The sequence below is a fragment of the Astatotilapia calliptera genome, unplaced genomic scaffold, assembly GCF_900246225.1.
Source record: "Astatotilapia calliptera unplaced genomic scaffold, fAstCal1.2 U_scaffold_9, whole genome shotgun sequence".
In the NCBI taxonomy this organism is placed as follows: domain Eukaryota; kingdom Metazoa; phylum Chordata; class Actinopteri; order Cichliformes; family Cichlidae; genus Astatotilapia; species Astatotilapia calliptera.
Genome location: NW_020535833.1, coordinates 527,707 through 643,388, shown reverse-complemented (window position 1 = coordinate 643,388; position 115,682 = coordinate 527,707). Strand labels below are relative to the sequence as shown.

At 40.6% G+C, this 115,682-nt stretch overlaps 4 protein-coding genes across 5 annotated transcripts; all 4 read left to right on the top strand.

Annotated features, from left to right (window-relative positions):
- Positions 1 to 12,664: 12,664 nt before the first annotated feature.
- On the top strand, positions 12,665 to 29,846 carry LOC113018471 (NLR family CARD domain-containing protein 3-like). Its single transcript, XM_026161536.1, has 10 exons — positions 12,665 to 12,728; positions 13,141 to 13,273; positions 14,132 to 14,245; positions 15,524 to 15,643; positions 16,522 to 16,635; positions 19,813 to 19,946; positions 20,111 to 21,893; positions 23,455 to 23,625; positions 28,480 to 28,653; positions 29,817 to 29,846. Exons 2-10 carry the CDS (start codon positions 13,152 to 13,154, stop codon positions 29,830 to 29,832), a joined length of 2,748 nt encoding a protein of 915 aa, XP_026017321.1. The 5' UTR covers positions 12,665 to 12,728; positions 13,141 to 13,151; the 3' UTR covers positions 29,833 to 29,846.
- An 8,595-nt stretch (positions 29,847 to 38,441) lies between these two features.
- On the top strand, positions 38,442 to 49,899 carry LOC113018474 (NLR family CARD domain-containing protein 3-like). The gene is made up of 9 exons (XM_026161539.1): positions 38,442 to 38,497; positions 38,722 to 38,835; positions 39,497 to 39,610; positions 42,541 to 42,653; positions 42,816 to 44,589; positions 46,102 to 46,272; positions 47,777 to 47,950; positions 48,503 to 48,537; positions 49,004 to 49,899. The coding sequence occupies exons 2-8, from the start codon at positions 38,762 to 38,764 to the stop codon at positions 48,522 to 48,524; spliced, it is 2,442 nt and encodes an 813-aa protein (XP_026017324.1). The 5' UTR covers positions 38,442 to 38,497; positions 38,722 to 38,761; the 3' UTR covers positions 48,525 to 48,537; positions 49,004 to 49,899.
- Positions 49,900 to 53,732: 3,833 nt separating this feature from the next.
- Positions 53,733 to 71,290, top strand: LOC113018473 (protein NLRC3-like). 2 transcript variants are annotated; one of them, XM_026161538.1, is made up of 9 exons: positions 53,733 to 53,921; positions 56,240 to 56,381; positions 56,859 to 56,993; positions 57,537 to 57,656; positions 59,921 to 60,060; positions 60,136 to 61,942; positions 69,897 to 70,067; positions 70,693 to 70,866; positions 70,970 to 71,290. In XM_026161538.1, exons 3-9 carry the CDS (start codon positions 56,872 to 56,874, stop codon positions 70,971 to 70,973), a joined length of 2,538 nt encoding a protein of 845 aa, XP_026017323.1. In that variant the 5' UTR covers positions 53,733 to 53,921; positions 56,240 to 56,381; positions 56,859 to 56,871; the 3' UTR covers positions 70,974 to 71,290. The 2 variants fall into 2 exon arrangements, with proteins under 2 accessions (XP_026017323.1, XP_026017322.1); XM_026161537.1 differs by lacking the exons at positions 53,733 to 53,921; positions 70,970 to 71,290 and having other exon boundaries at positions 56,234 to 56,381; positions 70,693 to 70,957.
- A 9,882-nt stretch (positions 71,291 to 81,172) lies between these two features.
- LOC113018465 (NLR family CARD domain-containing protein 3-like) lies at positions 81,173 to 101,984 on the top strand. Its single transcript, XM_026161524.1, has 8 exons — positions 81,173 to 81,282; positions 81,623 to 81,742; positions 83,509 to 83,628; positions 91,431 to 91,550; positions 95,231 to 95,301; positions 96,086 to 97,895; positions 100,572 to 100,742; positions 101,792 to 101,984. The coding sequence occupies exons 1-8, from the start codon at positions 81,173 to 81,175 to the stop codon at positions 101,982 to 101,984; spliced, it is 2,715 nt and encodes a 904-aa protein (XP_026017309.1).
- The last annotated feature ends 13,698 nt before the right edge of the window (positions 101,985 to 115,682 follow it).

Below are 115,682 nucleotides of genomic sequence, written 5' to 3'. Positions count from 1 at the left end.
CAGCAACATTACCGTCCTGGGTTAACCCCGTTTTCTTCATTGTTATACTTATTTAAAATTAGGTTTTTATATTTTACTTTAAACTGTTTTATGTTTTTACTGTCTTTTATTTCTTCTGTTAGACTATAATATAATAATATAATATAATATAACCATAATTTAACTCCTGCAATTGAGATAGACATCGTTCTTAAAGTTGTTCTAGCACTTTGTATTTTTAAATTCCATTTCCCTCTTAAGTTATACCCACCTTCTCTTTCTATGAACAATTTACAGATTTCTTTTGGAAGCAGTTTATTTCTTACTTTATACATTATTTGCGCTGTTTTAAGCTTCACCAAGTCTTGGAATTTAATAGCTTGCATTTTGACAAAGAGTGCATTTGTATGGTCCCTATACCCTACATTATTTATTAATCTAATGGCCCTTTTCTGTATTATAGTTATTGTTTGTGTGTTTCTTTTGTATGTGTTTCCCCAGACCTCTACACAGTAGCTCATATATGGCAGTAGTAAAGCACAGTATAAAATGTGCAGAATTTTACAATATTTTATTTTTGTAATAAAATTGCAACATTTTCAATCATTTCTTTGCCATTGTCGTGTGTTGGGTGTAGAGATGAAAATGAATTTAATTCATCTTGGAATAAGACTGTAACATAAGAAAATGTTTGTTTTCTGAATGCCTTTCCAGATGGACTGTACTTCTTTTTCCAAATTTTGCAGTATTTTCCAAATACTGCAAAATTACAAAACTGCATTCCCATTAAACAAAGTACATGTGCCACACCCTTCTCTGAACTGTAACATAACACGGCACTGGAAAAAATACACTGCCGGATCACTAATGCAACACCACAACTGAGACGATGTTCACCAGTAAAATTACAGTAGTAAAATTATTACAATGTGTCATAACAGTCATGGGGCGATCGTGGCTCAAGAGTTGGGAGTTCGCCTTGTAATCGGAAGGTTGCTGGTTCAAGCCCCGGCTTGGACAGTCTCGGTCGTCGTGTCCTTGGGCGAGACACTTCACCCGTTGCCTACTGGTGCTGGTCAGAGGGCCTTGTGGCGCCAGTGTCCGGCAGCCTCGCCTCTGTCAATGCGCCCCAGGGTGGCTTGCCATCACCAGTGTGTGAATGGGTGGATGACTGGTTGTGTAAAGCGCTTTGGGGTCCTTAGGGACTAGTAAAGCGCTATACAAATACAGGCCATCTACCATTTATACTGTTTGTTTTCATTGAAAAATAATCGATATAAAATATTTTATATTACTTTACCTGTACTATAGCAAGATGTGTGCCTATGTAATGGGCTACTTGCAGGAAATAATCGCAGGAATAGTTTGTGGCATAGATGGTTCATCTTCTGAGTAAAAAGATAACGGCATTACAAGTAACGGCGTTACTATTTTCAGTAATATATATATATATATATATATATATATAAATAAAATATTTGGACAAAAAGGTGACATTTTATTTTATCAGCTAACAGTAGCTGAGTAACCTCAGTCAGGAAGTACAGCTGAACATATAACCATGTCCACAGCCTGTTTTCACTGCTTATTCTCAACACGTTTAAATGAAGATACTCTTTATAAACAGTTAAATAAAATACAGGCATTTCATTAGGAGCCAGTATGATGTGATAATAATAATAACTGCATCATTGATGATCTGCTTGTATCCATGTTAGTGTTTAAAGTCCAACATCTCCCTCTAGTGGCCATATATAAACCATGTGTGAGGATGGTGTTAATGTAATCTGTGAATCATAGTTTTCCAGTCAGTCATCAGTGTGTCTCTGCACAGCTGTAATTAAAATGTGTTCAGAGGGCCTCAGTGTCTGAATGGTTCCAGTTCAGCTCCATAACAGCAGCGTCCCTGGTTTGATTCCTGTGTTTCAGCTCATATCTGCCTCTCTCACTGAGGGGGACGTCCACTACATGGACATGGATTTGTTCATCAACCAAACTACAGATCACTGAGAGCAGAGGAGATTTTCTGCCATGTTTCTTTTCATATGTGTGAACTGACAAATGTTTTACTTCAGAAAAAATAAGAAATAAGAAAAAAAAAACCACTGTTGTGTGCGCATAGTTATTGTGTTTAAATTTTAAATTAAAAAATTTAATTGAAAATTAAAATTATTTGTAGTCTCCCACCACTATATTTGAACCAATAGAAAGCTGGTGCTCAGAGGAAGAGGGCGGGCTTTACTTGGTGTCGGTGACAGAAATGAAAAAAAGCTCAAATGAGTGAGAAGGACGATGAAGGAAACATCTGTGCTGTGTCTGCTCTGTAAGTAGAATCTCTGTGTTTGTTTGAATTCTTGTACTTTGACTGTCTGCTCTCCTGATAACTGATGATGGAGGAGAAGACATGAAAAACAAATCAGGCTGAATTCAAGTTCAAACACCACGAGGACCAACTGCAGGTCTGAACTGACTCTTTATCTTGGCTCAGGAGTCGAGGAAACACAGCAGGCAGTGAAAAGCTCAAATCATTCACTCATTATATCAACTCAACTTTGAAGTGACTTTAGTGGGTTATTTAAAGTATACAGTAGAGTCAGCACACTTTTTTCAGATTAAAAAACAGAAAAGAAAAAATAAAAACTTTAAATTCAGTAGCAGTCAGAGGAAAAGTGTAAGATGTTCAGTGTTGGGAAGGTTACTTTTAAAATGTATTCCACTACAGATTACAGAATACATGCCCCAAAATGTATTCTGTAACATAGTCACTTACGTCACTCAATGAGAGTAACACATTCTGAATACTTTGGATTACTTACTATATTACCATGTTATTTACAACCACATGAATGTACTATTGCTGTGTGATTTATTACTGTTCCTAAAGGTTATTCACCATACCAATATCTTAATATAAATGAGTAACAGTAGAGTGGACATTAGGTAAGGCTGCACTTTTAGCAGCGATCTCATATAGAAAACTATTCCACGCATATATAAAACCAGTCTGCGGCTCCGAAGTGTAGTAAAGGGACCTCTGGCTGATACGGTGGGTTCTGTGTCGGGCTCGTAGCTGGAAACTAGCTTTACTTTGATGTCTGGGTCAACTTTGCTAGCGAGAGACAGAGAGAGGCATAGAAAGGCTGCTCCAACCGAACTTATTGTTTTGGAGCAAAACACGAACACGGTGTACAGTCGAGTCTTAACAGCTTACTTACAACTGGGCTTGTCAGGCACTCTTCTTGGCTGCAGTGGTTATTATTATAGTTACATGCTTCCAGCTCCCGTTTCTGCTCGGTGACAACTCGTACTTTTCCACTCTCCTTTTTCTCCCTCCCTCGCTCACAGACACATAACGGGTACGGCAGTCCGTTCTCCCTGCAGCATGGACTACACTGCCCATGATGCTACATTCTTTAGGGCGATGCCTGTAACACTCTGCCTATTGCCTTCATATTAAACATTTTTTTGAATAATAGTTTAAAAAAATATTTCTTCACGTCATTATGCAGGCCGCAAGTAGAGGTGACATGGGCTGTGAGATTGAGATACAGACATTAGAGCCTCTTAATGCGAGTTTTGTTCAGGTTCTACCGGCGTGGAATTACCAGAAATAGAGAGGGCATAGCCTAACATAAGAAACAGGAAAAGGCCGCTGTGTAATCCATTCATTTCAACAAAGTAACTGTATTCTGAATATCACCTTTTTAAACGGTAACTGTAACGGAACAAATACGTAACTGTGGTACATGTATAGTGTAACCTAACCCTAACCCTCCCCAACACCGAAGATGTTTATCAAAATAATGATCTGTAAATCATATTTAACAGTACAGGTTTCACAGAGGTGCAGTGACTAGTGCCTGTGTAGGTTTACCTCAAAGTCCAAAGACATGTTTGGTTAACTCGGATAGTGAATGTTAGTCTGTGATGGACTAATGATCTGTACTCACCTTATAACAGCTGGAATAAATTGCAGCTTTTCCTCAACTGTGATTTGAATAAATGGTTAAGAAAATTGATGGATTGATGACATATTCTACCAGATGGCTTTTAGCTTTAATCACTTTATGTTCAGTCTTTTTTGAGAAAGAGATGAGTTTGTGTGTTTGTCAGCTGTTTGTGTGGAGTTGTGATGTAATGTAATGCATGTATGTAGTTATAAGTATGTAGTTATACTTTGCTTTTTCAACCTGAGTGTCATTTCTCTTTAGTTCTGATCTCACTGCTGAGCTGCACAACAAACCAAGGTCAGTAACCTTCTTCTGTCACAGTTTGACAGAGGATTTCTTTAAAATCACCCCACAATTCTTCAGCTGAGACACTTGAGTTAGAAAACACAAACACTGCAGTTGTCTTTACTCGCGAGGACAAGTGACAGAGCGCTCCTACACGTAAGAGACACTCACGGACTTGCGCTCTGTCCCCGTCTGCTTTCTTTATTTATACAACAGGAATTAATACGTTCGTTCAGTGACATGAGCATGTGCGTATGTGATTGTGTGTGTATGTATGTGTGTGTGTGTGTGTAAGGTCAGAACTGCTTGTTCAACTTCTTACTATCGCTGTGGAAAGCTTCAGATACAAATATCAGAACACGTTTCATAAAGAACAATCAGTTCTAGGCAAGGAAAAGATCATCATGCAGCATTCTATCACAAATAAACGTATATCATTAAAAGCTTATACTGACTAAACAAATACAATTTTCTGTTGACACAGTTGAAACCTGAGAAATGCTCACTGATATGACCTGATTGGGTTCATGTTTCAGAATTTAAAGTCTAACAGATCATAATTCTTTCATTTTAACCCTCACAGCTCATCTGACTGTGAGTCTCAGCAGCTCTCAGTTCTTTGAAGGAGACGTTGTGTCTCTGAGCTGTGAGGAGGACGACAGCTCTGCTGGATGGACTCTGAGGAGAAACACAAGCAAAGGAAATACCACTCAGTGTGGAGATGGGTGGGGAACATCAGTTTACTCTTCCTGTGACATTAGTTACATTGTTGAACGAGACAGTGGAGTTTACTGGTGTGAGTCTAGAGAGGGTCCCATCAGTAACATGGTTAACCTGACAGTCACTGGTAAGCTGAGTGTGTGGAGTTAGTGTTGATGAAGCTGTGTGTAAATGGATGAAATGCTGTAGTTTGTCTCTGTGTTGAGGTGGATCAGTGATCCTGCAGAGTCCTGTCCTCCCTGTGATGGAGGGAGATGACGTCACTCTGCTCTGTAAAACAAAGACCACTCCCTCCAACCTCCCAGCTGCTTTCTATAAAGATGGCTCCCTCATCAGGAAGCAGCCTACAGGTCACATGACCATCCAGCATGTTTCCAGGTCTGATGAAGGCCTCTACAAGTGTGACATCAGCGGTCATGGAGAGTCTCCATCCAGCTGGATCACTGTCACAGGTGACACACTCACCTGTCTGTGTTTCTGCAGCTTTCAACATTCACAATGTGACGACAACTTAATGACTGTGTTTGCTTTATTTTAGGGAAACACACCACCACAACTCCACCTACATCCACACCTCCACCTACATCCACCTCTCCTCAGGCTTTCACCTCCATCACTCTTCCTCCACCACTCTCTCTTCCTCTTCTCTCTCTGTTGTCATGTGTTGGATCAGTGTGTGTTGTGGTTCTACTGGTGCTACTGGTTCTGCTGGTGAGACGATGTGTTCACAGGAAACCTGAAGGTGAGACTCAGACTTCCTGATCTTTCATGTCTGAGTTTGTTTAGTAGAATAAAGTTCACATTCAAGTTTGAGAGTATTTGTGTTTAGAAGAAGATCATTCCATCTCTGTTTAGATATTGCATTTACATTGTCATTCATTTTGCATCACTTGATCAGATCAAGAAGAAGATGACATCCTCACTCACGTCACGTACAACACTGTCAAGATATCAAATAATTCGCAACAGTCAATCAGGTGAAGCAAAGGTAGTGTTGTGTTGTTGTTTTTTCATGGCAGGTTTTATGGTGAGGCTCATTCCAGTTTCAGCTCCAAGTTATCATAGCAAACATGTTTTTTCAGTGTTCTTGATTTTTCTTGGATTACTGTGTTCATGAAGTGAACTAAACTCACATTTGGAGACTCACATGAACATAAGAGGAACTCCAGCTGTTGGTACTTCATTTTTTTGTATTTTAAAGTTTGTGCTTGGCATAATGCTCAGACTTTAGAGGACCTTGTGGTGACTGTTAAATTGGTGCTGTAGGAAATTGATTGAACTGAAGCTGTTTAACAGAATTTCACACATGAAGGAGATGCATTACTAAGATGGATGCTGAGTTTCTTTGTGAATGTGTGAATTGTTAATTTCTTTGTGAATTAATTTGGGATCAATCTGGGAGTGAGATCATAACAAAATAGTCTGTGAAGGTTCTCAGTCATCCAGGTCATCGTAGTCAAAGGAGCTTGCAAAGAAAAGCGTCTGGAGTTCTTTAAGTTGCTTGAAGACGTTTCACCTCTCATCCAAGAAGCTTCTTCAGTTCTAAGGTCAAATGGTGGAGAGTCCCAGGTTTAAACCCAGTGGGAGTTTCCCCCCAAAGAGGGACAAGATTATGTGACAGTGACATTATGACCAGAGTTGGGAGTACAAAAGCGTTTTCTCTGACCTTTTCCCTTTGATTTTATTTATACAGTGTCAAATCGCAGCAAAAGTTGCCTCAAGCTGCTGTGTAGTATAAAGATAGAATCAGATTTAGGTTTCTGAAGACTATTGCTGATTTTGATGTATTTTAGACATGATCAGAAGGGTAAAGCTGTAGGTTGTAGAAAAGTAAGATAAAACATCTTGCTGAATTGATAAGATTTGCCTTCAGCAACCTGAATAAGCAGAAGAGACTGGAGCTCAGTCAGATGTATCCATCTGTGTTTTTAACTGTACTTACTGAGTGTTGTTCAGTGTGAGCTGGACTGTGTGTTTGTGGTCTGTGGTTAACTGAAGCTAACAGCTCTGCAGTCGTCCAGCATCCTGTTTCTGATAGAAAGAAAACACTTCAGCTGTCTCAAACTCAGCCTAAGAGCTTTGAAAAGATGAAGGTCAGCGAAAATGTCCTCATAATCCAAACCATGTCTTTAATGCACATTGGGACACCAATTTCTCAAATACAAATCAAATATTGCCACTTTCCATAAATGTCACCCTGTTTTAAAGCTGTTGCTTTCTATTAGAGGAAAATGCATGTAGAAATAATTTCTATGTGAAAATGATGTCTGCAAACAGACCTAAATCTATTTGTTCTCATAGTGTTTACTGTAGCATGAGATGGAACCTGTAACCCATTCAGGTCTTACTGCCCGTCCAGCTCTTGCAGGGTGCCATTATCGATACACTGTCGTCACATTCAGATTCTCTGTTTGTTCCAGCACAGTGTCAAGAGTCTGAAGGTGATAGTATGAAACCTGTTGTCACTTCTATTTGCACAAAAACAGCATAAATAGATTCAGTGGTTTCAGTTACCTCCCTGGATGGTATCAGCTGGATTTAAAGAACAAATTTACAGTTAACATGAGACGTTTAAAGAGAAAGACTGAACAGACCAAGAGAAAGACTGAACAGACCAAAGGTTCTGAACTGTGTTTTCAGCCTCTTAACCTGTTCTTCAGAACAATTCATTATTTTTAAAGTTCTTCATGTAAAACCACTGCACCTACTTCCTGCTGTTTAATGTTAGTCTGATGAAACTTCTCACTGCAGTGTGCGCTAGGTAGGTCTATAAAAGTATTCATGAGGTGAGAGTGTTCGTTGGCACTGAAACAAAATGGCAGCTTTGCGGTCGTCGACTTTTTTTTTCTCAGAAATAGCCCGCAGTTCTATGCAGTCAACAGTAGGCGTTTAGAGGAGGAAACTGAAAAGCTGCTTCGGTTTATCAAGATTATCTCTTAATGCCTTCGTAACAATGCAGATATGAAGATTAAAATAAAATGTCTTGCTATAAATGTAGTGCAATAATAATCTTGCAGTTGTTGTACATGCAGTAATTTAAATGTATTTGATTATGCAGAGACAGATTTAGCTGACTCAGCAGTGAGACCTGAAGACATCAGTTATGGACAAACAATCATCAGAACAAGAAGGCCCAGGTACAGCTGATCTTTATCTTTGACTTTGGACAGAAACAAGCTAACTGCTCTCTTTGTTTCCAGCCATTATGCTAAACTAAGCTAACAAAACCACACCAATACTCAAGCTCAGGGCTCAGACTTATCAAACCTCTCATCTCTCTGTCAGAAGTAAACCACTTCCTCTAAGTTTGACCTGTTCCTGAGCAAGATATGCAGCAGAATGTAAACCTGATTAAAGATTCTCGTAACAACACCAATATTAACTTTTAGTCTAGAACATGCAGAGCTGGATATGGGGTGTGTTTGTGTGTAGTCTGTGAACACAGGAATCAGTAGCATATGTTAGTTAAGCACTGTTGATTCTTCCAGATGTCTTGATACAGAAATGTATGTTTACTTTACATAATACTTATTAAACAAACAGAATAAACAGAACTGAGAAATGTGAAACAATTAAGAACACATTCAAACAGATTCATCAGGTAACACAAGGCCATTGATAAGACTGCTTAGACTAGCATATGGAAGCTACTCACAACATGGAGTGCAAAGATGCAGTTAGCGTCCATAGAAACTTCCCTCAACAAAAATTAACACGTCTTGCAATAAACTGAAACCACAAATGTCCTGACAGGTAATAAACCTACTACTGAAGGTTATTTCGTAAATGCACAGAAGGAAACGTCCAGTGCATGGTAAGCCAAACTGGCTCCTGTGCTGCTTTAGCTTGAAGGGCAACCAATCATGTGACTGTAATGAACTTCTTCACCAAAAGGTGTCACTGTTATGCCAACAAGTAATTTTAGGTCCTATCAAATTTAATTTCAGGGGTAATTCACCTAATAATATGTTTATGATGCCGTTTTCTCTTATTAAAATGTTTTTTGTTTCTTTATGATGTTAGAAAGAGAGGAGATCCTTTAATACGGTAATCTAAGGCATAGAAGTCTCTCCCAAATGCTGTTCAAACCTGCTGTTAGTGAGGGGCAGCCAGTCAGAAGAAATAAGTGCTAAAGCACAGGAACTAAAACCATTTGTTTCAGACAGAGGATGAACCATGGTGCTATACCAAGGCCCATCATGAAAAATGGAATGATTGTTTTAATCTGTGTGTTTGTGTTCAGACTTTAAACCAGATCCTGACATCATCTGCTCTTCAGTCCACCAGTCCAACCAGTGACATCCAGTTGCTGTTCTCCACTTGATGCCCCCAACACTTCAGACCAGAGTACAACATGACCAGATTTTAATATTTCTTTCTTACTAAATAAGAAAAAATATTTTCCTTCTTTATCTTAAAATTTAAAAGTGCATTTCCTTGTAAAATCAAATGTAGAATAAATATGTATGTTTTTAATGTCTGCAGTGACATTGAAATTGTTTTACTGTTTGACCCTGCTGTTGTTACTGTAGCAGGGATTTAATTTCTAAATAAGCTTTTGTCATCATGTGTGTTTGTCACGTGGTTCTGTGGTTTTCCCCAAGCTGTTGGGGAGAAAATTTCAGTAGTTATGTATTTGTTGTGTTCATTGATAAACTCCTCACATCAGTACTAAAAGCAAATAAAAATCATCAAAATGAGGGAATATTAATCAGTGTAAACAGGACAGAAAAACATAGAAGATGCCCGTATATTTGAGACTAAAAAGTTTTTTGTTTTTTTTTAATTTTTTTGTTATTTTTAAACTAATGTTATTTTAAAGTAATCATGGTGGTGAATAAACCTGATGCTGACAATAGAAAATCAATAGAAAATTTGTTCCTTAAGCTGGGAAACAAATTAAATCACACTCAGAGTTAAAAAAACAAAGAGCTAAAGTGTTTTAGTATCTGATAAACTACAAACTCATGAACATGTAACCTCCTGGACCTCAGAGCTGCTCTAGTTAAACTTCTCCATGAATCTTGAAATGAGCAGGAGTGTAATTTGAAGGTTGCTGTCATCTTCTGGTGAAACCTGGTGTTACAGCAGAGCGGCCGCTTTATTAATGTCAGTTTAAGCATGAAAACCATTTTTTAAAATCTGTTAAACAAGTGAAGAAAATTCATGGAAATTTAATGGAAATAAAAATAAATAAATAAAATAAAATACGAGAGCGCTGTAAACACAATAATGACGAAGACTGATATTGAGAGTGACCTTTGACTTTACACTGAGTACAAACAGAAATGCTCTTTGGTTTAATTTAACAGGCAAATCTCACGTAAAGAAGCCAAAACAAGAAAACTGACAAATATCCAGCAGTAACTGCTCCAGGATGTATTTTAGATTTAGTTGTGTGAATGTGACACAACTCCACACAAGTCCACAAAAAAGAGCAAAAACTCTGCTGTGGAGTAAATAAGAATATTATTTACTTAAGTTAAATTTGGCTCACTTTGACCCTTCACTTTTTGTCATTTGAAATTTGAAATAGTCGTATTGACCTACTGAGCAGCATCAAAGCACAACACATCCAGGTTTAACCCCCCCAGAACCAGCTCAGTCATCAGTGCAGTATATTTTAAAACATTTGTCCTTTTTATTTGAGCAGATTAGTCAGATGGTCTTAGATTTTACTCATGAGCTTGTTTTAAAGTACAAAAGCATTTCTGCAACGGACAATTGGGCATGAGGGTCATGAACTTCAAATCATATGCATCTGTGTTAAGTTTAGTTAGTTACTCTCTTTCATGAAGATACACAGTCAGGTTGATTATCAGCTTTTGCTGGTCAAACTTGTCTTCTACAGGTACGACCTCGTACATCTGATATCTGATGTAAAGCGGGTTTTGTGACTATTTTTCTATCATATATCAAGAAATGTTTGCCCAACATTTTTATAATGTCTAAAGATCAGGCGAGGACAACACTGGATGACTGTTTTAAGCCAGTTTCCTTCTGTGTAATTTGTGGTTTGTTGTGTTTGTTCTGGAACCGGATCAGCAGCATTTTATTGAGAGCACCAAAAAAAATGATTATATAAAATTGATGACAACACCCTTTTATGCTTCCCGTGTTTCTTATTTATTTATTTAAGTTCTGTTCACTTAATCTGTTGTTTTACTGTTATTATGTATATATTATGTTATGTTACTTAGTTTCTACAGCTAAAATGCTGTAGAAACTAAGTAACATAACATAAGTAACATAAATTTAAATCCCATTTTGATTTAAATGCTAAACACAATAAAACTGTTGAAATCACACAAACCGTTGCTGTTACTTTACTATTTAAGAAATGACAGAACATGTCAGTTCACATCCGGAGTTCATGAGAAACAAAGTCACCCCAAAGCTGCTGAACTGCATTCCATTAACACACAGACACATTTACTGTCAGTACATTTGTGGCACATTGAATTCTTCCTCAGCCAACTCTGAGATTATGAAACACAAAAGCAAACATGAGACAAAAGTTGGAAATGAATCAATAAATGACGGCCCTGTTTGTGAGGGCAGCATCAAAGTGACGTCTGACCTAATGTTCATTGTCACTGATTTTGATCTTGAATGTGAAAAGGTGCATGGGAAACATTCGTGAAGACGACCTGCGATTCAAGACTAAAATAAACAAACAAAACCTTAATTTTCTCAAAACAAAATGGTGAAAAAAGTGTTTTTAAATCATTTCTATTTTTAAACATATGATCTTATAAAAAAAGCCAAACAAATAGAAAAATCCAGAGATAGATGATATCATCGAATACACAATTTGTCATATAATGAACTGAATTACCTTTATTCAAATGCTATGTTGTAAACTATAGTAGAAAATTAGTGCGTAAAGAAATCAGCTATAAAATCAGCCTCCCAGAGAGGCTGATTTTCTGAAGTAAAAAAGTACGTTAGTAAAACTGGCTAAAGTAAAGCTGGACACTGTTTGCATACAGTAACAATGATGATGTAAGATGCTGCATTTCTATATAAAGTAACAAGTTCAGGTGGAGGTGAAGTAGAGAAAAAGGTAACAATGTTGTACCAAAAAGTCCAACTTAACGGCAGTGTCGGAGGTCCACGGAGAAAACCAGAGGAGGCACAGCTTCCCAAAGTGTTTCCACCGGAGTGATAATGGTTACAGAAAATACATAAATACATTAAATAACTATCTAAAAAGTAATGCTGAAATGACAGGGGTGCTGAATATCATTTCCCTGCTGAAAGTATATCCCACAATGGCACGTTGTTGCTCTTGGGCAAGAAACCAATTTTTTGGTGATTACACTGTCCTTTAATTATTATTGTTTTCATTTATTGACTTGTTATGTGACACCAACATCTCAGCGTTTAGCAAAATGAGGAGTAGATGAAGGTTCGACCTTTGACCTGTGGGTGGAGCAAACCCTAAATCGGCACATGACACAGTGAAAGCTACTGCTGAGACTAATATCATTTGTATGCATGTTCAAATTGAAATAAGTACATTTTTTAAAAAATGAGCTTGTTTAAAAATATCTGAAGACATATTTTTAGTTGTTTAAAGTCGTTTTAGTTCGTAATCTGAGCACTCTGGGTGAGTGACTCTATGCTGGTGGCATTTATGCAAATATAAATCTCTTCAAAAAGCCAATCTGTGTCTCACACAGCAGTGTGAGTGAATGTAGTCATTCAACTTCCTGTGGAGAGGGGAGGGACTGCTCTCATAAGGTGAGGCGGAAACAAAGGATTAAAAACAAACAGGAGGACAAAAACACGGTGAGTGTTACTGTGCATTTATGTGTTTTTTAGAATAATCAGAAAATTAGTTCCTGACTGGAAAACATGACATGAATGTTTCGCAAGTTAGAACAAAAACTGTGAATGTTGTTTTGGTTAGTTTTGGTGCTCAAGTTTGTGACTTAATCCAGAAAGAAGCATGATGGATAACATCAAATCTTTGCTTCATGGTCACATCTTCCTGTCAGCAGTCTTTCTGTGGTTTTTAAGAGAGAACAAGGATCTGTTCATTCATTAGGTGGCGGGTCGAATAGGTTTATTATGTGTGTGTGTGTGTTTGTATTTAGGTGTCATATGTGTGTTGTATTTCCTGTTCTGCAAGTCACAGGTTTCTATAAATATGTTTGTCAGGATTTTCAACCTGCACTCACAGTTGTTGTTGTTCTGCCAGACTGCCTAAAGATGAAAAGCTTAGCTGAGGAAAGAGCAGAGTTTCCAGACATCAGCAGTATGTCCATGAACAGCGACAATTCTCGAGATTATCCTCCAGTCTTCAGTCATGATCCTGGATCCTCAGGCACAAAGTAAGAGACTGTTTCTGTTTTACTTATACAACACCACTTTTTGTCTTTTGCACAACCCACTCTCAATGTTGCACTTTTCTGTTTAACTGTCTTGAGTCTGTATCATTCACCTCTGTCTGGTGTTGCCCTGTGTTTTGCAGTCCTGTGTTGATTTTCTGTTATGTGTAGCACCATGGGTCTTGTAGGAACACTGTCTTGTTTCACTGTGTACTGTAACACATGGTTGAAATTACAATTAAGCAACTTGACTAGATTTTATTATTATTATTATTATTATTATTATTATTATTATTATTATTATTATTATTATTATTATTTTAGGCTTTATTGACATTTTAGCTCTTCTCCAGTCATTTTGATCAAAGCACTTGAAAAACTCACACAGTTATATTTTTAGCTGTGTTGCTGTCTCTCTGTAATATGTGCTTAATCTCTTTACATTTTTCCCCATGAAGTTTTGTAGTTTTATTTTCATTTGTAATATAGCTGCTCTTCTACTTTATGTATGATTTTGATTTGGTTAGATGCTACACCTTACAAAGGAACATGCTCATAGCTAGACCTTTAATTAAGAGACTCAATTAACTAGCTTTGTGTGACTCATTATCCTTTTTACCAGTGTTTGAATTAGTGAATGCAGATGAATGAAAAATAACTTGGATATGTAACATAAAAACCTAAACAAAACTGAAAATGTTAACTATAGATTCAAGAGTCGTGTTAAAAGGATGACCATGGTTCCAGTGGCTTTGAGAACATCCAGGGCTTCAGCTTCATGAGTCTGACAGAGGGATAAGCTGCTTAATGGCCACCAAGTAGAAGAACAATCTGGGCTTCATTCTATATTTGTGTTTCCAGACATCAGCAGCTCAAACACAGAGCAGAGTTTACAGGATCCATGTCCATGAACAGTGACAATTCTCGAGATTATCCTCCAGTCTTCAGTCATGAACCTGGACCCTCATTCACAAAGTAAGTGACTGATTCTGTTGTAAATTGAGCAAATATGATTTTGTTTTTTGCAGTCTTTAATATTATTTAAGAAGAATTTCAGTCTCCAGATGTGCAAAGCTGGTAGAGACATACCCTAAAAGACTGGCAGCTGCAATTGCAGCAAAAGGTGGTTCTACAAAGTATTGACTCAGGGGGCTGAATAATTACACACACCCCACTTTGTAAATTTTGTAAAAAAACATTTGTAAAAAATGTTTGGAATCATGTATGATTTTCGTTCCACTTCTCACATGTACACCACTTTGTGTTGGTCTTTCACGTGGAATTCCAATAACATTGATTCATGTTTGTGGCTGTAATGTGACAAAATGTGGGAAAGTTCAAGGGGGCCAAATACTTTTTCAAGCCACTGTATTCAGCCAGAGCAAAGCAATAGAATCAACAAACAATAGTCACAAAAACAAATCACTTGAATCTGCCTATGGTCTCATCTTTGAAAGGAGAGACATTGGAGGAGAGAAATGGGCATGCTTTGGCCATGAAACACCTGTCTCTGTGTAAATGTAACTCAATAGGAAAAGACCCGAGTTCTTGAAAGCTGTATTCCAATCAGAAACAATGAAATCCCAATCATCTAAATTACGCTTAGTCATCCTAATCAAGCAGCTAAAGGTTTTTCTCGCTAAGACAAGTTCTGGGCTGTGTGCCCGGTGCTACAAAGAATCCAGCAGAGCAGCGCACACACGCACCAACCCCATCTGTCTTGACTTAATTACTTTTGTCGAACAACCTCTCACAAAGCAGCTGGTTTGCTGTCTCTCTGTATGTGTTTGACCTTTTAATTTTCTCTTTCATTTTTAAAATAACTGCTCTTTTAACAGTATACTTATCCATGATGATTAGTTAGATGATGCCAACTAAACACCTTTCACGTCAACATGCGCGTAGCTAACCCTGTGTTAAAATAGCGAGTTAATTAACTACCTTTGTGTGACTTATTATCCCGATTCCCGTTGCCAGGATTAGTTAATCCAGATGAAAGGAAAATGACTTTGATATGTAACAGAAAGAAATAAACAAAAAACAAACTCAAAAATATTAACTAAGGATTCAAAAGTGGCTTAAAAAGGATGACCATGGTGCCAGCTTCCCCTACAGAAAGTACAGTGGTTTTGAGAACATCCAGGGCTTCAGCCTCATGAGTCTGACACTGACAGAGCACCAGCTTAATGGCCAACAACAGGAACATAGAAGTAGAAGAACAATGTGTGTTTCATTCTGTGTTTGTGCTTCCAGACATCAGCGGCACAAACACAGAGCAGAGTTTCCAGACATCAGCCGTATGTCCATGAACAGCGACAATTCTCGAGATTATCCTCCAGTCTTCAGTCATGATCCTGGATCCTCAGGCACAAAGTAAGAGACTGTTTCTGTTTTACTTATACAACACCACTTTTTGTCTTTTGCACAACCCACTCTCAATGTTGCACTTTTCTGTTTCACTGTCTTGAGTCTGTATCATTCACCTCTGTCTGGTGTTGCCCTGTGTTTTGCAGTCCTGTGTTGATTTTCTGTTATGTGTAGCACCATGGGTCTTGTAGGAACACTGTCTTGTTTCACTGTGTACTGTAACACATGGTTGAAATTACAATTAAGCAACTTGACTAGATTTTATTATTATTATTATTATTATTATTATTATTTTTATTATTATTATTATTATTATTATTATTATTATTATTATTATTATTATTTTAGGCTTTATTGACATTTTAGCTCTTCTCCAGTCATTTTGATCAAAGCACTTGAAAAACTCACACAGTTATATTTTTAGCTGTGTTGCTGTCTCTCTGTAATATGTGCTTAATCTCTTTACATTTTTCCCCATGAAGTTTTGTAGTTTTATTTTCATTTGTAATATAGCTGATCTTCTACTTTATGTATGATTTTGATTTGGTTAGATGCTACACCTTACAAAGGAACATGCTCATAGCTAGACCTTTAATTAAGAGACTCAATTAACTAGCTTTGTGTGACTCATTATCTTTTTACCAGTGTTTGAATTAGTGAATGTAGGTGAATGAAAAATAACTTGGATATGTAACATAAAAACCTAAACAAAACTGAAAATGTTAACTATAGATTCAAGAGTCGTGTTAAAAGGATGACCATGGTTCCAGTGGCTTTGAGAACATCCAGGGCTTCAGCTTCATGAGTCTGACAGAGGGATAAGCTGCTTAATGGCCACCAAGTAGAAGAACAATCTGGGCTTCATTCTATATTTGTGTTTCCAGACATCAGCAGCTCAAACACAGAGCAGAGTTTACAGGATCCATGTCCATGAACAGTGACAATTCTCGAGATTATCCTCCAGTCTTCAGTCATGATCCTGGATCCTCAGGCACAAAGTAAGAGGTTCCTTTTGTTGTAAACTGAACTGAAGATGATTTTGCTTTTTGCAGTCTTGGGTATTAATTCAAATGGGTTCGTGGGGTGGGGTCACTGGAATTTTCTCAACCACTTTAGCGACAGGTTTTATTTAAAATTAAATATCAAGGTGTGAAATGACTGCTTTTGGAGGAATTCATTGGAAATTCATCTGGAAAAGTCTGGAAAGTCTCATATATGAGCAACAATTGTGTGTTTCTTTCAGTTTGTATGATTTTTTAACATATTTATATTGTTTATCCATTAAGTTTTGTAGTTTTATCTTTAACCTCCTAGGACCTGGCATCCACATATGTGGACATCACATTTTGAGTTATTTAGATTCTTTGTTTTTACATTCAGCGGGTCCCAATCAGCACAAATATCACAGAGAAATTTAAAATGCATGCTGTGGAAGAGCTTGGGTCTTAGGATGTTACCTACTGCTCTCCTATCAGTGCATTCAACCATGATCTTAATTGGTTAGATGCTCCCAACCACACACCTGTAATGTGTAGTGATGTGCGATACCACTGATTTCCTTTCCGATCCGATACCAAGTACTTTTCAGGGTGGTATCGACGATACTGATCCGATACCGATACTTTATACAAAAAAACGTATTTTATTTATTGTATCTCAAATTATAGCGTCATAATGATTACAGGACATCAGATTACTTGTTCATCATATAGAAATAAAAAAAACTGAAGTTGTGCGCTATTTGAACACGTTGCCTGCCTGCAGCACTAAAGAACTCCGTGAGAGACGCGATTCGTCTCAACATACGCGCCTCATATTCTGTGATATGATTTACTCTGAGGTGTTTGACAAGGTTAGTGATGTTGCCACAACCAAACATGCCAACCCTCCCGATTTTTCCGGGAGAATCCCGGAGCCACCATTCTCCCGAATTTCCACCTGGACAACAAAATTGAAAAACCATATTGCAGAATTCATAGCGCGGCCGATCCAATTCCAGTTTCCAACAATGGTGGCAGCTGCTTAGTTTTAATATCACTCTTATTTCTCTTTCTGGGTCGCAAAAAAACCCAACTTTTAACATGTTTTCAGGTGAGAATGTAGCTGTGTAAACTTCAAATATCTGAGCCGATCGACACATCGTCTTCAAACCCCCGCAGGCTTTCACTACTCGGGTTAAACATGATATATAAGTCACTTTGATAATTTAAAAATGTTAATTGTTTGGCCTTTTCAGTGTTTTGTTTGTTCGTGAGTAAATCGGTTTGGCTTTTAAATGTTTAAATTAAATTTAACTTTATTAATCCCTCGGGTGGGTTCCTCCGGGGTTTTCACACAGCTGAATAAACGTCAAACAGAAAACTAATTAAAGAAAGTGTGAGACGGTCGAGAGTTTACGCCAGCGCCCGGTTATGTTTTAGAGAGCAAGGAGCAGACAGCTGAGTTTCACTCCACCGAGGGAACTCATGACGTCCTACGCGGCTTTCTTTAGACCGCGAAGGGCGGGTCCTCAGGTGGAAGCAGCCTCTGAATTTGGACACCCCGCTGTTTCCAGGCCGGCCAATAATAACGGTGACATTTAACGTATTTTATCCGATAAATAAACACTGTAAAATGTGCCCTTTTGATTGTCTCCCTAATTCTGAGGTCTCAAGGTTGGGAAAGTATGGCCACAACATCTCACTCTTGGAGCACTTTTTTGCCACATGTATCGCAAACCACGTCTCAGCTGTTTGTGGAGGTAAAATACGTCCGCACAATTAGGCTCAGCCATTGTTGTGAGTGCGCACGCCAAGGCGCTGCGAGACATTTATACAGCCGTATTTCGCACATGACTATGAAAGGTGGAAGAGGAAGTAGTTCCTTTGAATGTAGACAATCCGAATGTTATAGTTTCTTTCCACTGTGTTGCTGTTAATGATAAACTACAAATTAACCCTCAATTATTAAAAATATTGATATTTTAATGTGAGAATCGATCCTAGAACATAAATGACTGGTATCGGAGGAATCGATATTTCAGGATCGATCCGCACATCACTAGTAATGTGAACACATTCGTAGCAAGACTGCCAATTCCTTGGTTACAATTATTTAAGGATAAAAATTATTTCCAGGATCCAGCGCTATATCCATGAACAGTCACAAGTCCAGAGATTATCGTCCAGTCTTCAGTCATGAACCTGGACCCTCAGTCACACAGTAGGAGACTGATTCTGTTGTAAAGTGAGCTGATGATGATTTTCTTTCTTGCAGGCTTTGATATTGTTTCAAAGGGGTTTTGTCAGAGTGGAGTCACTAAATGATATTTAACCAACTCCAGAGTAGGTTATTTTTTAGATTAGAAATCAAAATGAATTAAATGACTGCTATTGGAAGTGTAAAGTCTGTGGAGAGCATAAGGCACCATTCTTCAAAGCTCTGGGTAAATTCTGTCTTCCAAAAACAGGGAATTATTTGGGTGAACTTTTTTTTAACATGCCAGCTTTTTTCTAGTCTTTTTGAGAAAGGCTTTGATAATCTTTTTTGTTTTGTCTTTTTGTTTTTCCCCAAGCAGGCTCTTTTTAAAATCGATTTAAAATGACGAACCTAGGCCATAAACATGAAGTAATATGGGGTGGCTATAGCTGAGGTGGCAGAGCAGGTCAGCCACTAATCAGAAGGTCGGTGGTTTGATCCCAGGCTGTCTCCTGCATGCCAAATATCTTTGGGCAAGATACTAACCCCATGTTTGCCTACTGGTGGTGGTCAGAGGGCCCGGTGGCACCAGTGTCCGGCAGCCTCGCCTCTGTCAGTGCGCCCCAGGGCAGCTGTGGCTACAATAGCTTGCCATTGTGTGGGTGAATAACTGAATGTAGTGTAAAGTGCTTTGGGGTCCTTAGGGACTGAGTAAAGCATTATACAAATTCAGGCCATTTACCATTTCAATAGACTGTTTGTCCAAAACTGAGCTGATAGTCAGTTGTCAGCAGAAAGAACTTTTTTTATGAAGTCTAACTATCTTTGCCTATGTGTTAATGCATTCCAAGCAAATGTTTCTGGGTCATTCACAATTTATTAGCTATAGACATGAGCACTGACATGTCCTATTTCATTACGTGTTTCTGTCTTTGAAACAAAGTTTCCAGAAGGTATGTAAACTCGGGTATATTCTGAATTTATTTTGGTATTCACAGAGATGTGGCACTGGTTGGGGAGCCACTGTCCTGCTGTCCTTTGTGTCAGAATGTCTTGAAGGATTCATCAAGAAAGTCCTCCTGTCCCCAATGTGGAGAAAGATCCAGAACCAGACCTGGTCTGCAGACAACCAGTAAGAGCAGCTGTTGAAAAAGAAAGACTTAACACCTTTCTGCTGATGGACTGATTTTTTATTTTTTTTTGGAAAAACTGCACTTCTTATTATGCTATTGACACATTAACCAGTTTTCTTGCTCTCTAGTTTTATGGGTTTTTGGTTTTAATTTCTGTCAACAGATGCTCATCTGCAGAAAATTTCAGATGCCCTAAAGCTCAGTCTGAGAACAAGATATGAACATGTGACTGAGGAAACTAATAAAACAGGATGTGGAGCCCTCCTCAGAATGATTTACACTGAGCTCTACATCACTGAGGGACAGAATAAAGAATTTTGCTTCCAACATGAGGTGAGGCAGGTGGAGAGCGCTTCCAAGAAGAATATCCTCTTTGAAACACCAATCAGCTGCCAGGACATCTTTAAAGCCTTGCCTGACCAACAGAGACCCATCAGAGTGGTTCTGACATATGGTGTTGCTGGCATTGGAAAAACCTTCTTGGTGCAGAAGTTCACTCTGGACTGGGCAGAGGGCTTAGAAAACCAACACATCAGTGCGGTGGTTGTGCTTTCATTCAGAGAGCTGAACTTGGTCAGAGATGAGCAGTACAGTCTCCTGGAGCTGATCCATGATTTCTATCCAACATTACAGAGCATCACAGCAGAGAAGCTCACTATGTGTAATCTTTTGTTCATCTTTGATGGCCTGGATGAAAGCAGACTTTTGTTGGATTTCACAAAAAGGAAGCTTTTGTCTGATGTTACACAGAAGTCAACCATCAGTGAGCTGCTGACAAATCTCATCGAGGGGAATCTGCTTCCCTCTGCTCTCATCTGGATAACTTCCCGACCCGCAGCAGCCAGTCAGATTCCTCCTAAATGTGTTGACAGGATGACAGAAGTGCGAGGCTTCACTGACTCTCAGAAGGAGGAGTACTTCAGGAGAAGATTCAGAGATGAAGCATTCTCCAGCAGAATTATCTCCCACTTGAAAACATCCAGGAGCCTTTACATTATGTGTGGGATCCCAGTCTTCTGCTGGATCACTGCTACAATTCTGGAGCACATGTTGACTACAGAGGAGAGAGCAGAGCTGCCCAAGACCCTGACTGACATGTACTCACACTTCCTGCTGGTTCAGATAAAGAAGAAAAAGCACAAATACTCTGAAGGGCATGGGACAGGTGTACAGAAGCTTACCAATGCTGACAGGGAAGCTCTTCTGAAGTTGGGGCAGCTAGCATTTGAACATCTGGAGAAAGAAAATATCGTTTTCTACCAAGAAGACTTGGAGCAGTGTGGTCTGGACGTCACAGAGGTCTTGGTGTACTCAGGAATTTGTACAGAGATCTTCAAAGAAGAATCTGTGATCTTCCAGAAACCAGTTTACTGCTTTGTTCATCTGAGCATTCAGGAGTTTCTGGCTGCAGTCTACATGTTCCACTGTTACACCAACAGGAATACAGAGGTGCTGCAGGACTTCCTTAGCAAAGACATCTCATCTCTGGAAGATCTTTTGAGCAATGCCATGGAGAAATCTTTCCTAAGTGACAGCGGCTACCTGGAACTGTTTGTTCGCTTCCTTCATGGCCTCACTCTGAAGTCCAACCAGAGACTCTTAGGTGGTCTGCTGGGTCAGACAAAGAGCAGTCCACAAATCGTCCAGAGAGTCATCAACAACCTGAAGGAGATTAAAACTTATGATAAGTGTCCTGACAGAAGCCTCAACATCTTCCACTGTCTAATGGAGATGAATGACCTTTCGGTACATCGGGAGATCCAAGACTTCCTGAAGTCAGAGAACAAATCTGTGAAGAAACTCTCTGGAATTCAGTGCTCAGCTCTGGCATATATGCTGCAGATGTCAGAGGAGGTTTTGGATGTACTGGATCTGATGAAATACAACACATCACAGGAGGGACGACAGAGACTTGTTGCAGCTGTGAGTAACTGCAGAAAGGCTCGGTGAGTCCAGATGTGATTAATAATATAAATTAGAGTAGATTTATAGTTTAGTTCTTTAAATGATTCTTACTATAACATTCTCATGATTCTTTTTACACTGTTCCTGTTATTTATTTTATTTATTTATTTATTAGAAACATTAAATGTCAGTTTAAGAGTGTCTTTTAAAGCTACTTAAATCCCATAAAAAACTATTTTTTACTCAATAATTTTCTGGTTAGTTAATTTTTTGCATGTCTATAGCTTCAGTTGAAGCAGCCATTGTGGCCACATGTGAAAAGGATGGGATAACACTGAATGTTGTCATAGTGATTTGATTTCAGCAGTGCAAATACAAAAGTCAGTGACAACTATTGCTGCGGAAACACTAGCTGGTAGTCAGGCTGTACACGTGGTATTATATTTGTAACAAATAAACAAAAATATTCTTCCATTGCTCACAAACAGTTTACAATCATCCACAAACAGTATACATTGGACTATTTACATTTGGCACATAAGAACTGGGTAGGTCCTAATCAACTGTAACTTCCAATAATGTCAGGATAAAAGAAGCGTCTTAAGAGCTGCGTCTGTCATAAAATAAAACAGGTAATAAGACCAGCTGCCTATTTAGACTACGAGTGAAATGGCAGCTTACAAATGGACAGCAGACACAGACAAATAGGCACACACAGATACAAACATCCATTCCCACCCACATGCTCTCATATTGTCATATGTCTGAATGTTCTGCACACTGCCAAACACGGTAAGAAAACTGTTTGACTCCACAGCTAGTTAAAGCCCCGTTAGTCCACAGTGCCGATTGTGACTACTCCCCCTGTGCACAATTACGATGTATTAAAGGAACAGAACGTAAAAACGAAATAAGGAAAGAAAATACAACTTAACTGTAAATGTTACACTAAACAAAATTGTAAAGTAAAAACTGAAATTCCCCATTATCTTACACTTTATCCTCATCCAAAATAATTCAAATCAAATTAGTAACAAATATACACTCTGTGAAATCTGAGTAAAGTCATAGATATATAGACCTTTTATCTTATGCAAAAACATTATCTATTTAATAAATCTTGACAACATCACTACGAGCGGCCATAAACCACTGATCATATGCAAAAGAGACTAACACGTAATAGTCGACGAATGCATCTGCACATCCAAATCACACGACAGATGGAAGACAATGTAGCAGCATGATGCAGCCTTGCCGAGTCTCCATTCAAATTGTGCCAAAAGTGCAAACTTCAAACTATTTACCAGGTTTTAGGTTGTGAAGTAAAACCAGACTTATGATAAATAATTTATGCCATGCTTATTCCTGAAAACTGTCCCTCTTTTCTCTCCTTGGCTTGCATATTAAATCTACAGAAAGATTAAAAATCGGTGGGTCTGACAGAGACTGGGAATAAATAATGTTTCATGTCAAACATTCAGATCAATTGAAACACTGATGTCAAGACAAAGTGTCCAGTTGTTTTTCATTAAGTGTATGAAGTAAATATAATGTGTTTTCTTCATAATAACATATTTTCTAACACATATGTCAACACAGACTTCACGATGTTTGGCTCTCAGAGAATCACTGTAAAACTGTGACCTCAGCTCTGATATGCAACAACTCCAATCTGAGAGCTCTGCAGCTGAGTTCAATCAAGCTGCGGGATCCAGCAGAGGCACTGTTTGCTAGTCTGGGGCATCCAAACTGCAGACTGGAGACACTCAGGCCAGTTAACTGAATCTGTTGTTATTTCTGAAGGTCTTTTGAACTGTGAAGTTATGTCCTTATAACTCAGCTGCTGTGTTGTTAGACAGATGATGCAGAGGCACCGATCCAACTTTATTTTTTTTATTTATTTTGTGGTTCCAATAGTATACCTTAACTTTATTCATCCAGGACCTCTATTTTAGTGGGTGATTGTGGGAACTGTTTAAATGAACAAGATATATTTTAATTGATTCCTTCAAATCCAGCACGTATAATATTGGGAAATCATACACACAATTACAGGAATCTAAAAATCTTCAGCCCAGTATTGTACCAGTAACCATGACTATGGAACGCCAGGACTGCCATAATGAATTAATTAAATACACCATTAAATAATTAATTAAATGTGTCAATAATTAATTAAAATTGGAATTAATTAATTAAATAAATAGTTATGACACATGTAATTAATTAATTATTGACACATTTAATTAATTATTTATGTATTTCACATTTTAATTAATTATTGACACATTTAATTAATTATTGACACATTTAATTAATTATTTAATGATATATTTATTTATTTCATTTTGGCAGTCCTGGCGCCTGGCTCTCGTCATGAAATAATTTTATCTGTCAGCCTCACCCATCAAACTCAGGGGGCGGGGTTAACGCTGCCCATGCAGCTTCTCTAACATTTGATTGGTTGCCGTGCAAAGTAAGTCAAAACAGGTCGATCCTAGATAATCGATTGCTTGTGTAGACTTGGGGCAGCCAGTTATCCCAGAATGCAGATCAAATCACAGGCAGCAATGGTGGTGGTGTAGTTTTAAAATACCCCGTTTTTCTGTCACCAGCTACACTTTTAACAGTGTTTTAGCCGCGAATGTCGCGCCGTATGTCTGGTCAGGTTGTCAACATAGAACATGCTTGCAAAAGTGCTCAGATGTTTTCAGAGATTTCACTAGCTCTGCTAACAGTTAGCATGCAGAGTGCACCGAGGGGGTTACGTTAACCGGTTTGTTTACATATTCCACTCTCCATGTTCCACATGTTGCATTCGCAGATTCTCATTTTCACCGAATGATCGTCTCTTTCCGCCTGGTCTTGTGTCTCTGTGCTTCTGTAACATAAAGAATGAGCTGACATTTTTCTCACGAAACCAGCGATCAGCTCAGCAGACCCTCAGTTTACCTGCATGCATCCTCCTCCTCATCTGTCAGCTGTTTAACACCTGCTGCTAATTCAAGAAACACGCCTAGTTACCTGGTGATAGTCACAGTTTAACTGCACAAGATAAGTAAATATAGTATTTTCCCCGAGCGCAGAGCTGCTGGAGCTTGTTTCCTTACAGAGCACTTTATAGGCGAGCCAGCTTTATCAGCGGCTGATGTCCAATCACCAGCACACAGCTTTCAAACCTCAGCTGAGTTTTAGCTCTCAGTGGTTAAACGCTGGACTTCATTCACTCAGGTTCTGTCTGTCGGGTCACGTTTACTTCGCTGTTTTATTTACAACTGAGCAAATCGGTTTGGCTGAGGTTAAAGTTACGTTTCATAACTGCATAGTTTCACAGACGTTTAATGGTTCACTGGCACATGTGTTAGACTGAACTATCATCTAAATATCATCTGTTTTTTAATAGTTATTCAACTGTATTCTAAGCACCAGCTGTCTGTTAGAATGTGATTTTTTTTCTCTCTCTGTTGGCAGAGGTATAAAAATGCGCAGGAAAATCTGATGTGCATGGCGAACTTCACCGACGATATTTAGGGAGGAATAAACACACATCAAACATAAATGAACCATTTGTCTGTCTCCATAATTGAGAGAATTTTCTCTTCTTATGTCAACACTCTCTCTCTCTTTTTTTTCTTTTTTTTTGCTTTTTCGGTCATGTTATGTTTACCTGTCAAAGGCTTGTTACAAACTATGAAACACATTGTGCAGACTTCTGGATGTTAGAAGAAAACGAATACTGCTCATGAATGAGACTAAAGGCAGGAAGGTGTCCTTTAAAACTAAACATGTTAATAGGACCTCCCTGTTTATATCATAAGTTTAAGATATAGCACGTGTATTTCAGTAATAGCCTGCTGAGGCCACTATACGTGCTGGCCTCATATCAAATGTGAAGGCAGACTGAGTCTATGTTTGACGTTTGTTTATATCTAATCTTCCTTTTCAAACATTTAAACAGCAGCGAGTCTGCAGCTGAGGGAATACAAATTCAAATTGTCGGAACAGGTTTGCTCGTTTCTTGGATTCATTTGGTGATTTATTAAATGTATAACTGTTATTCTAATCTGCTGCTGAGTCTCTTACACTTTTCTTTATGCTGTATATTTTCACGTCTCTGGAATAGTTGGCAGTTAGATAGTCAGCTGGGAAACTTTGTGTTAACTCATGGAGCTGAGGATATCGTGGATATGCTGACCTCGCTGCGTGGTGTACAGAGCGAAGTCAGCATGATTAATATTCACAATAAAAATATTAGCCGAACATCATGAAGTCTGTATGTGTTTCATAGTGTCGAACAACCTTTGTACAGTTAAAGCCAGCAGTTACTACATGACGGAAACACCAACGTTATCTCTTTTATGCGTTTATACACAGGTCACGCTGATTACTGAACAAAAACCCAAAGATCAGATGTTAAACAGATTTATTTGCTCTCTCTCCTCCTTAAACATGTTTTTAATGTTAGTTATAATTCAGAATTGGCGACTGAAACACGTAGGACACATAAGAACATCAGGAAATAAAACACCGATAAATATAACCTCAGTAAAAGAAGTCAGCGGGGGTTACTACAGCTGTGTACCGGGGCCTGCGCTTTGTCGGTGGGATTGCTTGCGAGGCGAGCGGGTCTATCCCACGCTTTGCCGTGAGACTGGGACGACATCTCCGAAATCATCGAAACACTTTTGCAAAGAGGCTGTATCTTGACAAACCGACCAGACACATGAAGATTAAACCACTACATTCTAAAAAGATATTAAAACGGTATTTGGTGACACACAAACAGGGTTTTTCAAAGCTCAGTTCTGTTAGCTTCCACATGCCGGTTGTTGTGTGCTAGAAACAATGGCCACCAGGCCAAAGCAATGGTTTTGACTCGATCAGCGTTAACCCCGCCCCCTGAGTTTGATGGGTGAGGCTGACAGATAAAATTATTTCATGATGAGAGCCAGGCGTCAGGACTGCCAAAATGAAATAAATAAATATATCATTAAATAATTAATTAAATGTGTCAATAATTAATTAAATGTGTCAATAATTAATTAAAATGTGAAATACATAAATAATTAATTAAATATGTCAATAATTAATTAATTAAATGTGTCAATAATTAATTAAAACGTGAAATACATAAATAATTAATTAAATGTGTCAATAATTAATTAATTACATATATCATAACTATTTATTTAATTAATTAATTCCAATTTTAATTAATTATTGCCACATTTAATTAATTATTTAATGGTGTATTTAATTAATTCATTATGGCAGTCCTGGCGTTCCATATTCGGGGCATGTTCAAGTCTTGTTTATATCTTCACAGAGTGAATATTCATAAAGCTTGTTGCAGTGTTAACTAAGACAAATTACTATATTTGGTTACAAAGTGTGCTGTGCAAGCGTGGTTATATGATGTGAGTGCAGCCCGCCTAGGTTGTTGTGGTTATCTTGTCCACCCAGGTGGCTTCTTCACTGAGTGCAGTCTGTTCTTCTCAAGGCTGCTTGTTTCCTTTATGGAGGTCATGCACATATTCATATGCATGGTTTACATAGGGAGCAAACAAAAGCATTCTAGCTTTTTAAATGGCAACCTACAACACATTAACCCTAACAACAATACAGTGGAACCCCGACTTACGAATACCCCGTTTCACGAAAAATTCAAGTTATGAAGGCGTTGGACGGCAATATTTCTGCCCGTGTTACTGCAAAATGCCAGAGTAACGAAATCCGCTGGCTCTGATTGGCTGAGCCTACAATGCCTTCCGAATCATGTGACAACCCCTTGGCTTCTGTTCTTGTGCTTCGCTGTTCCACTTGAACGACGTATTGTTGTTCTAGTTAGCAATTAGCCTATAGCCTATCATTCAGCATCGCATCACTCAAAACACGCAATGGGTGCTTCGACTTACGAAAATTTTTGACTTACGAAAGACCCTCGGGAACTAATTAATTTTGGGGTTCCACTGAACTGGTTCCGCATTATGTCCACTGTACATAGACTAAATACACACAGGAGGTAATTAAGGGAAGTGGAAACACACGGGGACACAACTGACACAAATGAACGTCATGACACCACAGAGAAGGTGAAACTAAAACAATGCACACTGAACAAAAGACCTAAACAAAACAAAACAGGAAACACAGAGAGATGCAGACATGACACAGGCTTGACACACAAACAGCAAATACATAACATGACTCAGAAGACCAGAACAGACTTACACCAGGGGACATGACGAGACTCATAATTAAGGAGACATGAAAGGACTTAAACTAGACTACAACTTAAGGCAATAAATAACAATATTAAGACTTAGCTTTATCTCATAAACTCAACTAAACCCTTAAATTTAAGAAAAGCACACTACTTGAACAAAATATAAACATAAGAAACCAATACAAAAAACACAAAAGACTGGGTTTGCCGAGTACCAACTTTGTGTGTGTGTGGGGTTTTGTTTTGGGGTTTTTGTTTTTTTTTTGCATGTTTGCACTTGACAATATTCTGTACAGTTTGCAATAGTCTGCATCTCAATTAGCTGTTTACTTGGTTTCTCAAAAGATAAAGGTAATTTAATAAAATAACACTCTGTAATTCACATGATTGTTATTCAGATTTGAGAACGTCACTTTGTCAGAGAACAACTGTGCTGCTCTGCTCAGTGCTCTGAAGTCCAACCCCCCCTATCTGAAACGTCTGGATCTAATAGGATGCAACCTGGAGGGCTCAGGAATGAAACAGCTGTATGATTACCTGGAGAGTCCACACTGCAAACTACAGTTTAAAAGGTCAGTTCACTTGACTTGGATTATGAAGGAAAAATATTTCTTTGGTTTTTGTTTATCAGTGTGTCTGCAGAAAAAACAATCACACATACAAAGAGAATAAGGATGCGTGTAGAAGGCTGACTTTGTGATGATCCACAGTAACAAAAGTAAAAGTTACTCCTCTTTTTAGAGAAAAAAGCTTTAAATGTGCAGTTTATATGGTAACATTGAACTGCACATTTAAAGGTCTCGTGTCCTAAAAGTTTCTGAATTGTTAGTTTCACATGTCCACAGAATCTATATTTCTGGACTTCTGTCCAAAACAACACAAGATCTTTTTTTAACCATGTCTGCATACCTTAGAAACTCCTTTCAGTGTCTGTGGATTCAAGTCAAATTGGAATGGGAACTACACCCACCTCTTTCTGTGGAAAACAGTAAACAGGAGCAGAGCAGCTCTTTAAGTACAGTGTGTATAGCTTTTTGATAGAGATTTGACACTGCATGGCTTCTAACTGCAAATACGGCAAATTTAAATAAATATTTTATAGCCATTATGTTCTCAGAAACAGAAAATTCCTTCTTGAAAACAGATGAACTGTGAATTTGTCTGTATCAAAACTAAATATGACAGGAAATGTTACTTCTGTCCCATTCACAATAGCAAGCTGCTCACTTCTTACTGGACCTACATCTTAACAGGTTACACCAAGAAGCACTGGCTGATCAGTAATAGTAACAACAATGAGTTGATTGCAAACATTTGGGGCGACCATGGCTCAGAAGGTCGCCGGTTCGATCCCCGGGCCCTCTGTCCTGGTCGTTGTGTTCTTGGGCAAGACACTTTACCCTACCGCCTACTGGTGTTGGCCAGAGGAGCCGATGGCGGGACATGGCAGCCTCGCTTCTGTCAGTCTGCCCCAGGGCAGCTGTGACTACAACTGTAGTTTGCCTCACATTCACACACTGGCAAGTGTGTGAATGTGAGAGTGAATGAATAGTGGCATTGTAAAGCGCTTTGGGTGCCTTGAAAAGTGCTATATAAATCCAATCCATTATTATTATTAAATCCTGGATGCACTTATACTCAGTTTTAATGTTGTTTGATTAGTATGACTTTTTGTCATATGATGTAACAATTAATGTTCTCCTGTTCTTGGTCCTGTCTCATTGTGTTCCTGCAGAGTGACCTCAATTTAAATGCTGTATTGTGGTGAGTATTATTTAGATACTGTAGTGGGATTAATTTATGTATTTCACTGTCAATTCCAAGAGTATTAAAGATAATTTTAAGATGAATCATTGTTATATATATATATATATTTACCATATATATATATATATATATATATATATATATATATATATATATATATATATATATATATCCATCCATCCATCCATTCGCTTCCGCTTATCCTTTTTTTCAGGGTCGCGGGGGGTGCTGGAGCCTCTCCCAGCTGTCATAGGGCGAGAGGCGGGGTACACCCTGGACAGGTCGCCAGTCTGTCGCAGGGTCATGAATCACAAAAATGTTTGATGTCTGTTTATTTTCAGAGTTAAGAAGCAAATGTGTCATTCCTCTCTGTGGTGAAAATGAAATGACTGTTTTCCTAATAAATGATGTGAAGCATATGTATCAGTCTTTTAATCTTAATCCGATCAAGTCATGCAGTGATTCCTGCAGAGTGACCCTGAAAGAAATCAGTGGTCAAAGTGTGACTCTACTCAGACAGTGTGGCCTTAACTCCAATGTCAAGCTTCAGTTCATGGATAAGGTCTTTGGAAACTGCTGAACTTCTCTTCAGTGAATGGAGTACAGGACTGAGGTAAAACACCTCAGAGTGTGCTGAGGTAATTTCCACTTCAGCACTGCTGTATGCCTTTACTTGATGGATGACTCGTATAACTCTAGTTAGTGTGTCGTTAATAGACTGTTGACTTTCCTACACTCTAAAACATTCAGCTCACCCAGCTAAACAAGATTTTGTCTTCAGTTTTGATTTATTTCCAAGAACAATCTGATACAGGTTTCATTGCACTCGTTTCACACCCAAGGACCAACTGAGTTTCATACCTCCAGATACTCTTCTGAGTTGAAGGATACTTTTCAGGTACAATAGCTTCCATCTAGCTAGTCTTCAAATTAAAAAGCAGACTTTCATTGTGCAGGTCCTTGTTTATTATTCTACGATGAGACATTTTAATAATTTCACTGCTGTAATTTCACTGTTGAACATTGTCTTGCTTGGGGTGATTCATTACTGATACAGCAGTGTTTTTTGTGTTATGTGTGTTATGTTGCACTTCAGAGAAGGGTTTGTCACCACATACTGGATTAAATGGGATTCCTGTTTTGTAATTTTGCAGTATATGGAACATACATATATTTGTTAAAGGAGTACAGTCCATCTGGAAGGTATTCAGAACACTCAACTGGTTCTGCATTATGTCATGGTACTGTCTTATTCCAAGATGAATTAAATTCATTTTCATCTCTACACACAATGCACTATAGTGACAAAGTCAGAAAAATATTTGTAATTGTTTCAAATGTATCAATTTTTTAAATATGAATATATACTAAAATATATTAACAGCCAAAGAGTTCAGTCTTTTTTTCATCAAATCAGTGAATGTTGTTTCTAATGGTCCACAAGTCCTTCAGCTGTCTTTTGTCAAACTGTAAACAGGCTATCATGTGTCTTTTACTGAGGAGGGGGTCCCATCTGACCACTCTATGATACAGACCATGTTGGTGGAGAGCTTCAGAAATGGTTCCAATTCTGTCTATTAACTCTATATACAATTCCTTGGACTTCAAGGCTTGGTTTGTTTTCTGGCATGCACTATCAAGTATGGGACCTTATCAAATCACAATAAATCATAATACCTAATCACTCATAAATCATGTCCAGTCAAATGTATTTTCCACAGGTGGATTCTTATCAAGTTGTGTGAAGATCTGACAGATGATCAATAAAACAGGAAGCAGCTAGCTCAGTTTTGAGTGTCACAGAAAGGGCTGCACATACTCCCCTGTCACATACTGTATGTTTCGGTTGATGAAAAATGCATTTGTCACAAAGGTCAGTCTGTAGACCAACAGATATACATATAATTAGAGAATAGCAAGATAAATACATGCACAGAAAATCTATTAAATGTCTGTGTATCATCTCCTTAACCTGCATTTTATGGTTATCTCTGTGTTGCAGCGTCACTGTGGAATGGTGAACTTCGGTTAAAGCCTACGTTAAATCTTAGAGGCAACAGACAATTAAATATTAAAAAGAACATATTTACAGTGGGGCAAAAAAGTATTTAGTCAGCCACCGATTGTGCAAGTTCCCCCACCTAAAATGATGACAGAGGTCAGTAATTTGCACCAGAGGTACACTTCAACTGTGAGAGACATAATGTGAAAAATAAATCCATGAATTCACATGGTAGGATTTGTAAAGAATTTATTCGTAAATCAGGGTGGAAAATAAGTATTTGGTCAATAACAAAAATACAACTCAATACTTTGTAACATAACCTTTGTTGGCAATAACAGAGGTCAAACGTTTACTATAGGTCTTTACCAGGTTTGCACACACAGTAGCTGGTATTTTGGCCCATTCCTCCATGCAGATCTTCTCGAGAGCAGTGATGTTTTGGGGCTGTCGCCGAGCAACACGGACTTTCAACTCCCGCCACAGATTTTCTATGGGGTTGAGGTCTGGAGACTGGCTAGGCCACTCCAGGACTTTCAAATGCTTCTTACGGAGCCACTCCTTTGTTGCCCGGGCGGTGTGTTTTGGATCATTGTCATGTTGGAAGACCCAGCCTCGTTTCATCTTCAAAGTTCTCACTGATGGAAGGAGGTTTTGGCTCAAAATCTCACGATACATGGCCCCATTCATTCTGTCCTTAACACGGATCAGTCGTCCTGTCCCCTTGGCAGAAAAACAGCCCCATAGCATGATGTTTCCACCCCCATGCTTCACAGTAGGTATGGTGTTCTTGGGATGCAACTCAGTATTCTTCTTCCTCCAAACACGACGAGTTGAGTTTATACCAAAAAGTTCTACTTTGGTTTCATCTGACCACATGACATTCTCCCAATCCTCTGCTGTATCATCCATGTGCTCTCTGGCAAACTTCAGACGGGCCTGGACATGCACTGGCTTCAGCAGCGGAACACGTCTGGCACTGCGGGATTTGATTCCCTGCTGTTGTAGTGTGTTACTGATGGTGACCTTTGTTACTTTGGTCCCAGCTCTCTGCAGGTCATTCACCAGGTCCCCCCGTGTGGTTCTGGGATCTTTGCTCACCGTTCTCATGATCATTTTGACCCCACGGGATGAGATCTTGCGTGGAGCCCCAGATCGTGGGAGATTATCAGTGGTCTTGTATGTCTTCCATTTTCTGATGATTGCTCCCACAGTTGATTTTTTCACACCAAGCTGCTTGCCTATTGTAGATTCACTCTTCCCAGTCTGGTGCAGGTCTACAATACTTTTCCTGGTGTCCTTCAAAAGCTCTTTGGTCTTGGCCATGGCGGAGTTTGGAGTCTGACTGTTTGAGGCTGTGGACAGGTGTCTTTTATACAGATGATGAGTTCAAACAGGTGCCATTCATACAGGTAATGAGTGGGGGACAGAAAAGCTTCTTACAGAAGACGTTACAGGTCTGTGAGAGCTAGAGATTTTCCTTGTTTGAGGTGACCAAATACTTATTTTCCACCCTGATTTACGAAAAAATTCTTTACAAATCCTACCATGTGGATTCATGGATTTTTTTTTCACATTCTGTCTCTCACAGTTGAAGTGTACCTCTGGTGCAAATTACTGACCTCTGTCATCATTTTAAGTGGGGGAACTTGCACAATCGGTGGCTGACTAAATACTTTTTTGCCCGACTGTATGTGCTTAAACTCAAATTTGTAAATTCAAAACACAGATTCCTCTGTCCTCTCAAATTTCAGGCCTATTTCAAAGCTTCCCTTTCTATTTAAAATTTTGGAAACTATTGTATTTGTTCAGCTGCAATCTTTTGTAAATGGACACAATGTTCTTAAGAGGTTTCAGTCTGGTTTTAAAGCTCTTCACAGCCCTGAAACTGCACTTTTAAAAGTTCTTAACAATCTTTATTAGCCACTGACTCAGGAGACTCAGCGGTGCTTTTGCTTTTGGATCTGACAGCTGCCTTTGATATTGTTGATCACAGCATCTTGATCTCATGACTGGAGCATTGCGGCATCAAGCTCATTCCATTAGAGTGGTACAAGTCATACCTATCTGACAGGACTTCCTCTGTGAGCTTTGGAGATCTAGTTGTGGTGTCCCCCAGGGATACTGGGGCCAAATTTATTCTCTATTTATATGCTGTCTCTAGGTCAAATTTTTAGCAAATATAACATTTGTTGCCAGTGACACTCAGATCTATCTTTAACTGAAGAGAAGCTCCAGCACCTCTCATGTTAACCTGCAAAGTCCTGAGCCTTTTATTAAATTGCATGCCAAAAATTTGGGGGTTATATTTGACAGCAATTTCACCTTGGAAAAACAGATTGGCTCAGTTGTACAGTGTTTTTTTTTTAACTGAGGCTTTTATCAGGAGATGACCAGGGGAAGGACATTGCAGGTCACAATGTCCTTCCCAGAGGTGGATGTGATGAAATGTATGCCTCCTTTGTGCTGGCTTAATACAGTAAGTCCAATGTTTTATTGTCTCTGGTGGGGCATGACACATACAGGGTGAAGGTGGGCAGTGTGGAGTCCAGAGATGCATGATTTTAGTCCCCTGATATTAGAAAAAGGGTTCTCAGAGATTGCAATTGCAGTCTGCTGTTAGCTCGTCCATATTATTAGGGAGCAATCACACATTTCCCATGATTACAGAAGGGAGAGATGGTGTGTTTTGTCTCCCTTTTGGGTGACGACGCTCCTTCCCGGCACGACACCTCGTCTATTTCTCCTGATCTCGCTAGGGATGTCGGGTCTTTGAATTGAATGGGTGTCTTTGAATTAAATTTACCAAATAAAGTTATAATAAAGTTCCATTTAATTGTCTGGGTAACCGCAAATTATGACAAACCAGTACTTTTGATTTCTGTACCTTAGTAGCCACAATGGGCTTGCAATTGGCTTTAACACACACACATAAATATATGCAAGTATGGTTATAGGCATATATATATTTGTGTTACAGTTAACATTTTCTATCATAACAGACGCATTGCAGTGTGATTATAGGTATATTTTACAATAGTTTTATTAAATGAATCTTAAAAAGAATACCAATGCACCACTATCTTTGTCCAAATTGCCTACGGGTGATCGTGGCTCAAGAGTTGGCAGTTTGTCTTGTAATCGGAAGGTTGCCGGTTCGAGCCACGGCTCCGACAGTCTCGGTCGTTGTGTCCTTGGGCAAGACACTTCACCCGTTGCCTACTGGTGGTGGTCAGAGGGCCCGGTGGCGCCAGTGTCCGGCAGCCTCGCCTCTGTCAGTGCGCCCCAGGGCAGCTGTGGCTACAATGCAGCTTGCCATCACCTGTGTGTGAATGTGTGAGTGAATGGGTGGATGACTGGATGTGTAAAGTGCTTTGGGGTCCCTAGGGACTAATAAAGCACTGTACAAATACAGGCCATTTACCATTTAATGAAGAAATCTTCAGAAGAAGGGGACAGGCTTTACTTGCTGCCAAGACTGATCACATTCACATTAAAGAACTGTGACATTGAGACATCAAAGTAAGACTGTTTCAGCTGCAAGACCAGCCAACATCTGTCATTTACTGATTCCTTGGGACTGAAGTAAACAAAACAAAACATAATTACATATTGCATATGTCCTGTGTTTTACTCCAAGAGTTCACTTATTTGTTTCATCTCATTTCTCTTTTAATCCGTTAATCTGTTTTACCCTTATCATACAGCATTTTAGCATCACATTCTATTTTGCCTGGTCTAAAGGTTAAATGCACTGTAAGAGGCTTTAAATCAAACAGAAACAGTTGTTCTGTGACACACACACACACACACACACACACACACACACACGACCTTTATGTAAATACAAGTTTTAAATAACAGCAATCCCAAAATAAATATTGAAAACTTTCCAAATGACAAAGTGCTCAGTGAGAGCTTCACTCTTTCACTCTCCCTCTCATTTCATTTTTTTTCTTAAGTTGCTGATTTAAAAAAAAAAACAAAAACATTACTAACATATTAGAAACCCCCTGAATAGTCGTGTAACAGATCAAAGACACAACTATTAGTCATCTCTGACACACAACCAGAAAACATGTCTTGACTGGAATGCAGTTCAGCAGGTTTTGCTTTAGTCAGAAAAACGTCAGCTAAAGATTCTACAACACATTTTAACACAAATGTATACTTAGACTCTATCTAGAGCCACAAAGCTACACAGACATAATGTCAATATAGCGAGATATATAGCTATTTATTTTCAGTTGGATTTTATTTTATTTTATTTAATAAAACAATAGTAAAACACTATGGATGGAGGTCTGAGGACTGTGATTGAAAATAAATTGAGTTCAACTGACTGGTGTGTAGGTTGTGGAGCAGGGAAATTATTTTACTGCTATTGTTAAATAATCATCATCATTACTAGTGCATTAATAATATAATCTGCAGCATTGATATTGTATTCAGAGGTTTAAACAGTGTGTGTGTCTTTTAGAAAGACTAAGTTGCAGTTGACAGGAAGTTGCAGAGAGTTTGCAGGACTGAAACCGAAAGTTATTCTGAGCAGGTTAGACGAGGCTATTTGAATTACTAGGTTATTCAAATTGTCTGTTATACTTTTATATTCTTTTATTAAGCTCTTAGTAGAGGTTCTTGATTAAAACATTTATTCAACATAGTACATGTAGTTTCAGTTAGGTTATTACACATAAGGATGAGCCTCTGGTCTGGTAAAAGGTCAGAAGTGCAACGGGTGAGATGAGAGAACATTTAAGGTCGAACAACACACACACACACACACACACACACACACACACACACACACACACACACACACACACACACACACACACACTCAGTTAGAGAGAATCATTTATAGGTGGAAGTTTAATTTTAGTTTTGCTTGGGGTTGCAAAAGAGCAGTTTGTCGCAGAACTGCTGCTGAGGTGCCAAGATGACAAGCGAGCATCCGGCAGTGACAGGAAGTACCGGCCATGAAGATAGAAGACAACGTTCCTTTAAACTGTGTTAAAAGTCATTGTGGTTTTGATTTGACGTATGTATGTATTCTGTCTGTGACGTATGAAGGGGCGTCGTTAATTCAAACCCTGATGCTATAAAAATCTATGTATGCTTTGATTAAGTTGAAGATTAATTCCTGTCTGCATACAGAGTGGTCTTCCCACGCGTGTATTCATTAAAATCAATTGTTTGACCAAGATCTTCTGGACCTGGTTGTTTGTACTCTCCTTCCTCAATTATGTGAACCTTAACAAGGCCTATGTCTATGTTTGGATTATATTCATGTTTGTGGCTTTAAAACACACTGATGTGTCGGGTCCTTTGCCCGCAGCCAGAAATCCACCTGGCAAAGCAGCAGCTCGGTACTCTGTGAATAAAAGGCAGGAGATCACTAGCTGGACAATAAAACACAGGAATATTCCTCCACTGAATTGGTTTTGTTACCTGTCCACAAGTTCGTGTCACACCCTAATAAATGTGGGTCAGTGGCAATGAAGTCCACTATACCGTTCTCACGGGAGCAATGTTTCCCACCTACAAGGGTGCAAATAACTGTAAACCTCTGCCAACAGCCAGAGCTCAAGTGGTACATTTTTGTGTAACCTACCGTTCTAACAGAAGTTTAGGGGAGGGGACGCGTATCAGACTTTCATAGTTAAGAAACACCAACTTGCCCAACTCGGACCAAGCGCTCGCAGCTTCAGGTTTGCAAAGGAATACCCAATTGCCCACACCTGCGCTTATGAAAAGAGCAAAGACCAGCTCCGCCCACCAGGGGCGGTCCCAAGTCTCCAGGTCTCACCTGTCACATATTTATTTTCAGTTGGATTTTATTTTATTTTATTTAATAAAACAATAGTAAAACACTATGGATGGAGGTCTGAGGACTGTGATTGAAAATAAATTGAGTTCAACTGACTGGTGTGTAGGTCTATGTCTATGTTTGGATTATATTCATGTTTGTGGCTTTTAAGCAAATACATAACACTTCAAAAAGCCAATCTGTGTCTCACACCAGGAATGTAGTCATACAACTTCCTTTGGAGAAGGGAGGGACTGCTCTCTTTGGGTAACAAGGAAACAAAGTATTTGAAACAAAGTCCGGACTCTGTTTTTACAAAGCAGGAGGACGAAAACAAGGTGAGTTTTTTTGTGCATTAATGTGTTGTCAGAATGATTGGTTCCTGAATGGAAATAAGATATGAGTGTTTCTCAAGTTTGAACAAAAACTCTAAAAGCTCTTTTGGTCCATTTTGGTACTTGAGTTTGTGACACTAAAAATAAATATGACACAAAAAATTAACTTTTGGTCAAATTGATGGACAGGACATCGTCATTCTTTTTCTGCCTCTCTGCTGTCTCTATGCAATGGAGGGTCTACTGGGTTTATTGTAGACTTGAATGTGTGTATCTCTGTTTGTTTATTTCTGTGTTGTATTTCCTGTTCTGCAAGTCATGGGTTTCTATATTTCTATGTTGAGGATTTTTGTCCCACACTCGCAGTCAGTGTTGCTGATTTTGCTCAAACTCTCTAAAGGTGTGAAGGAGTTTCCAGCATCCAGCAGTATGTCCATGAAGAATGATAATTCTGGAGATTATCCTCCTCTCTTCAGTCATGAACCTATCCACTCAGGCACAAAGTAAGATACTGTTTCTGTGAGTTCTACTTCAGTAGATCCAATGATAAAAATTTTTATATTACACATTTAGTATTTTACCAGTTTATTTCAAGGATTTGTGATTCCAGATGAATGAAAAAAACTGTTCCAAAAAAACAAACAAAAAACCCTAAAAGAAAACCAAACTAAAAAAATATTAACTAGGGATTCAAAATCAGTTTAAAAAAATGAGTTTGTGTTTCCAGACATCAGCAATACAGAACAGAGTTTCCAGGATCCAGCTCCATGTCCATGAAGAGTGACAACTCTAGAAATTATCCTCCATTCTTCAGTCATGAACCTGGAACCTCAGGCACAACGTAAGAGTTTGCTTCTGCAGTAAACTGAACTGAAGATGATTTTGGATTTTACAGTCTTTCATATTATTTTAAAGGGGTTTGTGGGAGTGGAGTCACTGAATTATCATTAACCCCCTCAGGAGCAGGTTAAGTTTGAAATTATGAATCAGTATATATAAAATGACTGCTTTTGGAAGAAGTATTGCTCTTGAAATTAAAGACACCGTTCTCTAATGATCAAGGTCCTCCACTTCTGTCCTCCATGATTATTTTCAGAATAGGTTAAATTTTATTAACATATCAGCTGGTTTCAAGTCACTCTGAATAAAACTCTTAACCATCTCACAGCTTCACTTAAGTTTTTATGTTTGTTTTCCCACACTTCTACTCACACAGCAGCTGTGTTGCTCTTAGTCTTTACTATGTGTTTTGCCTGTTTTTTTTTCTTTTTTTGTCCTTGAAATTTTGTAATTTTTTCTTTCCTTGTAAAATAACTGTTTTCATAGAGTACACTTATATAGCAACCCAAAACCATTTACGTGAACATGCTGGTACAGTAGTTTTGAGAACATCCAGTGCTTCGCCCCTATGAAATTGACACTAAGAGAGAAGCTTCTTAATGGCCAACAGAAGGAACATGCACATCAACAGTGGTGTTGTCATTCCATGTTTTTATTTCCAGACGTCAGCAACGGAATGGAGAGTTTCCAGGATCCAGCTCCATGTCCATGAAGAGTGACAACTCTAGAAATTATCCTCCATTCTTCAGTCATGAACCTGGAACCTCAGGCAAAATGTAAGAGACTGCTTCTGCAGTAAACTAAACTGAAGAGGAGTTCAGATTTTATAGTCTTTAATATTTATTTTACATGGTGTCAGCTCTTCCTATTACAATGCATAGTGGTATTTTTCTGCAGGTAATTTGTGTAGCAATTTAAATAAAAAAGTATAGATAATGGCTCATTTCCTAAGACAATCTTCAAGTGTTTTTTTTCCAAAACACACTTTCTGTAGGAGTATTCACTGACTATGTCTTTTGGTGTTGAGTAATATAGCTTCGTTTTTAGCCGACTTCACAGTATGGTCTCTTCACCAGTCTCTCCTGTACTTTTCTGCCCAGTCTTTCAGATGTTTTGTTACTCCCCATTTATGAATAAAGATTCTTCCATTAAATGTAATAAATTTAAATGAAAACTAAATATACAATTTTTTAAAGATCTATGTAAAATGTTCTGTGATTTGGGGAAGAAAAGGCTAAAATTTATACTAGCTTGTTTCTAGTCTTTGTATTTGCAAGTTTCAACCAGCTCACATATTCATATAAAGTTGTTTTTTTCAGCTCAATTTCCACTGACACAGCAATTGTGTTGCTGTCATTCTGCATTATGTTTCAACCTCCTAATATTTTTCCTATGAACTTTTGTAGTTTTATCTTCCTTCATACTCCATTCCCTACACCACACCTTTCGTGTGAATGAGTTTGTAACATCGACTGAAGAACCCTGATTTAGCATAGCAACTTGGTTAACCAGCTTTGCATGAGTACTCATTGTGCTTACCAATGTAAGGATTAGCGAATGCAGGCGAAGGAAAGATATCTTCAATTTATAATAGAATAAAACTATACAGCAGAGGTGGGACCAAGTCATTGTTTTGCAAGTCTCAAGTAAGTCTCAAGTCTTTATGCTCAAGTCTCAAGTCAAGTCTCAAGTAATGTCAGGCAAGTCAGAGTCGAGTCTCAAGTCACTGGTGTAAAAGTCCGAGTCAAGTCACAAGTCTGAAACTTTGAATTTCAAGTCCTTTCGAGTCTTTAAAAAAAACAAACGAAAAAAATAATGTTGCAGTTATATGCTAAATGTAAATATTAGACCATGTAATTTTAAAATCTGTGTTTTTCTCAACACATACAAAATAGTGAACTTAGAAAATATACACAAATTGTGAAATTGCACCTCTTTAAAATGCAGCTCAATTAAACTTAGCTCCAAGAATAATTTTCACCGACAGTTCTGAGATACGCTGCATGTTATTCTTGGATGCGGTTGTAGGACCAGCTTTAAAATCGCATGACAAAAATATCATACACATTAAAAAAACTGTATCACCAACGTAGCCTGGAAAACATTTGCTAGTTAGATGAAGTCAGCTATCTCATCCTAGCATATTTATATGCATATTTATAATTATACGGTTCTTGGAGTGAGTGCATACACTCATGAAGTTTAGTAACTTCCGGTCACTGCAACAAGCCCAGGTACAGTTTACCGACGGATGGGTGCAGGACCTTGAAATGCACCGTGTAGAACGAAAGACCATCGTACGTATCATAAGTTTACCAGTCTCACAAATCGTCTTCATAAATACACATTCCTTAACCGTTTATTAATAGGACCTTTGAGCTCAACGGTAATTAATTAGTAGTGGAAATAATTTCTGGTAGCATCACAGAAATGTAGCAGTGACAATAATATTGTATGCTGTAATCGTACTGGGCAATTAGTGATACAAAAAACCTGTTTTATCCTGTGAATAAAAGTATATGTTTTTGTCAATGTACCATAATAACAGAAGCGAAACGCAATATTGTGTAAGGACAATTCACTATTTATACACAATAAATAAAGGAGCATAGCGCGACAATTTCTGTTCAGCGCCAGACTTGCTTGTAACCTATATCACCAATTATGTTAAGAAAAATGACGTATTAACTACAACAGCAGACTGACCTTTGTGTAAATGCTTGGAGCAGACTAACATGTGAGCTGGAGGGTTCTGGGACGTTATATTTGATCTTTGAATGGCTGCAATCCAGTCGCCTCTTTGTTACTTCGGAAACATGGTTTGAACAATTTCTCTTCCACGACGTAATCCGATAACAACCGATCTCTTTACCCGTCGGCTTCCCGTGGCTGTCATGTGACCGGCTATTGCAGTTAATAATACAACAGCTTCTTGACATTTTTGTGTTTCTTTTTATCGCTGTGTGACTGATTTTAATTGAAAGCCTGCGTGCGCTAGTACCGCTTGCCACGAGTTCCCAGAATCCTTTGCGGTTCTACCCGTGAATGATGTCACATTTTCAATCTCTATATAATATGCATGTTAAATTTTATATTTGGGGTGAAATATCAAGTCTTTTCAAGTAAACCGGTTCAAGTCCAATTCAAGTCCCAAGTCATTGGTGTAAAAGTCCAAGTCAAGTCACAAGTCTTAGAACATTTTTTCAAGTCAAGTCTAAAGTCATAAAATTAATGACTCGAGTCTGACTCGAGTCCAAGTCATGTGACTCGAGTCCACACCTCTGCTATACAGAAATCAAAACTAATGAAAATCAACTAAAGATTCAAAGTGATTTAAAAGAATAGTCCTAGGTACTTCAAACATCAAGTAAAATACTATTTGTCCAGAACTGAGCTGGTGGTCAGATCTCACCACAAAGAATTATTTTTTTGCCTTTTTTTTAACTAATTAATTTCACATTTGCCTCAAAGTTTATATTATTTCTGGAATTGGCAAAAAAAAAAAAAAGTGATTTCCACAATAAACTACAACAAACCTTCTGGAGTTCAAAGATGAGAAGAAATTAAACATACTTAGGGAAACAGACTAGGTGTACAGTGAGAGAAATAAAGATTTTTCTGGAAGCCAGTGCCACTAATAAACTTAGATATTTCTTTACTTTACTGCTTTTATTCGGTCAGAATAAATGGTTCTTGGTGTCCACAGAGAAAGAAAAAGGGCAGAGTTGCTGCCCTACTGTGCTTCGTGTCATGAAGTCCTGAAGGATTCATCAAGAAACTCCTCATGTCCCCAGTGTGGAGAAAGGTCCAGAATCAGAGGTAATCTGCAGACAGCCAGTCAGAGAAGCTGTGTACAAAGAAAGACCTGACATCTTTCTGCTAATGAACTCATTTTTGGAAAACTGGACTTCCTATTGTTTTGCTAAGACATTAAAGAGTTTTCTTGCTCTTTATTTTTCTTGTTTTTCTCACTGTCAACAGATCTGCGTCTGCAGAAAGTTTCTGATGCACTAAAGGTCAATCTGAGGAGAAGATGTGAACGAGTAACTGAAGGACCTGAAAAATCAGGAAGTGGAACCCTCCTCCACAGGATCTACACTGAGCTCTATATCATAGAGGGACAGAATAAAGAATTTTGCTTCCAACATGAGGTGTGGCAGGTGGAAAGCACCTGTAAGAAGATCCCCTGTGAAACACCAATCAGCTGCCAGGACATATTTAAAACCTTTCCTGACCAACAGAGACCCATCAGAGTGGTTCTGACATATGGTGTTGCTGGCATTGGAAAAACCTTCTTGGTGCAGAAGTTCACTCTGGACTGGGCAGAGGGCTTAGAAAACCAACACATCAGTGTGGTGGTTCTGCTTTCATTCAGAGAGCTGAACTTGGTCAGAGATGAGCAGTACAGTCTCCTGGAGCTGATCCATGATTTCTATCCAACATTACAGAGCGTCACAGCAGAGACGCTCACTGTGTGTAATCTTTTGTTCATCTTTGATGGCCTGGATGAAAGCAGACTTTTGTTAAATTTCAACAACAGGAAGCTTGTGTCTGATGTCACACAGAAGTCAACCATCAGTGAGCTGCTGACAAATCTCATCGAGGGGAATCTGCTTCCCTCTGCTCTCATCTGGATAACTTCCCGACCCGCAGCAGCCAGTCAGATTCCTCCTAAATGTGTTGACAGGATGACAGAAGTTCGAGGCTTCACTGATACTCAGAAGGAGGAGTACTTCAGGAGAAGATTCAGAGATGAAGCATTCTCCAGCAGAATTATCTCCCACTTGAAAACATCCAGGAGCCTTTACATCATGTGTGGAATCCCAGTCTACTGCTGGATCACTGCTACAGTTCTGGAGCACATGTTGACTACAGAGGAGAGAGCAGAGCTGCCCAAGACCCTGACTGACATGTACTCACACTTCCTGCTGGTTCAGACAAAGAAAAAGCACAAGTACCATACGGGGAAAGAGATGAGACGAATAGAGCTCAGCAGTGCTGACAGGGAGGTTCTTCTGAAGCTGGGGAAGCTAGCATTTGAACATCTGCAGAAAAAGAACATCCTGTTCTACCAAGAAGACTTGGAGCAGTGTGGTCTGGGTGTGACAGAGGCCTCGGTGTACTCAGGAGTTTGTACAGAGATCTTCAAAAGAGAGTCTGTGATCTTCCAGAAACCAGTTTACTGCTTTGTTCATCTGAGCATTCAGGAGTTTCTGGCTGCAGTCTACATGTTCCACTGTTACACCAACAGGAAGACAGAGGTGCTGCAGGACTTCCTGAGTGAGGACATCTCATCTCTGGAAGATTTTCTGATAAGAGCCATGGAGAAATTCTTCCTAATAGAGAACGGCCACCTGGAACTGTTTATTCGCTTCCTTCATGGCCTCTCCTTGAAGTCCAACCAGAGACTCTTAAGAGGTTTGCTGGGTCAGACAAAGAGCAGTCCACAAACCATCCAGAGAGTCATCAACAACCTGAAGGAGATTAAAACTTATGACAAGTGTCCTAACAGAACTATCAACATTTTCCACTGTCTAATGGAGATGAATGATCTCTCAGTACATCAGGAGATCCAAGACTTCCTGAAGTCACAGAACAAATCAAAGAAGGAACTATCTGGAATTCAGTGCTCGGGTCTGGCATATATGTTTCTCGTGTCAGATGTTTTGGATGAGTTGGACCTGGTGAACTACAATACATCACAGGAGGGACGGCAAAGACTAATTGCAGCTGTGAAGAACTGCAGAAAGGCTCGGTGAGTCCAGATGTGAATAACATTATAAATCACTGTACATTAGTAGGTTAGTTCTTAAATTATTCTGACTAAAACCTACTTGTTATTCTTATTACACTGTTCCAGTGATTCATCAGAGACATGAGATATCAGTTGTGGGGTGGTACAGAATAACTGTGACATATGACTGTTTTGTAAATACTTGTACAAAAAAAAAAAACACTTAAAGAATTGCCCGAATTTTAATATAAATAGTAATGTATACTTTCTTTCCTTTCTAAATTTGCACATGGGTTTTTGAACTTCATGATTTATTTTTCCATTTCAAGGTCTAGAAATAGTTCAATAAACACGTTTCTGGTTTTCACCATTAAAAAACTTACTTTTTAACCTCACAGATTTTTTGTTTTTTGTTTGGGATTTTAGGTCCAATATATTAACACTGTCATGGGCCGTGGTGCGCGGGCACGAAAGGATCCAGGCGCAGACTCCGAGCTAACAGAAAGACACTTTATTGAAACAACGAAAGGCGACCCGTGGAAATTAGAGAGCAAAACAGAAACTAAAAACCCGGGGAAACAATGACACGAGGAAGCCGGGATCGGGACGGCGGGGGGCTGCAATAGAAAGGGGAGATGATTACTAGGGAGCCAGGAAGCGGGGAAAACATATCAGGACTGAGTTAGAGTAGGGGCTTACGATAGAACGGGACCGTGGGAGGTCGGGAGGGAAGTGTGGCAGTCCGTGGGGGCAGGAAGTCCGTGGGAATGGCGAGTGGGCCAGGTGAGCACCGCGAGATCCAGTTGAGCCGGAGGACAGGCAGGTAGCAGACGCCGAGTAGAAACCTGGACAGAAGTAGGCAGGTTAAACAAAGTTCCAAGCAGAAGAGAATGCACACTTTTCGTGGCAGTCTGGTTACCACTGTGGGGATGACTAACGGACTGGCGTGGAGCATCCGTCAGCGCCGGATTAAGTGGATCTCCATGTAATCACCGTGATGGAGAGCAGGTGTGCTGGTGATGGCCCAGCCCGGGGGTGTGGCTACCCGAGCATCACGCATTCCACAGACACAGGACCACGGACCATGACAAACACTGTATTTCAAAGTGGAAAAAAAAAAAAAACTGTCTGTAAGGTCAGACATCTGAGGTTGTGTTGAAAAAAACTGTGTCCACTTAAAGTAAGCTAAATCATTTTTAAGGTAATAAAAAGGAAAAATCAAAAGTAGTCAGAAACATCCAGTTAAACCTTGACCACATAAGGTTAAGGAGTTGGTGCTAGATCACATTACACTGGATAACCACGTGGAAGCCTGACTGGAACCCTTTGTCTGCACATTAAATCAAAATAAAAAATAAAAAATTTGTGGGTCTGACAGAGACTGAGGTAATTAACTTTTTGTGTCAAACAAACACATCAGTGGAAACACTGATGTGAAGAGAAAGTGTCCAGTTGTTTTTTGACGAGTGCATGAAGTAAACATAATGTGACTTTTTCATAATGACATATGTTCTAACACATACGTCAACACAGACTTCATGATGTTTGGCTCTCAGAGAACCACTGTAAAACTCTGACCTCAGCTCTGATGTCCAACCCCTCCCATCTGAGAGAGCTGCACCTGAGTTCAATCAACCTGGAGGATTCAGCAGAGACACTGTTTGCTAGTCTTGGGCAACCAAACTGCAGACTGGAGACACTCAGGTCAGTTAACTGAATCTGTTGTTATTTCTCAAGGTCTTTCAATAGTTTTAACTACAAAGTTCAAACTATACCCATAACTATAAACTATAAAAGCACTTATAATAATGGAAAACTCTACACTAAGGTACAGCAATGTAATAATCTTCACCTCAACATTGCACCAGTAAGTAACCTGGGTCAGTTGGTGTCCTAAGTGGGACAACTGGAAATGTGAAGGGGACAATGTGGGTAAGACAAAGACCAGAGTTTAGAGCAGCTGACTAATAGCCTGCAGGTTGCTGAGTTGAGTGCTGTTACATAGCTAATGACATTGTAAACTTCATAAACAGGAGAAGTGTGCTTTTAAGCACAGTAGGGCTATTCAGCATGGATACTAAGTAAAGAAAATCCCAGGGTAAATGAAGTGATAAAGTTTCGCAACCCTTGCACTTGTTGAAGAACTCAAATTTGGATGCTTCATTCAATCTATTAAATCCACTTTCAGAATCAGATTGATGAAGTGAACATTGATATCACATATATATTTTAATGTTCTTAAAGCATGGATTCTCTATGACATTTTAGGCTGTGCAAACTGTATGTTTTGTTATTATTTTTTATTTGTGCTAAAAAAATTATCACAATGGGAAAAAACATAATTTAAAACCAGTATGGAGAACTTTTTTGTGTGTTCTTTTTCTTTTGATCTATTTACCAGTTTTATGTTATAGGAGTCTTGAAATTATTGTGAATCTTGTCAAAAAATGCTATGAGTGGCTGGCAATTCTCTCGCTATGGACAAAACACAAAAGCAATTCTAGCCAATTGGAGTTTGGTTATTTATAATCAGTCTAGAGAGGTGATTGTGCTGCTGAATGTTGCAAGTTGTTGCACTTAGCATTAATCCATTTGCTAAAGTCTGTAAATTAGATGCTTACTTGATGTTGTAAGCTTGTGTAATAAGTCTCTAGAAGCATTTGGTCCATCTGCAAATCAAATGCTTCTACTTGTCAGATTAAAACACAGAGGAGATCGGGCTTTTGCTGTGACTGCTCTGAAACTGTGGAATAAACGACCATTACATATCCCAACCTCCCCAACACGGATACTTTTAAAACACGCCTAAAGATCCATTTTTACTTCTTGGCTTTCAAGTCGGTTTGAGGCTGTCATTATTTTATTCTTATAATTTTCTTATCCTTGACTTTACTTTCTTTTTAAATTTTATCTGATTATTCAGTTGTACAGTACTTTGGTCAACAGTTGTTGTTTTTAAAGTAATATATAAATAAATTTGATTTGATAATAAAAAACAGTATTTAATCCAACATGCGATTAATGTGTTGGGATGAATAGGTGTTTGGATGGTATGCTGATAACTGGATGATATATGCAGGAGACTGACGTGATGATAATCATGTATTATGTTCAAAAAAACTAATTCATTAGGACATAATAATACTAAGCTTAGAACATCAGATTACATTACCAATTATTTTTTCTACATGTTCTAATCTTTATTCAGATTTGAGAATTGCAGTTTGTCAGAGATCAGCTGTGCTGCTCTGGTCCGGGCTCTGAAGTCCAACCCCCCCTATCTGAAACATGTGGCTCTAATAGGAGACAACCTGCAGGAATCAGGAATGAAACAACTGTGTGATTACCTGGAGAGTCCACACTGTAGACTGGAGACCTTAAGGTCAGTTAACTCCACAACTGAGGAACGAAAAACATTTCTTTAAATTTTGTTTATCAGTGTGACTATCATTCATTCTGAGTCTGCAGAGCAAACAAAGCAAAAGACTAAGGAAAACATGGTGCACATTAAACATTATTCACAGCATTAAGAATCTAATAATGCTGAATTGCACATTTAAAACCTAGGGATCATCAAAATTCAAGCCCGTTCAGATCCCTGTTGGCATGCATTTCACAAGGGCTATGGTTATGTGCTGGAAATTTTATTTGTAACACATTCATAATAGCAAGCTGCTCACTTCTTACTGGACCCACACCTCCCACAAGTTACATAGAGAGACACTGGCTGATCAGTAACAGTTTAACACAAAAAGTGAGTTAATTTCAAAGGCAAATCCTGCTAGTGTCTTTGTATATAGTCCTTTTTAATATTATTTGTTTAGTATTACTTCTTTTTCTGCATCTTTTCTGGACAAGGCTGTCATATAACAAAGGTTTAACATTTCATTTTCTTGCAAGCTTTTCTTGATCCTATCACACTGTGTTCCTACAGGCTGACCTCTACTTTGCTTTAGATGCTGTACTGGGGTGAGTATTGCTCAGATCTTTTAGTGGGATTAATTTATGTATTTTCACTTTCATAGTAATTTTAGGATAACTCTTTTTAATTATAAATATCATTCCAAGGTCTAATATATAATTGATACCTTGCATTAGTGTGGATGTTTTTTTTCTGCACAAAGCTTTCGAAGACTGGTTTTCTTTGATGGATCTATGCAAGATTTCACTATTTGGTGAATATAACTCAAAAGACTCCATTCTCTTCATTAATTGGTAATTGCTTCTATTGGTATTAGTGAGTTTTCAGTCTGCATTGACTGTAGTTGTTTAAATCCTTCTTTTTGGTGTTCTCAAAAATGTTATTTTCAATGATGATGTTTTAAATGCACCCCATCAGTGTGTGAATAAAAATACAGTAAAACTTTTGGTGTCCTTTAAGGAAGTGAAGAGTACGCAACAATCATTTTAAGACAAATCTTTTACTTTTGAACAGATCGAGGCACGCAGTGACGTCTGCAGAGGGATTCTTTAAGTCAAAGACTGACTCTACCCAGACTTCCTGAATCTGTTCCAGAAGGAACAAAGACAGTGTGGCCTTAACTTCAGTGTCAAGCTTTGACTTATTGATACGCGTTTGAGAAACTACTGAAATTCTCTTCAGTGGATGGATTACAAGACAGGGGGGAAATACTTTGACCCCAGACTGTGCCAGTGTCATTTTCACTTCAGCTGCTGCTGTTTGCCTTTACTTTCTGGATGACTCTAATAACTCCAGTGGATGTGTCAATACTGGCATACTCACATTCCTAGAAATAAGGACTGTGCCTTGAAGAGTCATTAAACTTTGGATTAAGTGCTGGAATATGTTATTTGCACTACTGATCACTTATTTTTTGCCTCTCTCCTGAGTTGAATGTTGCTTTTGAAGTACTATGGCTGCTCTTTAACTGGTCTTGGAGCTAAAAGCCAGGCATTGCTTGGCCAGTCCTACTTTATTATTTTGCTATGGAACTTTGTAGTAATTTTAATGTTGCATGTTTATGGTGTTCTCTAGAGCTCCAGCAGTGTGTTTTTCAGTGCTGTGTTATATTACAGTTCAATCAAGTTTGTGTCATGTTGAAGTGGCAATTCAGTTTTGTAATCGTGCAACAAAGAGAAAATACAGGTACTTGGTTAAAGAAGTATTGTGCAGTAAAAAATAAAGTATTCACACCACTTAAGTTGTTCTACATTTTGCCATGTTAGCCTGGGGCAGTAGGGTGGTTAGCATTATTATCTTACAGAAGGTCTATCATGTCATGTGACCCTTCTTGTCTGGAGTTTGCGTGTTTCTCCCACAGTCAAAAGATTTGCAATTAGTGGGGCTCGGTTTATTGGTGTGAATGTAAGTGTGAATGGTTGTCTGTGTTAGCCATGCAACAGACTGGCGATGTAGCCAGGGTGTACCCTGCCTTTCACCCCAATGCAGCTGGGATAGGCCCTGTGCAATGCTGATTATGATAAGTGGAAGAGAATGGATCAATGTAATCCTGTCTACAATTACAACTACTTCGTAGCTAGATTTGTGCTGTGACATACACTGTCAAACATGGGAACCTATCAAATCATTATAAATCACACCATTTCTAATAAACTGAATTTACCACAAGTGGACTCCAAGTTGTAGGAACAGCTGGCAGGTGATCACCAGAAACAGGGTGCAGCTGAGCTCAATTCTGAGTGTCATGGTAAAAACTGTAAATACTTCAATACAATTCAATACATGTTTTATTTTAGGAACACACACACATACATACATGTGCAACAATTTCATGAATGTTTTTGCTTGAATTTTTTCTCCCGTTGTCAATAGTGTGTAGAATTGTAAGGTGAAAAATGAATTCAGTGGAACAGAAGGAAATCCATCACTAAATCTTTTTTGCGGTAATGAGGCATTCAGGACTCTCTGCAGATTATTTTAACTGTGGACTTGAGCAAAATCAACAGAGGAAACTCACTTGATGTTAAATATCTCTGCTCTGAACTTAAACTTTTTGTGTTCACTCGACCAAGACTAAAAGGAAGCTGGCTACACTACACAGCTGCTCTGAAAGGACTGCAGTCCCTGCTGATCTTTATACTGGATTTCCTACATCAGGAGCTGCTCTGAGAACAGCTCCACTGTCACACAGTGCAGAGTCCAGCATCATCCCCTTTGTGTCACTCAGAATCTGACAAAGGGTCAAACAAATCGATGTATGCGGACTGCTCTGCTGCTGCTCTGTCCTTCTCACACTCTTTGTAGACACACTGCGACTCCTCCACACCTTCTCCTTCACACCCATATCCTCTACCTCTATTTTTACTTCATCTTTTAATTCAATTAAATATTCCAAAGCCAGAATGATTCTGCAGATTATTTCTATTCATGACACAACAACATATACAATCATGTAAAGAACGCAAAAGTGCTTCACTGTCTGTGAACTATTGTAAAAGCGGCAGTTACTACTGCATTGCTTTGTGTTGCAGCACCACCCTGTGGAATGATAACAAATTTCAGTTGTTTTTTACTGAAACTGCAATAGATAGATAGACCAATTCCACAAGAATTAAATAAAACATATACATATGGTTAAAGTCAGAGTTTTCTTCGTAATTGTGATTGACTCAAAGGTTTCTTAAAGGTGCCAGTTACCTCTCTTCACAGAGAAGTCGATCAAAAGATATGAACAACAACATGTGTTTGTCCCACATAACACATATATTAAAACAAAACAAAACTAAACACACAAATAAAAAAGCACATTTCACATATTTTCAGAAAGACTGAAACTAGTCAGCATGTGGCTAAAATGCAGCCTGTCCCTACCTCTAAGTGGCAATTTGTTAGAAATCAGCAGGTTTTACAGTTGCAGCTCCTTTGCTGTAACTTCTAGTTTCACCAGTAGGGGGCGTTTTTATTTTTTTATTTTTTTATTCCATTTCACGCTATATGGTAGGGTGACAATATTTTGATTTCTAAAAAAAAGAAGACACTTGGCCCAGTCATGAAGAACTCTGTGTCCTCTGGATTCCCATATACTTGTTTGGCGTTCACCTAGGGACCAATTTTGACCCGAGGACACCACAAGGGGTTTACAGGGTGCCTTCTTTGTGCGGTTAATGGACGGTGAAATGAAAGAAATGTCATATAGGCTTTTACATGTCAACAAGGGAAAAATAAACCTTAAAAACCTCTGGAATTAAATAAGGGCACAGAAATAAGATCTCATCTGTATGAGAAAAATTACCAGTACCAAGACTGTACGGGGGAAATTTCTTTTGCAGTTCGTTTGAAAAGCTGCAGTTGCGCTTTGGTAACCTTTCAAACATCATCAGGCGTGCTGCACATGCTGTCTGTCCCGTCTGTAAGCGAAGAACAACCACTCACAAAGCAGCTGCTCGGGGATGATGTCACACATATGGGTCCTCTGCAGACCAATAGGAAAACCCTGACATTTTCATTAAACATGTATGATTTAATTTCTTTTATTAAATCCTACATGTTAAATTTAAACATTGTGTGAATATTTGCTTAGTCATTCTCACGAAGCACTAAAGTTCTCAGACAAGATCTGGGCTCTGTGCCACTGTTGAATTCCCCGCCTGTACAAACAATGACAGCACATAAGCAGACACACACACGCACACACACAAAATCATTAGATTTGTCAGAAGATCAGGTATTAGAACCATTTCATTACATTAACTGTATTTCTCAGTCATCATCACTCAAACTTTGATTTAAGTTTGATTAATAATACAAAATGATTTATTAGTAGCAAAAGCAGATATAGACTCTGTCATTTTAAACATAAAAGTCTGGATTTCAAACCCTTTTAGCCTGCAATGAGAATTAACCTGGTGAGAATTCAATCCTCCACGTCTCTAAATAAGAGGTCGACCTTGTTGTCAACATTTATGCTCATACACAGTGCTTATATTGCTGAATGTGTCAAAGTAATTTGTAATTGCATTTCTAAGAAAGTAAACGTAAGTTATGGTGTGTGACAGAAATGTTTGCAGTTACAACACATCTACACTGTTGATACAAAACCATGAATCCACTGTTAGGCGAGCTAGAGTTTGTACCGCTCTACTATGTACTATGTGCTATTGGAGCGCACTAATGTTGCCTGCATGGTACAGCTGAGATGTAATTATTTTCTGAAGTTATCTAACAACAGTTCCTACAGTCACAGGTTTGCATAGTTAAAACTGAGCTCATGATCATGTGAACAGATCATAAAGTGTTCTCAGTCTCATCTTCTTCGCAGTGAATCATGAAGTGGACCTAAAGTTACTTACAGTTAGTGGTGGTCTGTTTGAAGCTGATGGTGACAAAAAAAAAGGCAAAACAAAAGATTTGTAGTGTACTTTAAGCAATGCATTATACATATAAATAATAATGTGATATTATAGCAAAACTCACCTCCCCATTGGAACAGCACAAGAATATTTCAAAGCTTGAACTGTGCTGTACATTATTAAACTTAAAGTGTGTGTGTGGTTTTTGTTTAATTCTATATTATTTTTTATCTATTCTGCAAACATCAAGAAGTTATAATCAAAGAGACCAAACCATCGCCTCTTTGCTTCCTACCCTCAAGTACATTCTCACAGCTGTTACCGCCCAGCTCAGGGACAAAAGGAGATAACGCGAGAGACTCGGTCAGTGTCTGAGGTTTGGACTTTATTAAATCAAATCAAATCACTTTTATTGTCACATCACATGTGCAGGTACACTGGTACAGCACATGCGAGTGAAATTCTTGTGTGCGAGCTTCACAAGCAACAGAGTTGTGCAAAATACAATAACATAAACAGGCAAAATATACGAATGGCTAAATCTGAACTAATAAATATATGTACAATATATAATAGTATATGCAAAAAAAACAACAACAAAAATTTCTGGATGTGTATACTAAATGTTTTTCTGCGTGTGTGTGTGTGTGTGTGTGTGTGTGTGTATACACATATTTTACAAATTAAATAGAGTCAACAATAAATAAAATATATAAAAATATACAGAGTTGAGACATGTGCAAAACAGTGGCATTAACAGTGGCAAACACAAAACATAAAACAACAAAGCTGGAGCAATGTGTAGGCAAACAGCCAGTGCACTTGTCACTACTAACACTCAGGCTGTGTGCAACAAACAGAGTCTCTAGAGGCGTCCGACAGGGAGGCAACTGGCAGGCTCAGGTGAAGGCGTTCCCCTTCACCTGGCACATTGTCCTCCTTTTAACAGCTGCACCGGCCCTTATCCGTCACACCATTGGCTCTCTTCTTAGCCCTGAACTCCAAGGTAGCCAGTCCTCAGCGAGCCCAGGACCACAGGAGCTTCCTTACTAGAGCCCACCTCCTCGTTCTCCGTCTTGGCCGTAAGAACAGCAAAGACACACACTCTCTATCACACACAGAAACACAGCACAAGAAGATGCATTGCTGACCTTTTGTGATCCAGGTGGTGTATGTTCATTTTTCTTGCAGGTGTGACAGTTGGTGATATATTGTGCATTTATATTTTTACTCTATTCTTTTATTACATCTTCCCCTATGCCTCCCTATCCCCTCTTCTGTCTCTCCTGCCTTAGTCATTGTCATACTGTATACCACATACCAGATAACTGAAATAAAATAAATTGAAATGATGAAATGAACAGGTAAAAGAAATCTAGAGGAGCCTATAGAAAGTTTATAGAGCTGATCTTTGAAAAGCAAAATGTGTTTGGCACAACAGCGTATTCAGATCACAATTCTGATTGCAAAAGCTACCAGAATGGGCAGAATTTAAAAATGAAAATAAAAATCTCTGAACTCAGTGAACATGTCCTAGCATGACTGGAATGCAGTTCAACAGCTTTTGGTAACACTCAGTAAAAAACATGTGGATCATATGATCTGTTTCATAAGGTCTCTCTTCCATTATCCACTTTATAGCCAACACTCATATTAGAAAGAATATAATATTCATACATATAAGAAAGAATGTACTGTATCTCTGCACACACAAAACCCCCATCAAGTTTGATCTTCAGTTTCATGTGTTTGTCCCTAGTCAGAGGAGAATTGGGAGACATGTTGAAACTGTCACAGCTATCAGAGACCAACACTGTCTGTTTTTTTTATTAGCAAAGTCTTGATAAACTGTGTTATTTATCCTCACTTTTAATACCTCTCTGTCTATTTCTCTGACACTGAGCTCCTGTGACTGTATGTTTGTACTGTGTCAGCTCCTATTAATGGTTTCATTTCATTAAACGGTCAGAGTTAAAACCATCACATTGATTTTTGTAATGTTTGGTGTTTCACCCTTGTATTTGGATTATTGAGCTTCATGTGCTCAATAAAAGAGCTCACTTTTTCTTGTATTCTCACATACCACACACTGTCACACCACATGGACACTGTATGTCATTTTTTGCACCCCTGTGCATGTAAGTGTTTGCTCGCTGTCATTTGAAAACATGAATCTGTCATTCATAAAGCTTTGAAACTATCCCTACTAGTGCAGTGTCTGTCAATTCCACTACTTCCTTCTGATGGTGCCTATTTGCACTTACACTTTAGTCATAAAACTCGCTGAACTTGGATGTGCACAGAATCAGCTTTTCCATGTTTGCATTATTTTGTTCATTGTGTGGCTAAATTTAGCGTTGCTGTGTGTCTACTGGTTACACAAAGGTACGTCACAGAATGCACAGACTGGGCAAGTACTCTTTACTGGCATGCTTTTGCTTTGCTTTCATTGACACGGTGGGGACTTGTTAAGCACATGGAATATTCTGGAATGTTCATGTGCCTTAATACTGCTGGAGTTTCCTTCCTACCTTCCTTTGCTCAAATAAGTTTGTCTTGATGTTATTTTTGAGGGTTTTTTTGTTATTTTTTTTCCTTTATTATTGTATTTGTCTTTACCTTTGTCACGGTCTGGCTGGCAGACCGTGGGGAGATGGGGAAATAGGACCCAAACGCCGGACTCTTCAGTGCAACAGTGTTTATTTACAAGGTGGTGAAAATAAACAACAATAAATCCCCAGTTTGCCAGACTCCCGTGTAGTGTCTTCTTCCCAGAAGTCCCCGTGTAGTGCTCTCTGCCCCAGTGTCCCTGCACTCCCCGTGCTCACTGCTCCTTCTCGTCCCACACTCCTCCTGAGGGGAAAACAATAGAGGCAGCCGTTAACACTTATCCCAGCAGGCATACACTCACACTTGACTAGTTTGAAGACTGACGTGTAGTCAAACGCAATAATCCCGCGCTCCATCGCTCATCTAAATAGCTCCCCCGACGAGCCCAGATGAGGAGCAGGTGTGCGGCCAGGACTTCGGGTGTGGCCAGCCCTCAAGGTAGACCACGCCCCCAGAGCTGAAGGTGCCTGTGACTTGGCCACAGCAGAAAGGAAAAACACACACACACACACACACACACCTGCCTACATACAGATGTGCACAGGGGCAGTGCAGACAACACACCAAATAATAATAACAACAATAACAATAACAGTCAGAGTCCCCACTGCCCACGGACCCCGAGTCCCCAGAGCCGGGTCCGTGACAACCTTACCATATAAGTTGCCTTGAGATGAATGTTGTTGTTATTAGATGCTAGAAGGGAATTGAATTAAATATTAATTGATAGTGTGTAGGAGGTCTAGTCTATATTTAAGATAAATTCACATTCATATTTGTTGTTTTCAAGCAAAGATATCTCTCTTGCACACTGGGAATGTAGTCATACAAGTTCCTGTGGAGAGGGGAGGAGCTGCTCTGCTGAGGTGAGGAGAAAACAAAGTACTGTAATTTCAGTTTCTACAGTCATAGAAGCAGACGAGTGAAAAAAAAAGGTGAGTGTTACTGAGCATTTATTGGGTGTCGGAAAAATAGCAAAACAATTTCTTACTGGAAGATATTACATTTATGTTTCTCAAGGTGGAACAAAAGCTGGAAATTGTTAGGATCTATTTCTGTACTTGAGTTTGTTGCACCATAGAACGAAAAAGAACGAAACATGATGAATGAAACTATATCTTTGGTTAATGGTGAGACTGACATTTTAACGTCTTGTGCTGAGCTGTCTCTCAGTGAGCTGTAGGAGAGTAAACTTATCTATTAATTGATGAGGTAAAGGGTCAGCTGGGTTTAATACAAGCTAACTCTGTGTGTGTGTGTGTGTGTGTGTGTGTGTGTGTGTGTGTGTGTGTGTGTGTGTGTGTGCTGTTGTGCTGTGTTTCCTGTTCTGCCAGTTATGGCGTTCTTTAAAAATATTTCTGATGTTTTTTTCTGCCGTGCTCACAGTCACAGTTCCTTGTTTCTCTCCCAGGAAGCCTAAAGATGAGTGTTTTGCAGGGGAACATGGCAGAGTTTCAAGGATCCAGCTCTATGTCCATGAACAGTGACATGTCCAGAGATTATCCTCCAGTCTTCAGTCATGAACTTGGACCATCAGGCAAAAAGTAAGAAACTGTGTCTGTTATAAGCAATTTGAAAATGATGAAAGGAGAGGACAGACTTTAGTAACATAGTAAAGTCTTTCTGAAAAGAGCTCTTAAAGCACTAAGACATTCATATCAAGTGATTTTCCTCAAACAGCCACTGACGCTGTATTATGTATTTCAGTCTGTATTATGTTTTTGACTTCCTGATATTTGTTTTCCATTGAGTTTTTTATTTTATTTTATAAAGGAACATAATACAAGCTGTGACTCCGTATCCTGGTAACTGATGTTAAGATGATTGAATACTGATGAGGGAAAGATTATTTGCTTATATAACAGAAAAATCTAAATGGGAAGCTCTGAAATATTAAATGAAGATCTGAAAGTGAGTTAAAAACGATTACCCTGGTGACAGCCTGCCCTACAGAAAGTACAGTAGTAGAGAGAAAATTGAGTTTTTCAGTCTCCTAAATCTGACAGAGAGAGAGAAGCACCTGAATGCCCAACAACAGGCACATGTAGAAGAACAATATGTTCTGGATTCATTGTTTGTCTTTACAGACATCAACAACACAAACACAGACCACAGTTTCCAGGATCCAGCTCTGTGTCCATGAACAGTGACATGTCCAGAGATTATCCTCCAGTCTTCAGTCATGAACCTGGACCCCCAATCACACAGTAAGAGGCTGATTTTGGCTATAAACTGAGTGAAGATGATTTTAGTTTTCGAGTATTTCGTATTGTTTCAAAGGAGTTCGCAGGGGTGGAGTCACTGAATTGTGCTTATACTCCTCTGAAGCAGATCAGAGATTGGTAGGAATGAAATTACTGCAATTTAAAAAAAACATGTGGCCACAAACATGTTTTTTTTTTTTACAAACATTAAAGACACCATTCTTAAAAGATCGAGGCTAAACACAGTCTTTCTGTGAAGGCTCTTAACGCACTTGCAATTAAGCAATTATTCCCCCAAAACCACTAACACAGCTGTGTTAATGTCTATTGCATGTTTGGCTTAAATACAGCCCAGATGCAACACTTAAGAGTAGACTGGTTCCCTTAGTTAGTTAGACAGAGGAAGCAAAACTGGACATAACACACATGAGGCAATCTGTGATGTTATGGTTTAGGGCCCGGATGGCTTGGGGATAGAAGCTCCTCTTGAGTCTCTCTGTCCTTGCCCGGATGATGCAGAACCTTCTACCAGATTGCAGAAGTTGGAACAGTTTGTTGCCAGGATGGGACGGGTCCTTCAGTATCTGCGCTGCTCTAGTCCGGCATCTCCTGGTGTAGGTGTCCTGAAGCAGGGGGAGAGCAATCCTGCAGCAGCGTTCTGCTGTACGGATCACTCTCTGGAGAGCTTTTTGGTCCTTAACACAGCTGTTCCCAAACCACGATGAGATGTTCTGTTTGGGGATGCTCTCCACAGCGTCTGTATTGAAAATCCTGAGGATCACTGGAGAGACCCTGAACTTCCTTAGCTGTTGTAGGTGGTACAGGCGCTGCCTAGCCTTTTTCGTCTGGACCTGAATGTGGGCAGACCATGTCAGGTCTGAGGAGATACGGACACCAAGATACTTGACGGACTGCCCCCTCTCCACTGGAACTCCAGTCTCTGTGCTGACTCCTTCTGAAGTCCACCACCAGCTCATTGGTCTTGCCAACGTGCAGCTGGAGGTGGTTATCCTGGCACCATGATGCCAGATTCTTCACCTCCTCCATGTAGGCCGCCTCATCGTTGTTGGAGATGGCGCCCAACACCACTGCATCATCGGCAAACTTCACAATGATGTTTGAGCCGTGGGTGGGCACACAGTCTGCTGTGTAGAGGGAGTAGAGCAGTGTCAAGAGGACACATCCCTGGGGTGCCCCTGTGTTGATGCTGATGCTGTTAGAGACGCATCTACCCACCCTCACCACCTGAGTTCTGCCATAATTAACAGCTGATGTCGAGAGGTCCTAATGTTTGCACTGATATTTGTGTTCTAGTCGACTATCTGATTCTGTTTGAATTCAGATATGTGATCATGTATGGCAGACACCCTATTAATATAACTGTACTGCTTTAAGAAGATGAAGCAAAACCAGAGCAGATTGGGGAGCAGTGTTCCCTCTAAGCTGCTGACACAGACTCCGCACACATCTGCGCTGCGCACAAAAAAATCCAGTTTGAATTGAAATGAAAGTAAATACATGTATTTATTTTAATTTCTCTGATTTTCTGTGTGTGGAGACCGTGTCAGCAGTGTGCGATTGCTCACGTGCTCAGCTTAGAGGGAACAGTGTTGGGGAGTGTGTGTGACCAAACACGTGGAAACCAGGCGGATTGCTAGCTCCTCTGAGCAGTGTGGGAACCATAGCTGAACTCAAAAGACTCCAGAAAATGGAGAATTAACGTGAACAAACTGAGAGGGAAATCCTGAGCACAGTAGACAAACAGGTTTAAGAGATGAAATCTGTGAAGGTTCTCAGAGATTTAAGGTTTAAGAGATGAACTAGCGAGCAGAGGAGGTGAAGATGAAGGCAAAGGTAGAGGTCTGTGATGTTGGATGAGAGGCCTCAGGTTTTGTAGAGACTATCCTTGAGTATTCAGTTATGAACCTAGATCATCAGGCACAAAGTACAGATTTTGGAATAACCAGTTTTCTGAAAGTCAAGAAAACATTATTGGAAGCTAGGCTAAACCCTAAGGCCAATCTCCTTATTTCAGTAGACCAAACAGCCACCCACATAAAAGCTGTTTTGCTTTGATTAAGAATAAATGCACTGTTTTATACACGAAAAGGCAACAAAAACACAATAAGTGAAAGATACTGAGGGGAAAAACCAGTAACTGAATGCCCACTACTATGAACCTACCACAGAAACAAGTGTTTACATGATGTCTACAAATGTTTTTACTTCCTTTCTTTGGTCAGAATAATTTTTGTTTGTGTCCACAGAGAGAAGAAGATGAATTTCTTTGTGGAGAAGCCAGTGTCATGTTGTGTGTGGTGTCAGGATGTCCTGAAGGATTCATCTACAGACTTCTGTCCCCAATGTGGAGTAAAGTCTGGAACCAGAACTTTTCAGCAGACAGCCAGTAAGAGCAGCTGTGCAAAAATGAAAACTTAAGTTTTCTTGCTCTCTTGTTTAATTGTTTTCTTTCTGTCAACAGATACTGATCCAGAAAAAGTTTTTGATGTATTAAAGGTCACTCTGAGGACACGATATGAACATGTGATTGAAGGAACTGATAAAACAGGAATTGGAGCCCTCCTCAGATTGATCTACACTGAGCTCTATATCACAGAGGAGCAGAGTGAAGCTGTACACTTCCAACATGAGGTGAGGCAGGTGGAGAGCGCTTGTAAGAAGATCCCCTGTGAAACACCAATCAGCAGCAAGGACATCTTTAAAGCCTTGCCTGACCAACAGAGACCCATCAGAGTGGTTCTGACATATGGTGTTGCTGGCATTGGAAAAACCTTCTTGGTGCAGAAGTTCACTCTGGACTGGGCAGAGGGCTTAGAAAACCAACACATCAGTGCGGTGGTTCTGCTTTCATTCAGGGAGCTGAACTTGGTCAGAGATGAGCAGTACAGTCTTCTGGAGCTGATCCATGTTTTCTATCCAACATTACAGAGCGTCACAGCAGAGAAGCTCACTGTGTGTAATCTTTTGTTCATCTTTGATGGCCTGGGTGAAAGCAGACTTTTGTTAAATTTCAACAACAGGAAGCTTGTGTCTCATGTCACACAGAAGTCCACCATTAGTGAGCTGCTGACAAATCTCATTGAGGGAAATCTGCTTCCATCTGCTCTCATCTGGATAACTTCCCGACCCGCAGCAATAAGTCAAATTCCTCCTAAATGTGTTGACAGGATGACAGAAGTTCGAGGTTTTACTGACTCCCAGAAGCAGGAGTACTTCAGGAGAAGATTCAGAAATAAAGAGCTGTCAAGCAGAATTATCTCTCACTTGAAAACATCCAGGAGCCTTTACATTATGTGTGGAATCCCAGTCTTCTGCTGGATCACTGCTACAGTTCTGGAGCACATGTTGACTACAGAGGAGAGAGCAGAGCTGCCCAAGACCCTGACTGACATGTACTCACACTTCCTGCTGGTTCAGACAAAGAAAAAGCACAAGTACCATGAGGGGCAAGAGATGAGTTGTCAAGAGCTCACCAATGCTGACAGAGAAGTTCTTCTGAAGCTGGGGAGGCTAGCGTTTGAACATCTGCAGAAAAAAAGCATCCTGTTCTACCAAGAAGACTTGGAGCAGTGTGGTCTGGATGTCACAGAGGCCTCTGTGTATTCAGGAGTTTGTACAGAGATCCTCAAAAGAGAGTCTGTGATCTTCCAGAAACCAGTTTACTGCTTTGTTCATCTGAGTGTTCAGGAGTTTCTGGTTGCTGTCTACATGTTCCACTGTTACACCAACAGGAAGACAGAGGTGCTGCAGAACTTCCTTACTGAGGACGATAAAGGAAATAAGATATCTTTGAAAGATATCTCATCTCTGGAAGATTTTCTGAGCAGAGCCATGGAAGAATCCTTGAAAATTCCGAATAGCCACCTGGAACTGTTTGTTCGCTTCCTTCATGGCCTCTCTATGAAATCCAACCAGAGACTCTTAGGAGGTCTGCTGGGTCAGACAGAGAGCAGTCCACAAACCATCCAGAGAGTCATCAACAACCTGAAGAAGATTAGCAGTGAAGGCAAGTGTCCTGAAAGATGCATAAACATTCTCTACTCTCTCAGGGAGATGAATGACGTCTTAGTACATCAGGAGATCCAAGAGTTTCTAAAGTCACAGAACAAGTCAGAGAAGAAACTCTCTGAAATTGAGTCCACAGCTTTGGCACATATGTTGATGATGTCAGAGAACGTTATGGACGAGTTTGATCTGCAGAAGTACAACACATCACGGGAGGGACGATGGAGCCTTCTTCCAGCTGTGGTAAACTGCAGAAAGGCTCGGTGAGTCCAAGTGTGATTAACATTATAAATCAGTGTAGATCAATAGTTTAGTTCTTAAAATTACTCTCACTAAAAAACATCATTGCTCTTATTACATTATTCCAGATATTTATTCTAAACATTACATGTCAGTTATTTTTGTCAGAGATGTTTGTGCAGAGATGTTGGGGCCACTATGTTCCCATAGTGGCCGGCCCCCACCAAGCCGTGGACAAGCTCGAGCACCTGCAAACGCAACGACTGAGGCACCAACAGCTGCAGGAGATCCTTGCCCTGTCCGGGGGCCCGCCATCTCCGGTATAGGAGGCCGTCGTGGGTCTCCAGATTGTTGTACTGGGAGTAGTAGGCCTTCACCTCGAGCCCCTGTCCTGACGCCCCTGTCCAGCCTGGGCATCGTGCCGCCTCCAGCCAGGCCCCCACCTGAACCAACGTCGCATCAGCCTCCTGCTCCTGCTTCAGCTGCTGCATGGTCAACGAGAGCCATCCCCCTCCGCCGGCTGTGGCCCGAGCAGTAGCCACGCCCAGTGCCTCCTGGGCCCGCTCTCCCTGCCGTTTCGAGAAGGGCAGCTGGTGTGGGCACAGACAGATGGGTTGAGCAGAGCCAGTGTCGATGGTGTGCTGAACCAGCCGCGTCTGCCTGCAGTCTCTGTCACTAGCGGCAATGATGTCCACATTCTCGCCCAGGAGGCACCTCAACCGCTAGTACTGCCACAGATCATCAACAGCTTGGGTTGTCTCGGTCGAGGGAGTTTTGTCGGGCCTAGAGACTGGGGCTGAGGCGAGTAGAGATGGTCCAGAGCCACTGGGGTTTGAAGACTGTCGAGCAGCAGCTGCCTGAAGCCTGGCTTGTCTGTCTCTGATTCCCTGCTTTTGACTGCACTGGAGGGCCAGAGTCTCTGTACCAAGAGTGATAGCCAGCTTTGCGGTGTCAACGCAGGCCCCCCACTGCTCTTGAATGTCAGCAAGCCAGAAGTCGTGCACCAGCTCCAGATCCTTCACTCGGATCCTCAACGGTTTCTTCCCGCGCATGTCAGTTCTCTGCCTGTCATCAGCTGGGTGTCGGTGGGTGACCAACGCTTCACAAGCGGCCTGGACGTTCCAGGGAGCACACCATGTCGTATTAGAGAAATGGTAGACCCCGTGTCCACCAGGGCCTGGCAGGGCTGGTCCTCAACACAGCAGCTCAGGTAGAGTCCCTTGAGGTGCCCGACTAGGCCCACCACCGTGCATAGTTCTTGGAGGGGGCAGGAAGCTGAAGCGGTGGTCCCCTCGCTGTACCGCTCCTCCTCTCATTCCCCTGAGGCCACATAGTTCTGGCCTTCGGGGCAGGAGCCAGGCAGTCGCACGCCACGTGGGCAGGCTCATCGCACCGGTAGCAGCGGTCAGTCGGTCGACGGGGATGCCTCCAGGGCACTGAGGGCTGCAGCTGGCATATCTCCGGGACCTCCCCCTCCCTGTCGTAGTCTGCGGCTCTGATTCGGGGGTAGTTTGGGGGGGACACCTGCTGGTTAGGTCGCGAGGTGGGCACCAGCTTGCCCTTTCAGCCTCGAGGAGCTCCTCAAAGAGAGTTTGAGGCATGGCCAGGCTGATGTGTTGGCGCAGTCGCTCTGGAAAAAGTCCTGGCAGAAAAGCATGCAGGCTAAGCGCCTCACGGGCTGCTGCTGGGAACTCCGGGTAGCCGCGACGAGCATACAGCAACACGTCTGCTGCAAAGGTTCCCAGGCTCTCCCCGGCCGACGGCTCCAGTTGGTCAGCTGCTCCCTGCTCTGATCAGTGGAGTGCTGCTGCCCAAACCGCCTCTCGAGTGCTATGGTGAGGGCTTGGAGCTCATGATGCTCTGATGGGGCTAGGTCAAGGAGTACCTGCAGTGCATCTCCTTCCAATGCTAGCGCTAGGTGTGTGGCAGCCTCTTCATCGCTCCAGCCACTATGCCTTGCGGCTAGCCGTACTTGTGAGAAGTAGGGCTCTAGCGGGGTTAGCCCCTTGTATTTCGGTACCTTGGCTGGCGTTGCAGGCATCACTGCTCGCTGTCGGGGACCCGGCGTGTCGGTCGACAGAGGCAACCCATGAAGCATTGTCCTAGCGTCGGTCACGATGGGCCGCTGTCGCGGTGCACCGTCGGGACCCGTCAGGGGACTTACATGTCCACTCGCTTGCTCTCGCTTCGATCGCCCACTTCCCAAGCAGCGAATGCTCTCCTCGACAGCTTGCTCCAGCCTCTGAGTGTCTCTCTCCATTCCGGTGAGGGTGAGCAATTCCACTTCTGACACCAATGTGGCGAGCTCAGAGGTTTCGTTTGGTCTTGCTTCCCATCAGCCAGGGAGCACAGACGTTTATTAGCCGCAACAACAACAACAACAACAACAACAACACAAAAAGGCGCTCTCTCTCACCCGGAAACACCAGTCGAAGAGAGAGCGCGTCACCTGTAACTATGGCAACATAACAACAGAACATAACTGTAAAAACAAAACCCCGAACAGCCCTGACCCGCTATAATAACATCGATTTAAATCTTGATAACATCACAGTGAGTGGTCAGGAATTAATCATATGAGACTGTGATAGGAAGCACACAGCTTTCACTCACACAGCACTGAAAGATGAGTGCTGGTTTCTAGTGTTGGGACTAACACATTATTAACCCTCTGGGGTCGCTGGACGCGCTGGCGTGTCAAAATCACATGAGCAATTTAAGACGACACAGCTACAAGATGCAGCACGTCAGAGTCTCCATTTCAACTTGGGTCAAAAGTGCAGACTTCAAACTATATACCAGTTTTTAAATTGTGTCGATGGGCCACGTAAAACCAGAGTTATGATTAAAAAATACATGCTATGTTTTTTTCTGAACAAAAGAGCGGTGTTTACAACGGGAAGAACGGTAAAAACGGCGTTTTCTAAGGACAACGCTAGCAAACACTCTCCGTTTGCAATTGAAAAAAGAAAAAGAAAAAACACCCCTTCCCTATTGGTGTTAGAGTTTACCATGTCAGCCAATCAAAAAAATGATATGGCAACATGTGACATTTGGTTGTTTAGGGAGAAGGGGAAGTTTTTAGGAGTGACACTCGCGATGGAAAGTGGGCGAGCGAAAGAAAGAGAGAGCGAGTTTTCATATGTGAGACATTAGTGACGTTTAGCGTGTTTGGAGGCTGTAGTTAGTGTGTTGTGTAGTTATTGTCTTGTATCGTGTGTCAGTTAGACTGCTGAATTTCATATTTGCTCTAAAAAAGCTGCCAAAGGCAGATTCCAGTGTAAACGCTATTCCCACATGGAAAACTGGACTGATGCACCTCCTGTTGTCAGACCTGCAGGGTTTAGACCTGTGGTGTTCTCCTTTGTCTTATACTGAACACAAACTACCTTCTTTTGGACTGGCACAAATAATTTGTGTGCCTTCTTTGATGCAGCACACCTGATTGTTCAGTAAATAGATTTAAATGATTATATAAAAAACGCCCGAGGCCTTGGCTGCATTTTTAGGTAAATAGTGCCATATATCTGTGTTGTTTGCAAAACTTGTGCATAATTTTTAGAAATGTACAATTTCTATTTGCATTTCAAGTTATGAAAATGATTCGTTAAACATGTTTGTGGGGTTTACAGGAAAAAAATATAACTTTTTTCTACTTGGATTTTGAATTTTTTGTCTGAATTTAGATCAGCTGTGCTAATATAGTATACCAAAATGAAAAAAATAAATCAAATTTGAGGTTGTGCTGAAAATAATGATACCAAACAAGGCAAGAAAAACATATTTTAAAGGTGAAATATAGAGGTAAAATCAAAAGTAGTCAAAAACGGCCAATTATAACCTGGACCTCAGAGGGTTAAGTAACGTGTTACAGTAACTACGTTATTATTGTGGTAACGAGCACGGTAGTTATTATGCCAAAACCGGGAACGCGTTACTCGTTACTGGGATTTAGATCGTTATTCGTTACTTCGTGTGGTGGCTATCGCGGAGCTTCCACAGATTCAATAACATTAGCAAGTGGTGGAGGCCAGCATGTGGATGAAGGAAAAGGGAGGCAAAAGGAGAGACCCGAAGCGGCCGCTGGTCCAAGAGTGTCAGGTGAACTGAACTTCAGGTAAGAAGTTATGACCTGCAGTCTATCTGGGTCAGATATAAACCAAGTTTAGATGGAGTTTATTTTCGTTATGCTGACTTTTTCGTACTGCATGCTAGCTAGCATGACGGAGTTTCTATACAGCTGGGTGGGTGCTATGATGTTACTGATGTTGAACTTTATTTTGTTCACAAGGTTAATTATTAGAGTTGCCGACCGTCCCGTAAAAAACGGAATCGTCCCGTATTCAGAGAAAATATTACGCGTTTCGTATTGAGGTGAAAAGGAACACAGTTTGTCTCAGACTTCAGCTACAATGGGAATGAAAAAGACACAAAGATGAAGTTATTCTGTGTTTACGCTGCACAGCTGCCTCTTTTTCTCTCATCCTCTCCCCCTCCGTCTCCTGTTTCTACTTCAATCATGAAACTGATCAATGATCAGCTGATCGGCTCTCTTGTTTATTTATCGCCCACTTTACGCCAGAAAGAGGAAACCAGCGGATGTCGCGGTAAACAACAGCAACACGTTTAAGCTTGATCAGCTGTTGTTAGAATTTATTTATTATTAATTTCTAGTATCAGCTGATGTTTGCTGGAGCCACAGCTGCAAAAAAGCTGCTGGTCATGATATGGTTTGGTTATCTGGTGAGAGGGAAACATGAAGATGAAACCAGGAGATGTCCTTACTGAATCATCAGAGCTGAACAGGTGATGGAGAAACAGGTTTACCTTTTAGGTGACATGAATGAGTTGAAGAGAAGTTATGAACTGTTTCTGAGAGACAAATAACACCAGGATCCTTTTCTAAGTAGCTGACAGCTGGTAATTGTGCAGGGGCGGGTCTAGCAAAGTGTTGCCAGGGGTCCATGTAGGGCATTAAAAGGGAAAGGGGGTACAAGGAAATACTTTCTCATTCTCATTTAAAATGTCTCACTTTTAAAAAAATAATTATCTGAGTCTTGCAACAAACAACAGTGTTTATTATCATTCAAAGGCTTTATGATTTTTCCTATAATGGTGGGCCAGTCTCTAGTCAAAATGCCCGGGCCGATTTTTTTGTCCCAGTCCAGCCCTGTATGCAGCTCATCTGCAGTCTGGTGTTACCTACATCTTCCTATTCAGAAGGCAGAATTTCCGAGTTCTGAGTACAATCGAGAGCACCACGACTGCAGTTTTTGTGTTGGATGTAAAAAGCAGGCTAGGATAGAATCAGGTGTGGGATTTCTCTCGTGGAAATATGCACATTATTTTTTTCCTTTCTATTGGTAGGTGGCACAGTGCACTTGTGGCAAGTAAGCACGCTAGAAGACTGGCAAAGTTATGGAAGCAACACATTAACAAGAGAATTCTGAGTAAAACCAAAGTTACTTTCCCTAGTAACTAGTTACTCTGAAAGTAACGAGTAACTTGAAGTAACTGAGTTACTTTTGATAGAAGCAACTAGTAATGTAACTAAGTTACTAATTTAAAGTAACTTACCCATCACTGCTGGTTTCTTTACAAAGTGTTTTAACCAGTTTGGTTTTAGCAGCTTTGCAGCTGCACACTTCAGTTCATCTTTGTACCACACACAGCTCGGTCCTGTTGTTCAACTGTCACTCCTCTTTCAGGCCACAGCAGATACTGAAATAGGGAAAGCATGGTTAGCATAATCGATATCAGCTTTGACAGCCAGACTTCCTCCGTGTCCTTGTCACTACCCGATCCGTACCGGAAACCCGATCGGTACCCCGCATGCGCAAATCTTACGTCACTTCCTCTCTTTGCGACATTCAATATATTTGAATGCTGCGGTTAGCGCCCAGTTAGCTCCTAGCATTTCTCAACAGCTCTGCCTTCTTTTCGACTGCCCGGGACATTTAAACAATGGATAGTCCGTATACAAAGAAATTCATGCTTTTCTCCTCAACAGAGAGCGTCCCCCGATTGAGCAACAGCGCCGTAAAATAAGAAGAATGGCGCCTAATTACAGAGTTAATAATGCAGGCTTTGTAATATCTCACGTGTAGATTCATCAGCCAGATGAAGTGTTTACTGACAATTGACAGTGAGGGGGGTGGACATCATAACTATTCTAATCAATAGTCTCCACAGTGACAAGCATAAACACACTCGATTATCACTAAATCAACTTTAACACACGTTTGTAATGACGCTAATTCAGTTTACAATAGGGTTCATTCGCTCAGTCAGCAGGTGGCGGTATCCTCGTACACTGGGGAGTACACTGCCATTAAACGAAAAGAAGAAGAAGAAACCCCTTGCACATGCGCGGTACGGATCGGGTAGACCCGATTTGTACGGTCCGACTTTGCACATGCGCAGTAAGGATCGGGAGTCCCGATCTGTCACTATCTTTTTATTTTTTTGTTTTTCTCTACATTATATTAAAGGTTTCATTATCTGAAAGATTTTAAGAGATACTTGTTATTCTTAACATCTTAACAGATACTCTGACCTGTAACTATCGTAAAATGCTTCGACCGGAAGTAGAAACCTTTCGCGCATGCGGGGTACCGATCGGGTTTCCGGTACGGATCGGGTAGTGACACTCCGTCTCCTGCAGCTGAGCCACAAAACAAAAACAACAACAAAAAACAAGTACTAGCAACAAAAACTAAGGCTACGTTCACACTGCAAGTGAAAGCGCATCAAATCCGACTTTCTGACCCTATGGGACTCATATCCGATCATGGTATGACAGTGTGAACGGCACAAATCCGGTATTTTCAAATCCGATCTGGGTCACTTTCGTATGTGGTACTGAATCCGATACATATTTGATGTGGAAAGCGACTGCTATTTAAATGGTAATGTCGCATTAAATCCGTCTTTTACGTCACTGACACAAGACAGACGCCAATTATCAGCGCCGGAGAAGTGCCCGAGAAGACATCGTGAACAGTTCCTGGCCATCCCATGTAGATGTCAGTGAAACTGTTGGGAAGACAGCATTGGAGAAACGTGAACATTTTATTTGTACTGTATAATCTGCAGATTCTGACAGAAATCTGCAACTATCCTTTGAAGAACCGCTTCTCTCTAAAACAGCAATAAGGATAATTATTAGGCCATATGTAAGTAACAAAATAACTTTAAAACTTAAAGCAAAATTGGGAAACGTAAAGTCCCAAACAAGTCTTTATATTAAGGACCATCAGTCAAACCATACTGTTTGCTCTGGGTCTAAACAGAGCGCGTTGTGTGGTCTTCTTTTGCGCATGCGGGCCACTTTGAGCGTTCACACTAGAGCACGTTTGCTGTCACATTTTATTTGTAGTCTGAACAAGCAGACAAAAAAATCAGATTTGATCAAAAAATCGGAATTGAGCATTAAGACCTGCAGTGTGAATGTAGCCAAAAACTGACACTGCAGTCTTTTTGATTGATTTTTACTCCTGAGTCCAACTTTTAATTTTAGCACTCTGGAGTTGAGGGACACAGTAGCACTTCCAAATCACATGAAATATTAAAATGAAATGTAAAGAAGACACAGCCTAACTGCATCTCTATTTCAAGTGAAGAATTCAAAATATTTATCCGGTTTTTAAAATGTGTTGATAGGCCAGGAAAAATAGTTTACAATATGCTTCTTCTGAATATTGTTGTCATGTTTGGTACAGGAAGAAATGGTAAAAACTAGATGTTTTAAGGACAGTGCTGCCAAGCAGAAAGTGGCTGCAAGTAACACATTAAATCAAAGAAAGATTGAAGATCTGTAGGTCTGACAGAGACAGAGGAGAATTATTAAAATGTTTCATGTTAGTAACATCAAATCAGCTGAGCCAGAAGAGACAGTTTCCCATTGTGTTGCATCGAGCACACAAAGTAAAAATAATGTGTCTTCTTAATAATAACATAATATCTGTGTCAATACAGACTTCATGATGTTCATATCTTTGGGGGTAGCTCTGGATCTTTGGCCTTAGCTTTGACCTCAGACCCCTCCCATCTGAGAGAGCTGCACATGAAATCAGTGAGACTTGAGGAAGATGCAGAAGAACTCTTTACTCATCTGGGGCATCCAAACTGTAGACTGGAGACACTCAGGTTAGTTAACTGTATTTACTGTAATAGTAAAACACTTCTGTTTAAAAATAAGCGAACATGAGGATGCACTGCATGTCACGTTTGCAGCAAAAACAGAACTCAAATGCAGGACAAGTGTGTTTATTTACAGTGAAATAGTGAACACTGATCAGTCTTCCACAATCACAGACACAAGCAAAAGATAGGTTTACCTAAGGGGCTGTACTGACCAGGTCGTTAAATGACCCAGCATCCACTGAAGCTCAGCCACACTGTTAAGTAGTGACCACTGATGAGGACAATCAGCACCAGCCGGTGAAGCTTGATGGACGACAGGTGTGGCTGGCTTCAGTGAGGGAATTCCTTTCGGCCTGATATTATCACATAAACCAGCGGTGTGGGTACAAGCTTGGGTACTAAAACTACATACTATAATTTTGGTTTTGGTAATATCTGGTTATTTTTAATCAATGTGGAGAGTTGATTCTGCTGCTGTGTGTGTGTGTTTTTTCTGCAAGTTTAAACTTGACAATAATCTGTACAGTTTGCAATAGTCTGTACCTCTATTAGACGTTCACTTGGTTTCTTATAAGAAAAAGATGATTTAATAAAAGAATACTTTGTAATTCATATGATGTTTATTCAGCTTTGAGGACAGCACTTTGTTAGAGAAGAACTGTTCCGAACTGCTCAGTGCTCTGAAGTCCAACCCCCCCTATCTGAAACGTCTGGATCTAATAGGATGCAACCTGGAGGGTTCAGGGATGAAACAGCTGTATGATTACCTGGAAAGTCCACACTGTAAACTACAGTTTAAAAGGTCAGTTCACCTGACTTAGATTATAAAGGAAAAATATTTCTTTGGTTTATATATAGCAACTCTATATATTTATAGAGTTGCTAATTATTTGGCATTATTGCAGGTAAACCAGCCTATGAAATGGATGAAACCACATCATGACTGGGTTCCAACGCTACATAAGGGGCACTCCGAAATCCCTGCTTCAAACATACCACCTTTCCAATCAGATTATTTCTTCCATGTGAGGGAGAAGTGGTGACCCTTCTGGATAAGATTGTGAAGGTTTGCTGCGTTTTGGAGAACAGTGTGGTAGTAAAACCAGGGAAAAATGAGACTTGCTGTTGTTAATTACTCTTAAGTCTTGTGCTGTATATATATAGCGGTAATTTACTGTAAGATACAGTAAATTAAGTAGTGTTAGTAGTGGGTGATATTATGTAAACACTGTCATGATTTTCATTCTTTGTAAACATTTTGTCATTTGTAAACTATAAATGACATGGATTCTACATTGTAGAACTTCATATCACAAAATGGTTTTAATAAAATAAAGGCACAAATTTGTTTGTTTCTTTATTCAACTTTTGAACAGTGGTACTTAGTAAGCACATATTATAGCGGCAACCTTCGGTCCTTCTTTGCCGCTTCTGCAGAACGCAAAGTTTCTGACTCGTGCTCTTGTTAAGTCGCTTGGATGCCTTCCGGTAGCAAAAAACGAGGCGAAGGAAAAAAGGGGCAAAACATTTATTTTCCATACAAATCGAAAGGTACAAAACAAATGCCTCTGGTGGGAGCTCCGTTTATATTCCCTTTATGTCACAACAAAAAAATAACATTAAAACGGCGACGGTCAGAATTAAGCAGCATATGTAATATGCTGTGCTCCATAAATTAATCTGTTGTTGTTGTAAAGTGTTGGTAGATGTCGTAAAGGGGTGTGTATTTGGCCCGCATGCGGAGGGGTGTGGGTAAAGCAAATACACACCCCTTTACGACATCTACCAACACTTTACAACAACAACAGACTAATAAAGCAGGATTAATTTATGGAGCACAGCATATTACATTATAACATAAAATGATCAAGATTATAACAGAAACTTTAAGATCATGACAAATACTTAAATATGGCATGATGTAACTGAGTAAAATATTGGCGTGGACTTGGCTCCAACAGTACATATTCAGTAAAAGCAAATTATTTACATGGCAGTGCACTACAGGCATAAATCTAGCCCCCTAGATAAAACATTATGGGTCATTCCCACGACCCACAGCTTTACTGTGTTCCAGCAAAGTATCCAATAGCAGTGACAACTCCTCCACAGTAGCAGGTGGAATTTTTCTTTTTTGAAAAGAAAATTTGCCCTTCAATACGGATGGTCTGTTTATGTTTTGATCAAGAGCCTTTTTTTGGGCAGCTGAAGAGGAGAAGTCCATCTTATGGCCAACCTCTGGCTGTATCTTGGTCATATTACCCAGCAAAACCCAGTATGCAGGTTCATCTGTAACAGTCCTTGTGCCACGGATCCGCACTGTTGCTTCCACATTAAACAGAAGAGCAGCGACATGGATGCAGGTCTCCGCGACGCCGGCCATACAGGTGCAGTGGGCGGCTTCAAACTTCCCTGTGATGCTCACAATGACCCATGGCTGCAATGCTGTTCATTCAGTTTTTGAGAGTGCAGGACCTGAAACACACACACAGGCAATGTTAATTTAAAGACAAGGACTTAAATGAACAAAGGCTGACATAAATGTTTTTTATCTACTTTCAAATCCATTTGTCACAAATGTAACAATGAACATGTTTAGAAAGTTAGCACATACATGTAATTTTCTTTTTTTTTTATGTATCCATCTATAGAACGCTGTATGATATATTCTAAATCTGTCTGTTCTCTTTCAGAAACCTGCCTATAAAAAAAATTATAGTGACACTGTGTGGTTTTTTCCCATATTACTAACATGCCAATTTGTTTGTTGTGATTTATTATCAGCCAGACCCATATTTGCTTTAAATGACAAATTTATTTAAGACGGAGTGATTTATCCAAGTCTGGGATGGTACGTGTTAACAGCCGCTCATAGATCCTACCTGCCGGATCTTCTTTTCATTGATATTGCTATTATGACTGATGAAGCCGAGCTGGTGAGTTTCTGTGTTAACTAAGTAACATGTTAAAGCTATAAATATGACTATTACTAAACTGCACTGTCATTAATAGTGTTGCTTTGTTAATGTTGTATGGTTGTTTTATTTTGTGTCTTTCAGTTGATTACCTGGCTTCTGTAAAGGCACAGTTACTGTACTGGTGTTAGTTTATGCTTGTACAATAAAACTTATAAAAGGCAGCAACCAGATGCCTGAGTACGACACAGTTTCATCAGTTAAAACACACCCTTACGGTGGGAGTTTACTAATTTAAAGGTAGTTAGCTTAGTAAAAACCGTACAGACACAGGACACAAACACGTAAGCAAGATGTATAATTAGGATTATTTAAATATGAATAAATCATTGCAATTTCTTTAACCATAGAGAATAACTAAATCCTTCAGGTCAATGTCACGTCAATGCACTGAACTCACTATGTTATCCATCTAACAGAGCCTCCACATGTTCTCACTGTAATTTCCCCCTCATGAGTGAATTTATGCTGCTCTAATGTGAATGTTCAGGGCGGAAATCAAATGCAGTACTCAAGCTGACTTACCTTTGTCTGAATGATGACGTACTCACAACATGGAGGCTTAAAATAGCCAAATCTTGTACCCAATCCTTGGTGAATTGGATGTGTACCTCCAGAGATTTATAATTGCGAAGCCGGTTCACCTTGTACGTGCTGACTCCACAGACAAGGTTAGGAAAATATATCAGGCTAAGTCAATAGCGGTAGGTCTTTGGGGTTTCTACTCCACGGCCGTATTTCATACGGGTCCACATTTCCAATGCATGCTATTTTTTGCAAGTACCGTCTCTTTGCATCCAGACACAATCTGCCTCTGTACCGTCCTTTTTCTTTTGAGCTGCTTTTAAGCATGTTTCTAGTAACCGTGTTTCCAACACAGTTAGCATTAGCATATGACGTCTTACATAGGCATATATGTGAACAAAGAATACCGTGTAGGTGTGTGTGTGTGTGAACGCACTCCCCTCTTCACGCTAAACAGGGTTGTTACAGACCTCCTAGGATGAGACATTCTTTCAATCTACAAACGATTATACACTTCTAAGCATAAATGATTATATGTTTCTAAATACAAATTACAATAATAAAATATAAACTAGGCCTGCACAATAAATCGAAAATTTATTGTCATTGTGATATCAGCCTGTGTGATAAAAGATGGCGAAAACTGCGATAATTGGGTACCTTAAAATGTTTACACACGTGCTTTAAAGAATTTACCAATCAAAGAAACCCCTCTACACATTTGACCAGTCAAATAGAGCCCTTCACGGCATTAACCAATCAAATGGATTAGAGGCCCGCCTCCTATGTAGGTGGGGAGCGAACAACGCTGCAGCGAGTCAGAGTTGTAATGGCTGAGAGTGAGACGCATGACGAGAACGCTACTGACTATGAACTCGTGGCTCAAAAAAGAAAAAAAATAGTACCTCGCTTATTTGGAGGTACTCTGGATTTGATAAAGACAACGTTCTCCAAACACAGGTACTCTGCAAAACTTGCCGAACACTCGTGGCAACCACCAGAGGAAACACGACTAATCTCCACCATAATCTTCAATACAACCACAGAGAACAGTTTGAAGAGTTCCAGAAAGATAGGGCTGGCGAAACACAGGTTGCTAATGTTAAGACAAAGAGCACAGCACTCCAACAGCCGTTTTTCAAGTGGAACTCCTTATGAGAAAACGTCAAAGCGGTACAAAGAAATAACAGAGGCCATTACACAATTTTTGGTTAAAGACATGATGCCTATAAATACAGTTAGCAGAGAGGGCTTCACCAGTCTGATACATAAAGTGGACCGGAGATACCGCATCCCCTCATGAAACTACTTTTCCCGTGTTGCCATTCCACAAATGTACAAAACATGCCGCAAGACTGTCATGTTGGAACTGAGCCAAGCTGAAAACTACGCAGGCACTACAGACATCAATCAATCAATCAATCAATCAAGGCTTTATTCACCACATGCAGGTTGCCCTGCAGTGAAATGGGACCCCCCCCCCCCCCCGACCTTACACACACAACACAGACATTACATGGGGATAAAGGTCGGAGATCGGTAGCATTACAGAAAAACACTGAAATGTACACTACAGTGGGAAAGTACAAGAGGAAAAAAGAGACCTCTACTGATGCTGTGCTTCCATGGTAGGACAGCACGAGAACAGGAAACAAAAAAACTCCTCTGCACAAAAAGCACATAAATGTCCACAGCACAACTTGTGAAAGACATGACAAGCCACAGGATTGGGTGGGGGGTGAGGAGTAATACGAAGCGAACACAGCAGCCGCCCTGCACAGCGCTACCATTCCAGCGCGACACAGAGACCCGCCGTGTTCCCCTGCAGGAAACAAGCATCGAACGCGTTTGAAAAGGGAGGGGGATGAGTGTGTGCTTATCAGTGTAAGTGTATGTGTGTGCGTGTCCATAGTTCAGCTGAGACAGTGTCCTCTGCCGTGCCAGGCTAAGTAAACAGTCTTCCAGCCAACCCAGGTGGCCTTGCATGGAATGGGAAGGAACAGTCTAAACACAGTCGTTATCAGAGTGTTGTTTTTGGGCTCCAGCCTCGAGACTGCCGCTGGCGCCAAAGGGGTATCCGCATGAAGTGATTGTGCTTTTTACTTTAGTGCGAACAGCTCATATGAATTTCAAAGCAGTTCTACAGTCCAACACTGGTCTCTCAATCTCCCGTTGGAGAGCCGCGAGCTTCTCCATACTTGCGTTCTGTGATGTTGTCATTTCTTGTGCTCAAGGAACAGATTTCTGAGAAATCACGGCAGTGTGCCTCCCCGAGATGTCATCCAATTTGCACCCAGAGATGTTATTCCGAGCTAGCCCTTCCGAGATGTATCCAGTCTGCAGTCAGAGATCTTATTCTGAGTATTCACAGCAGCCGTAGCCTCTCCAAGATCTTATCTGTGCTGACTCAATGAGCCCATTTTGAGAAACTCACGCCTCTCCCGTCATTCCAATCCCAGCGGGCAGCCTTGTGGGGGTTTGAACAGCCGGTTCCGCTTTCTTAATTCTTCGATAAGTCAGGGCCAAGCCAGCTCCGATCCGCCAGAACCCTGTTATCATGGTTCCGAATAGGTAGATATCTTCAGCACTCAGGCCCACCCAAGCCCAGACTTCTCGTTGAGAAAAGGGTGTCAATTGCATTCAGGGACCAGTTGATCCAATCCGTAATTCCTCTTTTAGGTTTTAGAGAACAGACTGTGAGAAAATGTTCCAGGGAAAACTAATAAAAAACACGAGACAAGACAAGGACATGAGGAGCTAAGCTGGGAAGATAAGGGAGAGGAGAGGAGAAAAAGTGCGACCGCCTTCGCTGAGAGCCAAAAGAGAATATCTCGTTTGGCTCTCAGCGATGGTCAAGTCGTACAACGGAACCATATATGACTTTCACAGTGCACTTCCTCACCTTCCTTTCAGAATTCAATCCTCAGCAAATTTTTTATGGGGGCAATGTTTCAGTGTTAAAGTGCACTTTGTTGTTACACTGCTAATACAGCAGATTTCTTTAAATAAAACTGTTGCAGTAAAACGGAAATTATGTATTCGGGGTTTTTTTTGCTATTTATTTTATTGCAAGTCATATCGTTATGGCAATATTGATCACAGTTATCGCACATCGCAGGTTTTCCTAATATCGTGCAGCCCTAATATAGACCCAACACCAGTCTCTCTCTCTCTCTCTCTAATTATATCATCCTGTCCTATCTGCCAGCTTTTGCAATGAGAATATTAACCTCAATGAATGGTGGTGCCAAACACGTTTTGCTTTTGCAAGAACAGATATATAGAATCTCTATAGGCTTCTCTTGTTCATGTGAGCCTTTTATCTGTTTATTTAGTCATTTATATTTGTGTTATTTCAGATATTACCAGGGGTGGGACTTGATTAAAAACATTAAATTAATTAGAGGCTTTGTAATTAATTAATCTCGATTAATCATACTTAATCACGCAAAAAAATTTACCTCAAAGCGCAAATGTTTATCTTAATTTAAAAGGGTTTTAGTGGGTGACAGAATCAAATAATTGTCATGACCCTGTGCCTTCTCGGCTGACTCTGTATGGCTACAAGTGATTTTGTTGTGCTGCGTCTCTCTCTCCCCTCCCGCACACTGCGCTCTACCGGTGCGGAGTCATGATGGCTCCAGCCCCTGGCTCGGACACCTGCAAGCAATCATCTCATTCACTTCTTAAGGCGGCTGCTGAGAGTGCTTCTTCGCTGGATTATTGTGTAACACTCGTCAGTGTCATTGCAAGTTTGAGCTTTTTCCCGAGTTTCTTTCATGCCGCAACTTACCTGTTCTTCCTCCCTGTGCCAGATTTCTCGCCAGCCTGAGGACTGCCATTTGGTGAGCTAAAAGCCGAAGTCCGAGCTACCTGAGCTTCAGTGAAGGATTGTGTACATAGCCCGTCCCCTTCCCGTGCCTGTGTTCCCCGGAGACCCTCTTCCTGTGCCCCCTCACCTGTATATATCCACACCTGGTGTCTGTGTGTAAATAAATTGTGAACTTAAGTGACCGTCTGCCTCCGAGTCTCTCCTGAGCCTGACAATAATAGACATGGACATAATACTGTAAACTCAAGCTCTTTTAATTTATGGGGAAAAAAGCATTTCGTGCGATATGACCAAAATCTCATATCTCGATATAAGACATCTATCATCCCGATAACGATATAAATCACAAAAATGTAACATTTTCTGTAAATTCTGTGAATCTCAGGCAGCTCGATTTGCGGGAAGTGTTTCCAGCTGGGCGTCGTGTACCTGGAGTCGAGTGTTTTAACCGATGCGTGAAACTATACATTTTTACAAGTTGTAAAGGCCGCCGTTTTCTTTGTAAGTATTTATTACACGGCGTGCTGCGGGGAAAAGCCTGTTCTAACGTTTGAGTCTAAGGTTTATTTTTAGCACTCGACGGCTCTTTTTTGCGCCTCATCCGTAAATACTCTGCATACTCTTTCACGTGATTCAGTTTATTTTGAAAAGTCTCAACATGATCTTGAGCTTTATTGTAAAAGGTTTATGTGGAAAATAAACAAGCGGACACGCAATGGTTTTACCATCCTTGTTGCTAACGACAACGCTTAAAAACTGGCGCCTGTCCGCCCGTAATGTGGTTATATTAAATATAAGAGAAAGAGAACTTTAAGAAATTAATATAGCCACTACAGTGACCATCAAAACGGTGAAAAAATATTGCAGTAAACAGTTTATTTTGCAACACCACGAAACAAACGATAGCGTAAAATGAAACCACAGCTTTTTCATATCATCATCCGATATATATCGTTATATCGAACAGCCCTAATCCCTGGACAAAATTGGGCAGACTTTAAGTCCATTTTCAAAATGGTATTGTCTTTAAATAATAATAATGAAAATTTCAACATAAAGTGCAGTTTTTCGTCTTAAAAATTTTTGCAGAAACATAAAAGGTTATTTAAGCAGCTTCGCCTTTAAACTCTGACTAACCTTGGCCTACATAATTTTGTGCATGAGGCTAAAACAATGTGATCATCAAAAATTGTAGTGCAAAAAATAATAAACCCATTGGACTCACAATACCTCAATGCTTATTTACTGTCTCTTTTTCAGCCAGTTAGACAAATTAGCCTGTGCACATTTTCAGAGCACAAGGCAGCTCTCTTTTTTGTTACTATGTGACCTGCAAGTGAAACAGAAGTAGCAGGACTAATCAAATACTTGTGGGCCAGGACAGACAGCTGTGGGTGGGTCCTTGCTCGACTCGACCACCACTGCAGCGGGCAGTCTTTCTCGTTGATGGTGTGTTCTGCTCTGTACAAACTCAGGGCCCTGTTATATAGGGCTTCCTCATCTGAATCAGACTCTGAAGAAAATGAAGGGAGGAGGTGGCTCTTTATCTTTGCTGGCTCCTTTGTGGTGTCATCTTTGCACCGTTCCTACAGCAGGGCCTCAAGGCTGGTCCAAACCTCTTTTCGCTCTCCCCTTGCAAGACACTTTAAATCCTTAAAGCGTGGGTCAAGCACAGTAGCTATCTTGAGACACTGATGGCTGAGTGCAGCTGCACATTGGAATAGGTCTTAAATTTCACCTTATAGTTTGAGTCATCATCGGAGACCTCCATCGTGTGATGCAGGTGGCAGAAAGCAGGTTCAACCACTGAACATGACACGTATGTCTCACCTCCAAGAAGCTAAGTCACAAACCTGTAGTTTACAGTTCAAGAAAGTAATTATTAATCTACACAATAACTGTCAACTGTAAAGCTTTTTGGAAGAAACATTAACAATCACATCGCTACCAATAACTTATACACTAATGACACATAGTGGGGATTAACGGCCAACTTTCCCACATTCTCTGCAACCCCGTGGACTCATCTGTAGATACATTTTAAGTTATTTACCATCTTGTATCTGCTTACCTGCAAATATATACATGGACATAGCACAGCGTTACACACTTTTGCAGTCTCACACAACTCTTATAGGCGCACTGCCTTATGGGTAGTGGCTGGGCTTATTTACTCCCGCTAGAGGTGCTCATTTTAGGGGATACTCCCTCTTGTGGTATAACGGAGGAATAACTACGCTTCCTGCACTATGTCATTTTTGGAGACTGGGGCACACATTATCTTACCACAATCAAAGAAAATACATATTTTAACAATCAGACCATTTAAATAACTATAATATTGTAACTAAAGATTATGGGGGCATGTCCTGTTTTGTCCACAATGTCTTTCTTGTCCTTACACTGAGCTCCTGTAACATTCTATGTTTGTATTGTTTCAGCTCCTATTAATGGTTTCATTTCATTAAAGGTCAGAAACCATCATTGTTGTTGAACACATAGACCCTTCTGTGCTGCGATTATTTATTTGTTGCACTGGGAACAGCAAGTGATATTAATACTGCATTGAGAGCCAACACCAAGTGAGTGTACCATTGTTGCTGGACATGAAGTAAAGACGGGTGGTTACTATGTCCATGAAATCCTTTTTTTCAGCTTTTAAGAGTACGTCTCACTTTTCTAACCCTCAACCTGTTGTGGCAGATAACATCCCCTCCCTGAGCCTGAAGGTTTCTTCACATAGGGCATTGCATGAGCTCTGCCATCCACTAGCTAGAATAAATGCTCAAATATTTCTTTCACTGCCACGCTTTCACTGTGCTTTCCTTGATGCAGTGGGAAACCATTATTGTGCAGCGCAATCGATAGAAAATACTGGGTTTTAGAGCAGATCCCCACATGTGCTGTGTGCAAAGGTCTTACTACTGCTGAAGGTTTCTTCCTTTTAAAGAGGAGCTTTTCCTTCCAACTGTCACCAAATACTCACTCAAACGGGTTTGTCTTAATGTTATTTGTGCTTTGAAATGACTGTTGTTGTTCTTAGGTGCTACTTGAATAAAAGTCAGTTGAATTAAAAATGAATTGATTGTGTTTAGCAGGTCTAGTTGATATTTAAATTATATTCACGCTCTTATTTGTGGCATTTAAGCAAAGATATATCTCTTCAGTCTGTGCTAACCACTGGTTAACACATTGGGAATGTAGTCATACAAGTTCCTGTGGAGAAGGAAGGAGCTGCTCTGCTGAGGTGAGGAGGAAACAAAATACTGTAATTTCAGTTTTTGCAGTCACGAAGCAGACAAGTGAAATCAAGGTGAGTGTTACTGAGCATTTATGGGGTGTCAGAATAATAGGAAAAAATGTTTCTTATGAGAAAAAGTTAAGAAATAGGAATTAATGTTTGTCAAGGTAGAACAAAAAAATTTGGAAATTGTTTTGGTCCATTTTAGTACTTGAGTTTGTGACACCTTCCAAAAAGAAATGTGATGATTGGAAATAAGGCTTTGGTTTATGGTCAGACTGACATTTTTCTTCTTGTGCTGAGTTCTCTATTTCTCAGTGGGCTGTAAGAGAGTAAAAGTATCTGTTGATTTATGAGGTAGAAAGTAAGCTGGGTTTAATACACGCTAGAACTGTGTGTGCATCTGTGTATCCTGTATTTCCTGTTCTGCCAGTTACAGGTGTCTATAAAAATGTTTTTGATGTTTGTTTTTCTGCTGTAGTCATAGTCAGTGTTCTTTGTTTCTCTGTCAGGAAGCCTAAAGTTGAGTGGATTGATGGAGTACAGAGCGGAGTTTCCAGGATCCAGCTCTGTGTCCATGAACAGTGACACGTCCAGAGATTATCCTCCAGTCTTCAATAATGAACCTGGAACCTCAGGGACAAAGTAAGAGACTGCTTGTGCTATCAACTAAATAAAGATGATTTTGGTTTTGAAGTCTTTTTTAATGTATCTATCTATCTACAATGTGAAAATGGTGAAAGAATAGTCTTTCTGAACAAAGCTCTCAAAGTTCTCTCACATTCATAAAAAGTTCTTTTCCTCAAACAACCACTAAGACATCTGTGTTGTTTTCAGTATGTATTATGTGTTTGATCTCCAGATATTTGTTTTCTGGTGACAGCCTGTCTCATAAATCTGACACTGAGAGAGAAGCAGCTCAGTGGCCAACAACAGGTAAATGTAAAAGAAAAACATCTTTTTCATTGTATGTTTGTGTTTGCAGTCATCAGCGACACAAACACAGAGGAGAGTTTCCAGGATCCAGCTCTGTGTCCATGAACAGTGACACGTCCAGAGATTATCCTCCAGTCTTCAGTCATGAACATGGACCCTCAGTCACACAGTAAGAGACTGCTTCTGCTATCAACTGAGTGAAGACGATTTTGGTTTTGAAGTCTTTCATAATATTTCAAAGGGGTTTGTAGGGTTGGAGTCACTGAATGTGGCCTAACCTGTTCCACATCAGGTTTTGTTTGAGATTAAAGATCAAAAGGTATGAAATGAAGGCTTTTGGAACTATTATTCCTTTGGAAAGTAAAATTAACCATTCTTGGAAGCTATAGGATAAACTCGGTTTCCAAAAATGGTGAAAAGTATGCTTAACGTCTTTTAACATATTAGCATGTTTCTAGTATTTATGACCAAGGCTGTTAATACGACACATTCATTCAGGGGTGTCCAACTCCAGGTCTCAAGGGCCAGTTGCAGGTTTTAGATGTGTCCTTGATCCAAAAAAAGCTGAATTAAATGGCTAAATTACCTCCTCAACCTGTCTTGAAGTTTTCCAGAACCCTGGTAATGAACTAATCATTTGATTCAGGTGTGTTGACCCAGGGTGTAATGTGCTAACTTGTACATACCTCCCCAGTCATGGCCCCGCCAGATGCAAAGGTGGGGGGAAAAGGCAAAGGCGGGGGACATGTGGGCAATACGCCAGATAGGGAGCTGATGCTGCAGGATGAAGAACTCTCACCCGCTGGCTGAGGTGTCAGACACAGTGAGGTCCAACCGGCGTGTTAACTGGTGAAGCTCGAGCAATACGCCAGGATACACAGTCTGCACTAGCGGGCTGAGTAAGGAACGTGACCCGAAGGTCGGTCTCCAGAGCCAAGCAGCCGCACCGTCCACAGACAGGGAAGCAGCAAGAGTGAACTCGCAAACGAGACACCTGTAGGCTGCCAGGAAGTTTAGCTCACTGATTGAGCCTCTGCTGGCTGCGTAAACCTGCGGCACGTGGGCAATACACCAGGGGAGCACAGCCTACTAAGTCAATCGAGCATAGCAGCTAAGCTAAGGGTCTTGCTAAGGGAGACCGGGGCTAAGGGAGACCAGGGCCAGGAGAGAGGCAACATCCAGGGAGGCTGCAGAAACAAGCTTCCACTAACGGACACCACTGCCATTGCCACTATCACACACACACACAGTCACACAGTACCACAAGTAGGTACCATCAGTCAACCACACACGCACAAACAAGTGGAGATAAAACAATCACCGGTGTCAAGTTTGCACAGCTGTTTTATACGTAAGCTGTTGGGTGTGGCCGGGCTAGCCTGAGTATCCACACACCACGACCAAGAAGGGGTCATACCACATACATATAGAATATATAACAGCGTGGAGAGATAGTCTCGATATGATAGAGAACAACCACTCACACAACAGCTGTTGTCAAGATTCTTGTTTTTCTTACCCTTTTTCCTCACTCTCCCTCCCCTCACCAGATTTTCCATGTTTCCCTTTTTCACCATTGATTGGCTCTGGCACACATTATATAAGGACTGCACTCACTTACAGCTCACACTTTTCACTCCCACATGGGGCGGCAGCTGAGAGTTTATGTGTGTCATGTGTGTCTTCCTTTAATTGATTTTTCTCAACCAACCACTCACACATCTGTGTTGTGTTCAGTATGTTATATGTGTTTGATCTCCAGATATTTGTTTTCAGTGAAGTTGGTGACAGACTGTCCTACAAAAATTATGTCAGTAGTGACAAAATTGAAAGCTTCAGCCAGATAAATCTGTCACAGAGAGAAGCAGCTCAGTGGCCAACAACAGGTAAATGTAAAAGAAAAACATCTTTTTCATTGTATGTTTGTGTTTGCAGTCATCAGCGACACAAACACAGAGCAGAGTTTCCAGGATCCAGCTCTGTGTCCATGAACAGTGACACGTCCAGAGATTATCCTCCAGTCTTCAATAATGAACCTGGAACCTCAGGGACAAAGTAAGAGACTGCTTGTGCTATCAACTAAATAAAGATGATTTCGGTTTTGAAGTCTTTTTTTAATGTATCTATCTATCTACAGTGGGGCAAAAAAGTATTTAGTCAGCCACCGATTGTGCAAGTTCCCCCACCTAAAATGATGACAGAGGTCAGTAATTTGCACCAGAGGTACACTTCAACTGTGAGAGACAGAATGTGAAAAAAAAATCCATGAATCCACATGGTAGGATTTGTAAAGAATTTATTCGTAAATCAGGGTGGAAAATAAGTATTTGGTCAATAACAAAAATACAACTCAATACTTTGTAACATAACCTTTGTTGGCAATAACAGAGGTCAAACGTTTACTATAGGTCTTTACCAGGTTTGCACACACAGTAGCTGGTATTTTGGCCCATTCCTCCATGCAGATCTTCTCGAGAGCAGTGATGTTTTGGGGCTGTCGCCGAGCAACACGGACTTTCAACTCCCGCCACAGATTTTCTATGGGGTTGAGGTCTGGAGACTGGCTAGGCCACTCCAGGACTTTCAAATGCTTCTTACGGAGCCACTCCTTTGTTGCCCGGGCGGTGTGTTTTGGATCATTGTCATGTTGGAAGACCCAGCCTCGTTTCATCTTCAAAGTTCTCACTGATGGAAGGAGGTTTTGGCTCAAAATCTCACGATACATGGCCCCATTCATTCTGTCCTTAACACGGATCAGTCGTCCTGTCCCCTTGGCAGAAAACAGCCCCATAGCATGATGTTTCCACCCCCATGCTTCACAGTAGGTATGGTGTTCTTGGGATGCAACTCAGTATTCTTCTTCCTCCAAACACGACGAGTTGAGTTTATACCAAAATGTTCTACTTTGGTTTCATCTGACCACATGACATTCTCCCAATCCTCTGCTGTATCATCCATGTGCTCTCTGGCAAACTTCAGACGGGCCTGGACATGCACTGGCTTCAGCAGCGGAACACGTCTGGCACTGCGGGATTTGATTCCCTGCCGTTGTAGTGTGTTACTGATGGTGACCTTTGTTACTTTGGTCCCAGCTCTCTGCAGGTCATTCACCAGGTCCCCCCGTGTGGTTCTGGGATCTTTGCTCACCGTTCTCATGACCATTTTGACCCCACGGGATGAGATCTTGCATGGAGCCCCATATCGTGGGAGATTATCAGTGGTCTTGTATGTCTTCCATTTTCTGATGATTGCTCCCACAGTTGATTTTTTTACACCAAGCTGCTTGCCTATTGTAGATTCACTCTTCCCAGTCTGGTGCAGGTCTACAATACTTTTCCTGGTGTCCTTCGAAAGCTCTTTGGTCTTGGCCATGGCGGAGTTTGGAGTCTGACTGTTTGAGGCTGTGGACAGGTGTCTTTTATACAGATGATGAGTTCAAACAGGTGCCATTCATACAGGTAACGAGTGGGGGAAAGAAAAGCGTCTTACAGAAGACGTTACAGGTCAGTGAGAGCCAGAGATTTTCCATGTTTGAGGTGACCAAATACTTATTTTCCACCCTGATTTATGAATAAATTATTTACAAATGCTACCATGTGAATTCATGGATTTTTTTTTTCCACATTCTGTCTCTCACAGTTGAAGTGTACCTCTGGTGCAAATTACTGACCTCTGTCATCATTTTAAGTGGGGGAACTTGCACAATCGGTGGCTGACTAAATACCTTTTTGCCCCACTGTATCTACAATGTGAAAATGGTGAAAGAATAGTCTTTCTGAACAAAGCTCTCAAAGTTCTCTCACATTCATAAAAAGTTCTTTTCCTCAAACAACCACTAAGACATCTGTGTTGTTTTCAGTATGTATTATGTGTTTGATCTCCAGATATTTGTTTTCTGGTGACAGCCTGTCTCATAAATCTGACACTGAGAGAGAAGCAGTTCAGTGGCCAACAACAGGTAAATGTAAAAGAAAAACATCTTTTTCATTGTATGTTTGTGTTTGCAGTCATCAGCACAAACACAGAGCAGAGTTTCCAGGATCCAGCTCTGTGTCCATGAACAGTGACACGTCCAGAGATTATCCTCCAGTCTTCAGTCATGAACATGGACCCTCAGTCACACAGTAAGAGACTGCTTCTGCTATCAACTGAGTGAAGACGATTTTGGTTTTGAAGTCTTTCATAATATTTCAAAGGGGTTTGTAGGGTTGGAGTCACTGAATGTGGCCTAACCTGTTCCACATCAGGTTTTGTTTGAGATTAAAGATCAAAAGGTATGAAATGAAGGCTTTTGGAACTATTATTCCTTTGGAAAGTAAAATTAACCATTCTTGGAAGCTATAGGATAAACTCGGTTTCCAAAAATGGTGAAAAGTATGCTTAACGTCTTTTAACATATTAGCATGTTTCTAGTATTTATGACCAAGGCTGTTAATACGACACATTCATTCAGGGGTGTCCAACTCCAGGTCTCAAGGGCCAGTTGCAGGTTTTAGATGTGTCCTTGATCCAAAAAAAGCTGAATTAAATGGCTAAATTACCTCCTCAACCTGTCTTGAAGTTTTCCAGAACCCTGGTAATGAACTAATCATTTGATTCAGGTGTGTTGACCCAGGGTGTAATGTGCTAACTTGTACATACCTCCCCAGTCATGGCCCCGCCAGATGCAAAGGTGGGGGGAAAAGGCAAAGGCGGGGGACATGTGGGCAATACGCCAGATAGGGAGCTGATGCTGCAGGATGAAGAACTCTCACCCGCTGGCTGAGGTGTCAGACACAGTGAGGTCCAACCGGCGTGTTAACTGGTGAAGCTCGAGCAATACACCAGGATACACAGTCTGCACTAGCGGGCTGAGTAAGGAACGTGACCCGAAGGTCGGTCTCCAGAGCCAAGCAGCTTCACCGTCCACAGACAGGGAAGCAGCAAGAGTGAACTCGCAAACGAGACACCTGTAGGCTGCCAGGAAGTTTAGCTCACTGATTGAGCCTCTGCTGGCTGCGTAAACCTGCGGCACGTGGGCAATACACCATGGGAGCACAGCCTACTAAGTCAATCGAGCATAGCAGCTAAGCTAAGGGTCTTGCTAAGGGAGACCGGGGCTAAGGGAGACCAGGGCCAGGAGAGAGGCAGCATCCAGGGAGGCTGCAGAAACAAGCTTCCACTAACGGACACCACTGCCATTGCCACTATCACACACACACAGTCACACAGTACCACAAGTAGGTACCATCAGTCAACCACACACGCATAAACAAGTGGAGATAAAACAATCACCGGTGTCAAGTTTGCACAGCTGTTTTATACGTAAGCTGTTGGGTGTGGCCGGGCTAGCCTGAGTATCCACACGCCACGACCAAGAGGGGGTCATACCTCGTACATATGGAATATGTAACGAAGTGGAGAGATAGTCTCGATATGATAGAGAACAACCACTCACACAACAGCTGTTGTCAAGATTCTTGTTTTTCTTACCCTTTTTCCTCACTCTCCCTCCCCTCACCAGATTTTCCATGTTTCCCTTTTTCACCATTGATTGGCTCTGGCACACATTATATAAGGACTGCACTCACTTACAGCTCACACTTTTCACTCCCACATGGGGCGGCAGCTGAGAGTTTATGTGTGTCATGTGTGTCTTCCTTTAATTGATTTTTCTCAACCAACCACTCACACATCTGTGTTGTGTTCAGTATGTTATATGTGTTTGATCTCCAGATATTTGTTTTCAGTGAAGTTGGTGACAGACTGTCCTACAAAAATTATGTCAGTAGTGACAAAATTGAAAGCTTCAGCCAGATAAATCTGTCACAGAGAGAAGCAGCTCAGTGGCCAACAACAGGTAAATGTAAAGAAAAACATCTTTTTCATTGTATGTTTGTGTTTGCAGTCATCAGCGACACAAACACAGAGCAGAGTTTCCAGGATCCAGCTCTGTGTCCATGAACAGTGACACGTCCAGAGATTATCCTCCAGTCTTCAATAATGAACCTGGAACCTCAGGGACAAAGTAAGAGACTGCTTGTGCTATCAACTAAATAAAGATGATTTCGGTTTTGAAGTCTTTTTTAATGTATCTATCTATCTACAGTGGGGCAAAAAAGTATTTAGTCAGCCACCGATTGTGCAAGTTCCCCCACCTAAAATGATGACAGAGGTCAGTAATTTGCACCAGAGGTACACTTCAACTGTGAGAGACAGAATGTGAAAAAAAAATCCATGAATCCACATGGTAGGATTTGTAAAGAATTTATTCGTAAATCAGGGTGGAAAATAAGTATTTGGTCAATAACAAAAATACAACTCAATACTTTGTAACATAACCTTTGTTGGCAATAACAGAGGTCAAACGTTTACTATAGGTCTTTACCAGGTTTGCACACACAGTAGCTGGTATTTTGGCCCATTCCTCCATGCAGATCTTCTCGAGAGCAGTGATGTTTTGGGGCTGTCGCCGAGCAACACGGACTTTCAACTCCCGCCACAGATTTTCTATGGGGTTGAGGTCTGGAGACTGGCTAGGCCACTCCAGGACTTTCAAATGCTTCTTACGGAGCCACTCCTTTGTTGCCCGGGCGGTGTGTTTTGGATCATTGTCATGTTGGAAGACCCAGCCTCGTTTCATCTTCAAAGTTCTCACTGATGGAAGGAGGTTTTGGCTCAAAATCTCACGATACATGGCCCCATTCATTCTGTCCTTAACACGGATCAGTCGTCCTGTCCCCTTGGCAGAAAAACAGCCCCATAGCATGATGTTTCCACCCACATGCTTCACAGTAGGTATGGTGTTCTTGGGATGCAACTCAGTATTCTTCGTCCTCCAAACACGACGAGTTGAGTTTATACCAAAATGTTCTACTTTGGTTTCATCTGACCACATGACATTCTCCCAATCCTCTGCTGTATCATCCATGTGCTCTCTGGCAAACTTCAGACAGGCCTGGACATGCACTGGCTTCAGCAGCGGAACACGTCTGGCACTGCGGGATTTGATTCCCTGCCGTTGTAGTGTGTTACTGATGGTGACCTTTGTTACTTTGGTCCCAGCTCTCTGCAGGTCATTCACCAGGTCCCCCCGTGTGGTTCTGGGATCTTTGCTCACCGTTCTCATGACCATTTTGACCCCACGGGATGAGATCTTGCATGGAGCCCCATATCGTGGGAGATTATCAGTGGTCTTGTATGTCTTCCATTTTCTGATGATTGCTCCCACAGTTGATTTTTTCACACCAAGCTGCTTGCCTATTGTAGATTCACTCTTCCCAGTCTGGTGCAGGTCTACAATACTTTTCCTGGTGTCCTTCGAAAGCTCTTTGGTCTTGGCCATGGCGGAGTTTGGAGTCTGACTGTTTGAGGCTGTGGACAGGTGTCTTTTATACAGATGATGAGTTCAAACAGGTGCCATTCATACAGGTAACGAGTGGGGGAAAGAAAAGCGTCTTACAGAAGACGTTACAGGTCAGTGAGAGCCAGAGATTTTCCATGTTTGAGGTGACCAAATACTTATTTTCCACCCTGATTTATGAATAAATTCTTTACAAATGCTACCATGTGAATTCATGGATTTTTTTTTTCCACATTCTGTCTCTCACAGTTGAAGTGTACCTCTGGTGCAAATTACTGACCTCTGTCATCATTTTAAGTGGGGGAACTTGCACAATCGGTGGCTGACTAAATACCTTTTTGCCCCACTGTATCTACAATGTGAAAATGGTGAAAGAATAGTCTTTCTGAACAAAGCTCTCAAAGTTCTCTCACATTCATAAAAAGTTCTTTTCCTCAAACAACCACTAAGACATCTGTGTTGTTTTCAGTATGTATTATGTGTTTGATCTCCAGATATTTGTTTTCTGGTGACAGCCTGTCTCATAAATCTGACACTGAGAGAGAAGCAGTTCAGTGGCCAACAACAGGTAAATGTAAAAGAAAAACATCTTTTTCATTGTATGTTTGTGTTTGCAGTCATCAGCACAAACACAGAGCAGAGTTTCCAGGATCCAGCTCTGTGTCCATGAACAGTGACACGTCCAGAGATTATCCTCCAGTCTTCAGTCATGAACATGGACCCTCAGTCACACAGTAAGAGACTGCTTCTGCTATCAACTGAGTGAAGACGATTTTGGTTTTGAAGTCTTTCATAATATTTCAAAGGGGTTTGTAGGGTTGGAGTCACTGAATGTGGCCTAACCTGTTCCACATCAGGTTTTGTTTGAGATTAAAGATCAAAAGGTATGAAATGAAGGCTTTTGGAACTATTATTCCTTTGGAAAGTAAAATTAACCATTCTTGGAAGCTATAGGATAAACTCGGTTTCCAAAAATGGTGAAAAGTATGCTTAACGTCTTTTAACATATTAGCATGTTTCTAGTATTTATGACCAAGGCTGTTAATACGACACATTCATTCAGGGGTGTCCAACTCCAGGTCTCAAGGGCCAGTTGCAGGTTTTAGATGTGTCCTTGATCCAAAAAAAGCTGAATTAAATGGCTAAATTACCTCCTCAACCTGTCTTGAAGTTTTCCAGAACCCTGGTAATGAACTAATCATTTGATTCAGGTGTGTTGACCCAGGGTGTAATGTGCTAACTTGTACATACCTCCCCAGTCATGGCCCCGCCAGATGCAAAGGTGGGGGGAAAAGGCAAAGGCGGGGGACATGTGGGCAATACGCCAGATAGGGAGCTGATGCTGCAGGATGAAGAACTCTCACCCGCTGGCTGAGGTGTCAGACACAGTGAGGTCCAACCGGCGTGTTAACTGGTGAAGCTCGAGCAATACACCAGGATACACAGTCTGCACTAGCGGGCTGAGTAAGGAACGTGACCCGAAGGTCGGTCTCCAGAGCCAAGCAGCTTCACCGTCCACAGACAGGGAAGCAGCAAGAGTGAACTCGCAAACGAGACACCTGTAGGCTGCCAGGAAGTTTAGCTCACTGATTGAGCCTCTGCTGGCTGCGTAAACCTGCGGCACGTGGGCAATACACCAGGGGAGCACAGCCTACTAAGTCAATCGAGCATAGCAGCTAAGCTAAGGGTCTTGCTAAGGGAGACCGGGGCTAAGGGAGACCAGGGCCAGGAGAGAGGCAGCATCCAGGGAGGCTGCAGAAACAAGCTTCCACTAACGGACACCACTGCCATTGCCACTATCACACACACACAGTCACACAGTACCACAAGTAGGTACCATCAGTCAACCACACACGCACAAACAAGTGGAGATAAAACAATCACCGGTGTCAAGTTTGCACAGCTGTTTTATACGTAAGCTGTTGGGTGTGGCCGGGCTAGCCTGAGTATCCACACGCCACGACCAAGAGGGGGTCATACCACATACATATAGAATATATAACAGCGTGGAGAGATAGTCTCGATATGATAGAGAACAACCACTCACACAACAGCTGTTGTCAAGATTCTTGTTTTTCTTACCCTTTTTCCTCACTCTCCCTCCCCTCACCAGATTTTCCATGTTTCCCTTTTTCACCATTGATTGGCTCTGGCACACATTATATAAGGACTTACACTTACAGGCCACTGGGGCCACTTACAGCTCACACTTTTCACTCCCACATGGGGCGGCAGCTGAGAGTTTATGTGTGTCATGTGTGTCTTCCTTTAATTGATTTTTCTCAACCAACCACTCACACATCTGTGTTGTGTTCAGTATGTAATATGTGTTTGATCTCCAGATATTTGTTTTCAGTGAAGTTGGTGACAGACTGTCCTACAAAAATTATGTCAGTAGTGACAAAATTGAAAGCTTCAGCCAGATAAATCTGACACAGAGAGAAGCAGCTCAGTGGCCAACAACAGTTAAATGCAGAAGAAGAATTGCTTCTTCATTTTGTCTTTGCGTTTGCAGACGTCAACAACACAAACACAGAGCAGAGTTTCCAGGATCCAGCTCTGTGTCCATGAACAGTGACACGTCCAGAGATTATCCTCCAGTCTTCAGTCATGAACATGGACCCTCAGTCACACAGTAAGAGACTGCTTCTGCTATCAACTGAGTGAAGACGATTTTTGTTTTGAAGTCTTTCATAATATTTCAAAGGGGTTTGTAGGGTTGGAGTCACTGAATGTGGCCTAACCTGTTCCACATCAGGTTTTGTTTGAGATTAAAGATCAAAAGGTATGAAATGAAGGCTTTTTTTGGAAAGCAAAGAGACCATTCTTCAAACCTATAGGGTAAACTCTAAGGCAGCGGTCCCCAACCTGTTTTGCGCCACGGACAATGGCCGACAATTATGGCTGACAATATTTTCTGGCCTTTAAGGTGTTGCGGATAAATACAACAAAATAAAACTAGTACCGGTACCGAAAAAAAGAAATTTATTCATAACACCCGTGAAAAGACCAAGAAAAAAACGAGTAAAAGATAAAAACGATAACAAAATAACGCTGAAAACCGAAAAAAATCCCCTGAAAACTATACATTTCACACCTGAGCCTCAACTCTTGCGGCCCGGTACTAAATGACTCACGAACCGGTACCGGTCCGAGGCCCGGGGGTTGGAGACCGCTGCTCTAAGGTATTCCAAAAATGGTGAAAAATAACTTTCCTCAAAAATGACTTCCCCAAAACAACCACTCACACAGCAGCTGTGTTGCTTTCAATGTTTATGTGTTTAATTGATATTTTTGATATTTGATAATTTTACTGTGATTTTTTGTAGTTTATATTCTTAACTGCTGCCCTGCAGTGCACCTATCCATGACTTCGATTGGTTTGTTACTGCAAATGCAACAACTTTGATGTGACTGTGTTCATAGTTAGACTGAACCCTGGGTAACATAAAATGAGTTAATTAACTAGCTTCATGGGACCCCTTGCCACGATTAGAAGTGCTAGGATTAAGAAATAAAAGATGCATTAAATATTCTGTGGGTCTATAGCAGAAAAACCAAAATGGAAATCCAAACTTTAATTTGATAGAAATCTATAAATGATTTAAAAGGATTTCCCTGGTGACAATCTTGTCACAATCTGTGGGAGTGGAGTGAGGAGGTAGACCAAGTACAGACATGCAAGAACCAAACTTAGTCTTAACAGAAAGCGAGCCATTTATTAAGACTGGTTTTAACAGTAAAAAAATGGCAAAGCCAAAACTAAACACTAACCTAACCTGAGTGAACTCGTGCTAAACATAAAAAGCCCTGAACATTAACATGAACATGGAAAAAAGACATAAAAAACCCGAAGACTTGGCATGGCATGAAACTCCTGGTAAATATGGCATGAGCATGGCAGAATAGCATACAATCAGACAAAGAATGAATGAAAACTCAGTGACTAAATACACACAGGAGGTGTTCAAGGGGAGTGGAAAAACACGGGGAAAGGGCTGATGTGAATGGACATAATGTGGCCACGGAGGAAGTGAAACTAGACACACTGAACATGGAAAAAGAATTTTCACAATAAAATAGGAAGCATAATTAGTTGGCAGGCAGAATCTTCTCCTGCTCTGACTGAAAAAGAACTGGCTGAGAAAGCATCAGGCTTTTTATTTCTAGACCCAAGGCGATAAGAGAGAGTACAACAGAGTCGACCAAAGATCAGGGACCAACGGGCCAAGCAAGCATTTAGTCTCTTAGCAAAACAGAGGTAAACCTCCCCAACAAGCTAGCAGCAGCACTCATCCAGCACCCGCTTCATTGCTTGGAGCTCCCTCTCCCCAGCATCATAGATGTGCTCTGTGCTTGACAGTCCCTGTGAGGAAAAAGGCACAGAGTTGGAGCTTACCTTGGAGATACTCAAAATGTCCGAGCGGGGTGTTAAGAGCTGTCTTCCATTTGTCACCCTACTGGATGGGAATGAGGTGGTATGTGTTTTGAAGATCCAACTTAGTGAACATGGCGGCTTTGTGGAGAGACTCAAAAGCTGAGTTAATCAGAGGCAAGAGGTACTTATTTTTAATTTTTTATTCATATAAACCAAAATAGTCAATACAAAACAACAAAGTCATTGCATTTGTTGCTCGTAGTTGCTATGAAAACTAGTCCAGCCCCTGCTGGAGAGAAATGATTCCTGCTGCCTGTGTCTCCCAGATGTACCTTTCCATCACTTCCCTCTCTGGCTCCCTCGCTTCCTGCTCCCACTAGCAGACTGCAACTGCATCTTATGTACATTCTGTGATATTCATTTTACTTCATTTCATTTCTGTCATCCTGTATTTTATGTTTATAAGATTTAGATTGGTTATTTATGGTTGGTTTACACAGCTTGTGTATGCATGTGTATGCATGTGTAGCTGTATATATCCGTGTGTGTGTGTCGAACGCTTTTTACGGAATCAAACTCAAAGTAAGGTCAGTACTTCCACGCTTTAAACGCTGCATGCTCATACTCTCTCCCACACTCGATATATTATCCATTGTTGATCTGCACACAGCTGTTGACACGAATGTCGCACTCGCTTATGTCACTGTCATGAGACACTCTCGCAAAAAAAAATCACGGTTTTATTAACGTAGTAGAGCAGCGTGTTTACGGGACAGTAACAGTAATCTAATTACCTTTTTTGCAACAGTAATCCCTTACTTTACTCGTTACTTGAAAAAAGTAATCTAATTATGCGTTGCTGCCCATCACTGCTGGTAACCCACTGCTACTGCAGGTTATTTTCCCAACTTCATCAGCATCTGGAACTCAAAGATGTCTAGTGTCAATTTGTGACTGATATAAAGCCATCCAGAAACAAAACAAACTTAGCAGTGCAGAAATAACTGTAGTGGCTTCTCGTGCTAAAATTAAACAGAGACACATTAAACAGTTAACAAAGGTACATTTTCCCTCTTATCCATGGAGATATTATAATACAAGTGTGAACTCAAACAAATACAATGCATTAATCCAGCAGAAAAACGGCATAGAGATCCCTCTGACATGAACAGTGAAGTCGGTTGCAGCAACTCCCAGTGCCTTAACTGTTCCACTCTTTGCATTTAAAACAGACCAGGCAGCGAAAAACGGCATTGCACACCCACATAACACCAATGCAAGCTAGCACTTCCGTGAATGTTTCTGTAGATCCCCATCAAGAGGTACCCCAAAAGAAACAGTGCCATCCAGTGGCATGTCCCATGATACCGACCTTGGCTACATTATGAAGCGTATCAATTCATGCACAGACATTTATGACTGATTAACAAACTTCAAAAGTTAATGTGCAGCTCGTGACATGAGTAGTTTTTTATCTATTTTACGGAATAATGTCTAATTTGCCTTTCAGATTCTGTGATTTATCTTCTTTGGCACAAAAGTGATTTGCAGAAAGTAAAATGCAACAAAACACAAAATAAATTAAAGATACTGAAAAGAAGTAAAGTAAGTAGAGTAAAATTTTATTTGTATAGCACCTCTCAAGATAACAATCATAATGTGCTTCAAAGCAAAGCTAAAACATAAAACAGAAATCAACCAAAAGCAATTTTAAAAATATTAGTTTTTAGCTGTTTTTTAAATGAAACCACTGAGTCCACAGGTCTCAGGCTCAAAGGCAGGGAGCTCCAAAGTCTGGGGGCTACAGTTACAAATGCTTGTTCGCCTTTCGTTTTCAACCTCGTATGACGGACGACCAGTAAGCCCTGATCACATGACCTCAAGGAGCTGCTGGGGATGTAAGATCTCTGATATTAGTTTGGTCCTTGTCCATGCAGATCCCTGAATGTCAAAGTCAAAATCTTAAAGTGGATTCTGAATTTTATGGGGAGCCAGTGCCACTTGATCAGTAGAGGTGTAACGTGAGAGTATTTAGAAGACTTGGTCAGAAGCTTTGCGGCAGCATTCTGAACAACTTGCAGATGATCCACAGAGGCTTTACATAAACAAGTGAACAAAGAATTACAATAATCCAAACGAGATGAGACAAATGCATGGATGACCATTTCTAATTCTGAGCGTGAGACAATGGGACTCAGCTTAGCAATGTTTTTTTTAATAATAAAAACAGATTGAAGGTTTGGCAAATGTAGCGAGAGGGCCTAAGGTTTCTGTAACCATAGGTACCAATTTTTTAGGAGCACAAACAAGGACTTCAGTTTTCTTCTCACTTTGTTGAAGAAAGTTATCAGCGATCCATCTCATAATAAAATCTAAGCACCAAAGCAAAATTTGTAGTCAAGAATTGACTACTGGGTGCCTAGAAACATAAACCATGGTTTTTTTTGGATGCCCGGGCTACTATTAAACTTTGGTTTGTCTGATTTTACCGTTTTTCTTTGGTGAGAATAATTTTTTTTTGGTCCCCACAGAGAAACAAAGCGTAATAATTTTTTCGTGGGGAAGCCAACATCCTGTTGTGTGTCGTGTCATGGTGCCCTGAAGGATTCATCAGACTTCTGTCCACAGTGTAGAGAAAATTCCAGAACCAGAGATAATCAGCATGCAGCCAGTAAGAACAGCTGTGCACAAAGAAAAATCTAATATCTTTCTGTTGATATTGTTTTTTTAATTATTCTGTTATTCAGGCATTTTGGGCTCTCCAGATTCATTGTTTTCCATTCTTTCAACAGATACTGGTCTGCAAAAAGCTTTAGATGCATTAAAGCTCACTCTGATTAACAGATGTGAACATGTGTATGAAGGAACTGATAAAACAGGAAGTGAAGCCCCCCTCAGAGTGATCTACACTGAGCTCTACATCACAGATGTGCAGAATGAAGAGTTTCAAATCCAACATGAGGTCAGGCAGGTGGAGAGAACTTCCAAGAAGAAGATCCTCCATGAAACATCAATCAGATGTCAGGACATCTTAAAAACCTTGCCTGATCAAAAGACACCCATCAGAGTGGTTCTGACATATGGCGTTGCTGGCATTGGAAAATCCTTCTTGGTGCAGAAGTTCACTCTGGACTGGGCAGATGGCTTAGAAAACCAAGACATTAGTTTGGTGGTTCTGCTTTCTTTCAGGGAGCTGAATTTGGTCAGAGATGAGCAGTACAGTCTTCTGGAGCTGATCCAAGTTTTCTATCCAACATTACAGAGCATCACAGCAGAGAAGCTCACTATGTGTCATCTTTTGTTCATTTTTGATGGCCTGGATGAAAGCAGACTTTTGTTGGATTTTGCAAACAGGAAGCTTTTGTCTGATGTCACACAGAAGTCCACCATTAGTGAGCTGCTGACAAATCTCATCGAGGGGAATCTGCTTCCCTCTGCTCTCATCTGGATAACTTCCCGACCTGCAGCAACAAGTCAAATCCGTCCAACATATGTTGACAGGGTGACAGAAGTTCGAGGCTTCACTGAAGCTCAGAAGGAGGAGTACTTCAGGAGGAGATTCAAAAAGAATGAGCTGTCAAGCAGAATCATCTCCCACTTGAAAACATCCAGGAGCCTTTACATTATGTGTGGAATCCCAGTCTTCTGCTGGATCACTGCTACAGTTCTGGAGCACATGTTGACTACAGAGGAGAGAGCAGAGCTGCCCAAGACCCTGACTGACATGTACTCACACTTCCTGCTGGTTCAGACAAAGAAAAAGCACAAGTACCACGGAGGACAAGCGATAAAGCAGCAGGAGCTCGCCAGAACTGACAGGGAAGTTATTTTGAAGCTGGGCAGGCTAGCATTTGAACATCTGCAGAAAGGAAACATCCTGTTCTACCAAGAAGACTTGGAGCAGTGTGGTCTGGATGTCACAGAGGCCTCTGTGTACTCAGGAGTTTGTACAGAGATCTTCAAAAGAGAGTCTGTGATCTTCCAGAAACCAGTTTACTGCTTTGTTCATCTGAGCATTCAGGAGTTTCTGGCTGCAGTCTACATGTTCCACTGTTACACCAACAGGAAGACAGAGGTGCTGCAGGACTTCCTTACTGAGGACGATAAAGGAAATAAGATATCTCTGGAAGATATCTCATCTCTGGAAGGTTTTCTGAGCAGAGCCATGGAGAAATCGTTCCACTGTATGTTCGGCCAACTGGAACTGTTCGTTCGCTTCCTTCATGGCCTCTGTCTAAAGTCCAACCAGAGACTCTTGGGAGGTCTGCTGGGTCAGGCAGAGTACAATCCTGAAAGCATCCAGAGAGTTATCAACAACCTAAAGGAGATTAGCAGTGATGGCAAGTGTCCTGACAGATGTCTAAACATTTTCCACTGTCTCATGGAGATGAAGGACCTCTCTGTACATCTGGAGATCCAAGAGTTCCTAAAGTCACAGAAAAAATCAGAGAAGAAACTCTCTGGAATTCAGTGCACAGCTCTGGCATATATGCTGCTGATGTCAGAGGAGGTTTTGGATGAGTTGGATCTGGAAAAGTACAACACAACAAAGGAGGGTAGAGAGAGACTGGTTCCAGCTGTTAAGAACTGCAGAAAGGCTCGGTGAGTCCAGATGTGATTAAGATTATAAATCAGTGTAGATCAATAGTTTAGTTCTTAAAGTTATTCTTACTAAAACAAAATCATTTTTCTTATTGCAGAGTCCCAGTTATTTATTGGAAAAATAACACATCAATTTAATTTTGTCACAAATCTTGTCGAGATGTTTCAAACACTGTGAAAATGGTTTTTATTTGTTTTGTTTTTTGTTTTTTTACAGAAAATTATTTGGATGATTTCATTTTTATACATCTACAGTGGCTTGTAAAAGTATTCAGCCCCCTTGAACTTTCCCACATTTTGTCACATTACAGCCACAAACATGAATCAATTTCATTGGAATTCTACGTGAAAGACCACCACAAAGTGGAGCACACGTGAGAAGTAGAACAAAAATCATACATGATTCTAAACATTTTTTACAAATAAATAACTGAAAAGTGGGGTGTGCGTAATTATTCAGCCCCCTGTGGTCTGAGTGCAGTCAGTTGCACATAGACATTGCCTGATGAGTGCTAATGACTAAATAGAGTGCACCTGTGTGTGATCTAATGTCAGTACAAATACAGCTGCTCTGTGACGGCCTCAGAGGTTGTCTAAGAGAATATTGGGAGCAACAACACCATGAAGTCCAAAGAACACACCAGACAGTTCAGGGATAAAATTATTGAGAAATTTAAAGCAGGCTTAGGCTACAAAAAGATTTCCCAAGCCTTGAACATCCCACGGAGCACTGTTCAAGCAATCATTCAGAAATGGAAGGAGTATGGCACAACTGTAACCCTACCAAGACAAGGCCGAACTCACAGGCTGAACAAGGAGAGCGCTGATCAGAAATGCAGCCAAGAGGCCCATGGTGAGTCTGGACGAGCTGCAGAGATCTACAGCTCAGGTGGGGGAATCTGTCCATAGGACACCAAGAGGTTTTCTTCCAAGATTGCCCTGTATTTGGCTCCATCCATCTTCCCAACAACTCTGACCAGCTTCCCTGTCCCTGCTGAAGAGAAGCACCCCCAGAGCATGATACTGCCACCACCATATTTGACAGTGGGGATGGTGTGTTCAGAGTGATGTGCAGTGTTAGTTTTCCACCACACATAGTGTTTTGCATTTTGGCCAAAAAGTTCCATTTTGGTCTCATCTAACCAGAGCACTTTCTTCCACATGTTTGCTGTGTCCCCCACATGGCTTGTGGCAAACTGCAAACGGGAATTCTTCTGGTTTTCTGTTAACAATGGCTTTCTTCTTGCCACTCTTCCATAAAGGCCAACTTTGTGCATTGCACGACTAATAGGAGTCTGCAAAAGACTTGAGACTGGGGCGGGGGTTCACCTTCCAGCAGGACAACGACCCTAAACATAAAGGTGCAACAGGGCAACAATGGAATGGTTTAAAACAAAACATATCCATGTGTTAGAATGGCCCAGTCAAAGTCCAGATCTAAATCCAATCGAGAATCTGTGGCAACATCTGAAAACTGCTGTTCACAAACGCTGTCCATCTAATCTGACTGAGCTGTTTTGCAAAGAAGAATGGGCAAAGATTTCAGTCTCTAGATGTGCAAAGCTGGTAGAGACAGACCCTAAAAGACTGGCAGCTGTAATTGCAGCAAAAGGTGGTTCTACAAAGTATTGACTCAGGGGGCTGAATAATTATGCACACCCCACTTTTCAGTTATTTATTTGTAAAAAAAAATGTTTGGAATCATGTATGATTTTCGCTCCACTTCTCACGTGTGCACCACTTTGTGTTGGTCTTTCATGTGGAATTCCAATAACATTGATTCATGTTTGTGGCTGTAATGTGACAAAATGTGGGAAAGTTCAAGGGGCCTGAATACTTTTGCAAGCCACTGTAAATGTTCAGCTGAAGCAGCCACAATGGCCAAGTGTGAAAGCAATGGGATACAACTGAATGGTGTCACAGTTACTTCCAGGAATAGAAATGAAATCAAAAAAGTGATTCAATACAGTCAGTGATAATACTATCTATTTAAAGCTTGATAACATCACAGTGAGCAGCTGTAAATTAAACATAAGACTTTGATAGGAAGGACCCGAAGCATACAGCATTTGAAGCTGAGTCCTTGTTTATTTCCAATTTATTTATTTTTTTTTTTTTGGAAGTTTGCTCTTAGCAGTTTTCCACAGCAGTTCAGCTCTGTCCTGTTGTCTAACTTTCATTCCTTTTTCGGGGCCAAGCAGCTATTGAAAAAAGAAAAGCATGATTAACATAATGATATCATATGATCACAGCATCACATCAACCTTCAAAAATGTGATGTTTATATACCATTTTTCAAAGAAATACATGGTATTTGTATTTCCAAAATCTAAAAATGGTTCATTAAACATGTTTTTGGTTTTCACAGTAAATAACTTTAGTTTTTTCCTTCTTGGATTTTATATTTGTCAAAGTTTGTCAAAATGGAGGGGGAAAAGTCTCACATATGTAATGGAATTCAGTGTTTTCTCCTTCATCTCCACATTAAATCAGAACAAAGACTGAAAATGTGTGGGTCTGAGAAGTCATAAGAATGTTTCATGTCAGTCAGATCAGATCAGCTGAACAACTGATGTGAAGAGACAGTGTCCAATTCTTTTCCAGCGAGTGCACAAACTAAATATAATGTGTCTTCTTCATAATAACATGTTATTTTTTTAATATGTGTCAACACAGACTTCATAAGATTTTTGTCTATGCGGGTAAATGTGGCCCTGTGGCCTCAGCTCTGAGGTCCAGCCCCTCCCATCTGAAAGAGCTGTGCCTGAGTTCAATCAACCTGGAGATTCCAGCAGATGAAACTTTTGCTAATCTGGGGGATCCAAACTGTAGACTGGAGACACTCAGGTCAGTTAACTGAAACTGAATCTGTTGTTATTTATAAAGTTATTTCAATATATTGAACTATGAATTTATCCCCCTATAGCCCAACTCCAGTACTGTGAGATGGAGGACTGGGATGCACCAGTCCATTTTTTTTCTCATTGCCTTAGCGTCAGGCAATGAGGACTTGGATTTTAGCATAATTTCATTGATTCCCACAAATCCACCACTTACAGTTTTGGAAAATCTTGCATCCAATTACAGGATTGTAGTAATCTTCACCCCCACATTGCACAACAAAGTAACCAGAGTCAGATGTAGCCTGCTATCTTACATTGGACATCTGGAAACATTAGGGGGACAATGTGGATGAGACAGTGACCAGAGGTTAGAGCAGCTGACTAATAACCTGCAGGTTTTTAGATGCTGACATTTTTAGGATGAGTTTTCACACAAAGAATAAAAATTTGGACTAAAGAGATACTAAAAGCTAGACTTGTAGTCAAGACTGCCTAAACCAAGACAATACCAAGACCAGAGGGTATCGAGACCAAGACAAGACCAAGGTCAAGACAGACCAAGTCAAGACCAAGACAAAGTCAAGATGAGAACGAGACAAAAAAGTCTTTAAACTGCAGCCAGATGCTGCTTCGTTTATAGGTGTCAGGCATATTTGTGTTTTTGCGGTGCGCTCGAACAGCCCTCCTCACCGCTGTCTACTGTCTCACTCACTTACTGAGAGGACAGACGCATGCTCCACTTGACTGTACTTGCACCATCATCAAAAATGGTGCAAGTACATGTAGACAATTTAAGATTTTTTTTTTTTAATTAATGCATGAACAAAACACAATCACTAGCAAATCTCTAGCAAACTGGAGCTTGGTTATTTTTAATCAGAGAAGTGTTCTGTTGCCGTATGTGTGTGTGTTTTCTGCATGTTTGCACTTGAAAATAATCTTTAGAGTTTGCAATACTGTGTAGCTCCATTAGAGATTCACTTGGTTTCTTATAGGAAAAAGATGATGTAATAAAAAAAACCCCACTTTGAATAACAATCATGTGAATTACAGATTTGAGGACAGCACTTTGTCAGAGAACAACTGTGCTGCTCTGCTCAGTGCTCTGAAGTCCAACCCCCCCTATCTGAAACGTCTGGATCTAATAGGATGCAACCTGGAGGGCTCAGGAATGAAACAGCTGTATGATTACCTGGAGAGTCCACACTGCAAACTACAGTTTAAAAGGTCAGTTCACTTGACTTAGATTATAAAGGAAAAGTATTTCTTTGGTTTCTGTTTATCGGTGTGTCTGCAGAACAAACAATCACACATACAAAGAGAATAAGGATGTGTGTAGAAGGCTGACTTTGTGATGATCCACAGTAACAAAAGTAAAAGTTACTCCTCATTTTAGAGAAAATCTTTAAATATGCGGTTCATATGGTAACATTGAACTGCATATTTAAAGGTCTTGTGTTTTTATACTTTATAAATTCTTAGTTTCACATGTCCCCAGTATTTACGTTTTGGGCTTCTGTTTAAAACAACACAGATCTTTATTTTTTTTTATTTTTTTTTGTAACCATGTCTGCATACCTCTAGTTAGAAACTCCTTTCAGTATCTGTGGATTCAAACTGGAATGGGCACTACACCCACCTCTTTCTGTGGAAAACAGTCACCAGGAGCAGAGCAGCTCTTTCTGTACACTGTGTATAGCTTTTCAATAGAGAACTAAATTTGACACTGCATGACTTCTAACTGCAAATGCACCACATGTAAATCAATATGTTATAGCCATTATGTACTCAGAACAAAAAATTCTTGAAAATACACGAACTGTGACTTTATCTGTACCAAAGTTAAATATGTCAGGAAATGTTATTTCTCTCACATTCACAATAGTAAGCTGCTCACTTCTTCCTGGACCTCCATCTTCCACAGGTTACAAAAGGAGACACTGATCAGTAAAAGCATTTTAACACAAAAATGAATCTATTAGAAATACAAACCCTGGATGTACTTGTATTCAGTTTTAATGTAGTTTGTTTAGTGTGACTTCTCCTTTGTCTTTTCTCACTTTGTTAACAAAAGGATGTAACAATTCATTTTGTATGCTATCTGTTTTTGGACCCATCTCATCATGTTCCTGCAGAGTGTCTGTGGTTTAGATGCTGCACTGTGGTGAGTATTATTGCGATCTCTTAGTGTATTTACAATTTTTTTCTGAATGCTTAAACCCTAACTGTGATTCTTACAGCACAATTTCTAAAACTTTTAATACTTATAACAAAACCATTCTCTGAGTTGGCAAAACTAAAAGCACAAACACTGCTTTGCACTCAGTTTGCCATTTTGTAACACAAACTTTGCAAACCTGTAGCTACAATCCACTGCACAACACTCTTTTTGCAGAACTGTAAACACAACTCACTGCTTTACACTCAATTTCCAAATGATCAACGCACTCCTAACAAAACTACACACATGTAAGGACATTATTTACACTATTTTGCCAACTGTCTGGCACACTGCCACATGTGAAAGCTTTTTTAGATAATTAGTTCACTTTGCAATCAGCCTAAGCACTATAATACAGGTAAGCTGTGTGTGTGGAGTACAATGGAGGGAGCAGAAAGAGTGAGAAGTAGAGGAGGCCGAGGAAGAGGACGTGGAGGTGAAGAAGTAGGATGAAGAGGACGACAAGGACAAGGAGGAACAAGAGGAAGACGAGGAGCGGGGAGAGGAAGATGAGGAGGGGGGATAGGAAGGGTAAGAAGAGTAAGAAATAGAATTGCTGATGACATCAGAGCTACAATAGTGGACCATGTCATCAACCGTGGAATGACCCTGAGGGTAGCTGGCCAACGGGTCCAGCCTAGCTCGAGCTGCTACACTGTAGCAGGCATCATAAGGACATCTTGAAATGAGAATCGGTTAATGCAGTCACTTCACACAAAGAGTTGTAGCACTGCCATATGCCAATGAGAAACACACCAATACCATTGATGTAAAAATACTGAAATTGTTACTTTACAGAATTGCTAGATGACCAGATGCTGGGACAGAGGAAGCATGTTCACTGCAGACCAAGTAACCCATATAGTCATTATGGCGACTGCAAATAATCCTATACTTGGAAATAAACACTTGTGTTTGTTTTGATGTGTTTGAATACACACCAGGGGCCCGTTCTTCGTACGTCGCTTACTACATCCAAGATCAAATCATCACGCTAACCGTGAGCTCGCTAATCCGGTTCTCCGAACACACCTGCTGTTGACGATTAGTACAGCTGGATGAAGTAATGTGAGATCACTGGGTGTCGTAAAAGGGGCTACGCATCGATAGCAGAAACATTGATCGGCAACCCTTTGATTGGTCGGCGAAAATGTCGAAGGAGCGCGCTCGGTATTTTTCGGCAGCAGAGCAAGAACTCTTGATTGAGGGATTTCAGGAGTTTCAGAGTTTAATTAAAACGCAAAGGAACACTGCAAAGGCTGCAAAAGCAAGGAGAGAGGGCTGGCAGAAAGTTGTTGACAAATTAAACTCGTAAGTAATTTAATAATAACAATAATAATGGAGTGGATTGATATAGCGCTTTTCAAGGCACCCAAAGCGCTTTACAATGCCACTATTCATTCACTCTCACATTCACACACTGGTGGAGGCAGCTACGGTTGTAGCCACAGCTGCCCTGGGGCAGACTGACAGAAGCCAGGATGCCATATTGCGCCATCGGCCCCTCTGGCCAACACCAGTAGGCGGTAGGGTAGATTTATTATATTACACTATATTATCCAATAATATATTACATTATATTATATTATGTTATATTATATCCACTTTCACATTAGAGCCACAACAGGACCCACTAGAACATGGGAACAAGTAAAAGTGGAATATAAGAATATTCTACAGAATGGTAATATTTATCACTTATATTGCTTTTAGTCTCTTGGAAAGAGACCCTGGAATACTCTGTTTGTTTGTTCATAACAGCAACCAAGAAAAGGGCAGAGCAAAAAAAGACAGGTGGTGGTCCTGCACCCCCACGTCAACAAGTTGGTTAAGTGAATAATACCCTCACGGGAATATCGATATCTCTCTATGAGCACACTGTCGCGCTGAGCTAAAGGATCCTGTCTGTCCCGCAATATACGCTGAATTCTGGAAACTCTCCTTATCAATCTTGCACCTTCCGCAATGGGTGGCTCGCGTATACGGACAGGACATGGCTGCGACAAACTTCCCAAATCCACCTTCGCTTTTATAGCCGTGGTCTCCCATCTTGATTACACGAAGTAATTTGCAATTACTACTCTGAAATATGAATTACATCTGTAATGATCACATACATGTAATAGAATGTTAATAGTACATTTCCCTTTTTTAGGAAATGACCTGTATGTATCTGTGTGACATCAATAAAAGGATCAAGTGCTGCATTATCTTTAGTTACATTGATGTTATTTATTTATGGTGAAACAGTGGTAAAATATCGCTGTTGCTTTCGTATGAATGAAGCGGACATACCTGCGTGGCCGTGATCTAATCCTGTTTACATAAAGTAAACCTGCTCCCGAGCAGGTTTACGCTTACGGCTCTGTTGCTATGACAGCAAGTCCCGGATGAGCTTCGGGGAACCGAACGATCCAAGATCACGCGAAATCGTCAACAATCTAATCCGGCTAACCTACTTAGCGAGGTACGAAGAACAGGCCCCAGTACTTGAAGTTTGGATCCCTCTATGCTTATGGATCTATGACAGAAGTATGAGCTCAAACTGACATAGCCTACCTTGTGCACAGAGAAAGCAAAAGCCAGATGTGTTTTGTATTCATACCATCAGTGTGCAGTTGGCGCATTGTGTGCTTAGTAGATGATGGCTTGTGTGTACTGGTTGTTACGGAAACACCATTTTTACGAAGGTGTGAAGAGTTAATCTAGCTGTGTTTGCTTTTGCAAGAGAACTACAATGTTTTGATTATTGGGTGACAGGTTTTCTTATTTGTGTGAAGAGTTTTGCAAAATTAGCCAATAGTTACAAAAAATGTGCTTAAGCAATCAGAAAAAACTGTAATTTATACATTTTAGTGTCAATTTCAAGATTACTAAAGAGAATTTTAAGATTAATGTCATGTAATTGACTATGAGCAGGGAAGATAGCAGGGGTGATTCTAGGATCAGAGCTTTGGGGTGCTGAGCACCCAGAGAGCTGCCCAGCCAGGCAAGATAAACTTTACTCGTCACAATGAGACTTCTTCCTCGTCTCTGTCAGTCCCTGCATCCTTAAATGTCTCCAGTTGTCCCAAGGTCCCTCTGACTAAATTACACCTTTCTTGGCTGCTACTTCAAAGCACATTGTGCTCTGTCAGTCCTGTGTGCTGCACAACAACATTGAATTTTTAGTATTTACTGCTGTTTACACTTAGCTAGATTAATGCGATGGTGTTGTGTTTAGTATGTTGCTCTGTTTGTTTTTGCTTGTTTTCTCTTCTTTTTCTCTCAACAGGTGATCCAGGAGATTTTTTTTTCTCTTCTTTCTCTTTTTAAGCACCCTTTCTCACTGTCCCTCTTCCCTTCTGTTTTTCTTTTCTTTCATCTTTCTTAGTATGTTGCTTTGTTTTTTTTTTTTTTGGGGTTTTTTTGTTTTTTTTTTTTGCTTGTTTTCTATTCTTCTCCTCTCAACAGGTGATCCAGGAGATTTTTTTTACCCCCCCTTTCTCACTGTCCCTCTCCCCTTCTGTTTTTCCTTTCCTTCCTCTTTCTTTCTCCCTTTCCTATCCCTCACTCATGTCTGTCCCGTCTGTAACATCTGAAAATAAGATATAATAAATAATAAAAACAAAGGTCGATCAAATGGATCAATACGGCAATGCCACGATGATCCATTTGGCAAAGTAAATCCATTGGGTATCTTTGTTGGTCTTCAGACAACAATTCTGACAGCTAAAGAACCAAATGGGACAGACAAAAAAAAAAAATTGGGGGAGAAGTAGGACACATTTGTCGACACATTTGAAGGACTCTTTGAATTCAAACAGCCTTTGTCGTAAAACCGCTTTGACTTTTGCCTCCAAATACGGAGGATCGGAGCATCCTTCCCCTGAATTACGACGCAGCTACAAATAAGAAAACTGAGAACACAGCTGACACGAATAACGAGACAGGGGAAGAACAAACACAATATGACGCACACTGACAGGAGACTATCAAAGTAAAAAAAGGAAGTACACAGAGACGTGGATTGGAGGGGGAGAGAGGACATGACAAGCTGGGGAACGTAGATAAACATGACGGAATAAAACACAAGGAGGGGAAACAAGGCACATGAACACACCACTATACAAACCCAGACACACAGAGGGCAAAGACACAAAGGGAAATCTAATAAACAATACCAAACAGAATAATCTAGAAACCATAGAATAACAGTGACAAGTGGACTTAAACATAATACAGAATGACAAAAAATCCACGAAAATCCAAAAAACTGGGTCAAAGGACCCAAGACCATGCCAGTTAAATCATTGTAATTATAAATAGTATCCCAAGATCTAATATATAATTAAAACCTTGCATTGATGTGCATGTCTGTGGATGTTTTTCTACTCAAATGTTTTGAAGACCTGCTTGCTTTGAATGATCTATGCAGAAACTCAGTATTTGATGGATTTACCTCAAAAGGTTTCATTCTTTTCATTAAATTCATTTTAATTTAATTGCTGACCTTTTGATAAAATGCTGTTACTAATTAAAATTACTCCTGTTCATAAAAAACAAAAAGAAAAAAAAGAATTATATGTAAAAATTTCATATTTAAATTCATATATACCCAAGTTTCTCATGTTTGATGTTTTTAAATGTGTACTAGTTGTCTCACACAAACATACATAGAATCACTTAGTTTTTAATGATTCAGCAAAACGTACGATGTTTGTTTATTTTCAAAGTTAAAATGGAAATGTGCTGTTCCTCTCTGTTTTAAAAAATGAAATGATTGGTTCCCTAAAAATGATTTGACGCATATGCAACAATCTTTTTCAGTCTTAAACAGATCAAGACATGCAGTGATGCCTACAGACTAATCCTGAAAGGAATCAGTGGTCAAAGCATGGCTCTACTCAGACTTCCTGAATCTGTTCCAGAACATATAAAGACACAAAGACAGTGTGGCCTTAACTCTAATGTCAATGCTTTGGTTTATAGATAAGGTCTTTGGAAACTAATGAACTTCTCTTCAGTGGATGGAGTACAGGACTGAGGTAAAACACCTCGTCATATCCACTTCAGACACTCCTATATGCCTTTACTTCCTGGATGACTCCTATGAACCAGTGAGTGTGTCAGTATGGAAGTGTTGACTTTTCTACAGTGTGAAACATTCAGCTCACCCAGCTAAAGGACACTTTGTATTCAGTTTTGATTTGTTACTGAGCAGAATCTTGCGAAACAGGTTTCATTGCACTGATTCCACACCCAACGACCCACTGAGGAGACTACAGTTAAAATGTACATTGAAAACAGAGAGATGTTGTCATTTATCTTACGAGAGTAAGTAAACTTTGGAATAAGTTCTGCTACATTATTTGGAATAATGAGCTCTTATTTTAAACCTACAGATACTTTCCTAAGTTAAAGAATACGTTTGAGGTACAATAGCTGCCATCTAGATAGTCCTGGAACTAAAAGCAGACTTTTCTTGTGCAGGTCCTTGTTGTTGTTGTTTTACTGTGAGATGTTTTAATAATTTCCCTACTGTAATGTTACTGTTGAATGTTATCTTGATTGTGGTGTTTCATTAGCGATCCAATAGTGTGTTTTTCAGTGCTGTGTCATATTACAGCTCAGAGAATGGTGTGTCACATATACTGTGTTGAATGTGAATCCAGTTTTGTAATTTTGCAATATTTGGAAAATACAGATATTTGTTAAAGAAGTACAGTCCGTACTTAGAACGTAGATAAACATGACGTTGTTACTAAAAGATTCTCATTGTTCGTAGTAAACAGTTCCAGTTATTTATTGGAAACATTACATGTCAATAAATTTTGTCACACATGTTGTTGAGATATTTCAAACACAGAAAATGCTTTGTATGTCTTTTTTGTTGTTGTTTTTTTAACAGAAAATTATTTGGATGATTTCATTTTTATACATCTATATTTCAGCTGAAGCAGCCACTGTGGCCAAATGTGAAAGTAGTGGGATAACACTAAATGTTGTCACATTGATTTATTTTCAACAATATAGTAAATCAGTCAAGTGATTCAGTACAGTGAATATTGGGCCATTTGTCTGCAGACAAATGTGCAGAATTGTCTGCATCAATTAATAAGTTAGCAAGGTGTATGGGGCTGAAAGTCAGTTTTCAGTGCCATGATGGTGGCTCATAATAGCAATAATAATTCATTAATGGCCACCAGATTGCCTAGCAACAGGATTGTTCACACACATTTTGAGCTAGCTTGATATAACATGAGACGTGATTGATTAATAAATAAATATATAACAGTTTTAGGTAATAAGATGGGAAGCAGCTGTTTTATTTTGTGAAGAGTCCAGACTGCATGGTGGAGGCTCTGAGGTCAATATCAGAATAGTGTTGGAGTGACTCCACGCAATTAAAAAAAATACAATAAAATCCCATTTTTCCTAGTCTCCTCAGTGATAATGTGCGAGGAGAACTGTGACAGAGAGAAAAATTCAGTCAAACAGATCAGTCAGAAGCTTGTTGTGATTGTATGTTTAAGTTTATATGAACATGGCTGCTGTTGTTGTCTTCATACATACAGGAATTAAAGTTGGATTGCAGCTGACAGTCTACCAAGATGTAGGGATGGGTATTGAAAACCGGTTCTTGTTGACAACCGGTTCCCATTGTTTCAATTCCTTGGAATTCTTTGCCATTTTTGCAAACGATTCACTTATCGACTCCAGTCGCCCCAAATGACGTCACCACGTTGCAGAGCGTCATTTACCTGGCAGGGAACACGGCTCAAACGCTCAAAAGTTTGGTTATACTTTACGAGAATGGATGGCAACAGGGCAACTTGCAATGCTTGCAAAGTAGATATTTCATTTAAGGGAGGAAACACTACGAATATGCAAAAGCATTTGCTCACAAAACACACGATGACCTGAAATGAATGTCGTGTTTTTAATTCCGCTCCGGACTCGTGAATCTCAACACAGCAGCAGCGTGTCTCAGAAGTCTACATAAACTATTCATTTGACCTCTTGGCTTGGTTATGGTCTGTCAACTATACGATATTATCAAATCATAATAACTTATATAAAATCATCACCAATCAAATAAATTTTCCACAGGTGGATTCTAATCAAGCTGGGAAAGATTTGACGAACAATCAAGAGATGCACCAAAACAGGATTCACATGAGCTCAATTTTTAGTGCTGATGCAAAGGTTGTACATACTCGCCTGTGAACAAATAAATTCATCCATTTTGGAATAAAGCTGTAACATAACAAGTTGTGGAACAAGTGAAGTGCTTTCAAATGTCAGGATGCTCTGTGTGTTTTTGTTTATTGCCTTACTGCTTATAAAACGTTTAAAATGAATTTCTATATATGTTTGAACAAAATACATTTGTCAGCAAAAGTCAATCTGTAGAGGAACAAATATTTATATGATGTGAGAATAACAAGACAAATACATGTACAGCAAACATATTAAATATCCGTTTATTATCTCCTCAACCTGCATTTTATGGTTATCTCTGTGTTGCAGCTCCACTCTGTGAAATAATGATGAACTTCAGTTAAAGTCTACTTTAAATCTCAGAGGTTGATGCTGGATTGCAACAGACAGTTAAATAATCAACAAAATGTAATCATGTTTTTCTTTCCTTCCCTTTTCACTGTCCATGTTGAACAACACCACTTCACAAATTCAACATAACATCATCAAAGGTGCATAGTGTTCTACTAGTGTTCTACTAGTGTTCTACTAAATATATATATACATATATATATATATATATATATATATATATATATATATATATATATATATATATATATATATATATATATATATATATATATATATATATATATATATATATATAACAAGCTGATCTACAATACGGCAGCAGTGATCAGTGAGATGCTTGGCTACAAGTTGAACAGCCACAAGGGGCAGTACCCTCCATGGAGAAGGAGGCTAGAGGGCAAGATCAAAGTAGCACGGAGGGAGGTTAGCCAACTAACGGAGTTGCAGAAAGGTGCGACAAATAAGGTGCCTAAGAAATACAGCAAGCTGTCCATACCTGAGGCCTTGGAAACTGCCAAGCAAAGACTCACAGCCTTGGCCAGCCGCTTGAGGAGGTACACCAGAGAGATAGAAGGCAGGAGAATAAACCAGCTGTTCTCCACAGAACCAGCAAAGGTGTACTCTCAGTGGCAAGGGAACAATAAGAGAACAGCACCACCAAGGCTGGAGACGCAGCAATACTGGAAGAGCATATGGGAGAAGGACGCAACCCATAACGGCAATGCTCAGTGGCTAGAGGATCTGAGGGCAGACCACAGCGACCTCCCTGAACAGGGTCCAGTAACCATCACAGTGGCAGATATCCAAGAAAGGGTCTCCAGTATGAAGAGTTGGACAGCACCAGGGCCCGACATGGTTCACGCCTACTGGCTGAAGAAGCTGACTGCACTCCACGAGCGTCTGGCAGCACAAATGAACCAGCTGCTAGTTAACGAGAGACACCCGGAATGGCTAACCGAAGGCCGGACGGTCCTGATCCCCAAGGACCCCAAGAAGGGACCGGTCCCCTCCAACTACCGACCAATAACCTGCCTCAGTACTACATGGAAGCTCCTGTCAGGCATCATATCGGCTAAGCTGAACAGGCACATGGGTCAATACATGAGCGGGACACAGAAAGGAATTGGCAAGAATACCAGAGGCGCAAAACACCAGCTACTGGTAGACAGAACAATCAGCCGAGACTGCAAGACCAGACTGACCAACCTGTGCACTGCCTGGATTGATTACAAGAAGGCCTATGACTCAATGCCCCACAGCTGGATACTGGAATGCCTAGAATTGTACAAGATCAATGGGACCCTAAGAGCCTTCATCAGGAACTCAATGGGGATGTGGCGTACAACACTAGAGACCAACTCCAAGCCCATAGCACAAGTCACCATCAAGTGCGGGATCTACCAAGGAGATGCTCTGTCCCCACTGCTGTTCTGCATAGGCCTGAACCCCCTCAGTGAGATCATTAACAAGACTGGCTACGGATACCGACTACGGAATGGAGCAGTTGTCAGCCACCTCCTGTACATGGATGACATCAAGCTGTATGCCAAGAGTGAACGAGACATCGATTCACTGATCCACACGACCAGGCTATACAGCAATGACATTGGAATGTCGTTCGGACTAGAGAAGTGTAGTCGGATGGTAACAAAGAGAGGGAAGGTAGTCAGAACTGAGGGGATTGAACTACCAGAAGGCAACATTGCAGACATAGAGGACAGTTACAAGTACCTGGGGATCCCGCAGGCAAATGGGAACCATGAAGAGGCCGCTAGAAAGGCTGCAACCACCAAGTACCTGCAGAGGGTCAGGCAAGTCCTGAGGAGTCAGCTGAATGGTAAGAACAAGATCCGGGCCATCAACACATACGCCCTGCCCGTGATCAGGTACCCTGCTGGGGTAATAGGCTGGCCAAAGGAGGAGATAGAAGCCACTGACATAAAGACAAGAAAGCTCCTGACCATGCATGGAGGGTTTCACCCCAAGTCCAGCACCCTGAGGCTGTACGCTAAGCGGAAGGAAGGGGGCCGGGGACTGGTGAGTGTCAGCACCACAGTCCAGGATGAGACAAGGAACATCCAAGAATACATTGGGAAGATGGCCCCAACTGACCGAGTGCTCAGTGAATACCTCAGGCAGCAGAAACCCAAGAAAGAGGAGGGAGACGAGGAACCATCATGGAAGGACAGGCCCCTGCACGGTATGTACCACCGGCAGATAGAGGAGGTGGCTGATATCCAGAAATCCTACCAGTGGCTGGACAAAGCTGGACTGAAAGACAGCACAGAGGCACTAATCATGGCAGCACAAGAACAAGCTCTGAGTACAAGATCCATAGAGGCTGGGGTCTATCACACCAGGCAAGACCCCAGGTGCAGGCTGTGTAAAGATGCCCCAGAGACAATCCAGCACATAACAGCAGGGTGCAAGATGCTAGCAGGCAAGGCATACATGGAACGCCATAACCAAGTGGCCGGCATAGTGTACAGGAACATCTGTGCCGAGTATAACCTGGAAGTCCCGAGGTCAAAATGGGAGATGCCCCCAAGGGTGGTGGAGAATGACCGAGCTAAGATCCTGTGGGACTTCCAGATACAGACGGACAAAATGGTGGTGGCTAACCAACCGGACATAGTGGTGGTAGACAAACAGAAGAAGACGGCCGTAGTGATCGATGTAGCGGTTCTGAATGACAGCAATATCAGGAAGAAGGAACACGAGAAGCTGGAGAAATACCAAGGGCTCAGAGAAGAGCTCGAGAGGATGTGGAGGGTGAAGGTAACGGTGGTCCCCGTGGTAATCGGAGCACTAGGTGCGGTGACTCCCAAGCTAGGCGAGTGGCTCCAGCAGATCCCGGGAATAACATCGGAGATCTCTGTCCAGAAGAGCGCAGTCCTGGGAACAGCTAAGATACTGCGCAGGACCCTCAAGCTCCCAGGCCTCTGGTAGAGGACCCGAGCTTGAAGGATAAACCGCCCGCAGGGGCGTGCTGGGTGTTTTTTTTAATATATATATATATATATATATATATATATATATATATATATATATATATATATATAATATCTAAAAAAATTTATTACAGGCTATTCTGAGATCACACTTTTACAGGTACCTTAGTCATAAAGTCATGTATCAATCTGCATTTTTAAAAGCACATAAAGCATCCATGAAATTATGGAACGCCAGGACTGCCATAATGAAATAATTAAATACACCTATAAATAATTAATTAAATGTGGCAATAATTAATTAAAATTGGACTTAATTAATAAATTAAATAGTTATGACCCATGTAATTAATTAATTATTGACACATTTAATTAATTATTTATGTATTTCACATTTTAATGTGAGCAGCAGATTAGAATAACAGTTATACATTTAATAAATCCCCAAATGAATCCAAGAAACGAGCAAACCTGTTCCGACAATTTGAGTTTGTATTCCCTCAGCTGCAGACTCGCTGCTGTTTCAATGTTTGAAAAGGAAGATTAGATATAAAAAATGTCAAACATAGATTCAGTCTGCCTTCACATTTGATATGAGGCCAGCACCTATAGTGGCTGTGTCCTGTTTTAAGATCATACATGTAAAATTGTTGTCTGACCTCCGTCGATCCAGCCGCTCAGAGTCCGTGGTTACCATGGTTACTGCATAAGCAGCTATAATGTTAACAGCTGGCACTGAGGAAACCTCCCGGCAGCATGGGTGTTTATGTTTTTCATTACAAAAGAACTGTCTGAATGGTTAACTGAAGTTAACTTGGATAAATTATAGTTAAGGAGTATCACAGATAACGCATACGTGAGCTGTGTGACTGTTCACCACTACACTGAAATCAGCAGGCTATTACTGAAATACACGACACGTGCTATATGATAAAGTATGATATAAATAGGGAGGTCCTATTAACATGTTTAGTTTTAAAGGACACCTTCCTGCCTTTAGTCTCATTCATGAGCAGTATTAGTTTTCTTCTAACATCCAGAAGTCTGCACGATGTGTTTCATAGTTTGTAACAAGCCTTTGACAGGTAAACATAACATGACCGAAAAAGCAAAAAAAAAAAAAAAAACAAACAAACAAAAAAAAGAGACAGAAAAAAATCACATTCTAACAGACAGTCCTTAATAATGAATAATAATAATGGATTGGATTTATATAGCGCTTTTCAAGGCACCTAAAGCGCTTTACAATACCACTATTCATTCACACACTGGTGGAGGCAAGCTATGGTTGTAGCCACAGCTGCCCTGGGGCAGACTGACAGAAGCGAGGCTGCCACTTTTGCAAACATGTTCTATGTTGACAACCTGACCAGACATACGGCGCGACATTTGCGGCTAAAACACTGTTAAAAGTGTAGTTGGTGACAGCAAAACGGGGTATTTTAAAACTACACCACCACCATTGCTTCCTGTAATTTGATCTGCATTCTGGGATACCTGTATGGGCTTAACGCTTAAACGTTAAACGCTTAATGCCCTTAACGCCCACTCACATCCTGGGCCATCTGACCTCAGGAATTCGCATGATAAGGTGGGCCAGGTTTCACAATGAGCTCACCCGAAACTCTGGCTGTTTGGGACCCACGCCCAGTTTCACACCTTGGCTCAGGCGATTAGAGGATCATCAGGGGGTCCTTTTGTCCCTCAGTTTTGTCCCTAGGTTTATATCTGGGACTCTCCACCATTTGACCTTAGAACTGAAGAAGCTTCTCGGATGAGAGGTGAAACGTCTTCAAGCATCTTAAAGAAGTCCAGACGCTTTTCTTTGCAAGCTCCTTTGACTACGATGACCTGGATGAACGAGAACCTTCACAGACATCAGCTGCGTTTTCTTGACCTGCCGGAGCTTGTTTTCTAGCTTCCTCCATTTGCGAACCATTGATTCATTAATCTTAAATTCTCTCGCCGCTGCTCGATTTCCATGTTCCTCCGCGTAGCTGATGGCCTTCAGTTCAAACTGTGCTTCGTAAGCGTGTCTCTTTGCCATTTTCAGGGTTGTTAAAACAATGATGTCCTGCATAACGCACATACCTGTTCTTTTATACAAGTATGTGCGATAAAGTCAACGCACACACTTCACCCTTTAGCGTTCTCATGGTGTTCTCTACTACGTCCTCATTACAACACACAGGGCGCACTGCGCTATAGGGCGTGC

Excerpts from the sequence above, each read along its gene's own strand:
- LOC113018474 (XM_026161539.1), top strand. The coding sequence starts at position 38,762 with ATGTCCATGAAGAGTGACAACTCTAGAAATTATCCTCCATTCTTCAGT. Across the intron at positions 38,836-39,496 it reads CCTGGAACCTCAGGCACAAC|ACGTCAGCAACGGAATGGAG; the intron begins GTAAGAGTTTGC and ends TTTTATTTCCAG. Across the intron at positions 44,590-46,101 it reads AAGAACTGCAGAAAGGCTCG|ACTTCATGATGTTTGGCTCT; the intron begins GTGAGTCCAGAT and ends ACGTCAACACAG.
- LOC113018473 (XM_026161537.1), top strand. The coding sequence starts at position 56,872 with ATGAGTGTTTTGCAGGGGAACATGGCAGAGTTTCAAGGATCCAGCTCT. Across the intron at positions 57,657-59,920 it reads CCTGGACCCCCAATCACACA|AGAGAAGAAGATGAATTTCT; the intron begins GTAAGAGGCTGA and ends TTGTGTCCACAG. Across the intron at positions 70,068-70,692 it reads TGTAGACTGGAGACACTCAG|CTTTGAGGACAGCACTTTGT; the intron begins GTTAGTTAACTG and ends ATGTTTATTCAG.
- LOC113018471 (XM_026161536.1), top strand. The coding sequence starts at position 13,152 with ATGAAAAGCTTAGCTGAGGAAAGAGCAGAGTTTCCAGACATCAGCAGT. Across the intron at positions 13,274-14,131 it reads CCTGGATCCTCAGGCACAAA|ACATCAGCAGCTCAAACACA; the intron begins GTAAGAGACTGT and ends TTGTGTTTCCAG. Across the intron at positions 21,894-23,454 it reads AGTAACTGCAGAAAGGCTCG|ACTTCACGATGTTTGGCTCT; the intron begins GTGAGTCCAGAT and ends ATGTCAACACAG.
- LOC113018465 (XM_026161524.1), top strand. The coding sequence starts at position 81,173 with ATGGAGTACAGAGCGGAGTTTCCAGGATCCAGCTCTGTGTCCATGAAC. Across the intron at positions 81,743-83,508 it reads CATGGACCCTCAGTCACACA|TCATCAGCGACACAAACACA; the intron begins GTAAGAGACTGC and ends TTGTGTTTGCAG. Across the intron at positions 100,743-101,791 it reads TGTAGACTGGAGACACTCAG|ATTTGAGGACAGCACTTTGT; the intron begins GTCAGTTAACTG and ends TGTGAATTACAG.